Raw genomic sequence first — 105,831 nt, 5'->3', positions numbered from 1 at the left:
ACAGGCTCCTCCCTAATATTGTGGGGCCAGGACATGGGCCCAGAGAACACCTCCAGGGACCTCACATGCCTCTGGGGGCATTGTAGCCCTCAAGTTCAAGCTCCATTTACATCTCCCTGCCAACCACCTCCCCTTGGGAACTACCCCCTTTAAGCAGCTACCACTTGGGCCTAGAGGTGCACACCCGGTAACCCAGTCACACCTTCGGGGGACTGACCTGGCAGATGCCAGCGCAGGCCCTGGAATTGCATTCAGGATTGTTCAGGCCCAGTGCGGGCTAGGCACCCAGGAGGAGCTCACAAAGAGGGCTCCCTCACAGAGCGACTGTGGGCCCCAGGTGGGGCAGCGCAGTCCTTGCCATGGCAGGTGGGGTGGGCCCTCTGAAAGCCCCGGCATCCCGGCTCTAACAGGGGCTTCGGTGCACTGCGTGGGGCAGGACTTCCAGGGAAAACACGCACTCTGTCCCCTCCCCCACGGCCCGAGTAACAGTACACTGGAAACGATATTCCCATCCTGAGATCTGTCAAGCCACATCTTCATTTTTTAAATTTTAATCCTCACCCGAGGATGTGTTTGTTGATTTGAGAGAGAGAGAGAGAAACATTGATCCCCGACCAGGGATCGAACTGGAGACCTAGATATGATCCCTGACCAGGAATCAAACCCACAGACTTTGGTGTGTGGGGTGATGCTCCAACCAGCTGAGCCAATGGCCAGGCCGCATCTTCATTTTCAGTGGCACATAGTACCCATTGCATGGCTAAGTGACCATTTACTTCACCAAAATCCCCTGGTACTGTGGTTTTAGGTTGTCTCCAAATTTTGGCATCATAAAAAATGACGCGAGGTAGAACTTTTAATTTTTACCTGATTTTCCTTAAGAGAGCCTTCCAGAAGTGAAATGGAGTGGGAAGTGCACCAAAACCACATTTCACAGACACTTCGTATACATTCCCCAATTGCCTCCAGAAAAGTTGTTCAGACTTTAGTCTCTCCAACGGGATAATAGGACTATCAGCCAAATCTTAGAAATTGTGGTTTTCATCATCTTCTCTCAAAACATTCACAAGAAGTCTTGGGGGTTAAAACAGACGACAGACATCACCAGAACTTCTGGCTTTGCTGTCTGCATGGGAGGAATTGGCACTCTCGGTGATGTCCCCAGGAGCCTAGGATATGTGAGGGGCCTTCGGAATCACCTCAGCTGGCCATCTCGTTAAGTGGTCCGCAGGGTGCAGGGGCAGAGCACCGGTCTGGGAGGCAGAAGATGCAGGTTCCAGCCCAGCTCTGCACGCCTTTGCGTCTGACCGTCAGCGCCTCACTTCACCTATCATCTGCAAGGTGGGGAAAAAGAAATACCCCAGAGCTCAAGTGGGACTTACCAACAGCCTGAGTTTGGTCCTCTGGCTGCATGCCACCTCTGGTCTGCTGGGCTGGGCCAAGGTGGGCTGGCCAGGACCCTCCCAGAGCTGCTGCACAAACATCTTTGCTTGGGGCCCCTCCCTCCCCTCCTCCTCTTTCCCTCTAGCCTGGGACTCAGAGCTCCAGGTCAGGCTGTTTGAAAGGGCCAGAGCCCTGCAAGGAGAGCCAGCCTTCCCTCTGGCTAGCCTGGCTTGGAGGGGGCCCTGCGAGCAGCCCTGGAAGGAGAGTCTAGGAGAGGGTCCTGGCCTGGAAGCCGGGGCACCTGGGTTCTGGCTGTGTGGCTGAGCGGTCACGGCCACCTCTGTGCCTCGGTTGCTTTGTGATCTCTCTGTGGCACTCCGGGCAACGGTGTGCAGATCATGTGCATGGCCACCCCTCACCAGCTGTAAGTTTCTTAGCCTGGCTTTGCCTCTGTTTCTTCACCTAAAAAAAATGGTGATACTAGTAATATTTAATCTTGTTACGAGACCTGAATGGGAAAATATATACCAAAGGCTAAACATAGTGCCAGGGACACCAAAAGCCTGTAACAACCCTGGCGGGGTGGCTTGGTTGGGACGACGTCTCATACAGCAGAAGGCTGCGGGCTCGATCCCCAGCTGGGGTGCGTGCAGGAGGCAGCTGCCCGATGTTTCTCTCTCACAGCAATATTTCTCTCTCTAGAGGCAGTAAATATATCCTTGGGTGAGGATTAAGAAAAAAAAAACACTTTTTAAAGCTTTTAACAAATGTTAGTGATTTTTATTACAGGGATTCCCAATTAATTCTATAGTTTGAACTTAGAACCTCATTGTCCAAGTAAGAAGAAGGGACCTAAGAGAGCTGACGTGTGACCCGAGGCCCCAAGAGAGGAGGGGCTCCCCCGCCCAAGACAGATAGCTCCCTGGGGCGGGGCCACGTGCCGCAGGGCTGTTCCCTGGCAGGGTGTGGGGACAGGCAGACCCTGGGACACACACACCTGGGGTCCTCGGCCCTTCACCCGAGTGCTGTCCGTGGTGGGCACCGGACGACGGCCCACCTTGCCACCTGGGCAGCTGTGTGCGGGGCCCACCCGATCCTAGAAGAAGTGGCCGGATCTGGGAGAGCTGCTCATCAGCACTATTTCCCCCCTCTCCCGCTGACAGGAAAGAAACACCTAAGCAACCAATACCCGGGGTTAGTTACCTTGGATGCCCAACTGGGCAGAATGGAAGAAACAGAGCTGGGCTACATTGATTTAATACCAGCCCTTAAAAGCTGAACAGCCAGCGACCACAGAGGACAAGCCTGTGGTTCCACAAAACCAAGCGGATTGACGGTGCGGCAAGGAGGCGGGAAGCGCCACTGAACGGAGGGACGGAGGAACGAGGGGTGTCTGTCCCAAGGTCTGGATTTCCACCGAGGGTCAGTCCTGGATCAGTGACTTTCTGAGGCAGGACTAGGGTTAATTGAAGTGAGGGTTAATTGGGGGCCGGGGGGCTGAGGAGAGGCAAGGTTGGTTCAGCAGTTGGGTAACCTCAAGAATAAATCAAAAAGCAGCAGCGCTCTGGGAGTCTGCGAGAAAGCACGTTGCTCAGAGAGGGGTGGTTGCGGCCTCTCACAGCTGCCTCGGACCTTGAGGAAAATGGCCTTTGCTGTGAACCCTGCCGCGTGCGGCCTGGCTGTGTACGTCCCCAGCTGGCCTGATGGGTGGCAGGCCGTGTGTTTTCCAGCCTGAGCTGATTTTCGTGCTTGTATCCCACTCAGGTTTTTACTCGTTCACAACCAAGTCGGCCAAAATTAAAATGCAATTACTATTACAGCATCTTGGTCATTATTTTCATTTCTTTGTGCATATTTCAGGGGCCCAGAGGAAATGGAAATAGCAAGGAATGGGTCACTGCTGTAGAAACCTGGGAGGGCCTCACCCACACCCAGGTGCTTCAGGAAGGTTCACCCAGAGATGCCACAGTTGGGGCCAGACCAAGCGAAGGCTCCAGGAATGGACACCTGTTTTGCTCCCTGAAAGTAGTATAATGATAGCAGTTGGGCAAAGAGGTGGAGGAATCTCACAGGGGGCTCCGCCCCCCAGTCTGGTAGAAAAGGTACTGGGTGTGGGCGTGTCCAGGTGGGCGCTGTAGCCCCTGGTACCTATCTCCCTCCCATCAGGGGTAAAGGGCACCTTAGATGGAGATGGAGGAATTGCTAATATGCATTGCCCCCCCCCCCAGCTATCAGGAAGCATGTGAGCAATAGTGACTCTATATTAATAATCTCCGATGGCAAACAACGGCTTAGGTGGATGGAATGCACAGACTGCTCGGCTGCAAAGAGCAAGCAGAACTTTGAGATCCTTGGACCAACATGGGTGGCGGGCTTTTCTTGCAGGGCCACCCTTGTGGACCTAGGAAAGTCCTAGACAGAATGGAGAGTCCTCATATACAAAACAGGAGTTTTGCTTTTAAAACAAAATTATATCCGAATAGACAGTCCTCCAAAATAGATACATAAATGGCCAATTAGCTCAGGGAAAGGTGTTCAACACCATATGCCATCCGAGAAAGGCGCGTTCAAACTACAATGAACCACTTCACACTCACTAGGATAGCTGGGATTTTAAAAAGACAGATAGTAACAAGCGTTGGCAGGTTGTGGAGAAGCGCCAACCCTCATACACTGCTAGTGGGAATATAAAATTGCACAGTTGCTTTGGAAAACAGTCTAGCCAGCTCTCAAAAAAATTAAACATAGCGTTGTCATGTGGCCCAGCAAATCCACTCTAAGTAGATGCCCCCAAGAACGGAACATACAAGCATTCATACACAATGTTTATAGCAGCACTATTCACAATAGCCAAAAGGTATTGTAGAAATAACCCAGATGTCCGTCAGCTGCAGAATGGATAAACAAAATTGGTATGTCCATATTATGAAATATTGTTTGGCTCTAAAAAGAATGAAATAGTAATACATGCTACCACCACCTGGATAAACCTTGAACACATTTTGCTGAACGAAAGATGCCATTCGGAAAAGCGCATATTTTGATTTCATTTGTATGAAATGGCCAGACTAGGCAAATCCATAGAGGCAGAAAATAGTTGGCGGTTGCACAGGGCAGGGGAAGCTTCCAGGCAGATGGAAAGTGACCAGTGGGTACAGGAAACTTACTGCAGACCTACTGGGAAAGGGGCGGGTGGGGGGTCCTCCTGGGTGCAGGAGTCTCTGTCTGGAGTGATGGAAATGTTCTGGAACTGACTGTGTCACACAGTTCTGTGAATACTAGAAACCATCCAGTCGTACACTGTAAATGGGTGGATTTTATGGTTTGTGTATTATACCTCAATAAACTGTTATATTAAAAAATAGTAGGGGGAACTGGGTGTGGGATATATGGGAGCTCTGTATTATTTTCTGTTTTTTTTTTCTGCAAATCTAAAACAGTTCTAAAATTAAAAGCTTATTTTTTAAAAAAAAGTATAGATGAAAACAGAGACACGATTGATTTACTGGCTTTGCAGGACCCAGTCCACCCCAGGCCGCTGCAGAGGAACACAGGGGGACTGTGAGCCAGCAGCACTCTGCTGTCGAGCTCACGTTCAGAGGGGAGAGCACAGGTAAACCAAGAGGAGGATCGAGAAGCCACGGTTTGTGCATATCGTACCCATGCAGAAAATTCTACAGGAAAAAAGGAAGGGAGGAAGGAACCAAAGGAGGAAGGAACCAAAAAAGGAAGGAAAGAGAGAGAAGAAAATAGCATGCCAGAGAATGATGGGTATACATTCTGGAAGAAGACACTCCCAGGAATAAAGATAATATTACATAAGAAATGTTGTGTGCTCTCAAAATATTAAAGATAACAAATTATTTGAAATAAGAGATTGAAGTGGAGAATAGAGGGAGTCGAAAAGGAGGTGGTGTGGGCTAAGAAGCGAAAGACAAAAATAACAGCATCGCAGTGTTAATAAATAGAGTAAAGTAATATCAAGGGTATAGTTGGAGACCAAGACAGTGAAATGGAAGACAGGTTTGAGGAAAATCATGCAGCATGCAGAAGAAATTTACCCAACGTGCAGCAGAGGTGAACCCTGAGACTGCTGTGTGAACCCTGGGAAGGATATACTTGCAAGCTGTTGGAGTGTGGACCGATCACTCAACCTCTCTTCTGACTTCTCATCCATAAACCTGTGCTAATACCAGTGTCTACCACGCGGAGTTACTATGGGCCAGACAGGGTCAAGAGCCTGGGCTCTGCCCACTGGAGCTGCCATGTTCGAAACTGGAATCTGCTTCCTATTTGTATGACCTTGAGCAAGTTACTTCTTTTTCAGCTGTTTATCTGCAAAATTGTCATAATGACAGTAACTTCCCTATAAGTTTACAATGCGGAGTAAATACTTAAGAATGAAACACTTATAAATATGTATTTTAGTTGACATATATTTGATATATAAATAAAGTCAACTTACGCTTAATGGTGAAGAATGAGAAGCATTTCTGTTAAAAAATATTCAAATGCCTACTATCATCATTATTACTTAACTACATTCTCTGAAAGTATTAGCTAACACAATAAGAACAACTTAAAAATGAAAGGTATAATGTGTGTGGGGGGATGCTCTGCCTGTAGCCCGCCCCCCTGCCTCTGCCCTCGGCCCTGAGAATAAGTCTACCAAGACATGATCTGCTTGGGGAGGAAAGGTGGCCGATCTCTCAAAGGAGAAAGGCCAGGAGCTTGTTCCTCAATGGGCTTTTACTGGGTTTAATTTGCATAGGGATACGGGGCAAGTGGTAAAGCTCATCAGTCATTGTCAGGCAGTAATGACCAAACAATAGATAACATTCAAAGAAATCTGAGGGCTTATTCTGAGTCAGGGTGTGATAGTTAAAGGACCAAAAAAACTGGGAAACAAACCCCTTTCATGCTTGGACCCTTATCATTTAAATTGAGGGTATTCTTAGCAAAGCAGGTTTCACAAGATTTTCTGCATTCTTTCTTAGGCCTGATCGCCCCAGGGAACCTGCCCTTTCCAGCATAGGGCTGCACCCACCTCTAGCATTGTTTCAGGCTTAAGTCAGGCAGGAGAAGTAAGGCAGCCAAGAGATTAGGAGACTTCTTGCAGACAGAATGAGGACTCAGGCTATGTCAAAGCTGAGGGGCAAGGGTTCATCACCCCCTTTTTCTATAACCCCCCAAGTCCTTCCCTGAGGGCCCCTTCAAGACTGTGCCTGTCTTAGATCATCCCTCCTTTCCTGTCATTGGCTAACCAGTCATCCGCCTGGTGCCAAGCCAGGTGAAGTGAAAGGGGGCAGAGGCTGCACCCCTACAAGGAAGATAAGCTTTGTCTCCTTAATGGTTTATGGTCCCAAGCTCTTTTTACTCAGCCTTAGCCACAAGGGGTTACAGTTTCTGAAACCAGGCAGGGCCGTTCCCAACAGTATAAAAGCTTTGAAAGGAGGCATGGTCTAATCGAGCCTTTCTGCAGAGTTTTGACATGGGCAAAATGAGCCAGAGGAAGGAAAGACTTGATCGCTGTGGTTCTGGGGAAAGAACTAAATTTGGAGCAGCTAGGACAGGTAGTGTAACAGGGTGCAGCCAAGGGGGGACCCCAAGTAGGAATTTGTAATGGGGTCCAGAACTCAGGTTGTTCAGGAAATATTAGAGAAAAAAATATATATGATGTCCTCACCCCCACCAGTCTGAGCTGGGGACGGGACACAAGGAGCAGGGCCACTGAGGGCTGTTTTGTATAGCAACAGCTTTGCAGCTAACCTCTGGCATGGTCATTTAACATATCTATAGCCTTTAACTGGTTTCATGGATATGTTAAATAGCTGTGGCCATGCTTTGAGCCAGGGGAATGGAAGTCACTTTCACCCAGGAAGTAACTGGGAAGAAACTCCCCCTGGTTACAGCGCCTGCGTGAGAGCTTGGAGATGATTGGCCATGGGGCCACGCCTGCTCAGACTCACTTTGGCAGCCCAGTAAAGCTGGAAGAATACGGGAATGCTGGCAGGTGTAACTGAGTGTGGGAGGAGTTGGAAATGGGGCTGCAGAGGAAGATTGGTGCGGGGATTTAAACCCAGGCACGGCAGCCATACCAGGTTGGGACCACCCGGCTTTTGGTTGCTCCCTTTTGCCACGTGGTTTAGGAAGCAGGAGAGACTTTGTCTGGAAGAAAAGAGGTGAAAGGACTCTTGCTGGTGAGCCATAAAATGGTGCCATATGGCTTTGGATTAACTGGAGATTGTGGCAGCGACACAGCTGATGGTGCCGCGAGCCTGAATCACGGACTTCTACTTCTTTTCCTGAGATACAGTACCCCGGACTGAGTAAACAGAAGAAGGAAGGACTGTGTGCATCTGTGGGTATTCTAAAGGACTTTAGTATTTAATGAAGACATTAAGTCATTACTCTAAGTCTGTATAGCTTTTAAATAAATCATTCCTTTCCTTTTCACCAGTCTCTGGCATTGAGAGACGTCTTTCCTCTGGTGGCGGGCATAGCAAACCTAGTACAGGGGGGTCCTTTTGGTAATAGTATATCGTTCACCCCGCGCGCCACACCAGTCTGTTCTGTAACAGTAGTGAGATCTCTGTGACTGCAGATGTCTAAGCTGAAGTTGGACACCACGTTGTGGCTGCCACAGTGGGGTTTCTCATGGGCTCGGAACGGGCTACGGAACATCTGAGGAACGGCCCCGGCCCAACAGCAGGATCCTGAGGTTCTAGCAGTGAGGTTACAACCTTCCTCCCTGCCTTTGCTGGAATGGGTCTCCAGCCTATTCACATCTATTTGAGTGGGATGGGTAGGGCAGGGAGACTGATGAGCCAGCAAAGTGAGCGGTGAGAAGCTGACCCCCATCAGAAGATGAGCCCTTGAGCCAAGAGTCCTGAGGTGCCTCTCTCATCTTCAGTTGCTATCATTTCTAGTCCCCTTTTCTCACGGTATGGTAAGTACACTCCGATGGTACAACAGAGGAACTTCGGTGGCCATTGATTTAACACATTCATATTTATTTCACGGTATGAGGAACTTCGATAAATAACACCTCAAGACTGTGATGCTGTGGATATAATTCAAAGGGGAAATCTGTCTTCATGCTTCAGTCAGAGACGCAGAGGGTAAGGAGACAAATTCCAGGGCCTGGGTTTAGGGAAAACTTAGGAGTGACCCCCAAGTGTCCTGACACCCAGAAGTCAAATGGGGTCGAGCCACTGAGACAGGAAGTGCTGCCCAGCAGAGCACAGAGACTCTGCAAAGCCAGACGGACCTACAGGCCCCAGCCCAGTGACCAGCCTGCACAAGGTCGGAGGGACCCAGGCCCAGCGCAGCTGACGGACGAGGAAGGCCACTAACTACTCCAACCAGTGCTGTTTCAGATGTCTGGAACCTTCATCTCCCCCAGCTGGCTGTCCCCCTGGGGTTTTGCAGTGATTCCCTTCAGACAGGGAAGAGGGTGCTCCCTGCTGGGAGACTTTGAAAAGGACCCAGGGAATGAGAGCCAGCCGTGCCAGCCGTGCCTTACTCCATATCCAAGAGCTGGAGAGGAAGAGCCGAGGGAAAGAGGGGGTGATGTGGCTGGAAGTGAGAGAAGACTCTACTTCTTTGTCTGGAGACTGTAGAGTTTGGGGTGCGGCCTGCATGAGGGCGGTATATCAGAAGGGTGCTGACTGAGGAGCCCCTTAGCCCTGGGCCTGAATCCACTACCTAATGGCTAGGTAAACTTTGACATGTGACTGTAAACCGTGGCTAATCACACCTGCTTTGTGTGTTGTCCTGAGCACTGAATGAAGTCAGCTTATCCCAGCGACTGGGGGCGGGTGGGGGCAAGGGGATGGGGAGTTATCAATGCACAGGGTTTTAGATTTGCACTAGACAGAGTTCTGCAGGCGGGCGGTGGCGATGGCTGCACAGCACCGTGACTGGGCTTAACACTGCTGACCTGTACGCTTAAAAATGGTTAAAGCGGTACGTTTTAGGTGATACCTATTTTACCACAATAAAAAATTGGAAAAGCATTAAAATGTGGGCTTTCTAGGGGGAAACTGGTGCCAGGGGAGAGGACAGAGGAGGAGAAAGCCAGCGATATGGCGAGAGGCTGCCACCAAGGAAAAATCCCCCCTGGGAGAGTGACCAGGGACTTTTCAAAACCAAGGCTATTCAATATTGAGCATGAAGCTGTTTGCTGGATTCACAGCAAATTCCCGTCCAGCCTCTAATCCCCAGTGAAGCCTGGCACACACAAAAATTTCCTGGGAATGGGGTATTTGGGAAAACCCAGAGGGACTTAATCCGCCTGAACTGATGTGAGGAGGAGCAGCGCTGTAAGTGTGGAACGGAGCCACAATCCAGGGACTGAACTCAGAGAAGTAGGGGCACAGAGCCTCAGGTGACCTTGGTGTTGTAAATCCTCAGTGCCTTCCTCCCCTGTACCTTTCAGGGAATTTGCAGATATCTCAAGGATGACAGTGGACTTCCCAGAGGGTCAAGGCCATCTTCTCCAGATCTTAAAAGACAGACACACCTTGAGGGTGTCTGAGTCACATTTATATGACGCTGCCCCTTTCCTCCTTGACCTTGCCAACCACCATCTTGCTAACCATTATGCTTTTCAGGAATGTAGCCACAGCTTCTGGTGAGGGTTGCTATTTGTAAGTCAGTAAAGTGCAGTGGGGACTCTGGAACCAGACATGCTGGGTGTGGATCTGGGGTCTGCCATGTATTACGTACCTCGGACAACTTGTTTCACCTTTCTGAGCCTCAGTTTATTCATCTATAAAGCAGTAGTTACAATATTAATACTCCATCTCATAGAGCTTTTGGGAGACTCAAACAGAGGGCCACATACAAAGCACGTAGAACAGTTCACGCAGTGTTTGGGGACTAGAGTGAAGAAATGAAATGGAGTTGTTACCATCAAGCTGCTAAATTATGGAGAATAAGTAGGCTGAGCCATGAGGAAACAATTCTTCTTGTTTTAACTGATCCTGGGAACTTAAACTTTTGAACTTTCTGACCCTGTGTCAAAGCCTGGATGTGCCTCCAACCTGCAGGGAACCCGCGGGGCAGCCTCAGAGAGAGCACGTCCCGCTGCAGACCACCAGACACCTGACGGACACCACCCCAGCGGGTCCGGGGCTGCGGTGCAGGGCCAGGTGTGCTTTTCACTGCACAAACCCTCGGCTTTTCTCTCGCCGTCGGAACACTCTGGGCATTGCCTAGCTGTGTTTCCAGTTTGCAAACCCTAAGACCCTGGAGCAAATCTGTCATTTATATTTAGCCAAAGCCCCCTGACGTTTTGGGGTCAGGTAGCACTGTTCATCACTAGCTGTTACCAAAGTCCCCGCCTCAGTGCCTGGCAGGACTTCAGCAACTGGTGTCCATGGTTATCTGAAGGAGGCCTGCGGGTTCCTGACCTCTGCCCTAACCGCCCAGAGCCCTGTGTGCCTTGGTTCAAGGAGCAGCAGAGCTTTCGCAGGCCGCCCCAGACACGATTTGCTCTCCGCTCCCTGGATGGCAAAGGAACGAGGTCAGCCCCACGCGGGCAGTGGCATTCAGGAGTTCTCCGGGGGGTGGGGGCGGTTCCACGCAGCTCACCCCACTTTTGAGGAAGAAACAACCCAAGCACAGACCTGCTGCTGATAGGAGAGTGAACCGTCCTCTTAAAGGGAAGACCCTATTTTAATAGACTCTGTGTGATAGGAAAGCACGTATTGCTGCTGAGGTGGCGGAGGCGAAAACAAGTTCGAATTCCGGGCTGACTTTAGAGCTGGGCGGGCAGAGCAGGGCAGACTCCTTGGAACTCTGTCTTTGGCTTTGGCGCTTTCTCTTCTGTGTTCTGGCTTGAATGTATTCGCAGAACTTGTGCTTTCCCGATGTGCTCTGGGAGAAGGGGAGACATAGCGTGTGGGAGAGGGTTAGGAGGGGCCAGAGCCTTACCTGGGAGCTGCCCAGGAGACTTGGGGGGACCCCTGCCCCTGCAAGGCCCCGGGAAGATGTGCCAGAGCAGGGGGAGATGCTTGAGAGCCCGAGTCAACACTGCTCTGCTCTGGGCTCTGCCGGTGACGGGGAGAGCGGACTCTTCTCTGAGCCTCACTACCACCCTCTTCTTTCCACATCCAGGTAACACATATCTATGAAGTGCCTACTCTCTGCAGACACTCCGCCAGCCACTCAGGACCCTGTACAGTGTAGTGAGGGAGAATCTAGTGCATGGCAGGTACTGTCTCTTCTCCCCTTGAACACCCCCCTCCCTGCCGTGGTCTAAGACACCGGGTGACCACAGCAGCCTCCTCCCTCACCTCCTTCATTCCCTCCAGCCCCTGAGAGTCCATATTCCACACAGGAACCAGAGGGGTCCTGCCCGTGACCCTCCAGTGCACCCCGTGTCCTCTGCATGAGACCACATACCAGGTCCATCTGTCTCATCTCATTTCTTACCACCGTCCCCAACCCACAAGGCCCAGGTCACCCTGGTCTGCTCGCTCTGTCACCATCACCCCAGGAGGTAGGATTCCTGCTTGTCGGCTCTCCTCTGACCTGCTTCAGGCTGAACCCTTCCCGTGGTTCAGCTCAAGGAGCCCACTCCTCACCGTGCCAGGCCTTCTCACTGCCTCGCACGTCACCCTGCCTTACTTTCCTCGTGGCATGAGTGCCCCTCGGGCGTTTTTATTCGTTGCCTGCACGCCTCCCCCGAGTATGCAAGCTCCCTGACAGCAGGGACTTGTCTGAATTCTTCCCAAAGATCCCTAGAGCCTGGCACACAGGTACTAAGTAAGTTTCTGTTGAACAGATGAATGAGTGAATGGATGAGATGAACAGCTTCTTTGGGCAGAGACCCATCTCCAAGGAATCTTAAACCCCCCAAGGAATCCAGCCAGGGTGGGCCTCGGTGAGCCTCGGGGACCTGCCACGTGGAATCTTACCTGGCTTTTCGCTTTTTGGTAGAGCCGTAGTCTTCGACTTCTTCGGGGATTGGCTGTAACCAACACAAAGGAAAGAAGGTCAGTGAAGGCCAGGCCAGAGCGCATCCTGGCAGAGCGGCAGTATGGGCAGGGAGGCGAGGGAGGTTCTCCGGGAAGAGGTAGGAGCCAGTCGTCCCTGAGAACCAGCAAGTGTCTGTCCGTGGCTGGCACCACCCCAAGCGGGACCCTGACAACCGTGACTCCACTGCCTGCCGTGGCCACAGGGAACTAAGGCACTCCTGTCCCCCAGCGCTGCCCCAGGCGGGTCCTCTCTTGGTCTCTTGCCTCCTTGCAGACAGGAGCCTCCCCCTTAGTGGAGAAGATGAGAACCAGCTTCCCTGGTGAATTACTTCCAAGCACGAATAATGCTCTTATATTATCTCGTATTGGCTTTATGCTTCAGCAAGCCTTTTCATGCACCGGATGTAACCTGTCCTCCCTGCAACTATGGGAGAGGGGCTTGGGGAGGAGAAACTGAGGCTCAGACAGACAGGTGGCATCACCAAGGCCGCAGTGAGGCAAGCCTGCCTTGCTCCTCTGCCTCCTCTGGCCTTCTCACGTGGGAGAGAAAACCAAACGCAGTGCCCGTACCTTCAACAAATCTGAATGAGCACAAGCACCTGCCTATTCCTCCCCAAGCCCATCACGCTGCAGCCACCCCACAACCTAATATCCGCTAAGTGCACACATTCCTGATTCCATTCCTGACCCTCCGCTCCCCGCCCCCACCCCGGCCCGCCCCACCTTCCTTCATTCAAGTCCCATTCACCCAGCAGGGCTCTCCAAGCCATAGCAGAAATACCTGGGTGATTGTTAGAAATACACAATGGGTACCCCTGTGTACCCGCCTCCCACACCACCAGCTGTGTTAGACGCTCTAGGACTTGTCACTTTTAACCAGCTCTGCTGTGAACCTGAGCACAGCTGGGCATATAAAGCAGGCAAGCCAGCTCTTCTGCTGACCAGCCAGGTGGCTGTGGTCATTCGACTGTTTCTGAGCTTCAGTTTTCTCACCTGGAAAATGGAGGTGACAGGGCCTCCATGGGTGGCTGTATGGACTAGAACCGTGTAAAGCACCCAGCGACGGCAGGCAGCTATCACGGGCACTCAGTACTGCAGGCGCCCGTGCTGGCTTTCTGGCCCTCCTTGCCTGCTTTGAGAAGCCTCCCCTCACCTTTCTTTTACCCACGTGGGGTTAATCTCTTTCTCTCCAGCCATCCAGGGCCCTAAAACCAACATAAAGGCACCACTGCCTGCCTGTGTTAGCACTCCTTCTCCACCTGTATCTTCCCAAGAGCTTCGGGAGGGCTCGCTGTGGTTCTCCAGCCCTGTCTTGCTACAGCTGGTACAGGCCAGCTCCTCAGGCACCCCTACAGCCGGCAGCTCGGGTCAGGTCTGACAGACCGGGTCTTTGAGCAGCAGGAGCAGCCCTGGAGGGTCCCACGGGAAAGGCTCCCCTCCCCCTCCAGGACAGGCTCAGTCAGCCCAGGCTTCGGCCAGCGCCCGGCTCCCTGCTCTGGACCCCCCTAGCCTCGCCTGGGAGGACAGGTGCTGACTGTGAGGGAGCAGTTCTGGGACCAGAGGGGCAGGTGAGGGGTATGAAGCCCACCTGAATGATGGTTGTGGCCTTTCTTGGGGTGGTTCCTGGACCTCCTGGAGCTGGTTTAGGAGCTTTTCTGTCGGGATGGAGACGAGAAGCTGGGGAAGCAGCTGAGCCACTGCTGTCTGCAGGAGCCTCAAGGCCAAGTCTTTCTCTGTAAGCAGAGCCGGGGAGCAGAGTCCTCAGGGGCACGACCCCAGACTCCATTCTGTCCCTGGATGGGACATGCAGGAAGCAGGGCCTCTAGCCCTTCTGCCTGACCCTGGCCTGGGCAGCTTTCTCTAACCACCTCACGTTCTGCCCGTGGGGCCCCACGGGGAGGTCCTACTTCTCCCGGGCCCTGTGTGTGCCGTGTGCCCAGCCCTTCCACACCTCCTCATGTGCACCTTGCTCTTGGCCCACCTGCCCACCTCCCACCCTGACCCGACTGGGAAGCCCATAGGGGACCGGCCCCTCCTCCCGCTGCACTCTTCCCATCAGGAAGCCTTCCCAATCAGCTCTCGGTTCTCACCACTCCTCACCTTCCCACTTAGGCATAGCCTCCACCCCGTCCCAACATGTGCATGTATGCCCTTTCATGTGTTCACGTGCGTGTACATGTGTGTTATTATATGCTTGCGTTTGCATTTGTGTGCGTGCGCATTTTCCATGGCAGTGGGTGAGGGGGCTGAGTCTGCTAAGTCTGGTCTTTGGACTTCTCCCTCCCAGGTGCCGAGGCCTGCGGTCAGCGCAGAGGAGGGGTCCCCTCTGGGGAGCAGGGTCATGGACATCCTGCTGAGGAACGGGAGGAGGGAGCTGATGTCCAGCTGGACAGTTAGTTTGGGGCTCCAAAAAGGACTCGAGGCTCAGGCACAGAACCCTGGGGAGGGAGCACGGTGACATGTGAATGCTGCCGAACCAGCGGACAAGGCCCTCAGCATCCTCCACTCCGAGGACAACCTGGGATGGGGCTGAATCTCACCCTTGGGAGGAGCAAAGAGCAGCCAGAACTGGATAGCACTCAAGGAGTCTGTTTGCAGGATCTGACAAAGGAGCTCCAAGATCTGTGGGCGGGACAGACGTGGGTCAGTGCGCTGGATGGCCTGTTCCAGCCGGCAACGCGGGTGCCTGCCCCCTGAAGTGGGCTCTAGAGCCACATGCTTGGCTAAAGTGGTCCCCACGATGGTCCTTGCCTCCCGTCTGCATGGGACTTTGCACTCTACAGAGGGCTGGCTCTCCCAACAGCACTGAGGGGAGAGTCTTCAATTCCTCACTGAACAGGTAAGCAATCTGAGGCCTAGAGAGAGGAGGGTACCCAGCAGGGAGATGGGGGCAGAACTAACCCTCAGAATCAGATAGGTGGGCCCCTCATCTCTGAACCCTGCTTGGGCTGGTTGTACCCCAAGTCCCTCCCTGGGGAGGTGAAGTCAGAGCTGGACAGGCAGCTCCTCAGAGACGCACCGAGTCCCAAATGCCCGCATCCTTGGTGTGGGGATTTCAGGGACCCCAGGAGCCTCCCCACCCTGAAGTTCCCAAATTCAAAGTCTGGAGATGTTAGCAAAGAGGCGGGGTGATCCCAGTGGGGGTTGGCTGGCTTTGCAAGCTGCTTAGCTTGGGGCTCCTTCCTGCCACCGAGCAGGGTGCCCGCTTTGCTTGCGGCTGTGTCCTCAGCATCTGCCATCTTTGCTGCTTCAGGGCCCTTTCCCCCCTGCATCCTCCAGTGAAGGGTCATTGGGAAAAGATCCAGCTCTGTCTTGAAAGGGCTACGGGGGCTCCCTAGGACATGATGTTGATGGCGGGTCTGTCTGCGGTTGGCTGGAGTTTGAGCCCGCGATGGGAGATGGAGCACCTGGCGTCCTAGGAAAGGGGGTTCCTTCTTTCAGGAGAGCCCACTTGACCCAGTGGAGGTCAGAGGGGAACCTGGGCTTGCCTCACCCCCAGGCCTATGCCTGCTAGGGTGTCCACCCTTGCCCCCATGTACCCACCCTCTATGGTGACCCTGCCCCCACTCTGCCCCAGGGTCCTTCTCAGTTTCCCAGGCATCCGACTTACCTGCCCTGTGCACCCTCCCCAAGGAACCTGAGAACCTATTTCCAGGCAAGGTGGAGCCGCCCTATGGTGGAGAAAGTACTGTGTTCTAGTCCCAGCTCTGCTGCTTCCTCTGTGAGGACCTGGGCCACAAAATGTCACCTGGCAGAGCCTCAGCCTCCCCATCTGTGACATGAGGATCTGGGGCCCTGTCGGCTTCACTCACTTCATTGGGCTGTTTTGAATGCACTGGTCACAGGCAAGGTGCTAAGATTCTGGCTAATTGTCTGGCCTTTCCTGGAGAACATGTGTGCATTTTAACAGGGACTTTCAATACCTTAACCCACTGGAACGAGTCATGGACTCATCTTAGGCCTTGATGGGTGAACTTGAATGTGGGGAGGTGGGCTTTGTGCTTTGTCGTAGCACAGACCAGACGCCTCTCAGAGTGTGGGGCGACGAGGCTGGGGCCAGCCTTGCAGGCGGCAGGGTGCCACACACCGGGGGTGGTCTGAGGACACGCTGGGCAGGACCTTCGTCTCCACGCTCCTCACCCCACCACTGCAGCTCCCCTCGTTAACTTGCCCAGTGCCGAAGTGGGAACAGACCTCAGTGCTACCGTGTCCGTGCCCCCAGTTTGGCCCGATCCTGGGACTAAGGCCCCAAGCGGGGAAAGGACTTAGCAAAGAGGGAAAAGATTACACAGAAACCTGGAAGCAGCAGGGGACTGGGCTCCTGTCTCTCAGGTCTGGAGTTTTCGGGTCTTACAGTCTTGGGTACAAGTATCCCTGGGAGAGTTCACTCTTAGCAGTTTGTGAGAGTTCCAGCTGGGATCGCTGTAAGTCTGGGAGCGACACCACCCTGTTTTCGGTGGTCAGACTAGGGCCTCACTAGGGCCGCAGCCCCAGCCTTCCCAGGGTCTCACCAGCAGCTCCTGATCCTGCAGGACGAAGGTCTGGACTCCTCCGTCTCTGCTGGGAGTGTAGCTCCCTGGGCCCTGGCGGGAGTGGCGGCGGCTGAGCGCTCGGGTGGAAGCAGGGATGAGCCTCCCAGTCTCTGCTGAGTACTTCGCCCCCTGCTCCCTTTTAGGCTCCTCCTGCTGGAAGAAAAGTGGCCAGAGACTCCAGGGGTGGGGATATGGAATAGATAGACAGACAGACAGACAGACAGATAGGAGAGAGGGCAGAGGGGAAGAGAAGAGAACAGAGGGAGGCCGGGTCAGGTCTCCAGGGTGCCCATCACCTCCTCTCCTGGAACCTCAGCATCACAGCATCGCAGGGACCCAGGACGTGGAACAGGCCAGCCCCACCCTGTGCTACACCCCTCTCCCCAGCAGGGGCCCTTCCATGGTAGCTGAAGCTCTTCCTCCTGAAACTTCACTGAACACTGACCACCCACCTACTCTCTTCACCCCCTCGCCACCCACTGTGGTCCTTCCTCCCGGGCAGGCCCTCCCTGCTACCCCTGCCCCCAGCCCCCGTCAGATAATTAAAAATGGTATTCTGTGCTGAGGTCCCCACCACCTACCTTAATTCCTAGCTCAGCTGCCCCCAGGTCTGTCTCCCACAGCTGGGCATCCTGTCTTAGCCCTGAGAAACCCTCCTAAGCTGGGCCTGCGGGCACAAGGCCTGGGGCCTCTAGACTCAGGAACTCCAGTTCAGACTGGTAATATCTTTTTTTCCCATTTTAAAGACAAGAAAAACTGAGACCCAGATCTTTAGCTGAGTTGCCCCCAGAGCCACAGTGAGTTCGCTGCGGAGCAGAAATGAGAGTTCTGCTGCCCATCACAGGCGCAGGACGGGACTCACCCACAAAGGGCCAGGCCTGTCCTAGGACCAGTTCCTACTACCTTCAAGCTGCCTCCAACTTGTCTTTGCTGGTCAGCAAATAGCACCCATAAGGCTACTCCACTCCCGTTTGAAAACCTTCAGTGGCGCTCCACTCCTTATGAGATTAGGCACTACGCTAAGTTCAGGAATTAGAACAAGCTGCTCTTGCCCACATTCTAAGTTGGCCCTTCCCACCTTCTCCCCTATTGCCCTGCACTTCAGCCCCCTGCTCTCTAAAGATGCCCTGTGTTTTCCAGCTTCTGAGCTTCTGTGCTGTGTGCCTCTATGAGGATGCCCCCGCCCACTTCTGAACTAGGAATCCTTCCTGCGTTTCTCCCCACTGCCCCCCTCCCACCCCCCATATGTTTCTCTGCTCCTCTGAGCCCTCACTGTGGCCACCTCCCACAGGCTGGTATTTGTCGGCCCTCCTCCCAGTGCGAACAGCAGCGCTCAGCCATCACTTGCTCCTCTGCTGATCAGGTTGGCCAGACTGGGCGGGGTTTCCTTACAAAGGGCTGGGCCCCTTGCATCTCCTCCCAAACAGCTCCTTTGCTCTGCACCCACCTCTTTGTTCTTCAGCTCATTCTCCTTGCTGAATGTGACCACCTGGGAAGCCAGGTCCTTCAACTCCTTCTTCCAGGCCTCTGGGGGAAGGGGACAAGATCCTGGCAAATGTTGCCCTCCCAGTGGCATCAGGTGTTGGGGGGCTGTAGGTGGAAGAGCATCTTCTCCTCCCAGTTGCCCACTTGCATCTTAAGGGAAGGGGAGGTGGCGCCCTTGGAGGAAGGATTAGGAAGCGCATTGTCCGTGGGTAGGAGGGGCTGTAGAGGGGCTGTGGTTATCCTAGCCAGTGGGAGCTGCTGGAGAGCATTTGACTATTTATGCTAAGATACAAGTGATTTAATTTAGCTTTGTCCCTTTTAGGAAACCAAAGCCAAGATTGAGATTTAGTTGATATGGAGTGCCAGTTACTAAAATATTGGACTACTGGAGAGGGTGGTATGGAGCACTGACCAAGCCATCCAAACCTCTCTGCCTGCAGGCTGCCTCAGCTCCTCCCGCAGGACCCCTCCCTGTGACCGAAAGGGCGGAGCCTGGCAGAGCAGAGGCCTTGGGCTCCCTGCAGCCGTGCCACCAATGGCTGACCATTCCTATGGCTGGTGCCTGAATCCAAGCACCAAATCTTTCCAATATCGTTCCTGTTTGTAGCTGTCACATGATTGTTGCCCAAATCTGCTTGTCCTCTGCCTGTGATTACTCCTCAAACACCTCAGATCCAAGCAAGGGCACATTTCTGAGGACTTGAGGGGTGGGGGGAATAATGCAGATGCAGATGCCAAAGGAAATGAGGGAAAGATGGGGTACCTGATGGATCCTACTTTTTTCTCAGGCACCTATGCAAGTGGGACAGCCCTTGGAGACAGGCATAACCCCAAGGTAGAGGGTCTGTGGCCCAAGTACCCACCAGAAAAAAGCTGAGGGTCCCGATTGGACCGCGGGTCTCCAACGGGGGCAGGGACAGTGGGCATCTTCATCAGGTAGTGGGACAAGAGTGAGGCTTGAGGCAAGGGAGACCAAGAGGACTTGTCCCGGACGACACACACGGGCCTCCCGGTGAGATCTGTGAAGGGATGGAGGCTGCAGGAGGGTGGGCCTGAGTGGCCTCCAAGGGCCCCAGCAGGCTGGGCAGGGAGGGCGCTGGCCCCACTTCTTCCAGGGCCCACAGCCCATAGATCAATCGTTAGGGCCTGGAGGGCCTGTGCAACCCCCCAGACCTGACCCCCAGCACTTAGAACAGACAGCCGAGTGATGCACTCAAGGTCACGCAGCAAGTCAGGCTTCCCAAGACCCTGGTTCTGAGGTCCGTTTGGCTATGACAGGTGTGAGCACACAGAGGTAAACAGCCCGACACGGGACACATGGGAGTGGAGGCAATAAGCCACAGTCTCTGACGAGAGGGACCTGGGCTCAAACCACAGAAAGTGAGATTTAGCTAAAGCCTCTGGATAAAACCCTTTGCCATCTGTCAGCCCGTGCAGGCTTGACACCAGCAGCCTGGAGGTAGTGGCAAGCAGCCTATACCTGCGGACCCTTCAGCCTACGGTCTGTGTGATGTCGTGTTGCTGCTAGGTAGTTAAGCTTTGAGGGCTGGCCTCATCAGGACAGAATGAATGCTTACTGTCTCCTTCCTGAAACACTTTCCTTTCAGGCTCCTCACTCTCCTGGCTTGTCCTAGCTTGCCAGCCACTTCTCATCTCCTTGGTTGCTTACTCCTCCTCTCAGCCCCTTAGCCTTGGGGTCCCTGGGGCTCAGCCCCCAGGTTATCCACATAGTCTCCCGGACAGTCCCATCCAGGCGTGCCCCTCCAACCACCATTCATACTTGACTCGTTCTCGTGTCTGCACCTCTCCCCTGAACTCCAGACCTCCTATGTGTCTCCACCTGGTTGTCTAAAAGACATCTCACATTCTGACCTCTAAGGTCCCAGACCAAACTCCTGACTCCTCCCCCATACTCCACAGCCCCTTCTGAAGTCATCTTTGTCCCAATCAATGCAGCTCTGGTTTTCCAGTTGCTTGGGCCTGAAACCTGAGAGTCAACATTGACTCCTCTCTCCCTCTCACACTATTTTTAATCAATCAGCAGATCTCGTTGGCTTTACCTTCAGTGTATCTCTAGAGCGGGGCCACTGACTCTCCCACTACGACCTCCCTGGTTCGAGCCACCACCTGACAGAGGCCAACAGGTCACTTCTGACACTGCTTTGCTCTCAACTTTCCGTGGCTCTCATCTGACTCAGTGACATGGCTCAGCAATGGCTACAGTGGCCTCCAGGGCCACACGATCCGGATCCCCATGGCCTCTCTGCTGCATCTCCTTCTCCTCCTCCTTACTCTGCGCCAGCCACATTTGCCTCCTTGCTGTCCCTCCAATAGAGGCAGGAGGCTTGTCTCAGGGCCCTCGTACTCGCTCTTCCCTCCGCCCAGGACATTGCACCCCAACCCCAACGTCCACATGGTGGATTCATGCCCTCTCTTCTTTTAGTTCTTTGCTCAAAAGTCATGCCATTGGTTAGCTCTCCCCCTCTACAGCCTTGGCGCTCACCATGCTCTGATGCTGGGTCTGTTTCCCGTCCTCCTCACCACCCCACCCCAAGAGTTAGCTCCTGAGGGCAGGGACTGTCTTGTTCATTGTCATGTTCCCAGGGTCTAAGAAAGTGCCTGACTCATATGTGGTTCACACTCAGTAGAATGGGTGGAATGACCTGTGTTGGCAAACAGAGTGCAGCTCTGAGGCAGAACATGCACCCTGTTCTCCGATGTGTGGGAGAATCGGCAATAAGGGAAACTCTGCAGGGCCATGTGGTCTGCCCTTGGAGCCTGCCCCTCAAGTTAAGTCTTTACTTGGCCAAGTGCTTGCAAGTGGCCCAGCAGCTCTGTGAGTCTGGCCAAGTCCCCATTCTCTCTGGGCCTCAGCCTAGAAATAGGGCCTGGGTCCACCCTTTCCAGGATTTAAAAGTCCCCACCACCGGCGGCCAGGCCCTGGCCAGCCCGGCCCTACCTGGGATGTGGGTCACGCGCTGTGGGTGGGGGTGATGCCGGGAGAAGAAGGAGTGGTGGCTGAGGTGGCCGAAGCGGTAGGTGCCAAGGGCTTGGGGCTTGGGGGTCCTCAATGCCTCTTGGATCACCTTGAAATCCACGATCCCTGGGACCAGCGGTTCTTTCTGTGGCTTGTCGGTCTCGTGGCTTCTTGGACTGTGCTCTGTCTTCTCAGCCTTCAGCTCAGCCCTTGGACTGAAGAAGAAGGCCAAGAAGAAGCTAATGAAGCCTCCAGGCAGCACTGCCTGCCCAGACTCAGGGTTCAGGGATTGAACAGAGTCCATTCCAGAGATACTCTGAAATGTGGTTTCCAGGATTTCTCTACAACATCCCTCCCCCACCTGCCTCCCACCTGAGCTCAAAATTGGGCCTCCTAGGGGATCCCTTCCCAACTAAGATAATCCCCAGTCCCAGAGAGGTTTCTGTCTTCCTAAGGTGCCTTGGCAGAAAGCTAGGATCTGTCTGAGAGAACTCAGATAGAATTCCCCAGGACCCCAGTTTCCTTGCAGGAACCACCTCTCTAGCCAGAAAGAGGAGCTATAGACCCACCTACTCATCCAAATACCTGGACTGGAGCAAAGGCACATTATATATTTTTCCAGAGCCAGAGGGCTGACCCCAGCAAGGCTTTCTCCCCAAGCCAGACTATTGGCAGCCCAAGAGAAGCCAGTTGTAGGCTGTCATTCCTTCCCCCCAGGCCCCCCGACCCGCTCCCCCCCCCCCACCACTTGCCATCAGGGGCAGTTCTAGCCCAGACTCAGAACTGGGGGCCAAAGCAGGCCCCAAGGTCAGACTACACTAGCAAGTTCTTTTCCTGTGGGAGCCCCTCCCAGGAGATGCCGAGCTGATGGGGCAGCTCTCAGGGTTGCGACGCTGTAGGGAAGCTTCAAGCTCTTGCTTCGCTTCACTGGAGACAAGCCATCTCAGGTTCTCTGTCCTCCACCCTGCACCCTTCCCCTCTCCTGAGCACGCTGCGTCTCTCCCTGGAGGAGGAGGTCAAAGTGTGTGCAGCCAGGGTCTGAAGGTGGGCTGCTCTCCGCCTGGTGCCTGGTGGGACCACCTGCCTGCTCGCTGTCTGCTTTCCCTTCCCCCAGTGGCCCCGGCTGGAGGGAGTCCTTCTGGAGTGTAGATGGACTCTGGATATGCTAAGCAGGGTGTTCTGCCTCAGGACCCTCTAAGGATTTTGCTGACCAGGCCCCTGAGTTTTCTGTTCCATCCTTGATTTGCTCCTAAGGGATCTGGGAGTTAAAGAAATAAAGCAAACCTTTCCTGAAAGTTACATTAGCTGGCATCCCCTAACCCCCAACTAACAAAGTCACCCCTTGAAAATCCCTGGAATTCCTGTGCTCAGTGCTCCTGGCCCCTACCACCATACCCTCTCCCCACACAGAGAGGGGTCCCACCTGGGACCTAAGGTACCTCAGGCCTGAGAACCCATTTGGGACCCAGCTGATAGCAGTGGAAGGTGAGGAGGGATTACCTCCCTGGGACCCTCCTCAGTCTGTTGAGTTCCCCTGAGGCCACTTTTGTCCCCACCACCTCCTCAGGTCAGCAGGGTAGGCGTTTGGGGCCTCACCTGAGTGGGTGCTCAGCCAATTGGGTTGTCACCTCTGCAGCCATTGTATGGTTTCTATTAGTATCAAGATCAGTGCGCTTAACACTAGTGCTAAAGATGGGTATCAGGAGCTCTCACAGACTGGCAGCGAGGGTGTGCACTGGAACAGACACTTTGGGAGAAAAAGATTGGCAATATCTCATAAAACTGAACATCGGCATACCACATCACTCAGCAGGTCCTCTCCTGGGGAAATGCCCGCGCGCAGCTCTTACAGATACCCGGATGGGGGTGTTTGTAAGACTGTTCAAACTAACGTGGATCAGACTAGGAAATACCTGAGGACAACCCAAGTGTCCAGTGGCAGAAGAATGAGCAAATGAACTGTGGTACATTCAGGCAATTGGAATTACGTTGCAACGAAAATGGATGAACCACGTCTATACACACAAAATAGATGGATTTTACAAATACAATGCTCAGACAAGGAAAGCAAGTTGTAGAAGACTATATAGCTTAAGATCCTTATTAAACACAAAGTTCAAAAGCAAGTAATATCTGAAAATGCGATGAAACAAGAAAAGAAAAGCAAAGAAATGTGAATCACAGAATTCAGCTAGTAGCTCTTCCTGAGAGCAGGCAGGTCGGCGGGGGGGGGGGGGGGAGCACCTAAGTCACACTTGTGGTGACACATCATGTCTCGGTTTGGGAGGTGCGTTTGCTGGTGTCCATTGTATTGTTAAGTAAACGAATGAAATGACGTGGAGGAAAGATGACAAGTGCCGAAGCCGAGAATGGTGATTCATCTGAACCTAGGGGCCTGAGAACATGCACACACAGCCGAAGTGCTGGGACTTCGGGTGCCAGGGATGGTGTTGGGAAGAACAGGAAGTTGGTGCATTCTGAATCGGAATCACAGAGTCTTCAAGGGACCCCAGAAGCCGTGGAAACCCCAGAAACATTAGATGTGACCCATTAAACTGATTTTATAAGACACTGCTGGTCACACCCCACAGCTGCTGTAGAGAGGTCAGGCCTGCCTTTCCCCCACTTCCCTCACCCCGTGGGCCCCCAGCCAGCCAGGCACCAGGAATCTGAACATGCACAAGAGCCCAGGGACAGAACATTCCTCTCCCCATCTCAGACCCTCTGGGCCCTCCCCTGGGCCCCAGTCTGGCTCTAGTGTCCATTTCCGGCCCCGGACAGATTCCCGGACTCACCAGGGCAAGTGCCCACTCTAGCACGTGGGCGAGAAGCCACTGTTGCCCAAGCAGGAAGGAGCAAGAGGGCAGTCAAAGGGAAGGCTTGTGGGTTCTGTGGGCCAGCCTGTCTGCTTTGTGACTCATGAGCCAGTGGTTGCTAAGCTACCCCTTCCCCAACTCCAGAACCACTCCCCACGCCCCTCTCCTCACCCCCACCCAGCTCCTCTTCCTCTTCCTGGAGGGGAAGGCAGGGCTTGCCAACGACCTACTCTACTCTCCCTCCTAGCTCCCTCTCCTCCTCCCATTCAGAGCTTTCAGTGGGGACCAAAGGAGAAAAGGAGTCGGGGGCTGGTTTCAGCCAGTGAGCAACAGACAGAGAGGGGAAAACTGGCAGAGAAGGTTGGTGGGCTGGGGTCCCAGCTTTGTCGGTGTGACTGGGCCAGATGCCACCATGGAGGCCTCTGTCTCCATGCGTCCTGTTTCTGGAGACTGACTGGCAGAAAGCTGTCTCTTAGATGGAGGGACAGGACCCAGAGGAGCCCTCTAGCCCTCTCCTCAGCAGGATCGCTGGGTGGGAAGATCCTGGGTTTTCAGTGGGGCAAGGGTTTCAAATAGATTCTGACTCTGTCTGGAAGTGTTACCTTGGGTAAGGGGTCTGTACTGCCAGATGTGGAATAGCGGTAAGAGTGCTTGGTTCAAATCCTGGTTCTGCTACTTGCTGGCTGTGTGGCCTCCGATGTCTCTGAGCCTCAGTTTCTGTATCTCTGACATGGAGATGATACCGGCACATATTCTCACAGGACTGTTGGGCAGGCTGAGGGGTTAGTGTACATTACAGTGTTTAGAACAGTGCCCGGCACCAAGTGTGCTCTCATTGCTGTTGCCTTCTCCAAGCTTGTAAAATGGGGCACTCTCACTTAGTTCTGGGTCCTTCTGAAGGCAAATGAGCTAACGGAAGTGAAGCATCTATTTGGCTATATGCCTGGCTCCAAAGTGGTAATGCCTGCTGTCTTTATTGTTGGTATCTTGATGGAGGCCAACCATTAGGTAGGACAGGTCTGTTGACTGAGAGCTGCGTTGGGTAAGTAACTATTTCTCCGAGACTCAGCTTGGATGCCTGTAAAATGGGGGGAAGGCTAATGCCCAGTCCGCGGGGCTGTGGAGGGGTCAGGGCTGCCAGGGTGCAAGCAGGTTCTGTAAACTACGGACAGGTTCGCACATAGTGCTTCATGCTGTCCTAGTCATGAAGCCTCTGGCCCTCAAAACCCATGGGGATGGGCCTATTCGAGGGTCTTTATCCTCACCGCCCCTGGCTTCATTGTAGACTCTGCGTCCTCCTCCTGGGGAGGAGGAAAAGGAAGGAGGGCAGCTAGAAACAAATCCAAGCCTTTCTGCTGAGGGGTGGTGTGGGGTCACAATGGGGAGTGACCTCTGATCTTGGCCTTCCCTAAATGCTTCTCCACCCACACAGGTCAGAATGTTCCCCATCTGAGCTCTGGCTTCTCCTGTCTCAGCAGGAAGGAGGTGACTGACCCCTTTGATACTGTTCTAAAAGTCCCCTCTTTCACGCTTTTGGGAATCCTGGTGACTATCACAATACATGACATGTTTGAAAGGAGAGAGGGCTTCTTCCCTCCTGGTGAGTCCCTCCCTGTCGCTCTGAGCTCACTCAGGGATCCCCCACAGCGGGCTGACACAGCTGAGGGTAAAAGCTGTGGTCCCCTCCCCACGTGCCCTGCTGAATGCGTCTGTGGTGTGACTTAGGACTGGACACCTGGTCTGCATGTGGATTGCAGCTAGGGGACAAAGGGGAAACCTTAGGGACTGCCCTCCACACCAGTCTATGAGGATTGTAAAAGGGTGGCTGAGGAAGATGACATCTTTCTTTGTAGAGTGTCAAAAACAGGAGGCAGATTCTGTCTGCCCAGAAATGGTGTGAAGTACGGTCCTCCTGCCTGGAGTCCTCGGTTGTAAGAGGTATAAGATAAAATTTTAAAAGCGCTTCCTACATAGCAGACACAGAGCTATAGTATCTCATTTAACCGATGAGGAAACTAATGATTAGAGAAATTCTTAGCTATTGTGTGGCAAATATATTCTCCCCTCCCTGGCTTGCTCTTCTGTCTCCAAATGCAGTCTCTGATGGAGAGGTTGGAGGGATGAGAATGGCACAAGTGTTAGACCAGTGGGGTCAGACTGGACCTTGATTTAGCAACTTGGGTACTTAGTCCTGGCCAGGAAAGAATTCAGAGCCTAGACTCCAACTATAGGAGGAAGTTTACTTAGAAAGTCACAGAGGTAGAAGAAGTGAGTGGTAGAAGACACAGGCTCAGGAAACAAGTTACAGAGAGAAAGAAGGGTCCTTGGAGCTTTGTAGAAAGAGAGAGGCACACTGGCTGGTGTGGCTCAGTGGACTTGTTACAGGGTGCAGCCAAGAGGGGGGACCCCAAATGGGCATTTGAAATGGGGTCCAGAACTTAAGGTGTCCAGGAGATTTTAAGATGTCTCCAAACCCCCCCACCCAGGGTGTGGGTTGGGGGAAGGGACAAATGGAGCAGGACCATTGAGAGCTGTTTTGCATAGCAACAGCCTTGCAGCTAAGCTCTGGCGTGGTCATTTAACATATCTATAGCCTTTGGCTGGTCGCTTAGATATGTTAAATAGCTGTGATCATCTCTGAGCCAGGGGAATGGAAGTAACTTCCCCACCAAGAAGTGACTGGGGGCAGATCCCCCAAGCTACAGCGCCTGTGTGGGAGCTTGGAGAAGATTGGCTCCAGGACATGGGGCCACGCCTGCCCAGACTCAAGATTGCAGCCCAGTAAAGCTGGAAGGATATGAATTCTGGCATGTGAAGCCTAGTGTGGGAGGAGTCGGAAATGAGGCTGCAGAGGAAGATTGGCCGCGGGGATTTAAAACCCAGACTTGGCGGCCATTGGAGAGAGAGCCACACAGCTTTAGCAGAGTGAAGACTCCCATAACCCTGAGAGGAAAGAGAACCATGCTACCCTGAGAGGAAGAACCATGTGCAGCCCTGAGAAGGAGGGCCATGCGCAGCCCTGAGAAAAGAGAACCACGCGGCTTTAGCAGAATAGGGAGGATCTCAGCCACTGAGAGAGAACCATGTGGCTTTAGCAGAATAGGGAGGACTTCAGCCATTGAGGGAGAACCATGCTGCTTTAGGAAGGAGAACCATGCTGCTTTAGGAGGGAGAGCCATGTGCAGCCCTAAGAGAGAGAACCATGCTGCTTTAGGAGGGAGAGCCATGCCCAGCCCTGAGAGGAGAGAACCACGCAGCTTTGACGGAGTGGAGACTCCTGCATCCTAGAGAGAACCGTGCTGCTTTAGGAGAGAACCACGCGGCCTTGACAGAGTGGAGACTCCCGCAGCCCTGAAAGGGAGAACCACGAGGCCTGGACAGAGTGGGGACCCCCACAGCTTTAGAAGGGGAACCACCACCTGGTTTTAACAGAGATCCCGGTGACTCAGCCGAGGGTGCCGGGAACCCAGGGAGGTCTCCCAGTTGAGATGGAGGACTAACTGGGAAGAACCAGAGGACTGTCTGAGCCATGGACTTCGTTTTCCTTCCCTGAGATACGGTACTCTGGACTGGGCAAAGGGGGAAGGAAGGAAGGACTGTGACTGTGTTTGTGGGTGTTTTAAGGGACTTTAGGATTTTGATAAAGACATTAGGTCACTACTTTAAGTTAGCATAGCATTAAATAAACATTTCCTTTCCTTTTCACGAATCTCTGGCATTGAGAGACGTCTTTCCTCTGGTAGCGGACATAACGGACCCAGGGCCTTCTTTCAATAATAGTATATTGTCTCAGGCCCCCCTTGTTGTGTTCTGTAACAGACTGAGTGCCAGCCTGTGAACTGAAGGGTCGCCAGTTCGATTCCCAGACAAGGCACATCCCTCGGTTGTGGGCCAGGTCCCTGGTTGAGGGTATGCGAGAGGCAACTGATGGATATATCTCTCGTACATCATTGTTTCTCTCCTTCTCCCTCCCTTCCTCTCTCTCTAAAAGTAAATAAAAATTTTTTTAAAAAAGGGAAAGTGTCTTGAGTGGTAGTAAAAAACTGTGAGAGAGGGGAAAGAAAGAAGAAAGAGAGAGGCAAGGGAAAACGTGCCTGGTGGGGAAAGGCACGGGCATGCTCCCTAGAGAGAGCTGCACTGCGTCCTCGGGCTTGAGGATATTTATTTGGAGGCCTCAGGGCAGGATCCCAATAGACTGTTCACCAGCTTTCCAAGTGTGTCCTTTCAGGGTCGTGGCCTCTACTGACTGGTCCTGACGTCGGCCATGATGTCTTCGCTTGTCTGGGTTCGAGGCTTTTCTGGGCCTGGAGCTGAAACACGACTGAGGCCCAGAGTATCTGACGTGAGACAACCTCACTGGCCTGGGAACTTAACGCCTAAGGGCTGTCTCCGGACCCTGTGTTCATTCCTGCTTTAAGGGGGTGCAACAGCATGACCGGCAACATGCCAGGGGAAGACAGTGAGGAGGGCAGGGTCCGAACCACATGACCAGCCATACAACAGGTCAGGGCGTCTAAACCACATGACCTCTGACATGCTAGGGGAGAAAAGGTCACCCTGGGGCGAGGTCCTGGTTTTCCCAGTTTGCCCATTGCTAGGCACCCAGAGCTTTCCACCCTGGTGACCTTCTGCACCTGGCTCCTGGTCCTTGCTCTGCTCATACCTGTCTCCCTGCCCACTGCAGAGAGAAGTTCCTTATTTTTAACACAGCCCAGTTTACTGATCTCATCCTTAAAGAGCAGTGGTGTTTGTGTCCTACCTAAAAGATCTTTGCCTGCCCAAGGCTATCTCTTGTATTATTTTCTAGAACATGGGTCCCTAACCTCCCTCCTCCCCAGGGACTCTGCTCAAATTACCGCCTGAGCTCTGCCTCCTCTGTCCTCCCACCCCACCCTGGTCCCTGTGCCACAAGGGTTGGGGACCACTGTTCTGGAAGATTTACTGTTTTACCTTGAACACTTAGATGTCAATCTGGGTTTGGTTTTTGTATATGGTGTAACATAGTGGTCAAGAGCCATATTTTTTCATAAAAATATCCTCTTGATACAGCACCATTATTCAAAACACTGTTTGTAACCTGCTTCTCTGCAGTATCATCTTCATCAAAATGAAGCATCCGTGTATGTGTGGCCTGTCTCTGGACTCTGCGCTTTTCCCCATGCTCTTTGTTTACCTTTCCACCAATACCACAGTCTCTTCATAACTATCATGTTAAATGCCTCTTAATATCTAGTGGTGTAAGACTTTGTTGGGGAAAACTCATTTTCTTCTCTACTCTTGATATTTCTGACATCAAATGTCCAGGAGTTTTCCCCACTTCCAGCAGTTCTCCATTTCAGAGACACCAAGTGGGCGTTCCACAAATTTAACTCAGTTCTGACACTCTCTGCCTAGTGACCCCACAGGCTAAGGGCCCAGTCCCACAAGACTGCCCCCACTTTAAACACCAGGTGCAAGTTCAGGTTCACCTGTTCTTCTGACTGACCAGTTATAAATTGTGTTCCCATGATCCCCTCCTTGGGCTCTATAATTTGCCAGAATGACTCACAAAGTTTAGGGAGACATTTGCATACGTTTGCTAGTTTATTATAAAGACTTATTAAAAAGACAGATGAAGAGGTTCATAGGGTAAGGTCCAGAAAGGTCCTGTGTGCAGGAGCTTCTGTCCCTGTGGAACCGATGTGCCCCTCTCTCCCAGCAAGTGGATGCATTCACCACTCTAGGGTCTCTCCAGACCCTGTCCTTTTGGGGTTTTGTGGAAGCTTTATTGCACAGACCAGGGGTGTCAAACTCATTTTCACCGGGGGCCACATTAGCTTTGCAGCTGCCTTCAAAGGGTGGAATGTAATTTCAACTCCTTAACAGTTAAGGAGTAGTTACATTTATACAGTCCTAAAATTATTTCAGTTTGACACCCCTGACATAAATGATGGATTAAGTCATTGGCCATTGGTGATTGATTCAATCTCCAGCCTCTTTCCCCTCCTCAGATGTGAGGGAGGGGCTGAAAGCTTGCCCTGGCAACCAAAAGTCATCTCATTGACAGAAACCCTGGTGTGGTTAAAAGGGGCTCATTTTGAATAACAGAAGAGACCTTAGGAGCTCTGTGCCAGGAATGGGGATGATAACCAGGTATGTACCGTATTTTTCGGACTATAAGATGCATCCACCCCCCAAATTTGAAAGGAATAATGGTTGTTAATGCTGCTGTTGAGTTCTATTTACATTTACATTGGGGAAATATTATGTTATTTGTTATTAAATATTTTACCACATTTTTTGCTTCAAATTTTTTTTCCTGTTTTCCTCCTCTAAAATCTAGGTGCATCTTATGGTCCGAAATACATGGTATTTCATATTATAAAGCACAATATCACAGACTTCCAGGTTTGTTTGTTTTCTTAAGACTGTCTTTGCTATTCTAGTTCCTTGTGCCTTTCCATGCAAATTTTAGAATAATCTTTATGTAATGATATAGCTACAAAAATTTTTGCTGGGATTTTAATAAGAATCAAGTTAAACCTGGGTATCTATTTGAGGAGAATTGACAATTTTTACTATGTTGAGTCTTCTAGTCCCTGAGTATGGTATGTCTTTCCATATATTTAAATCTTTGATTTCTTTTCATCAGCATTGTGTAATTTTTAGCATGCAAACTATGTACATGTTCTGTTAAGTTTTTCTGAGCAATTGTAAATGGCATTGCATTTTTAATTTCAATATTGATGTATGCATTGTCAGTCTATAGATTTTTATATGTTAGTTTTGTATCCCACTGCCTTGCTGAGCTCACGAATTAGTTCTAGAAGACATGTTGCAGACTTCTTGGAATTTTCTATATAGAGAATAAATACCATCTGTAAATAGGGAGAGTTTTAGTACTTTCCAGTCTGTGTGCTTTTGATTTCTTTTTCTTGCCTTATTACACTAGCTAGAATGTCTAATACTATGTTGAGTAAAGAGTGGAGAGAGTGGATGTCCTCACCTTGTTTCTGATCTTTGGGGGCAAGCATTCAGTCTTTAACTATTAAATATAGTATTAGTTGTAGGGTTTTGTAGATTTTTTTTTACCAAGTTGAGGAACTTCCCTTTTATTCTTATTTTTCTGAGTTTTTATCATAAATGGTTGTTGACTTTTGTCAAGTAATTCTTTTTTGCACGAATTGAGATCATCATAATTTTTTCTTTAGCTTGCTAACATGGTGGATTACACTGATTGTTTTTTTGATATTGAAGCAACTTTGCATTTGCAAACCTCACCTGGACATAGTATACAATTCTTTTTATGTACTATTGAATTCTAATAATTTGTCATAGATTATTGCTTCTATGTTACTTCTATATTGATGAGGGATATTGATCTGTAGTTTTCATTTCTGTGCTGTCATTATTTGGTTTTGGTGTCAGGTTGATGTTAGCTCCATAAAATGAATTGGGAAGTATTCTCTTCTAGTTTTCAGAAGAGAGTGTATGAAATGTATGTAATTTTTCTTTAAATGTTTGCTAGACTTTTCCAGTGAAACCATCTGGACCTCAAGATTTATTTTTTTGGAGTCTCTAATGTATGAAGACAATTTCCTTAATATTTATAGGACAATTCAAGTGATCTATTTCATAGTGGGTAAATTGTAGTGGTTTGTGCTTTTCAGGAAATTGGGCTTTTTTTTCTAACTTATCAAATTTATGTGTGTAGAATTTTTCCTTATTTGTTTCAAATGTATTCCTAATTGCTCATTGAAGCATTTTTTTAAAAAACAATGGCTGCTATAACATCTCTGTCAGTTTTGTGTTGGCATCTATTGTATTTTCCTAGGAATTTTTCCATATTATTTACATTTACAAATTTACAGCATAGGCCATATCTTTGCATTTTATCTAGAGACTATAGTGATATCTTCTCTTTCATTCCTGATGTTGAACTAAATTTGTCATTCTCTCTCTCTTTCCTTGATTAATTCTACCAAGGGTTATTATTTTTATTACTTTTTTTCCCAAAGAACTGATTTTTAGTTTTTTGCTCCTCTTATTTTCTTTCTTCTACTTTCTTTGGGTTTAGCTTGCTGTTCTTTTTATAATTTCTTAAAATGGATACTTAAGTCATTGACATTATTTCCTTATTTTCAAATGTATTATACATTTAAGGTCCTAATAGCTGCATCCTACAAGTTTTTCAAGTTTATAAAAGATAAATGCTAACTTTGTTTAATTTTAATTTGCATTTCTTTGGCGAGTGAGGTTGAACATCTTTTCACATGTTTAAGTGCTGTTTGTGTATATTTCTTGTGATCTCTGTTCATATCTTTTGCCCATTTTTCTGTTTGTTTGCTAGTTCTTATATGAGCATAGGAATTATATATTAGGTTTTCTTTTGGTAATAATATGCATAATAAAAAGTTTTTTCCTACTTTATTGTTTTTCTTTTGACTTTGCCTATGCTGTGAACTCAGATTTTAGATTCCTCTCCTGCTAAAATGCCGAGGGCTTCCTTACCTACCTTTGTTATTTAGGGAGGTAGCTCATTTTGACCCACTTTACTTTGTTGGGATTTCATTTAACCCCATGCAAGGTTCTGCGGAATAGAGGCCAGAGCACAGGCTCTGAAGACACACACTCAGGCCTGCCATTCTTTAGCTATAGGACCCTAGGTAAGTTATGATAACTTCTAAGCTTCAGTTTTCTCATTTGTAAAAAAGGAATAACAATTCTGCCAGCTTTAAGGGATTGTTTAATGATTAAATAAGATAATGCATATATAATCATCCTGCACAGTGCCTGGCCTGTAGTGAAGACTTAACGCATTATCTTCTTTAAAATTTGTTTATCAGAATCAAGCATTCATTTCTTGAATGGCTGGTGTATTATCCTGATGCTATTCCCCATTAGTGTAGAGGAGAAGGTCTTGTGATCATATGCCCCTTGCTCACCCATTGTCTTTTGTACATGGAGTTCTGAATTGTGGCCAGTACTGTTGGGTGCTTTGATAAAGATTGGCGCTCTGAGAGTTTGAGCCTCTGTCAAGCTCTTGGGTGCACCTACTATGGCATTGCTTGTGCTTCTATTGTCCTGAAGTGTATGACTAGCATTCTGATGATCTTTCAGAGAAGAGGAGAAGAAAAAAAGGGGTGTGACTAAAGACCCCATGTGGTCACCCACCTGTCTTCTCTGGGATGATCCAAGTTACCTAGTTACCTGTCATCTGAGAAAGACTCACAGCACTGCAGCTGACAGGTATGGACTGGTCTAAAACAGCACTCAGGGAGGTTGTCCAACTGGAAGAGCAGGCATCAGATAAGAGAAAAGAAGCGTGAGCTCTCCAGAAAGGTCTAAGGGTATGGAACCAAACAAGCTTCCTACATTCCTGCCTTTCCACCCTAAATGTCTCTTCTCTGACCCCCACCCCAATTTCACCCCTCATACTAATTTTTAATACCTAATAATTCTTACAATTACATGTATCTCTCCTATAAGTCTGTAAGCTCTAATAGGTCAGAAGTTAAATCTGTCTTATTTATTACTAATCATAAGGCCTTGTTCTGCATGGTGGTTACATGGGCGTGTTTGCTTTGTGCTAATTCATGGATCTCCTGGTGCAATGCCTGGTGCCCAGGAAATACTCATTGAATGAATGAATGAATGAATGAATGAATCACAGAATCTAAGGTAGGCCATTCACCCACTACATTCCTGAATCGTTGCCTCAAAATTCTTACCCAATGTATGCTAGTCAACAAAACAGCTCTAGTGTCAAACAACTCTCTGCTGCCTCTTTGTTTTCTATATAGTCTTGTTGGCTAGAGAGTTCTTCTTAATATAAAGCTGAAATATAGCTCCTTGAGGCTTCCAGTGAATATTCTTGTTCCATCCTTATAGTTACATAAATCAAGCTTAGGCCCTCTTTGTGATGACAACCCTTTAAACATTTGAAGGTAGTTCTCACACCCACCTCTTCTCCAAGCTAATCACAAAACCATTGATTAGGCACATACTTCTTGAGTATCTGTAACATAAACACAAAGATGAAAGGTATAATACCTGTCCACAAGAGGTTACTGGTCTTGTGGGAGCCATAGAAATTAAGATAGAGTGTCATTGTGTTAGGGACAGTGCAGACACAGGGAAAGGAGAACCCTAGCCCCATCTGGGAGTCTTGGGGAAGGATCCACAAAGGACTGAGCTATGGAATGTGTTCTAAGTGGACCAGGTGGGACAGGATGGTCTAAGAAGAAGGTAAAATACATGCAAAATTTGGGAATATAAGAGCCCACTAGGCATATTATGGGACTTTAGGTAGTTCCATATGGGTTGGGAGACCAGATGTCCTAGGTTGTTCAGAACAGTCCAGTTTATGCCTGTTGTCCCAGAAAACTTAGCTCCTCAGTCTCAGAAGTGTCCCAGATAAGATAATAAATTCTCTGATCACTCTACGTATGCCTGGGACATAATGTTTAGGGTGAGGCAAAAATGGGGAAATGAAGGTGGAGAGAGGCAGGGGCTAGCTGATTGTGAGAGGCCTTGTGGGCCGAGTTCAAGAAGAACAGTTAACTGAGCTTGTATGGTGTCTTCCCTTTGAGGTCACCTTCTCCCTGTGTAACCTAATTCATAGATCAGTACATCTAGTGACAGATGGTCAGTGCTATGGGTTATCATTTATGGAAGACTTGCCAGGTCAGTGCTTTCCGCATAGCCTGGGGTATGGCCCAGACAATCTCTGCTGATCCTTATTCATGTGTGTGCTGTGGCTGACTGCCACTAGGCCTCAGATTTTACTTGTTTACGGTTGTGAGGTTGTGTCCTGAGACAGCCCCCAACTAGAAACTTTGTAAGCCTTCCCTAGAGAGGGATAGCTGGGGTCAGGAGTACGCCCACACTGTCTATAACCAACTTGCTCTACAGGACCGGGATGACAGGTGGATGGAAGGGACCTGTAGGACTATTCAAATGAAACCAGTTCACTTGACTCCACGACAGTGCGATAACCGGGGAGTGTTGAGTTAGATGTTTGAATGGGCGATCAGTGGACATGGTTTAAATATTTGGAAAGTGCATAGTAAGAGTAAGCATTTAAAATATGTCTGACTGAGGCCCAGATGTTATTTCCTAGATATTATCTCCAGGGAGGAAAGGTTACCCTGGGGGTGAGGTCCTTGTTTTTCCCAGTTTTGCCCTCTGCCAGGCACTCAGGACCTTCCACCCTGGTGACCATCTGTTCCTGGATATAAATGTCTCAGTTTTCCTATTCTCTTGCCAAGGAATTTTCCTAGCTTCTTACTATTCTGTCTCACTGGCTTGCTGTTTCCTTTTGCTAATTGAGAATAAAGAGTGACCTGCATGTTACCTCTGACTCCCAGTGCCCCGAGGAGATCGGGTGTGATTGAGGATTAGCATTCTGCATCATTTCTGCTCCAGAGACAGCATCATTCCTTTCTGAAGCCATGCCCCTGTCCTCCCAAAAGAGCTTGGACAGAAGGGGCTGTGGGCAACCCCTCTGGGACTCTCCTAAGGAAATAGGAATTCTGACCAGCTTGGGTGTATAGAAGGACGTAGAGCTCTCTGTAGATGGCTGTGAGCCTCCTTGTTAATATCTGCAGGTTGCTTCTATGGGGCAGCGACACCCTTTCACTGGCCTCTGCCTTGGGCTGCCAAAGCTGTTCCCGTTGTTTAACAAAAAGAACTGAAGTTGTCCTAGCAAAGGCTCCATCACAATTTTAAAACAGAGATTTTTACCAAATTGTCTGGATTTCTGACTTTGTTCAGAAAATAAAAATGTGGAGCCTACGTTATCATTTAAATTTTATTTAGTATTGCAGCACCCGGGACATTCTGCCCCAGGCCCCACACTTTCTATTTCTCATACTCAGCTTTGCTTCTTCTTCTTCCTTAGCCCTTGGCTCCTTCCAACTTACTATATAGTTTGTTTAGTATGTTCACTCTCTGTCCCCTTCCACTAGAATGTAAGTTGCATGATCTAGTCTGCACAATGTTACATACATCCCCCTTCTAGGATATTGCAACCTAGCATATAATAGTTGAATGAACAAATGAATAAATAAGCCTGAGGCTTACATTCCCAAATGGTAGCAGTCACTTGACTTGCCTGGGCCACTGAAGGCATGTGTATTTGTACACCTGCCCTACACATTTGTCCCTACTGACCAGCACACCAGCTTCTCCCTCCCCTCCCCCTTACTCTCATCTCTCAGCCCCACTGGCCTTCCTATGGGCCTTGACATATACAGTTCTCTCACCCAGAACACGCTTCTTGCCCCTCTCTTCCTGGCTAACTCCTGCTCATCCAGTGCTCTCAGCACAAACCATCCTGAATTCCTCCTAGGTCAATCCCCCGGGCATGGGGTTAGTTCTCTCAAAACCTACCAGAGAAAATTCCTTTATTTACATTTTAAAAACATAAAAGGTATTCACCTTCTGGTAAAGATGGATGCCCTCTCCTCCTACCCCGACCTCTGCGATTGGGATGCAGGTGTGCTCAGCTGTGCAAAGCTCAGCTGCTCTGAGTGAGTCAGCCCTGGAAACCAGTTCTGCAGAGCGAGGCACAGAGTAGCTGAGGGCCAAGGTTTGTAATTACTCCCTTAGTCCTCTGTTTATCCAGGACTTACATTACACTGGGCCTCCTTCTTGCATCCTATCTGTGTCAACGCTGGTGGAGGAGGGAGCTAGGGGCATTCTGGCAGCATCGCTCACCCTCCAGATGGAAACAGAAAGACACTCTGTCCAACCAAATCACCTCATGGTTGAGGGCCCTACCTGGGAACCAGGGGACAGAGATGTGGAGTTTCCAAACAGGGACTTCTGGAAAGTGTAATCCAAGTGGGGCATTGGGAATTCTAAGCTGACAGAGCTGAAGAGCAGCTTCCCCTCTCTCCCCAGCTTTGAGGTACAGAGGGGGCAAAGAGTGCATCCAAAGCCACATAGCACATAAGTCCCAAAACCAGCACAAGAACCCATAGGTTTCACTCCATTTTCTGGGCCTGGGCTTCTGGGGCTGGAAAGAGGATTTCTTGGTTCAGTCTGCACTGGCTGTGGGGCCAAAGCATAGAAACTGATGAGAATGGACACGGACTTTAGCAGCTGTTATCTTGGGGTGCTCAAAATACAGGTGTGTGGGCCCCACTCCTCATTCACTATGTCTGCGGGAGAGCTCTTATGCAGGGATTTTGAAAAGTCCTTGGAGATTCTCCTGTTCATGGGCCTGCGTGATGCTTAAGTCCTTTCTAGCTGTGGACAGTGAAATGAGTCTTGTGCCGGAGTGCTTTCCTATTATAGGTCCACAATGGCAGGTCTTACTGGGGCAGGCCAACTCTCTAGGAGGCATCCTGAAAACTCTTTAAGTTGTAGTGTCAAAATGAAGGGGGTGGTTCCTTTGGCATTCAGTGATGCCAGCTAGATGTTTTGTAACACAGACATCACAAGGACAGGCCCTCACAGTGAAAAATTGGCCTGAATCCTGCACATCTTTTGAATGTCCTGCCAGAACACTCGTGTAGGTGAAAGGCCAGTCTGTAGTTAGTTACATGAGTGAAAAACTCCATTTCAGTTTTTCTATAAGAAGTAGATTTCTTATCCATTGTAAGTTGATGCATCTGCCAACTTCATGTATGATGTTATTCATATGGCTTTTCACTTTTAGAGTTAGGACATTCTATTATATTGTAAAGAATTGTACGTGCAAGTACTACATTCCCTGTTTATAAGAAATACATTTTTGCCCTGGCTGGCATAGCTCAGTGGATTGAGCGCGGGCTGTGAACCAAAGTGTTGCAGGTTCGATTCCCAATCAGGGTACATGCCTGGGTTGCAGGCTATGACCCCCAGCAACCGCACATTGATGTTTCTCTCTCTCTCTCTCTCTCTCTCTCTCTCTCTCTCTCTCTCTCTCTCCCTCCCTTCCCTCTCTAAAAATAAATAAAATCTTTAAAGACCCCAATGTGCGGGTATAAATGACCCCAAATAGCCTCAGCAATTTTGAGAAAGAAGAACAGTAGGAGGGATCACAATTCCTGATATCAAACTATATCACAAGGCCACTGCAATCAAAGCAGCCCAGTACTGACATAAGAACAGACACATAGACCGATGGAACAAAACAGAGCCCAGAAATAAACCCATGTCTCTGTGGTCAATTAACATTTGACAAAGGGGGCAGAAGCATAACATGGAGTAAAAATAGCCTCTTCAACAAATGGTGTTGGGATATATGGACAACTGCATGCAAAAAAATTAAACTTGACCACCAACTTACCACCAAAAAATAAACTCAAGATGAATAAAAGACTTAAATATAAGTCATTATACCATAAAAGTCCTAGAGGAGAACCCAGGCAGGAGAATGTCAGATATTTCACATAGCAATATTTTCACTGATGTGTTCCCTAGAGCAAGAGACATAAAGGAAAGAATAAACAAATAGGGCTTTATAAAAATAAAAAGCTTTTGTACAGCTAAAGAAAACATCAGCAAAATGAGAAGGGAACCAGCTGTATGGGAAAATATATTTGCCAATGGTATCTTGGACAAGGGTTTCATCTCCAAAATATATAAAGAACTTACACAACTCCACTCCAGGAAGACAAACAACCCAACTAAAAAATAGGCAAAAGACTTGAACAGACACTTCTCCAAGGAGTACATACAGAGGGCCCAGAGACATATGAAAACATGGTCAGCATCACTAGCCATCAGAGACTTACAAATTAAAACCACAATGAGATACCACTTCACACTAGTGAAAATGGCCATCATAAACAAATCAACAAGTGCTGATGTGGATATGGGGAAAAGAGAACCCTAGCACACTGTTGGTGGGAATGCAGACTGGTGCTGCCACTGTGAAAAACAGTATGGAATTTCCTCAAAAAAACTAAAAATGGAACTGCCTTTTGACCCAGCAATTCCACTGCTGGGATTATATACTAAGAATCCTGAAACAATAATTCATAAGAACCTATGTACCCCAATGTTCATAACAGCACAATTTACAATAGCCAAGGGCTGGAAGCAACCTAGATGTTCATCGGTAAATGAGTGGATCAAAAAACTGTGGTACATTTACACAATGGAATACTACACAGCAAAAAGAAAGAAGGCGCTCCTACCCTTTGCAACAGCATGGATGGAATTGGAGAGCATTATGTTAAGTGAAATAATCCAGGCAGTCAAAGACAAACACCATATGATCTCACCTATAAATGGGACCTAATCAACAAAATATAACCAGAGACATCGAAATAAAGAACAAACTGATAGTAACCTGAAGGGAGAGGGGAGGGAGATAATGGGGGACAGAAGAGAAAAGGTCAAAGAAGAACATGTTTAAAGGACCCATGGACAAAGCCAAAGGGGGGGGGGAGGTGAGGGTAGGTTGGGTGGGGGAAAGGGGTGGTAGAAAAATGGAGACAACTGTATTCAAACAATAAAAAAAAAAGATAAAAAACCCAAAAGCTTAAAAATAGAACTATATTTTGTAACTCCCATAAGGGGGGTGTTGAGTCTGCTTGTTTGGGACCTACTGATCTACAAACAACAAACCCTGCAGGAAAACAGCTGTAGCTCTCAGACAAGCCTTGGAAAGGCCTGTGGTGCCTTAGATGGGGCAGGGGACTGGTTGGAAGGATAAATCTACTCATCAGAATCAGGTCCCGATGGGAAATGAAACCAGACCGAGAGCAACAAGGTCAGAAGACTGGGCTTGGGTGAGCAGGTCACAGAGCCCAGCTTGGTACCATCTCTGAGCTCACTTTAGACGTGTGAGGAGAGGGCTTAGACTCGTAGTTCCTGAATGCCTCCTGTGGGCCAGGACTGTGCTGTGTGCAGGCGCCCACACCCTGCAACTGCCGCTGCAGTTCTGGGGTGCATGCCCTTAGCCTTCACCTCACGACAGAGGAAGCCCCGGCTCAGAGTTCAGCTGGCTTGCCAGTGGTCACACGCTGCTTTCAGGGTGGAAGTCTGTTCACCTGCCTTCAAAGCTGCTTTGTCATTTCAGGCCCCAGTGAGTTTCCTTCTGCCCAAGAACATTTGTATTTATTTGGATTTTGATAAGCAGTGGATTTTGAAACGCAGTCTGTTTTTGATGCTTTTGCTGGGAGTGATTATGCAGCCTGGATAGCAGTAGGGGGGCTTCCTAGGGAAAGGTGGGGCTTCCTTGACAAAGAACTCTTGGTTCCCTGAGGTCTTGGCTTTCTGACTTTTGTCTGTACTGGCACCTGGGACATGCACCTCTGTGACCCGCCGCACCTTGCTGTGCATCCCAGGTGGCGACGTCAGGGCACACACTCCCTGCTGTGGGCACTCCCACTGCTGGCTGGCCCTGAGCAACTGCTTTCTCTGGTTGCCAGTTCCATTGTGATCAACCCAGCCTGCTTGTGTTGGCTGGTTTCCTGCCCCATTGGGCAGGGCATTCTAGCGTCTGTGAGTCCTGCAGGGGACTTTCCTGTGGGCCACTTCTTTCTAGGAGGGATTCAGAAGCTGCACACCTGTTAAGATCTGTCTATGGCCCTGTCTTGACCTGAGCTTTCAGGAAGATTCCCGACTGAGTGGGGATGTCAGGGACAGGAATGGAAGTGTGGGCAGTGTGCTCTGGCTTTTTAGAGTGGGTGTGTGTGCTCTTGTAGGGGGGCAGGGGTATCATAATTCGGCCGTGGCAAACTGCCATTTTAAGCAGAACCAGAATAGCTGGCACCAGTTGTTAACCAATTGGTAGATATAACTACTGCAGTGAGGTCTTTCAGGCTGAGTTAAAGAAACCACACGGAGAGAAAAATCCCAGACCATCTTCTCCCACACTCCCCTCCTGTGCCCAAGCCCTCTGTCTTCAGTGGGGATTTCCATCCCTCACAGGTTCCCCCAAGGGATTTCTAACCCCTCACAATCTTATGTTTTCCTGGAAGGCACCGTGGTGGCACCAAAGACCAACCTGGGGGGCTTTAGTTCTCCTCCTCAACTCCCATTCTTTTTCATTACAACCAATTCAAATAATCTCAAATCAACATGCAATCTTAATAAAAACAGAGTACTTTCTCCACAAGCAGGCTGTCCAGGGAAGTGCTACTCAGACTTTAAGGTGCACATATATTACCTCGGAATCTTGTTAAAATGCACTCAGGTTCCGGAGTGGGGCTCCAAGGCCCTGCATTCCTAAGCAGCTCCTAGGTGCTGCTCATGGGGAACCACGCTCTGAGTATGGAAACCCCAGGTGGCCCCACCTCTGCCTGCCTTCAGCCAGCTAAGCCCCTTCTTCATAGGACTCCCTGAAGCTGCTGCTGTGTGAGTGTCTGAAGGAAGAGGGGAAGGATGTCTCGACATGTGCCTGCTCCTTGGCCAACACTTCTTGCTTTTTCATATTCCTCTTCTCTCTGAATTATAATTCTTTTATTTATATCCCCTTTGCTCTCTTCTCTCTTGCTTTCTCCCAGGGGCTCACTGATACAGCCAGGCCACATAAGGCATAGTTAGTGGGGATTTTGTTCCATTTTGGTACAATGTGATTCCCCTGTGAAGGCTGAATTTTTCTCGCCTTAATCCTCAGGCATCTTTTATTTCTGGCTGCTTCTCTTGTAATTCCTGATGTTACTCTGCAGTCAGAGGGAGTGTGGGCTTGAGGAGCAGAGTGGCTTGACTACCACCACATACACACACGCATGCACGCACATGCGCACACATGGCCTCTGGGTTCTGCCAGGAACTGTCAGGAGTCAAGTTCCTCTCTGGGCCTTGGCTTCTTTATGTCTATACCATGTGGTTGAGCTGGCAAATAGCGGAAGGCCCCTCTGTTTTTAACACCCTTTGATTCTGATTAATCAACAAGCATATTTTAGGTCCTCTGAACAGAATGTGAAGAACATTTTTTAACCTAACTCTACCCCTTCCTGCTGTGTGTCTTTGGGATGATCATTTACTTTCTCTGGGCCCTTGTGCCATGTTTACCTGTTGAGTGATGATGAGAGTCACCTGACCTGGGCAAGTTAGGACATGAATAGGGCCTTAGATGTAAAGGTGCCTAGCATAGTTTTTGGCAAAGTAAGCATCTTAGCTTGACCTGCTATAATAAAGTACCATGGACTGAGTGGCTTAAACAACAGGCATTTATTTATCTCAATTTTGCAGGCTGGGAAGTCCCAGATCAAGATGCTGGAAGATTTGTTTTTTGTAAGGGTCCTCTTTCTGGCTTGCAAAGGGCAACCATTTCATTGTGTGCTCACATGATCTCCTCTGTGCATGTATGTGTGTGTGTGTGTGTGTGTGTGTGTGTGTGTGTGTGTGGAGAGGGGTGGGGCTGGGGAGGGAGAAGGAGAGGGAGAGGGGACACTCTGGTGTCTCCTCCTTTTTTGGTAAGATCCCAATTCCACTACGGGAGCACTAGCCTCATGACTTCATCTAACCCTAATTACTTTTCAAAAGCCCCACTATCACATCAGACCTTAGGGCCTCCACATATACATTTTGGGGGGAAACAAACATTCTGTCCATAACGATAAGGATTGTTCACTATGGTTGAATTGGTTTGCTTATCTGGGAGGAATCAACAGACTTCGTACCACGTGTTAGGAGCAGTGAAGTCGTACTGCAGAGGTGTAGGAAGAAAGCAGATGCAGTCCCTGCCCCCCTCCTGTCAGCCGGCATAGAGACTGTAGCTTAGAGGGTGTATGGTAGCAGGCAAGGAGACTAGGGAGGGCAGATCCTAGGGTCTGAAAAAGAAAGAATGCAGAGGGGTGGGGATGGTGAGTGGGGAGGACATGCCTGGAATCAAAAAGCAACTCCCGATGAGTAGGCATTGGCAGGAGGCCCCAGAACGCCCTCTGACCCTTCAGACCTGAGAATGCACGTCTATGGAGGGACAAAGGCAAGAGGGGTAAGAATATGGAATGGCAGCGCCTGACTCAGGGGCTCTGGATGATAGAGATGTCTGGGACTTTTGATGGGTTGGGGGTGAGCATGAGGAAGCCCAGAGACAAACTGTTTGACTCCTTCAGCGTCTTAACCATTCTGTGGGAAACTGGAAAGTACTGAGTGGCTGTACAGAGAAGGGCAGCTATGATAACAAGGAGTTTCATCCTAGATAAGGGTAATAATGCTGGTGATGACACCCTGAATGTGTCTGGACATTTTGCGAAGGGGTGGAATTGGTGCCCTTATTAGTATAATTTTTGTTAAGATTCCAAGATTCCTTCTTGGTGTCATCTAAGAAAAGTCTGTTGAAAAAATACAGTATGCAGATTACTGGTCAGTGACATGTAACTATGCTGCTGCCTTCTGCTTCTGCTGAATTACTGTCATGACCACATAGGCAAGTCATGAAACACTTATTTGAGATTTAGTTATTTCATCTGGAAATGAAGGGTGACCTTTGTGATCCTGGTGGGCACATTCCCTTAAATATTAGATGGCTCCCAACATTGCTCACAAAAATAAAGTAGTATTGGTGGCATTTTTGCCTGACACTTTGTAGGGTCCAGGACACCTCAAGATGTGCCTCTGTGGTATGAGGATTATTTTGAGCTAAAAGCAACTGAGACCCTACGGGCTTAAGAGAAATATTTGTCCTTCCCCCTTCTCTCCTTTACTATGTATTTAAATTAGGGGCCTGGCCCATGCTAAGAGTTATCACCACGAATAACATTTTATGACCTATCTATGCAGCAGGGCAAACTACTAATTATTGAACATGCGCTCTTCCCTGCAATTACCTTCTGAAACCCCAAGGTGCCTTACTTTATAGCTCAGAATGTCATATAATACCTCATTTTCCCCTTCTGCCCCTTAACCTCTAAGGCACGTGGGGGTCTCATACGGAGCTCCCACCCACAGGTATGTAATTAAATTTGGTCATTTTTCTTGCTACTCTGTCTCATGTCTATTTTATTTATTGATTGATTGACTTTAGAGGGAGGGTGAGAAAGGGAGAGAGAAACATTGATTTTGTTGTTTGAATTATTCATACGTTCATTGGTTGACTATTGTATGTACCCTGACTCGGGATAGAACCCGCGACCTTGACCTATGGAGACACGTTCTAACCCGCTGAGTACCCTGCCAGGGCTGTTTCACCTCCAACTAGAGCAGTGGAAAGTACCTTGAGGGTAGAGGAAAGTTTCTTCCTCCCCCAAGAGCTGTAGTGGAGACACTTCTGTAGGGGGAGGGGAGGATGGGGATAGTATTTCCATTAAGTGAGTTTTCATGTCCCTTTGTCACTGACCTCTGTGGAAGTATCCAGGTAAAACAAAGGACAACTTCAAAAGCCCCTTTAGAGTCCCATTTTAGGTCGTTTATTTCAATCAGTTTGTAGTGCTCGGCAGGCCAACTCTCTCAAAAGCTACAAGTGCCCTTTGGTTTTTAAAAAGGCAGCCTGAAGCAGAGGTTAGTGACCCGCCGGGGAAGGAGGGCCAGGGTGCCAGCCGGGCGAGTCCGCAGGCGACGCGCACGCACCGTGGATCCCGGGGGAGGCGTGCGCCCGGCGGGCAACGGGGCCGCGCACGCCGGCCGAGGAGCCATTTCCGGGCGGGGAGGGGCGGGGCGGCTCGCGGCCGGGCCTCTAATCTCGGCGGCGGCGGCGGCCGCAGGGGGAGCCCGAACCTAGCCACTCACCAATCGGTGGCACGGAGAAGACCCTCGCTGGCGAGGGTGTCCGAGGGAAGGAGCGGGGAAGCTGGTTCCGGGCTGAGGAGGTGGAGGGGTCCGCCCGGCTCCGCAGGAGGGAGGATAGTCGGGTTTGGGGAGGAAGGCTCCGGTCGGGACCGAATGGGAGGTGGGTCCTGGCTTGGGAGAGGCGAGTAGGGTCCAGACTTGGAGGGTAAGGGGTTCGGGTAGGAGGGGTAAAGAGAGTAGGAAGGGGCCCGCGGGGACTGAGGGGCTAGCCCCTGAGGGCGGGCTCCGCTTCGGGCGTAAGGGGGCGCGTCGACCCCTGAGGTCTGAGTGAATGCAAGGTTCACGAGCGGGTGGGAGAGGATGCCAGGGCCGGGAGGGAGCGGGATCTGAAACTTCACTCCCACGGACTGCTAGGGCTGGAAGACTTGCTGATCTTCCCGAGAGGGGAAAGGGTTCTAGGGAGGGAGGGCTATAGAGAGCGAAGCCAGCTGTTAATAAAGAGAGTTCTGTGGCTGCTGGACCCAGGGACTGGGCCGCCTTTAGAGTCCGATTCTCCGCGGGGTTAGGTTGAATGGGCTGAGTTCGAGGTTTCCGGGCCGTGGTCCGGGCGGGCTGGGCAGTACCCCTGGTACCTACCTGGGGGCACTGCTTTGTGCGAGGCTGGGTCTGGATTCGTTTGGTCAGCTGTCGGAGGGAAGCCTAGTGCCAGCAGGGTTCTGATTCGCTGCTTTGGGGTGCTGGGGGTGGAGTGTGATATCTGGGAGTGAAACCCGAGCTCTCAAAGGAGGGAGAGAACCATTTCTTGTCTGCTCTAGCTAATCTAGGCGGGTCGACGCGATAGTTAAAAGCTTTAGAAGTAAACAAACCTGGTTCCCTTTCGCAGAGGGGAGGCCCTGAAAGTGCGGCTGGAAGAGGACGATGCCGAGTATGGACCTTCTGATGTTGGTGAGTCTTTTCCCAACATCCTCCTCGTTGTAAGGCACTTGTCCCTTAAGTTTTATTTTTAGTCCGAGGGATCTTAGTGTGTAGCTTTCACAACCCTGATGCTTGCTTTTGGTAGCTGAGCGTTTCTGCCACCTCTATTTTGGGCTTCACGATTAAGATGGAGAAATAACTTAATTAAATGTGACTATTTAATATACATGGAAAAGAATCTTTTTCAAAATTCTTACGGTTTTAATCTCTCCCTTCCCGTATTACCAGGGCAGTTTTAAAACTTCTGTTGGAGTCTGCCATATATTACAGTTTAGAAGTGTTTGTCTCCCAGAGTAGAGTTGTGATCCCCAGGAAGGCAGACATGTCTTATTTATATAGGCATGAATTAAGACATGAATAAACATCCATCGTGGTGCTCTGTAATGGTAAGTGCTTCACAAATGCTTGTTGAACTGAATTAGTGTAAATTGAAGTGTTTTGTTGGGCTGAGGAACATACCTGCTTTGGCAGAGGCAGCATTTTCCCCTCCTCCTGAGCCCTTTCTGTGTTGTTTTCTCCCTGAGCAGTGAGAATAGCATTGCCACGGGAGTGTTTACCTGAGTGACGTTTTGCTCTTGGGACCTTTATGATTCCATAGAGGCTCTTTAGTGGGAGAGTTGTGGGGAAACAGGACTTTAAAATAGCTATATAGAAAAAGTGTGTGCATTTAATTTTTATAAATCACTTCACTGAGTCTAGGGTCTCCTTGTGCAAAAATACGGATTTAGAAACAATTCCTTTCCTCTCTTTATCTCATTATTCCAGAGAGTTGGTAGCTATCCACTGGGAAATTGGCAAAAACTAATAGCGAGGTTTTCTAGTACCCGGTGCTGACTTCCTATAGCAGCAAAACTTGTAAGGTCTGAGGGGATAATGAGAGAAACTAAGTTGTATTAGTTCTGATTTGAAGCTGCGAGCCAAGATGATTTGAGAGACATAAATACTTGTTTTATCTGCAGATTCTGAAGATTTCACCAGAATAGTTTCTTGCCTGAAGTTTCATACATTGCCAGTGGATAATAAATAGCTTTATGTAATTTTAAATGCTTATTATAAGAGCAATATGATAGGAAAAAATGGAAATTATAAATAAGCAAAGGGAAGAACCCCCCCCCCCCACCCAAAATTCCACTACTCAGAGATAGCCACTGGTAGCATTGCTTTGTAGAGAATGATTTGTAACTATTGACAGTTGCCACTTTTCCTTAGTCCATTTATGTAAATTAAGATGCCTATATGTAAATAGGGTACATTCCCTTGCCCAGAGATGTGTGTGTTACTTTTTGGGCCTTTGTGTTTCCTTAGTCTGAGCAGTGTTTGTTTTTATTCCAAATATTAACTTGGGCATTCGTTTTGTTTTGAAGTATTTCTGTAGCTTTTGCCACTACTCTTTACTTTCTTATGGTATAATCTAGAATGCTCAGGGCTGTCGCTCCGCCTGTTGGCGGAAGGAATCAATCCACAGGGATGAGGACTGGCCCTGAGGATCCTCCCTCTCCAAAGAGACCACAGTGGTTGAGGTGCTTTCCCTGGAAAAGCTGTTCCTTCCTTGTCTGTACTGCGCTATTTGAAGCTAAAATGTACAGAACCAACAACCAGGGGTGGGTTTTCAGTAGGCTCACTAAATCGGTACAAACTGAGTTCAAGGTACTTTATATGACATGTAAGACATACTCTTGGCCCTCTAACTGAGAAGAAGGGATCCCAGTTCATAAAAATGACCTCAATGCAGGGCAGCATACTGGAGAAACTCAGAAACAGTCACAGAGTCATATGATGCAACTTCTTATTTTATGCGTGGGCCCATTGTTGGGTCTCTGATAAATGGGTCTCCAGTCATGCATTGTTTCTGCTGGGGCAGTAAGATGGGCATAAGCTGAGACACAGCACAGGGTGGATTCAGGAATAATAACGTAGTCCAACAGCTAATATTTAGTAAGCATGTGTTACATGTTATGTAGGGAAGTAGATGCTCCACATGTTCACTTACTGTTCACAGAAACCCTTTGGAAAACATGCCGACATCTTCCTTTTACAGTGGAAACCCAGACTCAGCTAGGTTACCGCAGCAGTGGAGTGATGGAGCCACATTTCAGCCACAATTGATATGATTTGAAATCCCTCCCTCTTACTAACTTTGCAATGCTGCCTCTGGGCTGTATTCTCCGGAAGGAGCGGAGGTTGTTGAACTTTGTGACCGCTGGGAGAGGGCTTGTGTGGGGCCACAGGGGTGGGATAGCTCCTCCCTGGGGTGGGGGACACTTTGGAAATAAAGGAGCGTGTGCCTGCCCATGCGTGTCTGTCTTCTAGTATAGTCTCGTCTGAAAATACGTGTTTTATTATACAAATGTTTCTGTTTATTTTCTTTTACATTGCAGTTAAGGCATTATGAAGTTATGCCTATAAGTAAAATGTTATAATCTTCAAATTTCATTTTAGAATAATCAAGCGGCACTATAAAATATTTGTTATAAAAAGAGGGCATCGGGTTTGACAAGGTTGCGAACCGCATGTGTGGACAGTATACCATGGTAATGAAACTGGAAGGTCAGCTGGAGTCCATGTGTGTCAAACCCTGTATCCCGGAATGAGGAGCTTGGGCTGTCAGCCTTTAGCGCATTGTTGTCCTTAATTTTGCCCTCATTTGATTAGGGCGGTTTGCCTGCCTTTTTCTGTTTGCGCTTATATGGCACAGGTGACAAACACAAGGCCCCCAGACCGAATCCGACCCTCCACCTTGTTTCTATCCTGTGGCAGCGCCAAGCTCCTTACCCTAAGTTAAGGAGTAGTTACATGTATACAGTCCTAAAGTTTTATTTGGTCCTTTGAAGGCAACCACAAGGCTGATGGGGCCCCCGGTGAAAATGAGTTTGACACTGACACCCCTGCTTATGGTATGTCATGGGCTGTAATACTTCCCACCTGTGTCTCAGAATAAAATGAGTGAGTGTATTCATCTGCGAATAGTGATGCTTTCTGAGGGAATTCAAGTCAGGCAACATTTGAGCAATTTTTCCTCACTCTGGCAATCATTCCTCCTTCCCTAAACTAGGGTTACAAGTTGTTAAATACCTGTGGCTTTTAAGAAATAGCTCAGTCTGTTTTAAAAGCTCATGTATTCCTTAGGTGGCTTTTCTTTTTTCCCCATGCAGATGATTATCAAGGTTACCATTTGTTCCATGGTAGTGTTGGTGGGGGTTTTAGTGAAAGTTGTTTATCTAGGGCCAAGGTTCTCAGCCCAGGGTGGTTTTCCCCTCCAGGAACATGTATCAGTGTCCCAAGACATTTTTGGAGGCCACACTTGAGGAGTGCTAGGGGTCAGGGATGCTACTAAACACCCGGCAATGCACACAGTTTCCCACAACCAAGAGTTATCTGGCCTGAAATGTCAGTGGTGCCTGGGTCTAGGGTTCTTCACACAGATAATGGTCTCTGTAGCCCAGGCATTCCTGTGGGTCATCCCAGGCACAGCGAGTCTCTTCCTGTAGTCGAATGGGTCTGCTCTAGTGTTCCTTAGGGTTATTTTGCCCAATGGATCCAGCCCTGCTACTTTGGAATGTATATTGGAGAATGTACAGCATCGTCTTCTGCAGTAGAGGAAATTCTTAAGAAATGTTTTCCTTTGCAACATTTCTGCAGCACTCTTCTTAATTTGCAAATAGTAAGCCTGTCTCAGTTCTGTTTTTCAGGTTCCAAAACTGAATCTGGTCCAGGTCTCAGCCTTATCTTTAACCCTTGAATCTTTTTCAGAGATCCCTTTTTTCTGAATCTCAATTGGGATTTAAGCAACACATTGAAAGATCAACACAAAAAGCCCATTTCTGCTCTGGTGTCTTATTCATCGGATTGTCCAAAAGAAAGGGAAAACTGATTGGGACTGATAGGCTGTTTGAAATTTTGTTGGCAGTTTGAATGGCCATTGTAGGTTGAGGACTGTATTTGGCATTGTTTGAATCTTTATTAAATAAAACAAAATGGTATTAACAAGTGTGATAATTTATGCAGCCTTTAATCTAAAGGAAGGGGGAATTATAAATAGATGAACCTCAAGTCCCAATATTGGGCTGAGCATAGCAGTCTGTGTGTTGGGATTTTTTTAGTAACAGTCACCTTCTTAATTAGGCTTTGTCCAACCTAACGTTGCATACAGTTTGCACACATTGTGGCAGAATAGGGAGTTGGCGTGGGATTAAGAATTTCCCATAGGGAACTGGTTTGTAGTGAATCAGTCCATGTGTGGAAACACACAGAACTCAGTTACTGAGAGAGAAACCATGCTCTGGGGTAAGGGGCGATAGGACCCATCTGGGAAGGCAGAAAGTAGTTCATTGGGCATATCAGTTATTTTCTGACACAGTCCTACAGTATGATGGAGCAGGTGCAGGTGCTTTCTCAGAGCTGGGCAGGGTTAAGGAAGACCAACAGGGGATGATGAAACAACTCAGGAGTAGAGCCATTATTACTCTGAGGCCTGAAGGAGCCAGCCGGCGGGGGGTGTAGTTTCGGGAACCTTGGGAGAGCTTAGCTGTAGGAGAGGGTAACTTGTTGGAGTATAACCACTGCCAACCAGTGGCCTAGAAGGAAGGGAATCGAGGAATAAATACCTCAGACTCTCTCTTTTCCCACCCTCTGATCTCCTGCCAAAGCCTCTCATGGGTCAAACACAACTGGAAACCAGAAAAGAAGGGAGCCCCGTGAGGCACGTACATAGCAGAGCTGGAGAAGGTTGGGTGGAGGATCTGGAAGAGCAAAGGGAGGGTACCCAGCGTGCTGAAGTCAAAGTCAAGTTCTGAAAGGTACAGCCAGATGCTAGTTTCTGAGCAGAGTCTGGAATATTATAGAAAGGAGTGTTTTCACTGATAACAGAGGACAGATTCGGAGACAAAGTGTTGCCACAGCGTTGGCAAGCCCAGAGCTGCTTTTTTCACCTTAGAATCTTAACTGCCTTTAGAAATCCTGCAGTCCAGCTTCCCTTGCTGTGTGGGAACCCCCTCCACAGTGCCCTGCTGGGAGTGGGTGCGGAATATGTTCTCGAAGAGTCCTTTCCACTGTGGGGCAGCTGTAATTGTTAGAAAGCTTTTATTGTCCAGATTTCTGAATGTATCAGTTTGGATTAGGTTTGGCTGTATATAAGTGAAAAACATAAAGTAACGGAGATCTTTAAAAGGTGGAAATATACTTTTGTAAAGTCAGAGAAGTCCAGAGTAGTCAGTTCTGGACGGATGTGGCCATTCCCAGGTCTTTGAGGAAGTTCTGCCTCTCATCGTGCATCACCTCCTGGGCCAGGCTCGCTGCTTTCTGCTCGCTCTGTCAGGTTTATGTTCCATCCAGCAGAAGGAGGAAAGGAAAGGAGGACTTGTCTCACTTCTTAACTACAAATGTCTTCATGTGTTGCCCTGGCTGGTGTGGCTCAGTGGGTGGAGCACTGGTCTCCAAACCGAACGTTGCTGGTTCCATTCCCAGTCAGGGCGCATGCCTGGGTTGGGGGCAGGTCTGCATTTGGGGACCTGCAAGAGGAAGCCAGTTGATGTTTCTTTCACACATCGATGTTTCTCTCCCTCTCTCTCTTCCTTCCCCTCTCTCTAAAAGTAAATAAATAAAATCTTGAAAAAAGTTTTCATGTGAAATTTATTCTATGTACAGAAAGTGCATGAAGCACATACCTACATTTTAAAGAATAATAATGTAATCATCTATCACTGAGGTTAAGAAATAGAATATTTACCATCAACCCATGTGCTCCCCCTCCCGGCCATTATATTTCCTCCCTCCCCTCTAGGAATGACTACTATCCTTATTTTTGGAATAATTATCCCTTGCTGTGTTTATTTTTATTTATTTATTTTTATTCATTGATTTTAGTGAGAGAGGAAAGGGGAGAGATAGAGGAGAGAGACATCAATTTTATGTGCCCTGACTGGTGATCGAACCCTCAACCTTGGCCGTATCTGGATGATGCTCTAACCAACTGAGCTACCTGGTCAGGGTTCCCTTGCTGTTTTTGAAAAAAAATGTGTTACCACCTATGTATTCAACTATTAAGTTTAGCTTTATTTTTCAACTTGATATAAATGTATTTATATGTATTTTAAAATTTTCCTATGTTGGTCAAATATTTATGAGATACATACATGTTCTTGCTTGTAGTTTAGTTCATTCATTTTCATTGCTGTGTAGTATTTCATCGTATGACTGCTGCATGTTCTTTCTCCATCCCACTGATGGAGAAAGTCTGTTTATTCCAGCCTGGGGTTTATTTGAACATTACCATTATGAACTTCTTTACATATGGCAAGTGAAAAAACTCTAAAGTAAGAGAAATCCAACTCCTAACAAGTGTAAGAGTTTTTCTGGGATTTATTCCTCAGAGTGGAATTGTGGAATTGTAAAGGATGTACACCCTTAACTTCACCGGATAGTGCCAAACTTTTCTAAAGAGGTTAATGCCATTTATACTTCTAGGAACAGTATGTCAGAGTTCTTGTTTCTACACAGCTTCACAAACCTGATACTTACAAGGCTTTTTATTTTTTGCCAGTTTGGTAAGAGTGAATCTAATTGATTTCCATGTGTTTCCTTGATTACTAACGTGTCCTTTTAAACATTTATTGACTATTTGGATTTCCAGGTTTGTGGGTACCCTTCAAGTGTTATGCCTTATCAATTACTTATCTATTTCTCCTTGTAGTTTTATTAAATGTTGTTACATATATTTTACAATTTTGTTACTAGCTTCATACAGATTCAAAATTATTACACTTTACCTCTCAGGTTGCATTTTTAATATAATGCTTTTTGACAATATAGTATGACTACATGAGCTTTTTATTATGAAATAGGCAAACCGTAAATGTTTGATGAATGAATGACTTGCCTTTTGTATGGGCAGAAACTGCAGGACAGGTCTAGTCTGCTCTGGCACACTGTTATTTGTATCCTGCTATCCTATGAATTGAATAAGTCATTTTTTAATAAAAAAGTGTAGCATTTTCTCTTCTGAGGTACAACTTCCACACAGTGAAGGGTACTAGTCTTAACTGTACAAGTCAGGAAATACTTAACACATGGATACACTGTTTGCGCTGCCTGGCAAGACTGAAAAATACCCAGCATCCCAAGAAGCTGTGCACGTCCCTTCGCGCTGGCAGCCCACCAAATGTTGTCATTCTCACTGTGGTTAATTTTGCTGATTTTTGAACTTTATGTAAATGGAAACCTATCGTCCGTATATTTTTGTAAATGTCCTTTTTGCTCAACATTTTGTCTGTGAGATTCAGCCATGTTCCTGTGCAGCAATAGTTTTTTTTAATTATGGCAGTGTACTTTTGATGTAAAAATATCTCAGTTTCTTTGTTCTGTAGTTCATGAGCATTTATGTTCCTAGTGTTCGGCTGTGACGTGTGACACTGATGCATGCTCGAACATGTCTTTTGATAAATATAATTAGAGTAGGTGGGTTGTAAGGTATACTGCTAAACAGGTTTCCAGAGTAGTTGTATCAATTTCTTTTCCTATAGGGTTTTCTTAATATACGTTTGGATTCAGAATTGGAGCTCACGCCTTGAATATCTGCATACTAAACATTAGAGAGAGCGTTGTAATAGGAAGGAACCTCAGACAGTTATGAGAATGCCATGGTAGGCCTGCTCCTTGTTTAGCTGTGTAACTAAAAGTAACAAGGATAGAAGGAAGCCTAGGATTATACATTAAAAATCTCCAGCCCTTTTTGATGAAGTTGCGACTTGAGATGCTTTCTCAAGCATTGTGGCTGTAGCAGTCAGTAGCATTCTATCTGGATGACTGAAACCATGTTTATCATACGTAATCATAAGTAGGTAACGGACGCAATCCTGTTTTGTAGATAAGTAAAGGGTCGCTCGCAACTTCCTGATTGAATTAGATCGGTGAAAGCAAAGAGGTAATGGAACATCTGTCCAACAAAACTCAGGCGCAGCTCGCTGGTAATATGCGTTTTATTACCATCATTTGTAAGAACATGCACACGGGCATAAATCAAACTACTGAAGACCTCCACCAGCTCTCCTGTTGTGATTTTGAGACACTGAAGGTTGTTTCCCTTGCTGCATCCTGAAGAGGAAAGGAAAGCGTTTATCATCAGAGAATTCAAACTCATTAAATATTTAGTGTTTTTTATCTGCAGTTGTTTTCTTATTACCTTTACCTCATTTAAGGTAAACCCTATGAGTGGATGGTGGTACCTTTTTTCCTTGTGGACTTTTTGTTGGATTATAACAGTTGCATCTATTTTCTGCAGATGAGCAAAGTCTAGTTGCATTGACGGTCAGTAATATGCTAAAGGCCACACAGCTTCTGAGTGAGAGCTGACTTTCGAGTTGAAGCTTTGCTTGCCAGCCCAGACTCTCTAGGACACCACTGATGCCTGTAGGACACCATAAAAACAGCTCCTAGGGCTCACAGGAAGAGCGATGAGGTGTCAGTTCAGGCCTCTCCTGGGTAGTAGCTGGAGTGTATGTTTGTGAATTGCCAGAGGAAAAACAGTGTTTTTTAAAAGTTGCGTCATTGCAACACTTAGTAATTCTATGTATAGACTCTTTAAAATATATACCATTAAACGATGGTCCTCTTTGTGTAGATTATATATAATTGCTCTGTAAATATCTAAGTCATTATTAGATATTTTGGTTGCTTTTATTTGAAGCTCAAAGCTTTACTTTCTATTTCTGGAATCGCAAAGCTTCCGCTGTCTTTGGCCCATTTGGAAACTTTTTTCAGAAAGGTCTTTTTTTTATTTTTTAAGCTGTGTGAATTCAAACAATCCTAAGTATTTGGTGAATATAATGGAATTTCTCCATCATAATGCTTTTTTAAAAAAGGTAGAAAATCAGCTGTTTTTCATCTGTTTATGGAGTTGTACAGCTGTCACCACAGTCCACTTAAACGCATTTTCAGAAGAAACCCCTCACTTGTTAGCAGTCCTCGCCTTTTGTCCTCCCGATTCCCCAGCCTGAGGCAAACACCAAATGACTTTTTGTCTATAGTTTTCCTTCTTCAGAACATCTCATATAAATGGGATCATAGAATATGTAGTTTTTGTGATTGGCTTTCTTCCACTTACAATGTTTTCAAAGTTCATCCATGGGGTTATGTGGATCAGAACTTCATTTCTTTTCTGTTAGAGTCATAAGGCTCTTCCTGGAGAATTTTAAGTACTGGGTGTATCCACTAGTGTTCCTGTGCTGTTCCCACAGGGAGCACAGAGGGTCTGGTCTTGGGTTTACTTTACATACAACAGAATAGCTTGTCATCTTAAGGCCACTTGCAGGTTCATTTTAGAGATGGGCTATTATGGGAATGTGGACCCAAACGACTGGCCTTCAGGATGTCTTGAACTCTTCATAATTATCTGCAAGGTTTTGTGTTCCCAAGCATGTGTTTTGGTGGGCGGGGGGGGGGCTTAGGGGACTGAGAACTTTAAAGAAGGTAAAGTCACGACACTCATACAGATGTAAAATGAATACACATAAAAGTTTTATTTGACTTAGAATGAGAACTCCAGTGAGATTTCATAACTGGGGTGAACGAGATGCCCAAAGAACAGACACAGTTACAGAACAAGAACATTCAAGTGAACGTGAGATGGTGGCGAAGTTAGCTGGCCTGTCCCGTCGTGGAGAGGGCGCGTCTGAACATCGACCAGGCGTGTCAGGTGGCCTGTTTCCAGGCGAAGAGCTGGCACTGCTATCAGTTATCTACACTGTTGGTTTATCTACATTAGAAAGTAACTTCCATGTAATCATAGTTGCATAACCCAGACGGTGTCCCCAGCAGTGCGTAATTTTCTACTGGAAGTGCACATTTTCTCCTGCACCTTCCTGTTAGAAAATCTCCAGGAAGTAGCCTTTGCAACTCACTTAGGTTACACTTCTCAGCATATATTCAGTACTTCTCTCTAAAAGCAGGAAGACTATTGAGGAGGAGATTTCCGTACTTATAATTTGGGAAGTCTAGGTATCCTAACTCAGGGACAAAGGTAGAGGATAATCCTGAGATTAATCTGAGGAGGGAAAGCTGCATCACTGCTCCTTCACGTGTGAAGAACGTGGGCTTGTTTCCACTACACCTTCCGTACTATCCAAGGCGTTCTCACTTCTAGTCTTCAGAGGGTAATGAGCTGCTTTTGTACTTTTAAAGGTAAACTGTGCACATGTACAGTAAAGCCATTTAGCTACTTATTGGGAGAGACTAGAAATTCATAGCAAATGAATTGTTTGGCAACATTAGATGTTCAAGTTTGCATGTATAGTACTCCCCCCATATCTTACCTACTTACTTGCCTTATGCTGAGAAAGTATTTACCAAGAAAACCCATAATTGCTCATAATTTGCATGCCTTTAGCCTCCTTCTCTGTTTATTGAACTTAGTTTTATGCATTTTTATTCTTTGCTAGTTTAAGTTCCCTGCAGTGCCTTTCTTGATGTATTTCAGAAAAGAGGTGCTCATAATCATTAGTTGACAAAATCAGCAACTGTCTTTACCTGACACTTTGTCCTCACCACTAGTAAATAAATACAAAATTTTAAATGCTCATTGGGCAGTGTTTAGGGCTCTCAGCTTTTTTGAGCTCAGAAGCTTTGATTTTCCGTGAGTGCACCCCAATGACTAAAGAATATTGCATGTCTGTCTCCTGTCTGGAGCCCAGATTGGGTCACAGCGACGGAAGGGTGCTTTGCCTGAGTACTCCAGTGCCGACGGCAGAACAGCTAGACTTATGTGCACATGCATGTGGAATAGCACTGAGCATGTATGTCTGAGTCTCGGAGCATGGCTGAAAGGGAATCTGTGGGCCATTAAGCTTTTTGAGATGAACTTCTCAGATACTGGGTCTCTTGACTCATGGAGTGGAGTTTTAGGGGAAGTATATGGTTTGCTCTTCACCGCCTCAGAAGTGCTCATTCAGCCCCGTCACACGTTTCTGTGTCACAGTCACCAGTGGTTGGCTGGAAGGCTGTCTGGTTTTGTTGCTCAATTCTTGCTCCATCAGTGACTCGAGGGAGTTTTTCCCTTTGGGCTTGTGATCTGTTTTTGCTGATGAACTTTAATGCCTTTTGGGGCTCGACAGACAGTAGTGTTTTCTTACCTGTTTACTTTGTACTTGGGAGTTCTGCAGAATGTAATGTGAAAGAGAGTCAGGTTCAATTAGCTTTGTTTTCTGTGTTTTTAGGGCAGACGTAAAGAATAAATAATTAACTCTTGGGATAGCTTCTGTATTTTTACTTCACCCCCCTAACCCAAGTCTCAGTGTTTAGGTTATCATTTGATCTTAAAACACTAAGGTAGCGGGTGAACTGGGTAAAACAGGTTTTTCTTTTCCTCAACAGCCCATTCCTGCTATAAAGCTTGGATGTCTGGCTCTTCTGGAAGAGCCGCTGAGGGTTGAACCGTGCAGTTGTGTGGGAGGCGAAGAAAGTGGAGGCAGGAGGGAACCTGGTCCTTTCTTCTCTGCAGCATCTCAGGGTAGAAGGTCTTGATTTTCATTAATACCTGACAAAGAATAAACATCACCCAGGAACAATGATCTGATCTCATTTTGTCATGTGGCCAGGCCCTGCCCTGAACACTTCAGGGAAGTTTGGGAATGTCTGTTCACTCCCGTCAAGAGATGAGTAGCCACTGAGTTTGGTGATTGGGTCTCAGTGATAATGTTAAGTCAAGTACTGGGTAATTATTTTATAAAAGAACAGAACCCGGAGAGAAAGGGGCACATTACAGTGTAGAGATTAAATTGTTCTTAACCAAGACTACCTATCAGAATCACCTGGGGGAGGTTTTCCAAAGTACATTTTTCTAGGCTCCACTCTACACTTACTGAGCCATTGGGTGGGTTTTCTCAGAAAGGCCTGTTGGATGATTTTGGTGCACTCCACTGGTTTGGTGGAAAGAGTATTTATTGAACAAGAAGTTAGGTTCTGACAGGGCCTCTGCATCCAGTTTGACTCCAGGGAAGGCACATTTTAGCATTAGTCTTTGAGCCTCAGCAATGAAAAGGATTGGGTTAGGTGGCCTCCAGGGTTCCTTCGAACAGCAACATTTTATGATTTTTGAAGACAAGTCTCCTGAAGTGCTTTCCAAACTAATTTCTTTCAGTCTTCCTTTCGCACCAAGTTAATAGTGTAAGCCTCTAGCCGAGAGAAAGCACTCGGTGTTTGTAGGACATTGTTCAGATCATTCGGTGATACCGTCTTTCTTAGCTGGGAGAGTAGTGAAGCTGTGACCCTTAATTTGGCTCCTGGAATAATCTAGATGATGTGACTGTGAGAACTCTCTTCTGAACATTTGTGTCCCTGAGAGTTCGGCTCTGGAAACCTGGGGTATGGGAAATGTGGTGGAAAAAATAATGCATTTTGAGCCAGGAGTTGAGTCCCGTTTCTGCTGTTTCTGAGCTGTGTGACCTTTGGGCTCAGTGTCTTCATCTGTGAAGGGTGGGGGAGTGGGCATGAACTGACCTTTAACCCCGCTTTCAACTCCGATGGCCTGGGGCCTGATGTATCTTGCTTGTTCACAGAAGGGTGCCAGCAGCCAGCCATTGTCCTCTGCAGGTTCGGCCACTGCCTCTGGGAGGATGTGGGAGAGCGGGGACAGAATCACCCTCGAATCTAATGAAACAAACTGACATATGTATGTGCAGTAAGTCACTTGAGTTGAATAAATGTTGCGTTCCTACCGTGTTGAAGATACCATTCTCGGTAGTGCAGGCGGTATAAAACTTATACCCCTCTGGTTTGTGTTCTTACCAGCACCTGGTACCATGAGAGAGCTCAGATATTAAAATAATCATTTGGTTCTTCTCCCGCACCAGAGTAGAGTGCTTTCCCTCTAGGACAGGTAAACTCAGCACAGTCACTAATGCAGTTGGGCCCAGATTGACTCTTGAGAAATAGTCCGAATCGCTGCTTAGGGATGGTTGTCATATGAGACGTGTGGAGGAGACATCGTGCGATGATGGGAAGATGAGTCTTTTGTATGAAGTAGCTTTCCCAGAATCCTGATTTTACAGCGACTCTACAGGGATATCATTAGGTATTACTGTTTTGAATTTTTCCTCTAGTGAGTGACAGACTTGCACTTGGAACTCCGGCTGTGCTATGGCCAGCAGCCCGCATTTGGACGAAGCAGGAAGTCTGAGCGGTGCACGCTGTGGCCGGCGCCAGAGGAAACCAGTGTGTGTGCACTTTTATTTTGACCACACATCCTTAGAAGACTTTGTTCTGTGTAATGCTCAGCTGAGGGAAACTGCTACCTTTTCTTTGGCAAGGAACCTGTCAAATCTGTAGCAGTTTAGAAATTATCGGGGTGGACCAGAGACAGCGGAAATGTTTTTCTTTGATGTTTAGCCTAATTTTTAATCTAAGAGGAACAAGGAGGAGAAATTACGTTGGACCATCTTGTTGGTTCCTCTGCCTGGCTTTGCAGCTCTCTGGCACTCTTCCTTCAGGGCCAGGGCCTCCAGTTAGGGTTAGGTGCTCACACTGCTTGGAAGCTCTGAGCGATGGTTCCAGAAGCTTTGGATTCTACTTGGAGTGTGAAGTCCTGGGTTTCAGTCCCGACTCTGCTAGTTACTACTTGCTTTGCCGGAAAGCAAGTCACTTAGCCTTTCTTGACCCGTTTTTCCCACTCATAAAGTAAAACTCTTCATTCTTAACGCAAGAGCCTCACGAGGTTATAAAGGACAAATAATACGAAAGATGATTAAAATTTTTAAGTTGTATAAATATTACCATGTGTCCTTTACACATAAACAATGCTTTTAAGTGCTTTACCTTTTCCTGTGCGTGTTTGTCATGGTCCCTGCGGCCTTCTCTTTGTCAGTTAGTCCTCTTCCCCCTGTAATCAGGTGGTCACCTAATTTTTGAGTTTTAAAGGGAAGAGAGAGTTTGAAGGGAAGCAAGCTGGTGAACTCTCATTTCTGTAAATGAGTGGCATGTGCGTGGCGGGCACTCTGGAAGTCGTCTAATGGTGGAAACCCTAAACAGCCGCCGAGATGTGTGGAGCAGTGGCAGTGTTGTGGGGCGCGTCTCTTCGCAGGATGGTGGGGAGGCAGTTCCAGGGGCTGCCTGAGCGGCGGTGCCTTTGTTCTTGAGTGAGACACGTGTGGACGGTTAGCCCTCTAAATAAGGGCTGTTACGGTGTGCATTATTAGCTCCAGGGGAGGAAACACCGTCCAGTGTGGGTCTGGACATGTCTGCCTGGTGGCTTTATCTTTTGGTGATACTCATTTTTAGCATGCTTCTTCTGGTATTAACTGGTCACTGTGGAATTTAAGGGGGAAAGTCACTGCTTAGTTGGCCATTGGTTAAGTACCGCACTAGTTCTCAAAGAAGTTTTTCTTGTGGGCAGAGGGGTGTGAGTAGTGCCAGTGTGCGAAATTTGCTTATGGAATTGTGTTCTCTTGGAGTGATTTAGGGACCGAAAGAGATTCAGTAACATGGTTGGGGATAGCTGTGGGCCAGCCCCAGCAGGACAGTGACTTGTAACTGAAGAATCCCGAATCTCCATTGACTTAGTTACTTTATCACATCATAATCCTGGCCTCACAAAGACGTTGAGAGGGTAAATTACAAGTACGAAAAGCACCGAGATTGCGTAGACTGGGGAATACTGTCAGTGTTAACTCTGTTCACTGCGTTGCACGGCCACATTCTAAGTTGAAGGAAACCAGGAGCAAAACCACGCCAGGGCGCTGGTTTCAAACCTGAGGGTCGTGATCCCTGTAGACGCAGAATATATTTAGTGGGGTCAAACATTTAAAAAAAAGAAGGAAGAAACAGAAATGTGAGCGCATCAAAAGTAATAAGGTGTTATTTGGGAAACTGTTGTTTTCGTTTTGTATCTTTTTGTTGCTCTGTGTTATGAAATAGGTTTCTGTGGGATTGTATGGGGAAAGTTTGAAACCCATGAATCTAACAAGTACATGTCCCAGATTCCCTGAACTTGGGGACTGTCACTGTCATGTTACATTCACAGAAGTGCCTTGTCCCGTGAAGTAGTTTGGGGGCTGAAAGAGTTCACTGTGTTTGGGAATGTAGTAGAGTCCTAAACTCCCACAAATTCTGGCAGCTGCCCAATAATGGTTAGGGTTACTGAGTACAATTTTGATTGTCTTTTTAGGAATCAGCTAACACCTAAATGATTAGAATAAGGTAGCTTTTTAAAGTGGTTAATATTTTGAATTCCACACTAATAAGGTTTATTTTGTGTTTTTTCCCTGTAATAATATACTTTCAAAAGTTTTATGGTATTCTTTACCATCATTTTACATACATTCATTGGGCATAGTTGTGTTTTTTGTTTATCCAGAGGAATATATTTCCAATTTTATAACAAAGTGTGAAAGAAGGGATGGGGAAGTTTTTACCAAACTGTTAAGCAAGAACTGGAGAAAACCCACACACTCACAGATACATATACAGATACAGTGTATTTATTTGGTGATGATTATTTTGTGTCCCTTCTAGATAAAGAATTGGAGGCACAAATTGGTGAAATAATTTGCCAGGAGTTACACAAGAACATAAATTGTGAAAAGAAAGCTCTTGGGATGGCATTGGGTCGTGATGTGTTTAGCTATCCTTGGCTTGTGAGCACTGAAGCTGCAGAATTGGAAGAGCACTGAGTAATGAGCCAGAAGGCTTGGCTTCTAGTCTCCACTCTGCACCAGCCTGTCTGTGTCAGCGCAGGCTTGCTGTTTCACGTTGGGGCCTCTGTTCGTAAAGTGAGAATGTGGGCTTGATCTCTGAAGGTCCCTTTAGCATTTAGATGTTGCTTCCCAAAGGGCTGGAGTCTTGCATCAGACCCCACCCTGGGGTTTGTGCTGTTTGCAAGGCCCCAAGGAGGTGCTTCATTCTTTTTTTCCAAGAAGATAATGTGCATTACCCCACAGAGCCCTATAACGCAATGGCCTGTCAGCACCGCGAGGAGCTTCTTCACTGGGGACTGAGCCCAGGCTGTTTGTAGTAACCAAGACAGATCTTGGAATGTGGCCAGGAGATGTAATTTCTGTGACCAACTAGTGCCTACTCAAAAAGCTTGCTCGATCCATCCAAGAACGGTGTCTTCTGTCTTTGGAGCATGAGAATATAGAATTCTATCTACTGTTAAGGACTTCGAGTTCAAGGACTCCTATTATCTTCTTCTAGCAATTACCAAGAAAATGTATTCTTGCTGAATACAATTTTATAGATGTTGGCAAGGAATGCCTTCATATCTTAATAAGTGTTAAAAATTAGTTTGTATTTGCTAATTCCTCACCCTCTCTGTAATGACAGTTATATTGCTTTATTGTTCAGTGCTATGAAGAGTGGATAGTATTTGCAGTCACCTTTTGACATTGGTAATAACCTCTGTTTTCGGGTAAATTAGGACCTGGGTCACCAGAGGAAAAGTTGGTCTGAGTGGCTGTTCTTCCATCACCCCATTCACACACACTGTGTAGCCATGGGTTTGATCCCACTTCTGACACTACAGGGTTCTTTGTAATGGTGGATGTTGTGACCTGTGTTTGACAACGATGGTCTCCTCTGGTCCTTCTTTAGGTCTTCACTGCCACTGCCACTGCCACTGGTGTGCAGGATTGAGGCTGTTGATAGCAACACTGGGCTCTGGGGAATGGCCACCAAGAGCTTGGAGGAGGTCTTAGATGAGACGTGTTTTCATGGGGAGCCCTCCCGGGAACCCTGTACTCACCTAATGTTAACTACCTTGTGCCACAGCCTAATTGCCGAGGTGCGAGTGTTTTCAACAGATGTTCGTTGGGCGCCCGTCCTCCTCCTAGGCTCTTCATGCGCCTGTTAGAGCGTTGCGTGTGGATATCCAACAGGAGCGTAACTCAACAGATAATTCCCATCACCTTTTCCTCAGAGTCTCCTCTACCTTCTTCTGCATCTCTTCCTGCTTTGGTCTACCATGGCCGATCGGGACACCCCTTACTCAGTCTCCCAAACTTGAACTTGAGAATTTGGAATTACCTGTACTCTTCCCACTCCATACTTTTTATACTAATAAGTTCTCAAACTCTGCTCCACCGCCAAAGATGTTTTTCAGGCGCACACTGCTTGCTGTCCCCAGTGTTGTTCAAGGTCAAACCCAGTTTATTTCCCCCTGGACTGCTTCAGTTATCCTCTTAACTGAACTTTTTGTTTCTAATCTGTGTGCCCTCCTATTTATCACTCACCAAGTTTTCTTTCTTTCTTTTTTTTTTAAATTACCCTTCTGATTAACCTTTTATTTTGTTGTTTTACAATTTGCTTTTTTTTACTTAACATTGTATTCTGGAAGTTTTCCATGTTGTTCATTCACATTTATCTTTTTTTAACAATGCTATGTTAAAATGCATGTATTAGTTTATTTAACCATTCATCTGTGAATGGACATTTTTATTGATATTTTTTCTTTCAATACGGAGAATACTGAAGTGAGTGTACATACACGTGTGCAAGATACCAAAAAGTGGACTTTCTGGGTCAAAATGAATATACATTTAAAATGTTAACAGACACCAGCAAATCAATTTACAAAGAATGCCTTTCAATTTATGCTCCCATTTTTCATGCCTTTTTTTTTTCAAAATCCTTCATAATCTGAGTTTAGTGTACTTTTCTCAGCCTCTGTGCTCAGATCGATGTATTTACTTGTTTACTATCAGCCACTGCCCTGTTTTTACGATTTTACTTATTTATTTTTAGAGAGAGGGGAAGGGAGGAAGAAAGAGACAGACACCTCAATGTGTGGTTGCCTCTCGCGCGCCCCCCACTAGGGACCTGGCCTGCAACCCAGATGTCTGCCCTGACTGGGAATTGAACTGGTGATGTTTTGGTTCATTGACTGGCACTCAAACTACTGAGCCACATGAGCAAGGACACCCCCCCACCCCCGCCAGTTTTTTTTTCAGTACAAACTGTGTGCCAGGCACTCTCCTGTATGTTGGGGATTTAGTACTGGGTAAGATAGATAGGGTCCCTGCCCTCATCTAGTCCACCCTCCCACCACACACACTTTTTGCTATCCTCAGGTTCTTTTTGTGAATTTACAGCTACTTTTCTCTCTTCTTTGTATGGCTTTTCCCTCTTTAACTTATCTGCCTAGAGAAGTTTCTTTGATCATTCTCTTACCTTTTTAACCAGCTCAGATTTTATCCTGTGTTATCTTTACTTCCTCTCAGATAGAGTTGGATAGGCCTTCCTCAGTGGTCTCTCTTAGCTCCTCACTTACGTCCTTCCTGTAGTGTTTATGCTGAAGAGGTTTTTTTAAGGTTTTTAAAACACGATTCTATTTATTTGTTTCTTAGAGAGGGGAAGGGAGTGAAGAGAGAGGGGGAGAGAAACATGAATGTGTGAGAGGAAATGGCTGATTGTCTCTTGCATACCCCCAAATGGGGACCTGGCCCTCAACCCAGGCACGTGCCCTAACTGGGAATCGAAGTGGCAACCTTTTGGTTTTCAGGCTGGCACTCAATCCACTGAGCCACACCAGCCAGGGCTATGTTGAAGAGTTTTAATTATTTGTTTATACATGTGTGTGCCTGTGTGCATGTATATGTGTATATGTACATGCACATACACATATAGCCCTCTCCCATTGCAGTGTGAGCTCAGTAAGGGCTGGCACCTGTGATTTACCATAATACTCCCCCAGCTTAATGCAATAACCCTGGAGATGCTTAATAAATGTTGAGTAAGTGAATGCATAACAAATTATCAGATGAACTTACTTTGTACAGAGCACTGTGGGGCTTGTAAATATGACTAAGCTCTGTCTGCAAGGACTAACCATGCAGTCAGGGAGATAAGAAACAGATGAGTAGGCTGCAAGGTGATTTGTGATAACCTCGTTGCCGACTTTGAGATGAGAGGACGTTTTTCTCATTTGTGCCAGGCATTGTGAGGGACACACAGAATGATAGGGCACGCCTTTTCAGTCACATGGGCCTGAGAGCAGGGATCGGCAGTCTCTGGTTTGTGGGCCACACCACACCTGCTGCCCACTTTTTGTTCAGCCCATGAGCTAAGAATGATATTTTGCATTTTAAAAATTGTTTTTATAAAAAGAATATTTGGTGGTATGTGAAGTTACGTGAAATTCAGATTTTAGCAAATTTTTGTGATTTTTGTTGGAACACAGCCCCATCATTTTGTTTAGCCACCATCCATGGCTGCATCTGTGCTGCAGCAGCAGAGCCGAGCAGCTAGAACAGACACTGTCAGGCCTGCGATGCTGAAGGGTTTCCTCTGGCCTCCTATAGGAACAGTCTGCGCACCTTGGATTAGAGGTGGGAGAGATTCACCTGCAGTCCAGAAGAAGGAAAGACATTCATATTGAGAGGATTACTTTGAGTTAAGGGAGTGGGACTGAAGCTTTACAGCTGAAATGATGATCTAGCTTAACCTTTTATTTTAGAGTAGTCAGAAGATTAAAAACCTTGTCAAAGTCCGCAGGATGTGTAGGGGCAGTGTCCACTGGAGTGCCTGGAGCAGAAGCTCTGAGAACCTTAGAGGGTGATAAGATTATGGCTGGTGTACGGCCTTTACGACTGGCCTCGCCCTTGAAAAATGAGAGTGAAGGACAAACTAAGAACAGACTTCCTTTCTCTCTCTGAATGTAATATTTCTTCTTTCTCTTGTTTCTAGAAGGCCTTTGAGCCCTACTTCGAGATTTTGGAAGTGTATTCCACAAAGGCCAAGAATTACGTAAATGGGCATTGCACCAAATATGAGCCCTGGCAGCTAATTGCATGGAGCATCCTGTGGACCCTGCTGGTAGTCTGGGTGTACGACTTTGTCTTCCAGCCGGAGAGTAAGTACACTGTCCTCTCTGTAATGGTAGGTGGAGGTTCATTAGCTCTGGAACGCTTGCTGATGGATTAGACTAATTTCTTGCCTTTTGGTTCGGTTCTGATTTTTAAAATCTGTTTAAATGGGAAGTGGGACATTGTCTTCCGACTGGTAAAGTTATAAGAGGACTCTCGTGTAACTAGTGCTGTTTGTCATGTTGAGTTTCTTGGACTTGGCAGCTTACGTAAAAGCTTGTGAGAAGTGAGTCATCATAGGGATCCACACGCATCTGAGTGGGCACAGACCTTCTCCACTTGCGGCTTCTCGTCTGGAATGTGAGCATGCTGCTTGGACCATCCACAGCAGGGACTTCCGCTTTCACTCTCGGCCGCCCTTTCAATGGCAGGTGGAATTGGAGCCGCACTCACACAGTGGTCATTTCTGTGTCTGCTGTGTGCCAGGCACTGGACCAGGCTCTGGGGGGAACTACACAAGTAATAGGGGGTCCCTGTCTTCTTGCAGTTGAACTTGAGATGTCAGGGGACAGTACACTTTGAGCTTCCTGGGGAGTGCCTCAGGGAGCAAATTGACATGGGGAAGAGGAAGCCACTTCGGAGTACTGAAGATGAGAAGCCTGTTAGCAGTCAGTTTGTAAATCATCCTTCCCAAGGTCCTGCCCACCCTCCCACCCCACCCCTCCCCTCCCCTCAAAAAAACCCCCCAAACACCTGGTTGCATGTTTCCTCCTTATGAATTCCTTTTCCCTCTGCAGGCCTGTTTGGTAAGTGAGTGGTGGGGGAGGGCCGTGGGGGTTCTGTAGCGCTCACCACCTACACTTCTTTTTCACTCTCAGTCTGGCATCCTGATTAACTTCCTTGGAATAAGAAACCAGTACCATGGAAGAGATTTGCTTGGCACTTCTCATTTGTTTAAAATTTCCACAGCTTTTTTTTTTCCTGGTAACATCTGTTTGAAGGGGCTCTCTAACTGTGTTTTTTCTGCTCTTCTTTCTCTTCCCCCAGGAAAGTCAAATGAGAAACTAAATTCTGTTCATCTGTCATGCAGATGGCCCCTGAACCTTTCTAGTAATCCTGTGTAGTAGAATTAGTTCACTCTAGCTTTGAAACCGAGGCCACAATTTCAGCTTCTTAGTCCTTGCAAGATTTTCTTTTCTTTTCTTTTTGAGAGAGAGAGGGCGGCGGGGAGAGACATCAGTGTGTTGTTCCACCCATCCATACATTCTTTGGTGGATTCTTGTATGTGCCCTGACTGAAGAGCGAACCCACCGCCTGGCATATGGGGACAACGGTTTAAGTCACCAAGCTACTGGCCAGGGCACCTTGCAAGATTTTCTCATAAACTCTGACAGATTAGACTGACTGACCTTCCTGTTGCCTCTGCTCTGTGGTTTGGAAGTGGACAACCCCTTGTCTTTCTGCTCAGGCCTTCCCCTTTCCCGGGGAGCATTTGAGTCTGTGGAGACCACCGTCCTGTCCTTCCAGGTGAACGGACTTGTTCCAGAGGACTCCAGGAGCAGCAGTGGATGTACTTGTCTCGATTTCCCTTTTTATTGTGATAAGATATACATGCATGAGATACAGTTTACAATTTTTCCCACTTTTAAGTGTACAGTTCATGACATTAAGCACGTTCACATTGTTGTGCGGCCATTGCTACCGTCCCTCTCGAGAACTTTTCCGTCTTCCCAAACTGAACCTCTGCCCCCGCTGAGCAGTGACTCCTTATTCCCTGCTCCCCCCGGCTCCGGACAGCCATTATTCTGCGTACTCTTCCCTTTAAGGTGCTGCGTTTATGAAACCAGACTGACGTTAGAGATTTGTATTTCTTTGCTCTGACTCGTATTAGCTTTAGGTGTTTACTTCTTTTTATAGCTCTGCAGTCCATGATGCCCGTGTGCATTTTGCTCGATTGGTAGTAGAAGCATAGCTGTCTGAGGTCCTGGTACTTACCACCTTTAGTGTTCTAAAAAGAATGTGCTGGCCTCGGAGCATTCCACAAGAAAATTATAGTAGCAGGGTGTAAATGATATGTGCCACCTAAGTCTTTGTGAGCTGGACTCAGCCATTTCTGTTGTTTTATTTTTAATATTTTTTAAATTATAGAAGTAGTATGTGTTCATTGTAGAAAATCAAATGTAGATATGCCATAAAAACAAAATTAAAATCTTGTTACCTAGATATAAGCACTGTTTATGTCTCTCTTTCTACATATATATATTTGCTTTTTTAGATTTTTATTTATTTATTTTTAGAGAGAGGGAAAGGGAGGGAGAAAGTAAGGGAGAGACACATCAATGTGTGGTTGCCTCTTGCACACCCCCTACTGGGGACCTGGCTCACAGCCCGGCATGTGCCCTGACTGGGAATGTAACTGCAACCGTTTGGTTCTCAGTCTGGCACGCAGTCTGCTGAGCCACACCAGCCAGGGCTGTGTATCTGTATTATGCGTGCATACAAAATGTAGTTTTTGTAGGTCAAACATTGTTGAATATTGGCAGTTTCATATAGTTTTACACACATATATATGTATGCACACAACACACTTACTTTGTAACTCCAGCTTGAATTTTAGACACATAAAGATGTCTTCCCTCCAGACGTTGCAGATCATTTTCAAAGCAGTGCCATTTTTTGAGAACCTTGCTCATGTAGAAGTATTTATTCTACCTATCACTGAACAATCAAGTTATTTCTGGTATATTGCCCCAGGAGAGTCCAAAGTCTGGGCTAGTGATAAACTTTGCTGATCTTGAAACTTCATTCTTCTCTGAGGGGGAAAGGGTACTTTTAGAACACAGGATGGATGCCAGGGTAGATAAGAAAAGGAAGCAGCTGGAGGAATGGGGTGGGAGGGTGTGCAGGGGTTAGCAGCTCCCTAAGGTGTTCACTCTTCCTTGTTTCTGCCCTGGGGTCATCAGCTCAACTCCTTGCAACTGGGTGTTGATTTTAACTGAGATCGTCCACAGTTCATCAACAGAGTCAGTTATATTGGAGGAGGGTGGGGTAATGCTCTTCCAGTTTTTAGCCACGGCAACACCCTTAAGTTCCCTTCCTCACAGGAAATGGGCATTAGTATAACCCCTGCCTTACCTAGTCATAGGGTAATGTGAGACTTGAGTGGCAAAGTTTGTGTGAAAGGAACTTGGAAACCGTAAGGGCCATGCATTGTTATTCTTACACTACCATTTCCTGTTTTATTACCTTAACGTACTCCAATTACTTTTCTTTCTGTGCCTCTGGGGACTTTTACCAGATGTGAAACCCTGGGATGTGGAGGCTGAATATTTTAAATATCTGTGTATAAGGGACCCACCCAGTTCAAACCTATGTTGTTCAAGGGCCAACTATAGTCAAATAACAAGCAGTTTAAATATCATACTAAGTTATAATAACATTTAAAAATAGTTTAAGAAGAGTTTTTAATAATGTAGAAAATGCCTAAAACGTGAAGAGTGTGCAATATTGTACATACAGTATTGTACACTTACATATCACGGTGTGTAGAACAGGGGACTGAAAGGAAATATTTCAGAATTTAAACAAAAAAAGTAACTACAGACAAGTGGTTGCAGTCCCTTTGTCTTCTTTCTCAGCCTGTGTCTTAGTAAGCTGGTTTGTCCCAGACATGTATAGAGGGTTGACCACAGCCTAGGCTGTATAGAGCGGGCAGAGACAGCGAGTAAAGATGCAAGACTTCGTATGTGAATACCGAAAGAAGGTACACGCACATGCTGTTGTTGTTAAGAGTGCACTCCTTGCACCCAGAGAAACTGGAATGCCCCAATAGCCTAGGAATGCAGTAAAAGTTCATGTTCAGTTCATGCCTTGCATGAAAGCTAGGTCTCTATTCCTTATACGCATTTGGGGTAACTGAAGATTTCTCTCATGCATTTGACGCAGCACGGAACCCTGTGAGTCTAGGACTAGAAAAACAAAGACTGCACTTAAATCCCCACTGCATCACTGGTTCGATCCGTGGTCTTGAGCAAGTTATTAGTGCTCTGATCTGTTGTTGCCTGTGGATAGTAGGTAGTGCCTTCTGTGCCAGCCTCAAAATCTTGTTGTTGGAGTCAGTTGAGATACACTGAATGTCTGAATGTCAGTTCATTAAAGTAGAATGGTCTGTTTCGATGCCATGTGTTTATAATTCTTGTAATAACAGGATCAGAATTCCCAATTTGTCCTGCGTACTCCCCGACAGAAGTAGTCTACTTGGTGTCGTGGTATTGAAGGCCTTTAGGTCCAGAAATGTCATGAGGGTGTGTGTCGAATGAGAGCCTGGAGCTGAGATCCTGCAGAACGCATGTGTCGGTCATTTGTTCTGTGGGCGTGAAGAGAAATGTTGGCCCCCGTAAACCTTGAGAAGGTAAAAACCTCGGGAATACACATGTCATTTGACCCAGCAGTTCAGTTTCTGGGAGTTCATCCTGGGTATTCTCTTACATATGCAGTGTGGTCACAAGGTGGGTTCAGTATGACTTGTAATAGCAAATATTAGAAACAGCCTAAGTGTCCCTCAAGAAGGGGCAGGTTAAATAAATTATGGTGCATCAATATAGTGAAATCCTCTAGCAGGGGTGTCCAACCTGGGGCCCACGGGCCGCATGCAGCCGAGGATAGCTGGGAATGAGGCCCAACAGAAAATTGTAAATTTACTTAAAATATGATCAGATTTTCTTTTTTTATGATTATGTGTCACAATGTATTTAATGTATGGTGCAAGACAACTCCTCTTCTTCCGCTGCGGCCCAGAGATGCCGGAAGGTTGGACACTGCTGAGAGTTTGTGGCTATAAAAAACGAGCGACGAAGCACTGATCTTTGAGAGAATATCCCTAAGTAGAAAATGAAACTGTAATGCAGTGCTAGAATATGCCACCTTTGGTGTGAAGCTAGAGACGAATAAGAATACATCTTTATTTTTGCTTGTATATACATAGCAAATTCTAAGAGGGTATTCTAGAAACTAATAGTAGTGTTTACTTGCAGGTAGGATGAAGGCCTGGGGGTAGCTGAGAGAGGAACTTTTAACTCTGTGTGTATGTTTATTTATTTTTTACTTTTTGAACCATGTAAATGTATTACTTATTTAAAAAATTAAATCTAAAAGGCTTTTTATTCTAAAGGAAAGAAACTCTACCTCCATGATCCAAAGGCGAGTGAGGTTGTAGAGCACATGTTGGAGTAGTCCTTGCCTTATGACTAGCATATTGTATCCATGAAGTGTGCTGGGGTAACAGAACCATTCGTTTCTTACAGGTTTATGGTCGAGGTTCAAAAAGAGATGCTTTAAGCTCATCAGGAAGATGCCTATTGTTGGTCGAAAGGTAAGTGGAATCTGTATAGATCTTGTGCTCTACCCCACCCCCACGGTTATTGCACCTCTTTCTTTTTAGTTACTGAACCTAGTATTCTCAAGTGGGAGGTGTGATTTTGCCCTCCACCTCCAAGGAACATTTGACAATGTTTGAAGACATTTTTGGTTATCAGAATGGGAGGGGAATGCTGTCGGCACAGTGGATAGTGTTCAGGGATGCTGCTAAGCACCCTGCAGTGCCCAGGACAGCTCCCCCACCGCAGAGAGTCATCAGGCTCAACGGTCAGCAGCCCCCAGGGTTGAGAAACCCGACTTAACCTTTTCTCCAACATGTGACCAAAGGAGAAATGGGATGTCTGTCAAGAATTTGGAATTAGAAAACTTGACGGAAGTGACATGATGCTATGGGGCAATATCTGGCTGGGCTGATTTTAGGTATCTATGTAAGCGGGGGTTAGGTGCTTATGTGGTTTAGGTCAGAGTTGGCTAACTTTTTCTGTAAAGGGCTAGGTGTGAAACATTTTCGGCTTTGCGGGCCATACCAAGTCTTTCACCACCTCCTCAACCCCACCCATGTAGAGGAAATGCAGTGATAGGATCATAGGTAAAGAACAGCCTGGCTTTGCGCCAGGGAATCTTTCCTTACAAAAATGGGCGTCTGCCAGGTTGTGGTTTGTGGATCCCAGGTTTAGAAACTTAGATAACAGCTATTCTCCTGCTCTTTGTACCTGTGGGTAGTCTAGTACGCTCCTTTCACCATATCTTCTCTACCCTCATCCACCCTGAGGATAAGATAGCCACCTCTGCCCCCTTGCAGCGGGCTCTTATCGCAGATGTAGATAAACAGGGCAGGCCCCACTGCCAGCTGTAAGGCAGGCACTAGAGTTCCTGATGTCTTCATTTCCCCCAGTACCCCACCCTTCCCCTCAACTTCCCTTCAGTCTTTCTTTTACTTCTGGCTTTCAGTTTGCTTTTCTGGCCAGACGAAAAAGACATCAGGTATCCTTAGCCTTTGACTGAAGTTCACTGAGACCCTGTACTAACTCCCCAACTATGTATTTTTGGGTCCATTTCCTGTGGGGAAGTAGAAGTTATATGGGGTGGAGATGGAGCATAGCAGTACAGAGACAGGCTTTTATTTCACCTCAAATTATTTTAAACCCCCAAATTAAATGTACTTCAGTCACTATAGAATAAAGGGTAGGGTAAGAGGGAAGATTTATACTGGATGGACTAGCTCACAAAGAATAATAGTATTTCCTCTTATCAGTCCCTGTATTTTTTCTGCCCTTTTTCTTCATGCTTTTCTCTTTCAATTTTAGATTTTGAGACAATCCTAGGGTTTCAGAACCCACTCTTAAATTTTTATATATGTATATATATAAATTTATATATTTATAAATTTTAAATATATATATTTTAAAGAGTTATTTAATTTTAGAGAGGGAAGGGAGGGAGAAAGAGACAGAGAGAAACATCAATGTGTGGTTGCCTCTCATGCGTCCCCTACTGGGGACCTGGCCTGCAACTCTGGTATGTGCCCTGACTGGGAATCGAACTGCGACCCTTTGGTTTGCAGGCCAACACTCAGTCCACTGAGCCACACCAGCCAGGCTTAAATTTATAAACTAACAGAATTGGATGGGACTTAGGAGAACTAAGTCCTAAGGTATAATCAATCACCTTTTTTTTTAGAAGCAGATTTTGAGGCTTAGAGACAGAGTTACTTGAATGAGCATGTGTGTGTCCGTCTCGTTCCTTCTCTTACACTCACGCAGCACATGTTTGCTGAGCCTGTGCTCAGCGTCAGGTATTATTCTGGGTCAGTGGTGAGTGAGACCTGGTCCTTCGTCCATTTTAGCAGGAAAGACAAAATAAATAAACAAATACATAAGAATTTCATTTTGAAATTAATGCTGTGAAGTAATTAAAATGTGTTAGAGGATCTGAGGCAAGAATTAGGGGTGGGAAGTACCTGCTGTGCTTTCTGAGGTAACTCTCATCGTTTTATGCCTGTTTTATTAGAACAGTATATAGTCTGTGCGTGGAAGTCCAAGTTCAGCTTTTATAGCTTGTTACTATTGCATGCCCACCACAGCATAATTCTTTATTTAGAACTTAAAAATCAGCCCTGGCTTGTGTGGCTCAGTGGGTTGAGCGCTGGCCTGGGAACCAAAGGGTTGCCAGTTTGATTCCCAGTCAGGGCACGTGTCTGGTTTGTGGGCCAGGTCCCTAGATGGGGCGGGCGGGGCGGGTGCGAGAGGCAACCACACATTGATGTTTTTTTCCCTCTCTTTTTTCCCTGCCTTCCCTTCTCTCTAAAAATAAATAAATACAGTCTTTTAAAAAATGATCTTCATGTTCATCACATGCCCCAGCACTCCAGGGCTGCCCGGGACTGTGGCCTCTGTGCCCTGCCAGTGCCTGTCTGTCAGACTGTTGTAGACACATTTTCAAGGGGTGGGAGGACCACATCTAAGAGCTAGAGATGGGAAAATCTGAACGTTTGGACTGAGAGCTTGGGCATCTTGCTGGAACCCCATCACTGTAACACACACAGGTTGTAGCCACTCATCCTCACCTACTACCCCAGCGTCTCTTACCGCAAGTGGCGGCCCCTGCCACTCTACCTCTTTACTCCCCTCTGCACCCTGCCCCCAGTGCTTTTCATGACCTTTATTTTCTGTTTCTGCTGCTAAAATTAAGTTTCATGAAAATACGATTTTCCCCTCTTGTGTACCACCTCAGTTTGTGTTGTTCACTGTGTATTCCTGGCCCATAGTAGTAGTTCAACAAATATTTATTGTGTAAATGAGTGAATGAGCAAAAGATCATGTCCCAGAAACTGTTGCTATGAGGTTGGAAAAGAAATAACTGGAGTTATTTCTTTGTGATAAACTATGTAGCAGAAAGGACTTTTAGCTCCTCCTAGCACTTAAGGGTCAAGCTGTCGGCAGGGTGCGGACAGCCTGCGGAGACAGAAGGCAGCCTTCCTGGCACTGCCCGGGCTGCGGGAGTGCTGTGGGGCCTCCCGATCCTCCCGTGCTCTGTACCTGTCTGTGAAGGAGCTCACCTCTTGCACAAGCACCAGAACCCCTTTCACTGCTGCTTGGTGGCTATTTATGGCTCTGTCTTCATTTCTTTAGCAGATACACTGTAGCTGCTGCCAGGGCAGGAATAAGGTCCAAATATTGCCCTCAAAGATGTGCTGACATGAGCAAATGCAAACCAAGTAAAGCAGCGGTGATGTCGACATGGCAGAGGAAGGGGGTGCGGGTCCAGTGCATCTTTGACCTTCAGAGCGAATGCTGACTTTTCAGGCTTCTAAGAAAGTGTCGCACAGTCAGACTGTCACAGTATCCCCTTAAGAAGCACCCCCTGTTTTCTGTCATGTTTGTGTGGTGCCCAGCCTTGTTAACTTTGTTCTTCTTGCCTTTGGAGATCCAAGATGAGATGAACAAGGTCAAGGATGATATCAGCAAGAGCCTGTCATTTCTGCAAGTGGATAAAGAATATGTGAAAGTTCTGCCCTCTCAAGGCCTGAGCTCGGCTGAAGTTCTGGAGAAGCTCAAGGAGTACAGCCGCCTGGGTATGATTCTCGGCACATGTGTGCTGCTGCCTTCATTAACCTGGCGAGGGCTGTCTGTTGTGTTTGTGAAGGTTAAGAGTACATCCTGCCTGGTACTTGTATGTTCAGGAGGGCTCAACCCCTGTCTCAGAACGTTGGCTTTTATATTTTAGAAATTATATTCAGATTCATCATCCATCAAACAAACCAATCTCAGAGCAATGGACCTTGGTTCCGTTTCCTTTTGTGAACTGAATAAAACAGACACATTTGGGTTTTTTCAAAAGAAAATATGTGTAATAAAAATGAAATACAGATCTATTATAGAAATTGTAAAATCTTTATAAATGCAAAAAAGCGACTATAATCCCTTCATCAAAAGATGAACGCAGATTTTGTGTGTACATGCATGTATATCAGAATGTTTGTAGTGTTTTTATGTAATAAACATACCCACACGAATATACATGCATGAGGAAGGATGGATGTACCAAGGACAAGAAGCTCGATGTTTAAGGGTACAGCCCATGCCCTGGCTGGTGTAGCTCAGTGGGCTGAGTGTGGGCCTACGAACCAAAGGGTTTCCGGTTCGATTCCCAGTCAGGGCACATGCCTGGGTTGTGGGCCAGGTCCCCAGTATGGGGTGCATAAGAGGCAACCACACATTGATGTTTCTCCCCCTGTCTTTCTCTTTCCCTTCCCCTCTCTCTAAAAATGAATAAATAAAATCTTAAAAAAAAAAAAGAGTACAGCCCATGAAGTCAGCCTGGATTCACATCCTAGTTTGGCCACTTCAGGTATTACCTCAAGTGAGTTACTTAACTTCTCTGTGCTTCAATCTCTGTCTCTCTGCAATGGGAATAATAATACTACTTGAAAGGCTGGTTATGGAGATTAAATGAGGTTACACATGTAAATGTAGAATACCTGGCATATAGAAAGTGTCCAATAAATGTTAATTATTATGAACACAAATGCATCTTAATTACAGATTAAAGTCATGATGAATACTTTTAAAAAGTAGGCTTTTTAGTTTGGCATAATTTATATTAACTTCCGTATGAGACTATTAACTGAACTACAAATTCTATTCCAATTTCACAGGTTTTTTCCACTAATGTCCTTTTTTCTGTTCCAGGACCCCACCCAGGATACCACATTGCATTTCAAAAAATACCTTTTAAAATGTCTAATTAAAATGTGTTGAGCTTTTGGCATTGGCTGGTATAAAGTTAGATAGCGTCCGGGATGTGTAGGTGGTACAAAGCAGGGGTGAGCACTCTGAGACCTGGGCAGGAAAGGTTTCTGGATGCTGAGGGCTGGTTGCTGCCACCGCACTGCCTTCCCTTCCATTTTTAAGTCACTATCCGTCGGCATACTCCGTAGCACCAGTGAAAGAACTGGAAATGAAACCATGTATCCTATTTTCGAAAGTCTGGTGACCTCTGGTCTGAAGGGCATACCTGTACAGAGCAGTGCCCTCTAAGGAAAGTGGGGAAGTCCAGCTGGCAGCAGGCCAGAGCTGGGCAGACTGCGTGGGATTGAGGAATTAGTCTCGACATTGACTACTCAGTCCTCGGCTCTCTCGTTGGAGCTGAAGATCCTGGCTTTGTAGAGCCTGTGGCTGTCGTCTCTAGTTAAACTAGTGTGTTTCTGTCCTGGCTTTCTCACTACCCTCTTTCAGTGGAGCACAGCCAAATTGTAGCAAAAGGACGTGAGACACCCACATTGACCGATTTGTTGGTCTAACCTAGAGAGTATAATGTGGAACCTCAGACAGGAAGTGGAAAGTTGGACCTTATATTTTGGTCAGGAGCCTCATCCCAACATTGACTGTTCCTGATCCCGAATGTTGCAGCCGATGTTGCTGGAAGCAGGTGCCTGATTCTGTGTGGTTTTCCAGGCCCATCGGAAGGAGGGGCAGAGTACTACGATGTCTCATTGTGGCTTGCCTCATCTTGGATTCAGTTCCCTGACTCCAGCCCTGATGATTATAGACTGAAATGTTACTTCTGTGTTGCTCTTCTCTGCCAACTCTGCTCATAACAATTCCCTCATTTCCTGTGACTAGACAGAAGGAAGCAATTGCTGAAAAAGGCCAAGCTGATCCGTACAGAGAACAGAAAATGAATATATAGCTAGAGGAGAGTTTTTCTGCTGTTGGAAGGTAGTTGGCAGTCGGGGAACAGGACAGCGTTATTATTGGACTATATTGTCCCCCGGTGCTGTGGGCATCTTTTTCAGACTGTGGTTGATACTAATTGATGATCTTTATTTTGCTGTGATGGCTCTGTTGGAATTTTATCTTTCTTGATGTTAATATAAGGACATCTTTGGATTTCCACTCAAACCCTTGTTTTTCTTTTGTACTCAGAGAGGATTCTTTGCATTTCTTCTTGTTAGAACCTACCTTTCTTCCCCAAAGCTTTCTGCTTACTGACCCAGTGGTCTTTCCTTTCTCTGCAGACGTCTCATGGCAGGAGGGGAGAGCCTCCGGGGCGGTGTACAGCGGGGAGGAGCAGCTCACCGAGCTCCTGGTGAAGGTGCGTGCCCGCGCTCGGGGGGAGTGTGTGTGGTCTCTGCCAGTTTATATGGCCTCATTTTTGTCTCTTTAGTTTTGTGATTTAAAAATTACTCTAAGAAAAGTTTGTTAAAATAAAACTAAAGAAGTTTAAGAAGTTTCTCTTCACCCAAACAGGTGAATATGTGTAATCTTGTCAAAGACATCCTCAGTCTGTAGTCGGGTCAAGTATTACTTACGTCTCCAGGCTTCACTGACACCCTGCACAGAAGGCAGTTACCAGGGCGGTCCCAGCGTTTGAGCTTATTGGCAATGAGACGTATTTTGTTTGATGAGAAGAGACGAGGGTGGAAACTTGGTCATTGTTTCCTGCACTACCCGACTCTCGAACCAGATGACCTGAGAGTGAGCAGTGGTCTCACTTATAATTAAAATAATTCCCATTTTGTGTTGCCTTTAGCATCTTCCATTTTTATCAGATTTGTCTTTGAGATCCCATTTTGCCATATAAAATTGGCATTGACTGGTGGCTTTAAATTTAAGCCTTTGTGTTTGGTTATCACACTCATAAAGCTGCTTATGTCTTATTAAACATTATAGATTTTGCAGCTGTGTCTTGGCATAATTCTCCAATTTCTGTGTTTAGAAATCCTTCAGTGGCTTCATGTCATCTACAGGATAAAATGCAAGTTGCTTATGAGACAGAAAACACGAACCCCTTCGGAGCCAGCTCCCACCTGGTTCTTGCAACCATTCCTGTCACTCCTGCCTTTTCCTTTTACCGAGTGCACCTGGCTGTGATGTTTTCTTCCTTTCTCCTCTTTACTCCCCCTGTTCTGAAGGGTGAATTCCCCTTTATCTCTCAAGGTTCCACTCAACAGACACCACCAGACCGTTGAGGACATTCATTATTCCCTCTTTAAGGCCCTTTACCTCTACATGCGCACATCTAGTATTGCACTTGGAACAATATCTGCTTTGTGCCAGATACTTAAGCGCTTTGCATGTGTTCTGTTCTTTGCTTATCGCTGGAATACTATCGGATCAGCACCTCAATTACCCCTTTTAGCATATGAGATATTACACAGCTAGAAGTGATTGGCAAAGCCAAACCTTCACACTAAGTCTTCTTGGTGTTCTAGTCTGCTTTTAACCACACTTACACTTCCTCTCGTACCACACTGTAAGATAATTTATTTGCATGTCTGTCTCCTCCACTATATTTTGAACATAATCTTACCATTTTTCTAGTTTCTAATGTGCCTAACACCTAGAAACTTTTGTTTAGTGTATGATTCTTGGTCCTGTCTAGTATAATTGTCTTACTTCATACCTGCTTGCATTTCGCTGTAGGCTTATGGAGACTTTGCATGGAGTAACCCACTGCATCCAGATATCTTCCCAGGACTACGGAAGATAGAGGCCGAGATCGTGAGGATAGCTTGTTCTCTGTTCAATGGGGGCCCAGATTCCTGTGGATGTGTAAGTATTTGCAAGTGTTGTATAGTGATCTTTTTTTAGCTTAAAATGGAATTTATTTAAAATGTTTTACTTTTTTTTATTATGCAACTAATGTGTGATTATTGTAGAAAGGTCCAGATTAGTAGCAATTTAAAAATACTGCTTATAGTTTAGTAATTCACAGAGTATCAACATTTTGGCATGGAGTCTTCTGGATATTTTTTCTCTTCAATTTTTTACTTTGAAAAAGCTACGTAAAGTTGCTAGAGTTAAGAACACTCTGCATTCATTAAATACATGTGCCCTATCTGCTCTCTACTCTTTTCTTTTTCTTCCTTCATTTCTTTCATCCACCCACCTACTTTCCTACCCATTTACTTACACAATTTTGTTGAACCAGCTTGTAATTTTTTTGATATGCTTTCTCATTTTACTTGAGCTGGAAGTTTTACTTGATTTTGTTGTAAATTGAATCTTAGTTAGTTTAGGAATAAAAGAAGAGGAATCATGGTATTTAAAAACACACACATTTCAACCATTCTTTCCAGTAGATGTTTGTTAGTTTCCTAAACTGCGGTTGATAGACTTCTGTTTAGATTTATTACAAACTGATAATGTCTACTCTAGAAAAAAAAATCTTAGCTTATGCAGGGTAGAGAGTTGGATTTAACCATGGTAGCCTAGAGGTGCTAACCCTATCATATACATAAAAGTAATCATTATAATATCTGCAAATGTAATTATTGAAGGGCCTGCCAAAGACAATAACATTTCATAGTCACTTTTTTGTTTTTGTGCCAGTAAGCTGTGTTGTTACACTGTCATGCTGGCACCATTGTAAAGCAACATGTTCAGATATTCAGTAAATGGCAAAACTGGTATTCCTGGCATTCCCTTCCCAAAAGTAATTCCAGAACTGTTAAAAACAGAACCAGTCGTGATCTCGCAACAGGTCCCCTAACGGCACTTTGCTGAATGGGGCTACAGAGAAGGGAGATGACACCATGCTCACAGTATGTGGGTGCTCTGCTGTGCCAGTACGATGAACTGTTGCGAGACCAGAGGCTAAACAACCACGAAACAGTTTGCCCTTACCCAGTAAAGATGAAGACAAGATACATGTCTTAATGACTCTCCTTCACCCCCTCCCCCCCACTCCCCCTCCTATAACCCTCCCCTTCCTCTCTCCCTTCCCCACTTCTGTTCCACCTCGTTTTTATTTGATGAAATATTCCATGTTTGTCTTATACGTTTCTGCTCCAGACCCAGAGTCAGCCATTTGTGCAGTCAGGAAAACCCTACCTGTAAAGGTGTAAGTAACTGTTGGAACTACTGATATTCTCAGTAGCAACAGTGGTTGGGGCCGTTGTGGGTAGGTGAGCAGACTGGCCGGGAGCTGACAGTGCAGCTGTGTGTGTGATCAGTGCAGGGCTTTCAGTAACTCCCTCTTCAGTTGTGTCTAATATACATTTCAGCCTGCCATTGGATTTTTAAACTTTGTTTACTCTATTTTTCATTCTTCAGAATTCTGTTTGGTCCTTTTAAAAAAAATCTTGTCTTGGCTGGTGTGGCTCAGTGGATTGAGTTCCAGCCTACGAAGCAAAGGGGTTGCTGGTTCGATTCCTAGTCAGGGCATATACCTGGGTTTCAGGCCAGGGGCCAGTAGGGGGCGCATGAGAGGCAACTGCACATTGATGTTTCCCTCATTCTCCCTCCTTTCCCCTCTAAAAATAAATAAATAAAATCTATAAAAACTACAAATCTTTTTGGTTCTTTGTTGGTCCTTGACTTATAGTTTATTTAAATAATTAACACATAATTATTTAATAATGATTATTTAATTAATAATTAAATAATTATTTAATTAATAATTAAATAATTATTTAATTATTAATTAGTGCAGGGCTGATTAATAAGTTAAATTATTTAAATAATTAAATAATTATTTAATTATTATTATTTTGCCCATAATTATTTTATATCCTCCTGACAATTCCATTATTCATGAGCCTTATTCTGTTTCTGCTGGTTTCACTTGCTGTCTTGTATCCTTGTAGTTGTGATTTTTTAAAAAACAATAAACCACTTATTTTCCTGGGAATTTAGCTTTGAGGCCTAGATTGAAGTTAAGTTCTTCCAAAAAAGGTTTGTAATTCTGCCAGTTTCCGGGGAGTTGCTGGGAAGTGCTACCACATTGGACCAATTTTAGTGCGATTCTCAGCTTACAGTTTTGCACTACAGAAGTGGTGCGAATTCAGACCACAAACCCACATAAAAGCCGTCTCGTTATACCTTCTTTAGAGATCATTATTCTTCTTTACCTGAAAAACGGTCAAGAAAAGCAATTTTTCTTCATGTCCTCTTTTGTACCAGTGGGATTTATTTCTTGTATCCCTCTGACTGTGGGCATAATTCTATTTTCTTTTCAGCCATCTCTCGTTGGCCTCCTTACTGTGGGCAGGCCCTACATTTATCTCCTGTTCACAGGGCAGAGTGAGTGTTTAAGGTCCCTAGGGGTTGGTGGCAACCCTCAGCATTCAAACCAGTTTTGTTACTCACTTATCTTGCAGGATTTTTGATTTGGCTTTGTTTGTAGTTCCAGTATATCCCTTTATGTGAGCTCAGTGGTGGATGTTAAAAAAATTAATGTTTTATGAGGCTTTTTAGCTGTTCAGGTAGGAGGGTTGCCCAGGGTGTATAATGTGAAATTGCTGGAACTAGAAGTTCCATAACTGCTTTTCCCCCCCACGTGAGAGACCTTTGTGTATTTGAAAGCCTCTTCACTTCTGAATCTTCTCTTCCCTGTGTGTTTCCTAAGTGACTCAGCTGTTCATTAGAGAATACGATTTCCAGCTGGGTTGCCGGCCATCCCCGTCATTCTTCTCTGGGGGCTTTTTGGTTATCTGACTGGCCAGGTGGACGCCGTTCTCCAGGGGCTTCTTCAGGGGTGGAGCGGCATCTGTCTTTCAGTCCCTGCCTTACTTAACTGGGTTCACTAAACTTACCTTAAATCTTTCCTGTAAGTCAGTCTTTGTATTCTCAGCAGTGTTTATTATGTTTCTATGTATGTATTAGTTCTGTATTGATGCTGTTCAGAACTTTGGTTTTTTAAGGTCTGCAGTCTCATTTTGTTGTTTGTGTTTGGCCTTTCTGCTCTTGCTTTCTTGAATTCGTGTTCTTGTGCTATTTTGTCCTATAGTGAGAAACAGTTATGAGAAACTTCCTTCTGCTCCATAGGTGGTTACCTTCGGAGTTGGGCTTTTATTTTGCATGCTGTTTTTTTCTTGGTATATGCTTGTATCATTTATCATACTATTTTCTTTCATCTTGGCTCTCTCTAGACATTCTATTTGTTATAATGCATGGTGAGTGATTTATTGTCTGAGTATTTGGTTGAGGTAGGGCTCAGCTAAAGCTTTGCTTTACCTGTATTAGAATATAGCTTGGTCTCATCTTCTGAGAATTTGTTAAAAAGTTACCTACCAGAGTTCATTCTGCCCGGCTGGAAGAGAGTAATAGCCTTCAGGCTTTGATGGTGTCTTTACCCCTTTCTGTATTTCTGAAGTGTTCATGTAAAGGACCAGTCCAGACTCCTCTCCTCGGTTTGCTTGTCCCTCCCTCGCCGCCATGTCCCTTACTCACTGATTGAAGATTAGGAGAGAAGATAAGGAAACCCCTTCCATTTACTTCTCTGAAGATTTGGGGAGTGTTAATGAAAATTCTCAGGGTTTTGCTAACTCACCCTAATAATTTCCATGGCTTGTAAGAGGGATGAGCAACTAACTGTGTTTTGCTCTTTGCTACAGACTGGAAACTTCTTTTTTTTATTGCCAGTGTTTGAAGTCTGTTGCATCACATTATCTGTCTTTCCTTGTTTGGTTATTGCATGTTTTCACTACTTTTTTTCTTTATTCTTACAGGTATTGAGAGAGAGAGAGTCTCTGAATTAGTTTTAGTCTTCCATCTTAACCCGGAGATCTGCCACTAGGGTATTTGTGTTTTGTTTTTGCTTAGGTCCAGTTAAGCCATGTCTCTCTCATTATGATCTTTTGTTAGTGAGTGTGTTAGGGATCAGGAGGACAGGGTCTAAGATCCACAGTCTCTTTTAACACTTAGACTTTTATAAAATAGCTAATCTCTGGGATTATTTTAGTTTCTCCTCAGTCTTTGGCTCTATCTCTGTATATTTCTTTTTCACTCCCAATGAGCTTGCTGCTTTTGATAAAGCCAGTTCAAGTTCAGAGGTAGGAAACAGGAAGACAAAGCCTAATGCCTGGGCTATTTTTAGGCTATTCCCACTTAAGATATTAAACTCTTGTTCTTTGATCTTCAGCCTTTGACTTTTTTTCCCTTTTATTAACTTTATTTGCCTTGGTGTAGATGAGAGGTGATTTCATATACCAAAGAAAGCTAGGTTGCCCAGGAAAACAGTCTTGGCTTATGGAAGGGCCATTAGGACCAAACATCACCTAAAAGAAGATTTTCCAGCCCTGGCTGGTGTGGCTCAGTGGATCCAGTGCCAGCCTGCCAACCGAGAAGTTGCCGGTTTTATTCCCAGTCAGGGCACACATCTGGGCTGCAGGCCAAGTCCCTGGTTGGGGGCTTGCGAGAGGCAGCCAATGATGTTTCTCTCTCTCTCTCTCTCTCTCTTTCTCCTTTCCCTCCCCTCTCTCTAAAAGATAAATAAAACCTTTAAAAAAGAGAAAAAAGAAAATTTTCCAAATAGGTCATCTTCTACTCTTGTTTTCTGACATACATACCATATATTAGAGTAAGAGTTTTTATAAATGTTAAAAGGAGTTGAGCCCTGCCTGTTGTGGCTCAGTGGATTGAGTGTTGGCCTGCAAACCAAAAGGTCGCCAGTTCAATTCCTGGTCAGGGCACATGCCTGGTGTGTGGGCCAAGTCCCTAATTAGGGGTGTATAAGAGGCAGCTGATCAATGTATCTCTTGCACACTGATGTTTCTATCCCTCTCTTTCTCCCCCCTTTCCTCTCTCTCAAAAAATAAATAAATAAAGATCTTTAAGAAAAGTTGACTGACATAACAAGTAGTTAGTTATTGAGGCTACTACCTTCTTACTTAATAACTAAATTTTTGTTTTTCTTTGTGTGCAGCGGGGTAGAGGAATGGGAGACTAGCAGCATGTTTAAACATAGAATTTAGGGATCAGATTAAGATTTAGAAGTAGGAATGAGGTATCCCTGCTTTTACAGTCAAAAATATACTGGTTAACATTGGTTAACAAATAATGATGTTGATTGGATTAATTATTGGACTAAAAGTAGGACACATGAAGTGAATAACCAGGGTTTGGAAATATTTTTGCTTGTGTCATTACTTGACCTTGGTAAGAGATGGACTTCCCGAAGACTGACTTTGCTGGTCCTTTCCTGACTCATGTGACATTCTGAGGTTTTATGCCAGACCACAGGACATGCTGCTGATTTGCAGAGCTGGCCTCAACTGTAAGCAATTTTGCTTTCTCCAGCACTGAAGTGCAGAGACCTACAAACAAGTATCCTATGCCTAAGTTTAGTGCATTACTTTGTGAATGATCACATGCTTCATATAGACTTCCTGAATCAAAAAATGACTTAACTGCCTTCCATTAACTCCTGACTACTGGGATTTTGTATCTAATGCTATTTTTGCCCTATATAGGACAAAAATATGTGGATATTATTTTAGGAAGTTTCAGTAATCACCCTCTCTCATTCCATCCATCTCTAGTTAAGCTACACTAAATATGAAAATGTAGAAAGTTTTACTTGTTACCAGCAGATGCTAATGGGTGACACTGGGCAGATCACTTCGATCTCTCAGTGGCTCTGTTTTCTCACCTGTATAATGAAAAAGCTAATTAAGATTTAATGAATCTTCAGAAATGGTAACTCTAAGAAAATATCCACCAAGCTCACTGATAGAGCCTTTCTTCTCTGTTTGCTTTAAAGTTATTCTTTTTCGGTGTTACCAGAAGGTAGCCAGACAGGCCTGAGTCGGTCGTGCTTTGCCGAGAGTCGGATCAGTGTTACGGAAGGTTAATTGAGGGTGTGTTCGGTGTCTGCTGATAGGCTTGGTGCTGGGGACGTGGTCACAAACAGAGGAGTCCCGCCCTTTTGAGTCTGTAGCCCGCTGTGGACAGTAGGATGAGTGAAATGAACCCTTTTGTTTCCGCTTTGGTAAAGAAATTTGCCTGTATCAGAGTTGCTGACCTAGTTTCAGGAAAACATTTTATTTCATTTAAAAACATGAGGATTTTTGTTTTGATTTCAGGTAAGATAACAAACTCTAAGTAGAACCTTCTGCTTTTCTCTTTCAAACTTGTCAAAAACTACAAGTTCACTTTGGAATGCTTAAATATCTTTTCTTAGTCTTCTAATGTATTACATAGGTTACTAGAATTATAACTTCATAATTTCACATTCTTCAATGGACATTGATTATTTATTTATTTTTAAAGATTTTCTTTCTTTCTTTTTTGGGGGGGGGCGGGGAGGGAGAAAGAGAAGGAGAGGAACATCAATGTGTGGGTGCCTCTCACGTGCCCCCAACTGGGGACCTGGTCTGCATCCCAGGCATGTGCCCTAACTGGGAATTGAACCGGCAACCCCTTGGTTTGCAGGCTGGCACTCAATCCACTGAGCCACATGAGCAGGGCTGGACACTGAAAATTTAAATCAAAGTCAGTAATCCTGATGCTTTTGAATGCTATGAAGTGCCCTATCTTATCTGCCTTTGGAGGAATTAGTGTGGAAAAGGATTGTGTGCGGATCTGGACAGGTGTGCATTTGTCCATGCAGTGCAGAGCTTCTGCTCATACTGATTTAGTAGTTTTTACTCTTCTGAGCTTGGGCGCAGCCAGCCAAGCCCAGTTTTCCTCCTGGGAGACAGGGCAGTGTCTGCTCTGCGGTGTGTGAGATCTTATCTCTTTCTGTATCAGACACCATCAAGATCAGGGCAAGAAGCTTATGCTGGTGCTATCCCTAGCTTCCCTCCACAGGCAGTATCTCTTCTTTTTCACAGGTGACCTCTGGCGGGACAGAAAGCATACTGATGGCCTGCAAAGCTTATCGGGACCTGGCTGTGGAGAACGGGATCAGAAGTCCAGAGATGTACGCATCTGTGGTTGTGTTGTGCCCCCCGCCTTTAGACTTGTCTGTCTGAAACGCTGCTGTATGGAACACCGCGACAGCCGGTGTGCCGCTGCTCTCCTCCTCTGGGGGTTCTGGTCCTCCTTCCTCTTGTCCTGTGTCCTTGGCCCTTATCCCTTCAGTCACCAGAGTCCTAAATGGATCAGCGGTTTAGTTTTCACAATCATTCCCCCTCTCCCGCACCAGGCCCAGGTTACACGTGATGTACTCATATATACTGTAAGCGAGCGTGAGATCCTTTTTCTAAAGTGACAGAATGACAGGACTGCGTCTTTGAATTCCGCGATATTTGTAATGAATTGTCTGGAGCCTAAGGAAAGCTCTCTGTGTGTTTGAGTTCAGTGAAAGCCAGTTAATGTAATAGGCTGCCTTGGTGGGGTTCTCCCTAAGGAAAATGCAACCTGAGGGCCGTTTTCTGGATGAAAAAGTTTGACATGTTTTTGAGATTTACCCATCTTGCCACCCCATGGACATAATTTTGGTATTTGGTTGCATTTTCTTTTCTCTGCACACCTTCCTTGTGTGGTGTGTTGGGGTTGATGTATTTCTCCAAGTATCCGTGACACTGGGTTTTTCACACATGATCTCATGCTGCGATTCATACTCAGCCTAAGAGAATAAATTGGGCCGCCATCTTTCTTCAAACGTAAGTCTTTGCTGCTTGGCAGTTCCTCGGTAGTAGAGATTCTTTTCCCTTAAAGGGAGTAGGGTAGTTGTAGGAGTGGAGCAGTTGAGGGCAGTCTGGAAGCAAACACTTAGCTGTGACTCAGTTTCCTTTTGCAGTGCTGGTTGTGATGCTGCTCCCAGGCGTGCAGTGCAGACTGGGGTTTTAGGTGGATCATGGTCTTTCAAGGTGGAGGGACCTCTGACCTGATACTTGCCTGCTGCCCGAACGTCCCTGCCAGGCAGCCTCACGTTTGCTGCTTGAGTGTGTATTGTGCCAGGAAGCTTGCTCCCACTGATGTGCCATGTGGGCAGGCAGCCCCTCAGAGGCTCCACTTGATGTTAATCCAACCCAGGCGCCCTGCCCCATTACCTGTCAGCCCTAGTTTTTGGCTTTGGATCCTTTGATGTGAGATTACTTCGAGTTCCTCCTGTTGCCCTGATGATGGCAACATGACAACTACTTCTCCTAAGTACTAGGGAGAAGATTCTCTAGCATATCACTTGACTTCTTTTTGTGCTTAAAAAGTAAAAATATAAACACTCTGGAAATTTTGAGGGAAAATAATCAGAAATGTACTTCTGGGGGTTTAGATTAGCTGCAGACTGTGTGCTCTGGAACCTCTTCTGGGTCTGAGTTTCATCATTCCCTCTTCCCTGTCGTTTAGTGTGGCCCCCCAAAGTGCCCATGCCGCGTTTGACAAAGCAGCCCACTACTTTGGGATGAAGATTATACGGGTTCCACTGAACAAAATGATGGAGGTGGACGTTCGGGTGAGTCGTTCTGAGGGGCCACCGTGTGCCTCGGGCTGTGAGAAGCAGGAGGTGTGCGGTCAGCTGGCTTCCCCAGCGTCACGCACTGGTGGGCTTCGGGTGCCTTTGAAGGCGGCAACCTGAGTTGCGGCGGCTGCCACTGGCACGGTAACTGATTGCAGCTTGAGTCTCTGAAACTCTTCAAGTCTGGTAGGAAGATGAACCTCGTCCCTAACTTGAAATTTGGACCAGGGTTTGGTTTCAGCACCTCAGTTTCTCTTCTCTGTCTGTAAAGTAAGCATGGGCTAACTTGTCCCAAGATTCTCACTGCGGTTTTGATTGGTCTGAATTAGTACTGTTGCCATCATAATAGTAATGACTGCCATCATAATAGTAATGATTCTTCCATAAGTAAACTATTCCAATTTGTTAGCGCTAGCATTATCCCCGCCCTCACCTTTATTGAGGCGTTAATGGACAATTAATTGACAAATTAAAAATTGTATCTATTTAAAGTGTACAACTTAATGTTTTGATATCAGTATACATTGTGAAGTAAGACAATTAAGCTTTTAACATATGCAGCGCCTCTTATTGTTAACATTTTTTTATGGTTAGAATACTTAAGATTACACTCTAGATTGCTAACCAAATTTCAAGCGTACAGTGCAATAGTAACAAAATTTGTGAAGTAGTCACATGGCAATATTTTATATCTCCAGAGCTTACCTTGTGTGCCTGATGCTTGGTACCCCTTGACAACACCCACTCCTCCCTCACCTGCAGCCCCTGAAAACCACCGTTCTGCTCTCCGTTTCTGGAGTTCAACTTTTAAAATTCCATGTATAAGTGAGATCATGTCATATCTGTCTTTCTGTCCCAGCTTATTTAAGTTAGCATAATGTCCTCCAGGTTTATCCATGTGGTTACAAATGGCAGGGCTTCTTTCTTTATAAGGCTGCATAATATCCCTTTTGTGATTAATTTTATGCCTTGCATTTGTATGGAACTGTCCAGTTCTCAGAACACTACGGGAATTGCATTGAGCCTCCCCTAAGACAGCCCAGGCAAGTCGCAGAGGCTGTTAGTAGCATCGCAGGTGACAGATGAGGAAACAGGCTGGGCGGAGGGTGTACACCAGGTTTCACTGCTAGTTGGCAGCTGTCTTGCTTCTTAGCCCAACATGTTTCTCTCCCTCACAGCGATCCTGCTGTTTTTATGCTGTTCTTACACCGTGCTCTCAGACTCTGCCCAGGGGGACCCGCTGGGCCATGTTTGCGTTCTGCTACCGTGGAGGGGGGTGGTCTTCGCCCAGGTTGGAGAGGTGGAGGAGGGGCACTAGTGGAACTGAAACTCGGAGTTAACCTTGGCAGTGGAATAGGAGAGCAGCTGTGACGTGGATGCTCACTTTCCTTCCCATGTTCATCCCCCAGGCAATGAGGAGAGCCATCTCCAGGAACACTGCCATGCTCGTCTGTTCCACCCCACAGTTCCCTCATGGTGTGATAGACCCTGTCCCTGAGGTGGCCAAGGTATGTGAGGGAAATGGGCTCCAAAACAGCGAAACTGAGGCTTTAAAACGGAATCTCGTGATAACAATACTTGGCGAACAGAAGCGGTGCTGGGTTTAGATTGTAATACAGTGGTGGGGAACAGCTCTCATCAGCCCTGTGGTAAGCCCCGCAAGCTCTCTGGGGCCTCCGAAGGTTACTAGCTTCTGCTCTGGGGGAGGGATACCAGAAGGAAGAAGGCTTTGTTTAAATTGGATATCTGGAAGTAGGACTCACATTTCGTTCAGGTCAGGAAATAATCCGCCTCTAGGCTCATGCCTACTAGGCTCATACCTATTCCACGTGGTATTCCGTGGAATACCACAGAAGCGTGGTATTCCGTGGTACTAGGTGTGGGGCTCCATAGCACTGTCTCTCCACTTCCCCACCAGCGGTTGCCAAAGCGGGACCTTTGTTCCCCTCCAGAGGCGGCCTGGATCAGAGTGCTACTCATTTCCTGCCTGATTTTGCAATGAGTTTGAGATCCTGCGTATTTACATGTAAAATAAATACCACATTTCAGATGCATTCTTTCGAAGGCTAAATACATTTGAGCTTTTTTATTAGGAATGTCAAAAATGGCCCTGTGGTTACAGCCCACCTTTCCACCCATGTCTTGCAAAGTTCTTGCTATAGAGCTATAAATGAAGTTTTCTTACGGGCCTTGTGTTTTGGAACTAGCTGGCTGTCAAATACAAAATACCTCTCCACGTGGACGCGTGTCTGGGGGGCTTCCTCATCGTCTTTATGGAGAAAGCAGGATACCCGCTGGAGCAGCCGTTTGATTTCCGGGTGAAAGGTGTCACCAGCATTTCAGCGGATACCCATAAGGTGAGCGGGGGAAGGGACTGAATTTTAATCAGAGTAGACAGTTGGTTATTTTGGCTGTTGTCAACAAAATGGTTAAAGCTCGAGCCTTTCCCCAAGATGTAAAATGAAATCTGGCTCTTTGCTTTCAGTGGGTCAGCTGTTCAGGTCTCCGGGGACAGTGGTGGAGGAGACGAGCAGTAGAGGAAAGGAGCCTGTTATCTTTGTGTCCTAGGGCTGAGAGAATTTCTGCAACTGGGACAAGTAGTGCCATGGCCCTCCCGAAGAGTTCCCTGAAGCCTCGGAATTATTTGGGTGGAGGGTGGAGGCCAGGCTGATTGTGGAATTCCTGAGAGGGGCGTGTAAGTGCTGCAGCTCCCAGGCCACCGGGCTCCTGCAGCCGGCCGAGGGACAGGAGCCCACCGATGGAAGAGTCCTTTGGAAAAGGGGAAGCATTTAAGGTGCTCAGGAATTGTGGCTTCTCCTGTTGGAAATGCCCACGCCCGCCACCTCCCAGGGAGTGAGACACAATCTTGATCAGTTTATTTTAGAGCCGGATTAAGTAGCTCTCAGACCCTGAGTGCCATGGTGTTCTTAAAAGGAAGTGTGCTGCTGCTAAGCGCGGAGGGTGGGGAGGGAGTCAGGTCGTGAGTTTAGTTGCTTGAGTGACTGGACTCTGTCCTTGCCTGGCTTCCAGTGGACATTTATTGTCGCTCTCATCCTGACATGCTGCCCTGGAACAATGTTCTAAATAAGGAAAACCACGTGTTGGCGAGAGAGGGGAAGCAAGCTGATTAGCAGGACAGGACACTGTTCCTTCCGGGCCTCCGATTTCTTCTGCCTAAAATACAGAATTTCGACTCCACCCCTTCAGTCCCCTCTCGCTCCTAGCATTCCGAGTTGGGATTTTTAGTGTGAGTGAGAAACATAGAGAATGTGAGAAAAATCTGCATGGTCAGCGTTCCAGGACAGGGCTGCCATTCCGAACTGTATTCACATGTCCGCTTCTTCCCCTGTCAGTATGGCTACGCCCCCAAAGGCTCTTCGGTCGTGTTGTACAGTGAGAAGAAGTACAGGAGCTACCAGTTCTTCATAGATCCAGATTGGCAGGGTGGCATCTACGCTTCCCCAAACATGGCGGGCTCACGGCCTGGTGGCATTAGTGCAGCCTGCTGGGCCACCTTGATGCACTTCGGTGAGAGCGGCTATGTTGAAGCTACCAAACAGATCATCAAAACTACTCGCTTCCTCAAGTCAGAGTATGTGCGGAAGATTGGGATTCTGCCTTGTCTCTTGCTCTGTCTGCTTGTGGGCTCAAGGTGTCCGCCTGGCCAAGCACCTGGAGCCCTAGCCCTTTTGCTGTCTCCTGAGAGACCAGGGGTTAGGGCAGCAGCCCAGGAGTGTGGTGCTGGCCTGGGAGGATGAGCTCCATTGCTCTGCGGTGACTCGGAATGTCGGATCAGGCTTTATCTGTGGGCCATCTTGTTTCCAAGGATGTCTTAACAACTGGCACCTTTGACCAAGTGCTAAGGGACAGTGTAAGGTTAAGGCAAGACAGTGGTTCTGAAATTCGAGCATGCATTCTGATCACCTGGAGGGCTTAAAATGCAGATTGCTTGGCCCTGCTCCCAGAATTCCTATTTACAGGTCTAGAGTGGGGTCTGGGGACTTGTGTTTCTGGGCAGCTCCCAGTGGAGACTGGTGCTGCTGGTCAGGGGTCCCACCAGGAGGCCCGCTGGGATGAGGAGGAAGGACCGCAGCAGGAATGGGGAGGGAGGAGTGATGGACTCGGGGGTTAAGCGAAGGCTGGAACTGGGCTGTGTGTGTTGTCTAGCATGTCTGTTCCCATACTACCTGCCTGTGTTGCTGTGTGTCACCAGGGTTGGGGGGCTTTTTCAGAATCTTAAGGGGGAGTGAAAGCAGCCAGCGGGCATGTCTGACTTGAAAAAGGCCCACATACGGCTCTGGTGTCCCTCTCTGCGGAGAACTACTGTACTAGTTCTTGCTTTAGGGACTACATATGTGACTGTTTAGAATTGGGGGAGGGAGAGACTGCATTTCCAGAATTTTTAAAAGCTGTATCTTTAATGCCTCAGATGCCCCCAGGGTCGATAATCATGATTTGGGAGTTGGGCAGATGGGTTAGGAGCCAATGGTTCTAATTCATGGAATCTAGATGGCGTTTGGGCCTTCGAATATTTGTAATGTTAGGAGTCACTGTTCTCCGTCCAGACACCTTACTTCACAAGACGAGAACACCGAAGTCCCTAAGGTTAGACTGTATTGTAAGGGCGATGTTGGATGAAGAGATGATGACCAGAGGACTAGATGTGGCTGAACTTTCTTTTTGTTCCCCTTCTTGTTTGTTTTAAGACTGGAAAAGATCAAAGGCATCTTTGTTTTTGGGAATCCTCAAGTGTCAGTCATTGCTCTGGGCTCCCGTGATTTTGACATCTACCGACTGTTCAATCTGATGACTGCAAAGGGGTGGAACTTGAACCAGCTGCAGTTCCCATCCAGGTAAGCTCTCAGGAGCCTCTCTCCCTCCTTTGCTCCATGACTTTTGAAGAGCTTGGGTGGCAAGATGACCGGAAGGACAGAGACTGGCTGCTAGAGCCCAGACTTTGGTGGCAGCTGTGGCATCTAGGATTTCCGTCTTGCCGGCTGGAGTTATCTGATACCAAAACAATACCATTACCCTTACCCTCCGACAGAGTCAGGGGGCCACCTCTTGGGATCAGGGGTCAGCCATAGGCCCCCTCCCCCCACTCCCTCTTGGCTCTGTACCCTTGGGTCTGTCTTGCACACAGTCACCAGATTGCTCCTATAAACGGACCCGCTACCTCAGCAATATTTAGCTCCAGATCTTGCACAGGGCTTCTGATCATTCAGGCCTGCTACTGTCTCAGTGTGCTCTCCCAGTCTAATCCTCCACGATGTCTTTAAAGCGGCGCTCCGCCTCAACAGAACAGGTCTCTTCAGTGTCCTCTGCCTCCTGTCCTGGTCAGTGTTGTAGCCAGTTGAGTTCGGACACTGCTTTTTCCTCTTCGCAGCCCCTCTGTGTACCCGTGTCCCCCCAGAGGAGTTGGGGCTGCTGCTCTGCCTTGCCGCCCTTCAAGACCTCAGCCCGGGCCCTGTCCCCGAGAGGGCTTGTCGTCTAAGACAGAGGCATCCCGTCGGTGGTCACGTGGCTGAAGGATTGGCGGTGGATAGTTTCTGAGGGGAGGGGTGGGACCGAACCGCCAGCTGTATTCCTCCCGTCAGGGTGCTGTTGGGCCGCGCTGAGGGGCCCTCATGCCACCCTGGGCTGGCCAGCCCCTGCGTTCCAGAGCCCTGGCTCCCCGCCCTGGGAGCCGCGCAGGTGACTGTGCTTGTCGCAGACAACGCAGAGGGGCGACCAGCAGATCCCTGCGTTCGGGGCTGCTTTACTTCAGAGTGCTCTCTTATCTTCCCGGGACTCACCACTCTTGGTCTCTTTCCTCTCCCGTAGCATTCACTTCTGCGTCACGCTAGTGCACACCCGGAAGCGCGTGGCCATACAGTTCCTGAAGGACGTCCGCGAGTCTGTCACCCAGATCATGAAGAACCCTAAAGCAAAGACCACGGGAATGGTAGGGCCCTCGGGGATCTTCTCTGTGGATGTTGAGGCTTTGGGGGGTAGGAGGTTGAAAGAATCTGATGCGCCCTATTCTGTGGCTGCCTCTGCCCCTTTTACCCACCGTTTTCGTACTGAATTGCAGCTGATGATCTCTGCCTCACCCACTCCCAGGGTTTCTAAGCCCAGATGAGATGTACTGTATATAAAGCACCTTGTAAAAATGTGAAAATGCTATATAAAAAGCTGGTAGTGGTAGCGGCCATTTGAAAAGAAAAATTGGACACAGGAAAGGCAATTTACCAATTTTCTCTGGAGTTTCATACCGAAAATCCCATGGGATAGTTCCTTTGGGCAGAAAGGCAGACTGGCAAGGGCCTGGGGAAGTGTGGCCGTGCCCGCTGCCCTCTGCTAGGCTGGAGCCTGGGCCAGGGGTGGAGACGGGCAGGGGAGGGCACGCTGAAGGTGAGGTCAGAGGAGAGGAAGATCACAACCGTCCTGGGCCCCTCGTCGCTAACAGCAATTCTTTGGCCGGATTTGTAGGGTGCGATCTACGGCATGGCCCAGACCGCCGTCGACAGGAACCAGGTGGCGGAACTGTCCTCGGTCTTCCTGGACAGCCTCTTCAGCACAGACACCGTACCTCAGGGCAGCCAGATGAACGGTTCTCCGAAGCCCCGCTGAGCGGGGAGGGGCTCTGGCCTCCAGAGGCTCCCGGGAGGGTGCGGAGCCGGCCACGTGCAGGTTCAGCATCTGGTCTCGCCCGCAGAGCGCGGCGAGACCGACAAGGGACAGCTCGGTGCTCGGGACCGCGTTCCTCCTCCGCACAGCCTGCTGTGGTTTTTAATGTGAAGGCCCTGCAGGGTTCTGTTTCATAATTATTTTGCCATTGTTTTAAATGTTATACTAGGAATTGTTTTAACCATTTCCTTTCCTAACCTCTCTAGCTTTCCGCCTCACTTAATCGTGTGTGGCAGCTCTGACCTGTCCTGATCTGATTTCCTACGCGAGCGTTGGTACAGTGTGTGAGACAGAGAAAGGCTCCTCCGTGATCTCAGGCAGACGGGCTGGTCAGCTCGGGAGCACTCACGGAACCGAAGTCCCCCGGGTGGCTAGGTGCACTCTAGGCAGGAGGCACCTTCAGCCTTGTGCTCTGAGTGGATTCGTCATCTGTCTGAGAAGCACGGGTACTGCAGCTTGTCCTGTGTCTCCAGGACGCAGACTGACCAGTCCGTTGCTCACGTTCTGCGGGGTCAGCACGGCCAGCCTGCCGGGGCAGGTGCAGAGTGGTACGTTACCCTCTTCGGGGGGCAGTCCCCGTTTGATTCTTGGTTTGCACCATCTTTGGGGACTCCTATTTGAAATGATGCACCCTCTGGTTTGTTCTCGAACTAGGAAGGGAATGTCATTCCCAGAGAATCCAGGACTTTCTGGCCTAGTGCTGCCTCTCTGCACTGGCAGTTTTCAGAGCACAGCCCAGCCCTCACCTGGGCTAGAAGTGACCAGAAACCAGACCCTTTCCTATACTTTACTGAAAGTCAGGGTGGGATGAGCACTCATATTCAGAAACGTGTCACCCAAGTTGGTGGCCCTCCCCCTTGCCTCCACTGCTTTAAGCCATCATGAATGAGAGCATGTTTGCCAGAAGGGACAGACAGCTCAAAGCACTCACAAGTTGCCTTGATTTACCCTAGGTGGTGCAAGGAGGGCCTGAGCGAGCCCCCAAGGCAAGGAAAAATTCCTGTCCCTGTTAGTGTGCTCCCTAGCCTCTCTCCCCTGTATTCGGCTCCCCAAGGTACGATGGCAATTGAGCCTCAGGTACTGGGCACTCTTGGCCCTGGCTCGGCTGAGATAAACATTTTGGCATAGGAAGACACGATGGTGTCAGTTGGAGCCTAGGACCTGGGATTTCTTCTTAAGACTAGTTGCTCAGGGTGGTGCAGGGACAGGACCAAGCCCTGCACCCACTTCCTGCCGCCTCCTGCCCCTCGTGGGGCCTGGATCTGGGCTGCGCCACTGTCCCACCCTCATGACGACATACTGTATGTGTGCCTTTTCCCTCGGCAGGGGGCAGTGGTGGGCTATTCCTCACCCAGGCCCTGGGGGCGTGGGGGGCGGGGGTGGCCTTGGAGGCTTTCCTTTGGGTAGGGGATTACTGGGGATGAGTCAGGAGACAGTCCTCGATTCCATTTCCCTTCTCAGGGACCCCTGAATATTCAGCTTCTTCAGGCTGGCATCCTCCCACCTCTTCCCTGGGTGTGCTGGCCAGCAGAGCCTAGATGACAGTTTCCCCAAGCTCCTTACCACGTGTATCTGAAATGTTCTTTAGCACTGTACTTCCCGCATAAAACTGTGACTGGCCATGTCATTGCAGGCTGGTGTGTGTGTGTGTGTTTCCTGTTTCCGCCGTTGTGGGTTCAAAGGGTGGTTGGTGTCTGTGTGTGTCAGAGGGAGAGGCTGAGGCCCTTCGGACATGGAAGCAATGTTCCCTCCAGTTACTGAAGCGGCGGCACCTCCTGAGAGGGCTGTGCACGAATCGTCTCTTGGTTTCCAGTGCATTCCTTAACGCTGGGGGAAGTCCCGGGACCCAGAACCACCCAGCAGGCACCGCTGTGGTTTGTCAGCTGCGCAAACAGAGAAGCCTGTGCCCCAGAGTGTTCTGTTGCTCCCAGCATCTCCCCAGGCCCTGCCCCTGTGCTTCGACAGCTTTGCTGGGGAGGGGGTAGAGCTGTTTTTCAAAGGGACCTACTGTCGCCACTTTAATTTATGTTTACGAGCCTTATTTGACTAAACATTTGTGGGCTTTCCATTCTGTGTATCTGTGTGTAGTAACGCCAAGTCTGCTAGAGGTGGGTGGAGTGTCTTAACTCTGCATTAGAAGTCAGTAGTTGTGTGAGTATACTGCCATGTCACTTTTAATATTGCCCGTTTTATACTTGGAAAATGGTACTTGCCTCCTTGAATTTTCTGTCTTTAACCTTCCCCTTCCCATCTCAACGCTCCCTTTGTAATTGCAGCAATAGTCTCTTAAAAAGCAATTGGATCATTAAACGTCCCAAACCTTCATCGCTGTGGATGGTTGCATTCATTTGTTTATTTGGGCGTGCACGCATCATCCCAGATGGGATGCTGGCAGCTCTAGAACCACTGCTGGGGAGAGATCGCCCCCTCGTGGTAACGTGGTTGTGTGGTCACCGACAGTGGGGCAGGCAGCCAGGAGTGGGTGAGCAGCACTCCCGCCCGGTCCCCAGCATTCCATGGCTCCCCTGGGAGTGGTGGTCACACCTGTGTTAAGGCTGTCTGGAACGCAGGTCTTTCGTTCCCCTCACAGAGTAAAAAGTAGTAGGCAGGCCTTGAGACTGTGGCTAAGTTTCTAGTTAGAAAGTATAACAGGCACCAGGAGTAGAAATCTCAGCGGATGCTGTAGAGCAAGAAGGGGGTACGGCCCCAGACTGCCTCTCTGTTTCAGCCTCAGCACACGGGCCACACGGTGCCCTGCACACGTTACCTTCTGTTCACGATGCTCCCTCAGCATCTCTGCCTCAAGAACTCGATTCTGGTCTTTGAGGCGCAACTCAGACGAAGCTCCAGATTCACCCTTGTTAATCACTTCCTGTTCTCTTAGCTCATTTCTTATCCTTGCACCTAGTGTTAACTTAGTTCATTCTGCCTAGTAACAGTTAACCATTTTCCTGCTGACTTCCTCTAGATGGTGGTGAACTCCTTGTAGGCAGGGTGCTTTAAATGTCTGTTGGCTCCCATTTGGATTGACCTGCGGGAAAGAAGACTCTAGAGCCTGAGGCCAAGGGAAACAACAGTTTTATTTGAGACATAAAAGCACATGTGTTTTTATCACACAGGAGGGGGTTGGCATTAGGGTTCTGGTTTCTAAGATAAGATTTTGTCTATTTTAGACACAGCTTCTATCACAGCTTCTTGGGAAATGAATTAGAAAGGGAGCAAGATACAGCTGGGAAAGAAATCGTGTTGCTGGGATGCTGTGAAGAGTGGGAAGACCCTGTTCAAATTAGTGCGCACTTCAGAGAGGGTGGGGACGAGGAGCCAGTGTGGGGAAACCTGGCCTCAGTCCCTGGTGTTGGCAGTGACGCCGCCTTTCTTTCCCCTAGAGGACCCACCCCTAGGTGGGGGCAGCAGGGCGGACTGGGCAATTTCAGCTACGGCAACATTTTGGGGCTCCCCTGTTTGCTCTCTGGATTTCCAGTTCAGTCACCCCTTTCCCCGGGAGCTCAAAGAGGAAAGGCAGGGTCTAGGTCATGGACACAGCTACTTGCTCGATGAAGCTGGCCAGGTTGATGTCGCGTTCTGACAGGCCGGCACACTCATGGGTGCTCAGGGTGATGTGCACCTGAAACAAACCAGAGAGGCAGGGCCAGATGGCTCCACTGCCTCCGCCTGCGAGCAGCAGAGTCACCAGCTGGTGGGCTCAGCCACGCATGCGCATGCACATGCAGGGTTTTGTGGTGGCCAAGGGCCCCAGATACGGGTGCGCTTCGTGCTGCACCTCACAGACGCTGTGACTTTGCCAACGAAGTACGACCCTCCACCAGCAAGATTACGACTCCCTAAGATGACAGCGTTTTTCAGCAATAAAGCATTTGTAATTAAGGTAGGTACTTTGGGTATTTTTAGACATAATGCTATTGCACATTTAATGGGCTACACAATATAGTGTAAATGTAACTTTTACAGGCACACTTTATTGCTGTAGCCTGAAACGGAACCCACAGTCTCCCTGAGGTATGCCTGTGGCCACTGGTCACTGCAGCCTCCGGGGGGTGGGGTGTGTTGCCTTCCTCACTCGACACGTTTTCATAACAGTGCAGAAGTGTCTTCTCACACCTCCACACACAGTGGGAATGCTGGCTATCGGTTAAAAACAAAACACCCAAATATTAAGAGCTACCTGAAACTAAGGATGAGACCACAAACCAACTCCAGCTCCTACAGGCGGTCCATTTGCAGACCGTGCCTTCCAGCCTCAACGTTTTTAGGGAGAGCCCAGGAGAGCTCTTGGCACATGGCAGGCATTCCGTGACTGTTCCACTTCATTCAGCAGAAACTCGGATCTGCCGGCTATGCGTGGCTATTCTTAGCTCACTTTTATTACTTCACTCTTCCATACCGACAGGAAGATTTAAGCCATGCAATGCTGCTAACAATGAATATGCCTGATCCCTGCAGCCTCTCCTTCCTTAGGTTTTGCCTTCTCGAAGTCTATGTAGTATCTGCTGGAACCACAAGTTATCTCTCGGTGTTTTAATTTGCATTTCCTTAATTTGTCGTGACATGATATTTTCTAGGAGTGTTGATGTTGATTGTGGGAGGGAGATGAATGGAGCAGGAGGTATGGACAGTGAGCCTAGGGGTGAGGAGGGCCCGTGGGGAAGCCCAAGAAGGGGCCTTTGGAAGGAGGTGGGGTTCCCAGAACCTGGGTGGGGCCTGCACTGCAGGCACCGTCACTCACCTTGTTGTACACGTTGAACCATTCGGGGTGGTGGTCTAGTTTCTCGGCCTGAAGGGCTACTCTCGTCATGAAGCCGAAGGCCTGTTTAGTGAAGGGAGACCCAGGTTAGTGTTTGGAGACTGCTGGGCACCTGTTTATGGCTGGTGTGAGGCCTCGATGGGGCGGGATGGAGAAGCTTTGTTGAAGGAGAACCCTCTAGCCTTCACCACTCCTGCGGCATCTGGCCGCTGGCCGGGGCTGGAGTTCCCGGTGGTCTTCGTGCAGTGGGAGGAAAGCCTTGTCCTTAGATGGTACGAGTACATCTTAGATGCCACCAAGGTGGCAGCACCAGAGAGGTGGTTGGTCTTGTCCAATCTTTTGTCTCTAAAACGTCTTCAGATGTCCATTTGTTTCCTCCTCAACCTCCCTCCTCTAAGGATTGTTTCTCAAAATTCCACGCCTGTACTCTCCAGGCCCCAAGGTGACACTTCTGAGTAAGCTGCATTACACGATGTCTGACAGTCTTTAGCAGCAAGACTGTAAGGGGGAGCACAAGTGTGACCCTGGCAGTCTGTCTCAGAAAACTCTGCCCGCCCCAGGGCCTTACCCTGTTGAAGTCTTTGAAGTGGAACTGCTTGAAGATGGCGTCCCGGCCCTCTAGCTCGCTCCAGCCCACGGCCCGCAGGTTAGGCAGCAGCTGGTCCCGCTCCTCGGCACTCAGCCTGTGCGCCTTGCCGGCCTAGGGGAGGAGACAGACAGAGGCCCCAGGCCTGTGGGGGAGCCAAGCCAGGCTCTGATGGCTGCTCTGGGCACAGGTGACACAGTCACAGGGCAGCTGGTCTGAGGCAATGGACTGGGACCTGTTGACTGACGGTGGCGCCCTGCCCTGGAGGTGGGGCCCTGGCTCCTGCACTGATAGGTTCTTAGATTTTACATTCCACTCAAAAGGGCAGGAAATGATGAGGTGTCATGCAAATCACCTTGAACTAAGGAATGCTCCCCCCAAAAACAATTAGGTCTCTTACAATACCAAGGGAGTAAAAGCAAAACCTAGCTCAGATGTGTATGTACTGTGACACTACCTTTCAGAAAAACAGCACCCCAGAGTGTCGAACCTGCCTCCCTCTCTTAACTGTGGACTTAGGCTGCCTGCCTGCACACCTCTGCTGCTACTCACTGTTGGGCGTAGCATAGAGGAAACAGGCCAAGAAACGGGGAATGACCACCGCACCTGCCCTACCTAGTCGGGGAGAGCACGGCATCGTTCTCAGAGGGGTCTGTGCCTCAGGATCCTGGAGCCGGCGAGGGACCCAGCACTGAAAACACGTTTCAGGTGACTCTTAGCCACACTGCAGCTGACAAGCACCGGCACCACATCCCAGTGGGTCCTCCATGATGCTCCCATGCAGCCTCTGGTTCCCAGCTAAGGAGTCTCAGCCTTTCGACAACTGCTTTGCTGTTAGCTTGGGAAGCCCGAGCCACAGAGCTTGGTTAAGAGTCAAAGTAACTTGGCCAGAGGCAGTTGCAAACCTAGTGCCTCATCTGAGTATTTTCCTATTGTGCAAAGTGCCCTTCGGGCAGCCTGAATTGGCACAGTTCAGTCCACAAGTGACTGACCCTCAGAGAACAGAAGGAAGCAAAAGTCAGTTCTGTTCTCAGGAACATCCAAATCTAAGAGCTTAAGGGGTCCCAGAATTGGGCCTTTGAAACAAATACCCAAAGACAGAAGCTGTCAAGTGCTAAATGAAACATGAACCTAAAAGGTCTGGGCAGGTTAACGCAGCCCGCAGCCCGGAAGCCACCGACTGAGTTGGGGGGACTGGTCCAAGCCCCACCCCTGCCCTTCCCCAGCCAGGTGGTCCCGAGGCGCTCATCTCCCTTGGCTTGATGAGTAAAAGGGACGCTTCCACTTCACACCAGCAAGAGGAACCAACGGGACACGATAAATTCCGTAGTTGTGAATGGAGTGTCATCTGCATTTTTTGTAAAGGAAACTTCCTGGGGTGTGTAGGCTTAGGATGCGCCTTACAGACTGGAGGAGATTGGGAAGGCACTCTGGCAAGTCATCTTTTTCCCCCTTCTGAGAACATGTGCTCTCTCTGGACTGTCTGACTTGGTCCGTCCCCTCTCCTAGGCTCCAGAAGGCAGAGAAGGTGGCAGAGATATGCGTCACCAGCCCGACCCCATCCCTCCTTCAGAGCTGGCCCTTTCTCAGTGGCCGATAAGCCTGTTCCCCGTATCCAGGCAACCAGAGACCAGATGTCACCCCAGGCATCAGAGCTCACTGTTTAGTTCCTTGGCTCTGAAAGGAGTGGATGGGTGCTACTGAGCTCCTGGGAGGTCCCCTTTCTGTTTAGAGTCTCCTGGAATCCCCCAGGTCTCATAGCCCGAAGCTGAACTGACAAGCCCTCCTGAGATCTGGGAACAGAGAGGGAGAAGGGGTGGTATTCACGTAGTAAATCCCAAGTCAGGCCTGGCTGGCCTCTGCTTCTCCCAGGGTTACTGATTACCCACTTTCCTGCATCTTGGGGGCCTCAGTGCACTTCATGGTAGCCACACTCACCACCTCCCCTCCCTCCAAGCCACAGCCTTCAAAAAGCCCTCCCTTGTGTCACCACTGCCTGCACTGCTCCTAATGCTTTGGGGCCAGAAATGGGCTGTTTAGGAAAGCTTCCGGATCTAGATGCTCCTCTCCTGGCTGTCCTCATGACTCACCTTCTCTCTAGCCCTCAGGGATTGGGGGTGGGGGCATGGCCGGAGCTCAGCCTGGAGAACAGATGATTCCTAGCAATCATGTCTCCACGGCTGGGCAGGTCTCAAACTAGGCACCCGGGGCTGGCTCCCAGGCCAGGGTCAGCAGAATAGCTGGGGGTGCATAGAAGGGCTGAGCCAGCCCCTGTGCACCGAAGGGCAGTAAACAGGCACACAGAGGAACACACAAATCTGATGTGCCCTCCTCACACTCATAGGCGTGTCCCCATCCCCACTTCCAATACAGAACAGAACCTTGCCACTGAGGGGGATGAGAACTGCGGGCTCACTATGCTGTCCCTCCCCACCCAGTCCCACCGCCCGCCCCCCTCCCTTTATCCAGGGAGGCCTCTAAGCCCCGCCCAAAGTACTGTGGTGCTGAGGGGGCACAGGCCTGGAAGCCAGTGGCAGGCCTGGCTGTTACCTGGACCTGCCACCGCCCCCTCCTGACCTCCGCTTTCCCTGGGGTTGCACCGCAGCGGGAAGCGCGGCGGAGACCTGGACTCTCCAAACCAGGCGTTTGCTCTGTGCGAGGGGCTCGGGGGAACCCTCCCCACCCCCCACTTTCCCCCCCTCCCCGCCCCCACACTCCTGGCAGCAGGCTTGGGCTGGCGGGTGGGGAGGGCGTGAGGCCCCTTTCCTCTCCTCGGACCCTACCGCGCGCTGGTTCCCAACGGGGCTGCCCCAATTGCAGCAGTGTGCGATCCCCCCTCACCATATCGGGGATCGGCTTGGAAGCAGGCGAGCAGCAGGTGGCGGCGGAGAGGCCGAGCGCTGCGCAGGGCGCACTGGACGGCCGTCGGGCGGAGCCATGCTGGGGCCGCCCCGGGGCGGGGAGTGCAGCCGGGGAGGGGCCGCTACCCGTAATCATTAACTCTGGCCCTCAGCGGCAGGCGCCTTGGGCCTCACTCCCTTCCAGCATTCTCCTTGATGCCCTTGTTATGTGGAGCTCCGGGGTTATGTATCCGGGCTCCAACGCAGATCTCTGCGTTCAAATCCTGCTCCGTGACTTAATTAGCTGTGTGAATGGAGATTCTTTCTAAAAACACTTTAGATATTGATCTACAACAAATTGTACATATTTAAAGTTTACAATGTGATACGTTTTGACATATGTATGCTCCCGTGCAGCCATCATCTGGATCAAGATCACGAACGTATCCATCACCCCTAAATGTTTCCTCTTCCCTCCTCATTTATGTTTCCCCTCACTGTAGACTAGACCGCATTTTCTAGAATTCTGTGTAAATGGAAAGCATACAGTATTACTCTTTTTGTGTCTGGTTTCTTTCATTCAGCATAGTTACTTTAAAAAAGATTTTATTTATTTATTTTTAGAGAAAGGGGAAGGGAGGGTTTAAGAGAGGGAGAGAAACAGGGATAGCTGCCTCTCGCAAGCCTGCAACCGGGGACTGCCTGCAACCCAGGGCGTGCCCTGACCCAGTCGATAGGGGGACCTCTTGGTTCGCAGGAGAAGGCCCAGTCCACAGCTACACCAATCAAGGGAGCATAATTACTTTTTGAGCTTTCACCCACGTAGTTGCATGTATAGTTTCTAATAGGACAAAAGCCACTTTCTCAGGCCCTGTTTCCCAGAGCTGTCCGGACCCCATAAAGCACGATTGACCCTAATTGTTTTATGAGCCTTTATCCTCAGGACTAGAAAATCACTGAAAGCGCCCTGAAAGTACAGAGGCTTCAGGGGACTTACAAAACAGGACACACCAGGCCACACCCACTGGACAGGACCCTGCACCCAAGGTTCAACATCGGAACACTTTGCAGCCTAACTCAAACGTCCTGCTCCACAGCGGGCCCCATTACCCTACAGAAGCTCACAGCCTAACCCCTCAGGGCTGGGGCTGGTGCATTTCTCTGCCCCTGCCCTTTCCTTCTCCTGGGAAAGTAAAAATAAAAAAACTTTGCTTTCTGCACTTCTTTTTGTGAATTCTTTCACAGCCCAGTCACCGACCACCCTAACAGTTTTTTCCTTTTATGGCGAAGTAAAATTTATTTTATAGTGTCACACTGTCTTGAGTATGTCACAATTTGGTCATCCATCTGCTCATTGATGAACATTTGGGTTTTTCCAGTTTTTGAGCTGCTATGAACTTCTGCATATGAGCCTCTGCATGGATAGATGCTTTCATTTTTCTTGGGTAAAGACCTAGGGCTGGAATGTCTAGGTCACATGGTGGGTGTATGTTTGTAACTTCTTAGGAAACTGCCAAGGAGGTCGTACCATCCTACGTCCCCACCAGAGGTGTGTGAGCGGTCCAGGTCCCCGGCACGCTCACAGACGCACCAATACGTGGTCTGGTCAGTCTTTGTGACTCTGGCCCTTCCCACTGGTATGTGGTGACATCTCACGGTGGTTTTGATTTGCACCTTAATGACTGGCGATTCTCGAAATGTTTTTATGTGCCCATTTGCTGTCAGTGAGCCTTTGGTAAGTTGCCCATTCAAACTTTCTGACCATTATTTTTAAAATTGAGTGTTTGCTTTCTTATTGGGTTTGGAGAATTCTTTATTTTGGATACAAGCTCTTTATCAGATATATGACTTGCAAATATTTTCTTTGCATTCTCACAGTAACTTTCAAAGAGCAAATGTTCTTATTTTGATGAAATTCAATCTGTCAAATGTTTCTTTTTATGGATTCATATTTTGGTGTTGTAACTAGGAAATCTTTGCCTGATCCGAGGTCACAAAGTCTTTCTTTGATGTTTTCTTCCTGTGTCTTCTCCTATATTTTATAGTTTTTGGTTTTACATTTAGGTCTGTGATTCATTTTTAGTTAATTTTTAATATGCTTTGACTTATGGATCCAAATTAACTTTATACCTATGAATATTCAGTTGTTCCTTTCTCCACTGCATTGCCTGTGTACGTTTGTTTTAAACAAACCAATGGACTGTGTACATGTGGATTTGTTTGCGGGTTCTCTGTTCTGTTCCACCGATCTATTGGTCCATCCAGACGCCAACACCCTGTGCTGTGATGACTGGGGCTTTCTAAGGCCGGGGGTCAGGCAGTGTACGCCCTCCCACAGTAAAACCTTTTTTGTATTAACCTTTATCCCTACACTCCACTTTCATTCCTCTCCTCCCAATCATGACTTTTCAATGCATTAATATGTATTTTTGTTTGTACATGTTCTTGTAAAATAAAAGCCTGTTGTTTCAGCTCTGTGTATTTTTTATTTTTTGTAAATGACACTTATGCCATATCTCATTCCAGAACAGTTGGTGGACAGAAGAGAATAGTAGACAGTTAATAGTCATCCATGTTGCTATATGTGTACGTACTTAAGCTGTAGCTTCTAACTGCTACGCAGCATTCTGTGGGGAGAGTGCACCATGAACGCCCTCCCAAGGACGGACACTTGGGTGGCTTCCTACTCCCTGCCGCTGCTACCTCCACCTCCCCAAGCAGATGAGCAGGGACACACACACACACACACACACACACGCAGAGCACAACAACACAGTGATGCTGCGGGGAACACCTCTCTCAACTCAACAGCTCCCTTCTGTACACACATCCCCTACAAGCCCAGCAGCTCCCTCCTGGGTGTGTACCCAAGAACAGCCCCAGGTGCTGTCCGGAGCAGCTGTGCCAGCCGTCACCTGCGATGTGTGGGTGCCTGCTTCCCTGCCTTCCTCGCACGCCCGTCCTCACCCTCGGCATTGCCTAGCTTTTCGATGTGTGCCAAGTAAATAGGTGTCAAGTGAAGGCTCACTGTTTCCCTTTGCACGTTTCTGATTACTAATGATGCTGAGCACCTCTTCATATGTTTCTTAGCATTTAGGACTTAATGTTTATAAATTGCTTTTTAATATTCTTTGGAAAATTTTTAGAATTTATAGTACTCTCTCTCTCTCTTTTTTTTTTTTTTTGATTTGCAGGAGTTTATACCTATGCATTAACTGATTGTTAGTTTTCAATTTTGCACATATCTCCTCCCATTCAGCCATCTACTTACTAACTTCTTCCATGTCGTTCTTTGTTGGCAGAAATCTTATGCCTCAGTGTAGTAATATTTATCTTCTTTCCTCTGTAGTTTAGTGCTTTTAAAGGTTTATTTGACAAGTCCACTCCCAGCCCTGCCATGAAAATATTCTTTCTTTTCTTCTGTTGACTTCAGAGTTAGATACATGTAGGACCTAACGTGAGAGGCCCCTTTGGTGTGCAGCATTTGACAGGGTGCTGGCTAGCTCTCAGCGACGGCCCTCGAGTGAGCCTGGACTCCCGGCACCCACCCCGTGGCTTCTGGTGATCTTCTGCCAGCCCAGGGGATGGGGTTCCTCAGAGAACAGTGCCCAGCAGAGAGGCCCCTCAGGGCACGGAACTAGGAGAAATAGTGGCGCGTTTTTATTTGAAGCCGCCACGTGTTGTGGTAGTTTGTTATGCAGCAATACACATTAGGACAAATAGACTCCTGGACAAAAACTGGTGCCTGGGAGTGGAGTGTTCAGATCAACCTAAAACGTACTATTAGCTTGGGAACGGTGTTGGGTGTGAGGCGGAAGTCAGGTTTAAAACGCAAGGAGTGCGGTTCCACTGCCGCCCGCCACGTAGAAAGCTGCAGAGTGTCACTCCCACACTAACAACGAGAAAAGCCTGGATTTACTATAAAATCATCACTTTTCTTC

The 105,831-nt window shown here is 47.5% G+C and overlaps 3 protein-coding genes across 8 annotated transcripts; 1 reads left to right on the top strand and 2 right to left on the bottom strand.

The window, feature by feature from the left end:
* Positions 1–11,146: 11,146 nt before the first annotated feature.
* TBATA (thymus, brain and testes associated) lies at positions 11,147–23,002 on the bottom strand. The gene is made up of 10 exons (XM_045842444.1): positions 22,959–23,002; positions 21,345–21,577; positions 19,249–19,404; positions 18,348–18,427; positions 17,822–17,830; positions 16,880–17,053; positions 14,909–14,990; positions 13,957–14,101; positions 12,309–12,361; positions 11,147–11,265 (listed from the first exon to the last, which is right to left on the bottom strand). The coding sequence occupies exons 1-10, from the start codon at positions 23,000–23,002 to the stop codon at positions 11,147–11,149; spliced, it is 1,095 nt and encodes a 364-aa protein (XP_045698400.1).
* A 21,686-nt stretch (positions 23,003–44,688) lies between these two features.
* On the top strand, positions 44,689–96,027 carry SGPL1 (sphingosine-1-phosphate lyase 1). Of its 6 annotated transcripts, none has more exons than XM_045842159.1 (15): positions 44,689–44,818; positions 45,657–45,718; positions 65,414–65,576; positions 70,833–70,900; positions 74,332–74,479; positions 76,925–77,001; positions 78,333–78,461; positions 85,466–85,554; positions 86,925–87,030; positions 88,443–88,541; positions 89,241–89,390; positions 90,387–90,625; positions 91,740–91,886; positions 92,857–92,977; positions 93,505–96,027. In XM_045842159.1, exons 2-15 carry the CDS (start codon positions 45,692–45,694, stop codon positions 93,643–93,645), a joined length of 1,704 nt encoding a protein of 567 aa, XP_045698115.1. In that variant the 5' UTR covers positions 44,689–44,818; positions 45,657–45,691; the 3' UTR covers positions 93,646–96,027. The 6 variants fall into 6 exon arrangements, with proteins under 6 accessions (XP_045698115.1, XP_045698110.1, XP_045698116.1 ...); XM_045842154.1 differs by having other exon boundaries at positions 65,411–65,576; XM_045842160.1 differs by having other exon boundaries at positions 44,720–44,853.
* A 736-nt stretch (positions 96,028–96,763) lies between these two features.
* On the bottom strand, positions 96,764–102,014 carry PCBD1 (pterin-4 alpha-carbinolamine dehydratase 1). Its single transcript, XM_045842093.1, has 4 exons — positions 101,892–102,014; positions 99,033–99,164; positions 98,447–98,527; positions 96,764–97,327 (listed from the first exon to the last, which is right to left on the bottom strand). Exons 1-4 carry the CDS (start codon positions 101,892–101,894, stop codon positions 97,229–97,231), a joined length of 315 nt encoding a protein of 104 aa, XP_045698049.1. The 5' UTR covers positions 101,895–102,014; the 3' UTR covers positions 96,764–97,228.
* Between the last annotated feature and the right edge of the window lie 3,817 nt (positions 102,015–105,831).

This window comes from Phyllostomus hastatus, unplaced genomic scaffold, assembly GCF_019186645.2.
Source record: "Phyllostomus hastatus isolate PE091 unplaced genomic scaffold, TTU_PhHast_1.1 phas_contig_38, whole genome shotgun sequence".
Taxonomy (NCBI): domain Eukaryota; kingdom Metazoa; phylum Chordata; class Mammalia; order Chiroptera; family Phyllostomidae; genus Phyllostomus; species Phyllostomus hastatus.
The sequence above is the reverse complement of the archived record's forward strand: the minus strand, read 5'-3'. Positions and strand labels throughout refer to the sequence as shown.

Excerpts from the sequence above, each read along its gene's own strand:
- PCBD1 (XM_045842093.1), bottom strand. Across the intron at positions 98,528-99,032 it reads ACTTCAAAGACTTCAACAGG|GCCTTCGGCTTCATGACGAG; the intron begins GTAAGGCCCTGG and ends TTCACTAAACAG. Across the intron at positions 97,328-98,446 it reads GGTTCAACGTGTACAACAAG|GTGCACATCACCCTGAGCAC; the intron begins GTGAGTGACGGT and ends GGTTTGTTTCAG.
- TBATA (XM_045842444.1), bottom strand. The coding sequence starts at position 23,002 with ATGGCTGCAGAGGTGACAACCCAATTGGCTGAGCACCCACTCAG. Across the intron at positions 18,428-19,248 it reads GGACCCTCAGCTTTTTTCTG|AGGCCTGGAAGAAGGAGTTG; the intron begins GTGGGTACTTGG and ends CCCTTCCCCCAG. Across the intron at positions 14,991-16,879 it reads TGCAGGATCAGGAGCTGCTG|ATCTTGGAGCTCCTTTGTCA; the intron begins GTGAGACCCTGG and ends TCCCGCCCACAG.
- SGPL1 (XM_045842154.1), top strand. The coding sequence starts at position 45,692 with ATGCCGAGTATGGACCTTCTGATGTTG. Across the intron at positions 77,002-78,332 it reads TCACCGAGCTCCTGGTGAAG|GCTTATGGAGACTTTGCATG; the intron begins GTGCGTGCCCGC and ends ATTTCGCTGTAG. Across the intron at positions 88,542-89,240 it reads CTGTCCCTGAGGTGGCCAAG|CTGGCTGTCAAATACAAAAT; the intron begins GTATGTGAGGGA and ends TTTTGGAACTAG.